Source organism: Lissotriton helveticus, chromosome 3_1 (assembly GCF_964261635.1).
Source record: "Lissotriton helveticus chromosome 3_1, aLisHel1.1, whole genome shotgun sequence".
NCBI classification, from domain to species: Eukaryota; Metazoa; Chordata; class Amphibia; order Caudata; family Salamandridae; genus Lissotriton; species Lissotriton helveticus.
Window position 1 is genome coordinate 194420820 of NC_136061.1, and position 144179 is coordinate 194564998.

A 144179-nucleotide genomic window follows, 5' to 3' on the forward strand; every position below is an offset into this window, starting at 1 on the left:
TACCTTATACCCCTGTACCCCAAAAACCCAAAACTGACCCTGAACCCTAAAAATACCCCTGTACCCCAAAAACCCAAAACTGACCCTGAACCCTAAAAATACCCCTGTACCCCAAAAACCCAAAAACTGACCCTGAACCCTAAAAATACCCCTTTACCCAAAAACCCAAAACTGACCCTGAACCCTAAAAATACCCCTGTACCCCAAAAACCCAAAACGGACCCTGAACCCTAAAAATACCCCTTTACCCAAAAACCCCAAACTGACCCTGAACCCTAAAAATACCCCTGTACCCAAAAACTGAAAACTGACCCTGAACCCTAAAAATACCCCTTTACCCAAAAACTGAAAACTGACCCTGAACCCTAAAAATACCCCTTTACCCAAAAACTAAAAACTGACCCTGAACTCTAAAAATGCCCCTTTACCCAAAAACTGAAAACTGACCCTGAACCCTATAAATACCCCTTTACCCAAAAACTGAAAACTGACCCTGAACCCTAAAAATACCCCTTTACCCAAAAACTGAAAACTGACCCTGAACCCTAAAAATACCCCTTTACCCAAAAACTAAAAACTGACCCTGAACCCTAAAAATGCCCCTTTACCCAAAAACTGAAAACTGACCCTGAACCCTAAAAATACCCCTTTACCCAAAAACTGAAAACTGACGCTGAACCCTAAAAATACCCCTTTACCCAAAAACTGAAAACTGACCCTGAACCCTAAAAATACCCCTTTACCCAAAAACTGAAAACTGACCCTGAACCCTAAAAATGCCCCTTTACCCAAAAACTGAAAACTGACCCTGAACCATAAAAATGCCCCTTTACCCAAAAACTGAAAACTGACCCTGAACTCTAAAAATACCCCTTAAAAAAACCCAAACATATAAAATTTAAAATATAATTATATACTTACCAATACTTACGTTGTAATGGTATGCGTTGTAAAGGTACCTGCGTTGTAAAAACATGCGTTGTAAATACATGCGTTGTAATGGTTTTTGCGTTGTAAAAGTTTCGTTGTAATGGTAGTGCGTTGTAAAAGTTGCGTTGTAATGGTTGTTTCCCCAACAAATCATGTAAATGACAACTGCATCACAGGTAAAATTGACATCATAGACCCCACAAGTATCAGTGTCAGGAAGAACTGAAGTCCCTGTCACCCCTGTAAAAAAAGAGTAGGCGAGCAAAGACATTGGCAATGTTGAAGTGGCACACAGAGCATGGGGCACAGTCATCCATATACACACACCAAAATGACTTTATTCAGTTAGGACACTGACAAAACAGCCAACGGGAGTAACTGTCTTTATTCACATATTGCACAGATAGGCACCTACAGTAGAGAAGATTAAGGCACAAAATGCAGAGCATATCCATGAGAATCTGCACAGGCAGGGGCAAAACAGGAAGGCCAGTGGCCAGTTCAGGGTGCAGAGCGAGTACATGAGAATCTGCACAGCCAAGGGCAAAACAGGAAGGCCAGTGGCCAGTTCAGGGTGCAGGGCGAGTACATGAGAATCTGCATAGGCAAGGGCATAACAGGAAGGCCAGTGGTCAGTTCAGGGTGCAGAGCGAGTACATGAGAATCTGCACACGCAAGGGCAAAACAGGAAGGCCGGTGGCCAGTTCAGGGTGCAGAGCGAGTACATGAGAATCTGCACAGGCAAGGGCAAAACAGGAAGGCCAGTGGCCAGTTCAGGGTGCAGAGCGAGTACATGTTAATCTGCACAGGCAAGGGCAAAACATGAAGGCCAGTGGCCAATTCAGGGTGCAGAGCGAGTACATGAGAATCTGCACAGGCAAGGACAAAACATGAAGGCCAGTGGCCAGTTCAGGGTGCAGAGCGATTACATGAGAATCTGCACAGGCAAGGGTAAAACAGGAAGGCCAGTGGCCAGTTCAGGGTGCAGAGCGAGTACATGAGAATCTGCACAGGCAGGGCAAAACAGGAAGGCCAGTGGCCAGTTCAGGGTGCAGAGCGAGTACATGAGAATCTGCACAGGCAAGGGCAAAACAGGAAGGTCAGTGGCCAGTTTAGGGTGCGGAGCATATGCATGAGAATCTGCACAGGCAGGGGCAAAACAGGAAGGCCAGTGGCCAGTTCAGGGTACAGAGCATATTCATGAGAATCTGCACATGCAGGGGAAAAACAGGAAGGCCAGTGGCCAGTTCAGGGTGCAGAGAGAGTACATGAGAATCTGCACTGGCAAGGGCAAGACAGGAAGGCCAGTGGCCAGTTCAGGGTGCAGAGCGATTACATGAGAGGCTGCACAGGGAATAGTCCAACACAGCAAAGAGCAACAAGGCCAGTGTCCAGGGCCAAGAGCAGAGCGAGTACATGAGAGGCTGCACAGGGAATAGTCCAACACAGCTAAGAGCAACAAGGCCAGTGTCCAGGGCCAAGAGCAGAGCGAGTACATGAGAGGCTGCACAGGGAATAGTCCAACACAGTAAAGAGCAACATGGCCAGTGTCCATTGCCAAGAGCAGAGGGAGTACATGAGAGGCTGCACAGGGAATAGTCCAACACAGCAATGAGCAACAAGGCCAGTATACAGGGCAAAGAGCGGAGCTTGTACATGAGAGGCTGCACAGGGAATAGTCCAACAGCTATCAGTGGCTTGGCAAGCCAGAGGGCTGCTTGGACCATGGTGATGTAGTGGCACGTGGAGGTGGAGTCATACTGACATGAGACACAGTGTGGCTGGGAGATTGTGGAAGGGTGCCTTTCCACTTCTTGGGGGTTCTGAATGGCTTCCCTGACTTGCGATCAATTACAGGTGGTGTGGGCACAACAGGCACACTCACCACCAAAGCTGCATCAGGTGCAGACATTGGCAATCCCTCTGGGGATGTGCAGGATCCAGCCAAACGCTTCCCCTGGCCTCGCCTTTGCCTCTCCAATCCCTGTTTACTATGTGTTGCTCCTTTAGTTCCCTCCTTCCCCTGCTTCACTAGGCTTGGAATGGGAGTCGAGGTGGTGAGGGATTCTGCCTTGGAGCCCTTCTTAAGTGTACCCTTGCCATGCACTACCTTCTCGGTGGGCACAGAAACTGCATGTTTCTCTTTGTGAGATGCTCTAGGGACAGGAGAGTCCTTGGCTGGGGATGCCTCTGAGGCATGTGAGCTTGAGGTATGCTTCCTTGGTTTCTGGGCTTTTGTGTTACCTGATGGGCTTTTGTCTTTGCGATCTGGGGTACCTTCACTCTTCTGTGGGGATGGTGTCTGTGGACGGGACTGCTTGGGTTGTTGCTGTTGTGTGCTCTGTGTGCTGTATCATGACTGTGAGGTCTGTGGACCGTGGTCACTATCGTCAGACGTGGCCACAACCTGGGTGGTGGACAAAGGCCCCGGAGCTGGACTGGGAGTATGTGCCTGTTGAAGGGCAGATGTCACTGTGGAGGACAAATCCTGGACAGTCCGGTGCAACCCACCCATGTCTGAATGTATGCCCTCCATTAAAGCAACCATCTGCGCCAATTTATTGTCATGGTCAATGAAGGCATTGAGGAGAGCTGTCTGGCCTACACACAGATGACGCAAAAGCTCCACAGACTCAGCACTGATGGCAGCAGGGGGGACAGGGGCAGAGGTGCCAGGTATGAAGGAAACTCAACCCCTCTTACTGAGCTGGACACGGCAGGACCAGAGGTAGTGGTTGGCAGGGTGGGCACTGACCGCTGCGTGGTTGAAGATGATGCAGAGTCCCCATTCCCTGTGCCCGCCAACATGGATGCATCCCCGCTGGCATCAGATGATGTGGTACTTTGCGTCTCAGGCTGAGATTCCTCCTGCAGACTCCGGTCCCCCTTTGAGGTGCTAGTGACATCTGTGTCACTGGGCTCCTGTGCAGCTCTTGTACTATTTTCACCCCCACTGGTGTCTGGCTCCTGTTCCTCCGTGACCACACGAGATTCTGCTTGAGAGAGAGATGCAGGGTTAGGTCAGTGGCAGCAACACAACAAACCTATGCAAGGAATGCATTACAACAGATGCCCAAATACACATGTTGCACACCACCCTCTGCAATCACTTCGCAGCAACTTACTACATAGACCCAAACAGTGCGTGGAACCCTGAATTTCAGTCATGATTCAGCCATGTGATGGCTACACAGCACAACACCGTGCTTGTGGCTCTATTCAACCAGACACACTACTAGCTCTGCGCACACCTAGGGACATGATGGGGGCACACCACTTGTTGCCACCAACAGATCTGGATGGAACAGGAGGGGACAACACAGGCACAGACTACAACATGACAGTCCACAATGGCGAAGAGCCCATGCCAACCACCATGTTGTACTTTGGGGCCCAAAGACTGGTGCACATTGTTGTCAGATATCGGGGCCTCAACTATCTGGGTGCAGGCAATGGTCACATTGATGAAGTCAGACTCAGATTAGGAACACTGCTGTACACTCCCAATGTGATTTCCCAGGCTACTCCAATGCCGAAGAAACCTGTAGAGCATGGAGAATTACCTTTGTGATTACAGGTAGGGCAAAGGCATGACAGTGGCACCCATTACACTACCAACATCACATAGGCCAGCACCAACGCAGGTTCTGTACACATGCAGCAAATCCCAGCCAAAGTCACCCTCCCCAAATACTCACCCCTGCCTTGCTGCTGATGCTCCTGCAAACGTGCATCCAGCTCATGCTGAGTCACCACCACGATGCAAGCCATTAGTGGTGTCATGCTGCGCCGTGACAAACGCCCAGTGCGAGGAAGCAGTACCAAGTTCATATCTAGCACATTCTTTGCCTGCCGACTGATGTCGTCCCACCTCTGGTGGCAGTGGGTGTGCCGTCGGTTAGAGACCCCTAGAGCTTGCAACTTGGCAGCAATGGCCCTCCATATGGCCTTACGCTGGTGTACCTTGAGCTGCAGGCATGGGAGACACGAGGGGGAAATGATCAGTGACACAGTGTAATGTACCAACATCCATCACTATAACAGCAAGATACAAAGTCATTACAAATTCAACAATATGTCCATCAGATACTAGGGTACATCTCACATGGGACATCTGCATGGGATAGGCTAATGTGATTGTATGCAGTTGTGAGGGGGAACACAGTCCCTGAACATCTCACACACATGCAGGATGCCAGCCCTGAAACCCCTATGTGGCCTGCACACATCTCCAGTCCATTTTTGGGGAGAGCAACACATACATCACATATCACCCTATGTCTGGAGGTGGACTCTCTGTGTCCAAGACTGCGCAGCACTTAAAGTCCCTGCCCTGTGAATAGATAACTCTGTCACGGGTGTCGCATTGAGGGGCATGGACTCACAAACAGAAATTCCTCAACACAAGGCTGGTCATGTGCAATCTATAGGGCTGAGATGGCGCATAGCTGGAGTGCAATGAGCAAATACTGATGTAATACACAGTAAGTGAAGTGATGTGTCCTTGACTTTGTGGGTGGGCACTGTGCTGGGCATCTGGGCTCACACTGAGATGGACAACTGGGGCACACACAGCCATTCAGTGAAGCAATAACTGTCCTGACTCCGGCATGACCAACCTACTGATTCAACCCAGATCTATGACTGGTGGTGAGTGTCTGAAAAGTATCAGCGTTCCGTCCATCATCTCCTTGTGTTTGCTTTGTTCACCCTAAGTTGGCAGGGTATGCCCAGATGTGGTTCCCTTGCTCACTTTGCCACTGGACTCAAGCTCAGCCCTCCAGTCAAGTCCGCTACATTGGTGTCATCATTGATGATTCGCTCACTATGCACTATCCGGCAGTCAAGGTCACCGCAACTTGTTTTACCATCTTGAAGTGGCTACAAAAGATCATCTGGATGCTGCCTGATTCCTTTCAGAGAACAGTAGTCCAGGCTCTTATAACCTCAAGACTGGATTACGGCAACGTTCTCTACCTCGGATCCAACAAGGAAGTGACTCGCAGGCTGCAGATAGTGCAGAACTCTGCGGCAAGACTACTATGCAGAGTCCCTAGAGCCACCTCCGTCTCTAGTCATCTGCGGGACCTACATTGGCTCAAGGTCGAGAACCTAGTCATGTTCAAAGCCCTGAGTTACATGTTTAAAATCAAAACCGGAGTTGCCCCCCAATACCTGCAATCTCTGCTCACCCCCTATGTGCCCTCCCAGGGCCTTCGCTCATCCACTCAAGAGAAATTCTCAGTGCCCAGAATCAAATTATCTCAGATGGAAGGCAGATTGTTTGCATACCTCGGTCCCTCACTATTGAACTCACTTCCCACAGCCTTTCGAAATGAAACAGTATACACACTTATTCGCAAATCCCTTACGACTTGACTTTTCAACCAGTAACAAGCTGTGTTACATTCTGCCGATCCGCTTCGGCGCTGGGAAACCCTTTTTGGATAGCTGCAGCGCCGTACAAATTTATTTTAATAATAATGATAGGCTGGCTGATGAACGGTTTTACCCAGAAACCGGTCCCAGGATGCTTGATTCCGGTTCAGGGAAGACCTAGCTTGGCAGTTCGGGCTGGACTGTTCCCATGAGGCATAGGGTCAAGACTGATTTGCATATAGCTGGGTCTGAACTGAGGTGGTAAAGTGAGCTAAAGAATGATGATGGATTCAACCCAGATCTATGACTGGGGTGAGTGTCTGAAAAGATGCAGCACTATGTCCAAAATCCCTTGTGTTTGCTTTGTTCTCCCTAAGTTGGCAGGGTATGCCCAGACTTGGGTCCCTTGCTCACTTTGCCACTGGACTCAAGCTAGCCTGGCTGATGAAGGGTGTTACCCAGAAACCAGTCCCAGGATGCTTGTTTCCGGTTCAGGGAAGACCTGGCTTGGCAGTTCGGGCTGGACTGTTCCCATGAGGCACAGGGTCAAGACTGATTTGCATATAGCTGGGTCTGAACAGAGGTGGCGAAGTGAGCTAAAGAATGATGATGGATTCAACCCAGATCGATGATTGGGGGTGAGTGTTTGAAAAGTTTCAGCGCTCCGTCCATCATCTCCTTGTGTTTGCTTTGTCTGCCCTGTAGTAGGCCTCCAGATCTGGAGAGTTAAGTTTGCCTGTTTCATAAGGGATCATGAGCTTATCCCAGCAAACGCACATCTGTTTACCAGTGCACGCCAATCGTACCAATATGCAATGTAGTATTTGAAAAAAGGCATTAGGCAACAGTATTGGGATATTTGCAAAAAGATACAAGAATCTGGGGAGTATTACCATCTTCATGCATTCACATATCGAAAGGTGATGCACTGCCTTCCCACAGTTATCACACAGCACAACTTCCTATCATAGTGAGTTTGTATATCCAAATAACTAACAGACTCTGTTGTCCAAGTGAGCAGAAACTCCAATGATACTGGGGTCGTAGCGATGGTAAGCGTAAACATAAGGGACTTGTCCCAGTTAATACATAATCCTGAATGGCCTCCAAAAAGTGCAACCTCTCTAAAGACTGGTGAAAGATATTGTTGAGGGTCCCGAACTTACAAGAGTGTGTCAGCAGCATATGCCGAAATGATAAGTTTGCAATGTAGAAAGCGAATACCCCGATGAGAGTGATATTCCCAAAATGCACAGGCAAAGGGCTCCACAACCAATGTCATAAGCTCCGCGATCAATCCCATAGGCCTTATCCCCATTGCCTACCGAAATGGGTATAAGGTGCAACCCTGGCGTGTACCCCTTGCAATAGCTAATGGTGTCGACACCTCACCATTGAGGCTTCTGTGTTAAGAAACCGCACTAGCTTCAGGAAGGTCTCACCTAGTCCCAAGTGACACAACACAGAAAATATAAATACCCACTCAACAGAATCAAAAGCTTTCTCTGTGTCTAGAAAAATCACAGCAGCGTGGACATCTGGGTCAATGCACGACATAACCCTAAAGATAATACAGAGGTTATATAGACAGATGACCAGGTATAAAGGCAGATTGCTCGAGCCCACTATATTAACGAGCAAAGGCGCCAAACGATTAGCCAAAACCTTGGCGAAAAGCGTAGTATTTTGTATTTAAGAGAGAGAAAGTGGGCGGTAGGAGTAATACTGACCAGCTGGCTCACCTGGCTCGAGCAGAGTAACGAAGAACACCTCGCTCATTGTCTGGGGCATAAGACCTTTGCGCACCATCTCTTCGAAGAAGCTAATCAAATGTGGGATACGTTTGTCCTGGTGAGGCCTATGCAGTGAACTCCACTCAGTTCACAGAGTTTTTAACAGAGTTTTCTGTACTCCACACTCCGTGGAGCTCGTGGAGTGCAAAAAACTTCGCTCCGCATAGCGCAGCAGAGTTTTTTCCCCACTCATGCTTACCAATGGTAAGTTGGTGAGCGCAAGCTGCTGCTCAGGTAGAATTTCTACCCGCGCGGCAGGAAGATGCCATACTCTGCTGCTTGCGGAAGTCCACTGAGTTTTTATGTCACTGAACTCTGCCCAGGCCTAGTCCTGGTAAGCCTTATAGAAGGCCACAGTCAATACGTCAGAGCCTGGTACCTTCCCATTCTGCATACCTTTTAACACAGCAGCAATTTCTGTGGGGTGAAGAGGGGTCATAAGCCACTCCCTTGAGCATCACTAAGTCAGTTCAAAGTTATATGCATTAAGTAATCGGCTACGGCTTGGTCATCGCGTGTGGTGCGTGAAGTGTAAAGGTCAATGTAATACTGGCAAAACCGATCTATCAGCTGCCTAGCCTCATAGGTAGGCATGTTCCATTTATCAAGAACAGTTAATACTGTACTTTCTTAATGGCTTGGCCTAATAAGAGCAGCCAGAGTAGTGCCAGGATGCTCCCCTTCACCATGGATTATAGCCGTGGCCTTTATATTCCATCAAGTTTAGTTCAGATATTGCTCAAAAGTGTCTGGTCTGCCGGTCTCACAATGTGCACACTCCAATATAGCCAAGTCCCTTTCTAATCTGGTGAGATGATCCCGAAGTAAGAAGAGCATGCTTTGAGATAGTAACCCCATGGATGTAGACTTTAAAAGCCACCCAAAGAGTGGTGAATTTAGTCACTGATTCCAAGTTGTTCCGAAAGTAATCATCGATCCCTTCTGCCAGCTCTTGGCGAAATGCAGTCTCTAACAATCACTTTTGTGGGAAGCACCAGGAAAACGCCAGTGGGCGTGGATTCACTTGCTTAAACACTTGGAGGCAGATTTACAAGGCACTTGCGCCATGTTTACGCCGCGTTGCGTGACGCAACGACGGCATAAACGTGGCGCATCCCTGCGACCCATTTACAACGTGACGCATCTAGGCAGATGCGTTACATTGTAAAACCCTGCACCACATGTGGCCGTTCTGGCGCAGGGTGGGCGTTCCGGGGCAGGTGCGCCTCGCAAAAGTGTCTGCGTGAAATCTACAAGATTTCACGCAGGCACTTGTGCGACGCTTCTACGTCAATTCCTTATGCCTGCTTGAAGCAGGCGTAAGGACTGACGTAGCACGTTAAGTATAGGGCACACCTGAGCATTGCTGGAGTCGCGTCGCAAGCGCGATGCGCCGCCCTTACGTCACGATATGTGTCACGCATCTGCCTACCCTTGCGCCACTGCGCGCCGCATTTACGCTGTGACGCAAGGGTAGTTTTGCGGGACGCATTTGTTCTGGCGCATCCCTGCTGATTTGCAGAGATGCGCCAGAACTCATAAATATGCCCCTAAGCACACTGGGCAGTGGTCTGAGTACTTTTTGGGGTAGATGCTCAAACTGCCTGACCATGGACATTAGAATGTGCAAAATAAGCCGATTGTCAATTTGAGTATGAATGTCATGAATAGCAGAGTCATGCGTGTATTCCCTTTCCAGTGGGGAGCAACAGCACCATACATTAACTAGGAGCTACGCCCAGCCCCATTCAATATTGCACGGGCTGCCAGTGATGGTCGTCGAGGCAGGTCCTGAGTTGAGTGATTGAACACAATTAAAGTCACTGCCCCAAATCTGAGGTAGACTATCATAACGGGTCAGCTTAACATGAAGTGCATGATAAAACTGTGGGTTGCACCACCACAAAACACCCACCAGAGTCTGTATATACCTCCTGCAATTGTATTCCTATAGCGCACCTGACCCAAATCAGGATCCAACGTGCATGAGTAGTAATACCAGCAGCATAACATACCCTTTTGTGCGCATTTGTGTGAGTAGCCCACTATTAGGAGCCAGATTGTCTCCTGCAAAATAATTATGTCTATCTTGTGTCGTTGTAAGTACAAGAAAACTTTTCAGATGTTTCTATTATCATTCAACCCTCTAACGTCCCAAGTAAGGAAATTCATTAATAAAGTACACCTATTAGTAGTGGTTGTATCCCCCACCTCATCAGGCAAGACTATCCCATGCAGTGAGAAACAGTAAACAAGCTGTACCAAATGCACCTGAGAATATTTTTTTTGCATGCCTGAAAACTAATTCCTGAGACTTCAGAACAGGAGGCAAGCTCAGTTTCAACCCCTTGGACATCTTTTCATCAAGCAGGTGACAAAGCAAAACAGAAAAGTCCTTTTTCTCCTTTCCTTGGCAGCAAGCAGCCACTGCAGGGCAACCCCAGACAGCACAACAGCACAGGGGCAGTATTCCTCCTCAGTTTATCCAGCTCTTTTCCTTGGCAAAGGTGTCTTCTTGATTTCCCAACAGTGATCTAAAGTTCTGGGTCTCCCTTTTTATACACACACATCCTTTGTCTCTGAAGGCAGAGAGTGTCTGTACCTAGTCCAAACCAGTTCTGTCCTCCTGGGTGCAGCTTCCTGTGAGGAGGTGGAGACAGCATTGTTTGAGAACAGACCTGTCCCACGTAGCTGAAAGGAAATCTTCTCCCCCTGCTCTCTATTCTATGAGGTCTCAGGTTACTGAAAGGAAATCTCCTCCCCCTACTCTCTATTCAATGCAGGTCCTATTCAGCCCAGCCCTAACCCATCAGACTGATGGAGCCAAGGCCCTCTCCCGCCCCCTGTCACTCACAAACCAGACATGGAACACACAAACCAGGCAGAGGCACACTGGATAGTTAGGCAAGAAAATACCTACTTTCTAAAAGTGGTATTTTCAAACACAGAGGGGCCGATTACGATTCGGGTCGGAAGGGATCCGAACCATGTTCGGAGCCCTTCCGACCGAATTGGTACGTGTTGGACGGATTCCTTTCCGACCAAGCCATTCCGATGGGATCAGTTGGAAAAGAATCCGACTCTGATTTCCGGATGGCCTATGAAGGGCTCGAAGAGCCCGTCTGCCATCCGGAAATCCTCCAGTACTCCCCCGGTAACCTCTTTACGACTGAGGGAGTACGATGGCAGATTTTCACTGCCTTTTCATGCCGGTGTATCCGGCACAAAAAGGCAGTTGAAAACTGTCTCTGGGGACCCCAGCAGGGTCCCCATGGGTGTGAGGCCACAAATGGTGGCCTTGGAGCACCTATGGTGCCCCTCCGTTGATCCCTCCACCCGATGGCAGGGTCCTTGGGGTGCCGGCCACAGGGTGCAGGGATGAACTCCAACCCTGCATTTCACATTGCAATCATGCTTTCCGTTCGGAATGCATGCTTGCATTGTGAACCATTTGAATGTGACCCAACAGGGTTCGGTCGCATCGTACTAGCAGGGCCGTAACCGACCACAGCAGGTCAGTCGATTACGGCTCCTGACCGATGTCGGATGGACTTGAGTCCGTCCGACATTGGAATCAGCCCCAGAATGTTAAAATCACCCTCACTAAAAGATGTATTTTAACATTCTGAGTTCAGGCATACTAAACTCGAATTTCTACCTATGTCCCTGGGTCAGTTTGGATTATAAGAGGTTATAATCAAACTGCCCATTCTGGTGAATGGAAACAGGTAGCTTTGCAATAGTGAAAAACAAAATTGGCTGTAATTCGCTATCAAGACATGCCACACACATCAGGGCATGTCCTACCTTTTACATACAATGCACCCTGCCCACAGGGGTACCTTGGGCCTACCTTAGCGATGACTAATATGTAGAAAAGGGAAGGTTTAGGGACTGGAAAGTGGGTGCACTTGCCAAATCGACATGGCAGTCACAGTCTGCACAGAGGCTTTGCAATGGCAGGCCTGAGCCACATTTTACAAGCTGCTTCTGTGGGTAGCCACATGGACAATAGTCTACGGTTATCACCATGCACCTTCTACCAGACCTACACATGAAACAACTCTCCCATTGTGTGAAACATGAGTCACCTTCAAGTTTGATGGGGAAATAGCTGCCTATAACCAAAGATAGATGATCATGCAGAATGTTTAACTCAGGCCAATATTCACTCCATCCTAGCTGCTGTTGGGCTCTCAACTGCCCATCAAAGTCAGGGTCTGCCACTGCCAGTATGTTGGCCATTCTGGGGGTCAGGGTCCGGTGCGTGCCCCTTCTACCTTGGGAGTACAGCCCCAGCTGGACCTCCACGATCATACACCTCCCACCTTTTTCTGCAGTGGACACTGTGCCAACGAGCGACCTCAATGGTCCGCACCTTCCGGGAAATAGCCTTCCACATGGACACCTTCTGATGGGCTTTGACCTGTATGGCTGCAATAGATGAAGAGACTGAGTAGACATGCAAGACATAGGTTATCTGGTGAGCAGTCAAAATATCGAAAATAAAATATTGACCTACATTAATATCGAGGTGACAATATCGAAGGGACAGAATATCGATGTTAGGGATCTCAATGGACAAAATATCGACCCTAAGTTAAGTAATATCGATTTTTTATTTATCGGTGTAAGTAATATCGAAGTTAGTAATATCGATATCAAATATATAGAAGTTACTAATGTCGATGTTACTAATATCGATATTTATATTATTTAATGTATTTTATTATGTATTTAATGTGTATGTGTTATGTGTGTTTTGTTAAGTGTTATACTTGTTTTAAAATATAGGTATACAATTTTTATATGTTAATAATGTTTTTTTCAGTTATTTTTGTTTTTTAGTACCGTAGCGGTTTGTGGGTTTATAGGGGAATAGGGTGGGAAGTAATTTAATTATACTAAATTAATTATAAATGTTTAGAAATGATAAATTAATTGTAATTATTTAAAATGTAAGTAATTTAATTGTAATTAAGTAATAATTTATTTTAAATAATTGGTATTGATAATGATATCATTGTTAATTAATTAATAATTGGTAATTACTTTTTATTAATTGGTAATTAATTGTTATGAATTGATGAATTGATAATTATGTCAAGTGTCTTATTTTATTATTGGAGTGTGTTGTGCGTTGATAGGAGAATAGTTCTGTACGTAATTGAAATCTAATTAAGTAATTTTCCAATTTATTGTTGGGTATTGATTATTAGTTTATTGAACATTAATTATTAATTGGTAATTATTTTAAAATATAATTTTTTGGTTATGAAAATGTATTTATTGTTATGTTATCATTAATTGGTAATTAAATATTGTTAAATATTTGTTCTTGATATATTAATAAGTAATTATTAATTGGTAATTCGTGTTTAATAATTAATATTTCTGGTATAAAACAAAATGTAATTGTTCAATATTTGTTAATTTGGTAATTACGTTTTAATAATTAATATGGTTTTGTTATTAAAAATATTGTATTGTTCGATATTTATTGTTTGGTAATTACTATTTATTAATGATTATTTATTGTTATTTATTGTTAATTAATTATTCATAGGTAATTATGTTTTTAATAATTATTTATTGGTATTAATAAATAATTCATATTTTTTTTTAGAAATTATTTTATTTATAAGTATGTTATTTTTTAAATTCTACCCTATCCAACACTTTCCCTACTCTTGCACTCTCTGGAGTTGGAATAGTAATTTTTACCCCTACACTATCCAGCACTTTCCCTACTGTTGCACTCACTGGAGTGGGAATAGTAATTGTTTCCCCTGCGCTATCCAACACTTTCCCTACTGTTGCACTCTCTGGAGTGGGAATAGTAATTTTTACTCTCCCGCTATCCAACGCATTCCCTACTGTTGCACTCCCTGGAGTTGGAATAGTCATTTTTACCCCCATGATATTCAACACTTTCCCTACTGTTGCACTCTCTGGAGTGGGAATAGTAATTTTTACCCCTACGCTATCCAATACGTTCCTACTTTTGCACTCTCTGGAGTGGGAATAGTAAGTTTTTACCTCTTACACTATCCATCGCTTTCCTTACAGTTGCACTCTCTGGAGTGGGAATAGTAATTGTAAGCCCTACACTATCCAACATTTATCTTACTGTTGTTTTTTGGGATTTGGGATAATAGTTTTATTCCCTCTGCTATTTAATATTTTTGTATTATTTTAGTTAATGTAGTATATAATTATATTTGTTTAATTTGTTTTACATAATTATTTAATTTTTATTTATGTTATTGTTTTATGTGCATAGATGTATTTGTAATTTATAATATGTTTTAATAATTTATACGTTATTAAAATAATTATTAAAGCTAATTATTTAGTAAGTATATGTTATATATTATATGTATTTTCTAATTAATGTTTTATTAAATTATATATATTACTTATTAATTTTAAACATTATAAAAATGTTTTAACTGTTTATTTTATTTATAAGTATTATTTAGTTTATTTTGCATATTTTTAACTTTAAAAAAACGATATTTTTAATAACGATATTTTTGACATCAATATTTTTTCCGATATTTTTGTACTTACCATGTTGTAGATAGAATATCGATATTCTTGACATCGATATTCTTGCTCTGATAATTTTGTAGGTCGATTTTTTTACCTTCGATATTTTGTCAGTGATCCAGGTTATCTGCTAAGGTGACAACAAGGTTGTAGACAGATAGAATAACCTTCAATCTATATTTCACACACTACATGTGTCAGGCACACATGCTGAGGACACAAACAGCATTACTGCACACTGTTTAAGTCATCTGAGGACTACCTACAATCCTGATTGAGCCTATACTGACTGGGCCAGCCCACTGACATCACGTAGCCCTGAACCACACAACATGTACCCGGAAATGAGTTAACATGTAACATAGCACACCACTGTGTCCTCCAGAAGAGTACAGTACTAGTGCATCACAGGACAGACACCTGAACAGTCTGGACAAATGACTTTATTCAAAAAGTCCAAGACATCACTGCTGCCATTGCCTTGTTGACCTTTCATTGTGACCCAAGATTTGGGTCACAATGAAAGGGCTGTTATGTGTGTCACTGAGAGCTCCGACTCTGATGATTAGTGGGCATATGATTTACTCATTTGGACATCATAGTACTTCTGCATTTGTTTGTGTGGGAAGTCCTGGCATCCTGGGTCACACCATATGCCACATGTGGCAATGTGTATAGGACATCAATATACCATTGTACATACTGCATGATGGCTCATTCTAACATAGCTGGTGATGCACTTCTGGCCTGCACTGCAGATGCAGCCAACTACCTGTACATGAGCAATGTTCCTGTGCAATGCTAGCATCACTCATAGGACAGTAAAATCCCAGGCATGTAGGAATAAGGGACCTGTTCTAAGGCAATGACACACCGTGACCATATGGGTCCATGGACAGTAGTTTCGGGTTGGGGGATCTCATCACGAGCCATACCAACTGTAGTACTACTGGGTGAATGTAGGCCAACTCATTCTCCAGTTACACTAATTTAGGCCCCATTTGAAGATCAGTAAATCTACAGGGAGAGTACTCTGCGCATCAGGTTCACTTTGCCGCAGCAACCAGCAGCCGGGTCTGAGCGGAGTCTAAGTCTAGTGACAAATCTATCCACCAGAATACTCACTCCTGTGGAGATTAAAGTTTTGGAGAATGGGCTGGGTTTTGTCCCCACAGCCAAACCCGATAAATTCAAAATGCACTGCGAATTAGCAGGGTTTTTTCGCAAATTGAAACTGAAAGCTTTTTTTGACGGAAAAACAGACCCACTGGAATCAGTCAGGAAAGGGGACACAGGCCTAAGACCTAACTCCACCTTCATCCCGCCCTCACACACAATACCAGCAGCTATAACGGCCTTTGAGCAAGCGGTATTTAAGGACCTAGAACACTGCCAAAACCCGCGAACATTCGGGAATTTCAGCACTGCTGAATTCGAGGCATTGCAACACTTGAAAAACGACATCTCCATAACCATAAAACCTGCGGACAAGGGCGGGGGGATCGTCATCCAAGACACTACTGCATATGAGACTACCTGCAAAGATCTACTCAGTGACGTTAGAAATTACACGCCACTGGCCTTGGACCCAACCGCAGACCTCATAAAAAGAATTAGTTCCATGGTAAAACAAGCAGAGGACCAAGACCAGATTTCCAAGAATGAAGCTGCATTTTTGAATAATACAAGTAGGATAATACCCTACTTCTACACTTTGCCTAAAATGCATAAGAACAAACTCCCCCCTCCTGGACGCCCAATCGTCTCAGGAATCGGGTCCCTTCTGGAACCACTATCACAATTTTGTGATCATTTCTTAAAACCATTAGTCCAGTCGACACCGACTTATCTGAAGGATACCAAGAGCCTGTTACGACTTTTGACAGAAATCAACTTCCCTGAAGACTCCGTCACCCTTGTAACATTAGACGTGGAAAGCCTCTACACTAGCATTCCGCAGGATGATACAATCGAGGTCCTTAAAAAGGCCCTAGACTCAACCAACTGGGAATTCCAAACTCCAAAAAAATTCATCATCGATTGTGCCACTATAGCACTAAAAGAAAACTTCTTTTCATTCAAAAACAAACTGTACCTTCAATGCTCTGGGACATCCATGGGCAGCACCTTCGCGCCGAGCGTGGCGGGGCTGTATGTGGCTGATTTCGAGGCCAAACATATCCTACCACCAACTGCCCCCTTTTTTGCGTCAATGCTTTTGTGGAAACGCTACATTGACGACATCCTACTCATTTGGAATGGTAGTGAGAATGACCTGAAAGATTTCCTTTCATGGATCAATACCTTAGACCCTAATCTAAGATTCACTAACACCACAAGCAAAAAAGAAATCGTGTTCTTAGATGTGGTCATCTCAATCAGTGGAACAACACTGGCCACAAAAACCCATAATAAACCTACTGCAAAAAATAATCTCCTGCAATTTAACAGCTTCCACCCGCGTCCGCTAAAAGAAAATCTCCCCTACGGGCAATATCTGAGGCTGCGGAGGAATTGCAGTACAACCAGAGACTTCAAAAATCAATCAGCTGATCTGACCGAAAAACTGAAAAATAGAGGCTATCCCAACTCCACCCTAAACAAAGGATTCAAAAGAGCTAAAAATCAACCAAGGGAAGCTCTTCTTGAAGAAAAAACTAATAATTCAGATCAGATTCCTCTCACCTGTGTCACAACATACAGCAGTCTCTCCAACATCATGAAAAAGAGTATAAACAAACACTGGAGTATTGTGAGAACCTTTAAAAAGGATTGGGAAAAACCACTCTTTTCCTTTAAAAAGGGACGCAGTTTAAGAGATACGCTGGTCCACACACGCCCAAAAGAGAATCCACTGAATGTTACACCATCAGTGACAATGTCGTGGGGACTCCCCAAAATCACCGGGCATTACCCCTGCTCGGACTGTAGTGTTTGCCATTTAACACAACCTACAAAAACCTTGGCATTGGAAGAAGGGAAAGTGTGGACGCAACGTGACCATACTAATTGCAACTCATGCAATGTGGTCTATCTAATCACATGTTCCTGCAATCTTCGGTACGTAGGCATGACGACTAGAAAAGTGAAACAACGGATCTGCGAGCACCGAAGTAACATAAGGTGCAAGAAAGTAACAACAAAGCTGAGCCGCCATTTCCTAGAAAAGAATCATACCACTAATGACATGAAGTGGACTGTCATTGAAACCATTGACGGCACAATGAATACACAAAATAGACTGTTCGAAAAAGAACAGCGTTGGGTGTATCGTCTGGGGACAAATATCAACGGGCTCAACGATGATATCCCCTGGAACACAGTCCTCACATGAACTCCATCACCCCAGTAGGCTGTTAGACATCATACTGAACTGGTCTGTTTTAAACAGGCAACATTCAACATATTTTTCTAATAAACTCTGTGCACTGTAACATCTTGTCCACAGTAAAATCCCAATCCTTTTTGAATGTATGTGTTTTATGAGTATGTGCTTTTTCGCTCTGTCCCTCTTACACATAAAAACCTTTTTATCCATTGATTGGCATCATTACCAATATCATGAAAGCAAAGGAAAACGACCAAAATCCTTCGTTTTATTTACCGAAAATAATAATCACCCATGGTCCTGACATTAACCAATAGCGTGCAACCATCTCGCTCATGCAAGCGCAGGGATAGGCTTTCCAATCCAAGCCTCGGTCTGATCCCAAATGCGCTCCGCCCGAGGGGGCGTGTGCGCCCCAAGCCTCGTTCCCAGCATGACACGCCCAGCGAGGCACGCCCAACCCGGAATCGAGCGCGTAAACAAAGCGCTCTTAAACTCATTCACCGGCCCCGCTCTCCATCGTCGGGGTCCGGTCCAGAGGGTTCTAACAGGTTACCAAGCGGGATGTGAGCGCTGAGGGCGTGAGTCTGCACCCCCGGCGGAACGGCTACTACAATTAACAAAAGCTAAGTGCCTGTGTGTTGTATGGGTTATGCTGACATTCTCATCACGTTTTTTCTTAGGATGTGCCAAGTGCGCTCCAACCCCCCTCCCGAGACCCATGGTGCAAGTAGCGCCCAATTTTAAAGTGAGATGTTCTCCATATTTCACCATCTTGTGGGGGTCACCGACCATTTGGTCAAATTGATCCCTTCTCATGGAGAGTTCACACCGCATTTTTATCTCCCTCACTACAAGTAGTAGTTTTTAACCACCTCTAGCACTTCACCTCCTAGCCAGTACTTATATCCCTAAGGGCTACTCGGAAGGTGCATAAGTTATCTGTTATTGTGTGCACACATAGGTTTGCCACCATCTTAGGAGCACTATGATAAGTCTACGCTGGCATATACTAATCGTATGTTTGTCTATATTTGTTTGTCTGTATGTCTTGTCTTACAGGTGCTGATACACCCATAATTCGGGTTTTTTGGATTGAGCAATTTGCTCTCCTTATTTTTAAGCACTTTTTTCACTTTTTCCTTTTCACTTTCACGCCCCCAGGTCAGGGTGGACTATTAGAGTGTCCATACCGCCGGGGTTATAGTCCTGAAGAATGCCATGGTGAATATATACCACACTGAAGGCAGAAACATGTTGACTGATTTTAATAATATTGTGGTATCTAGCTGAATTTAAACAAAATCCTAACAACCTTGGCTTTTAAATTCAGACACATATACCACTTACACGTGTCTTAGGGATCACTTATTAAAGTTTTTTTGATACCCTTTTAGTCACTTTTAATTTGAGAAATCTTCACAACACCTCCTCCCCACACAACCAGCTCCGCAGTCTTTCTGGCGTCGTAGCACACCGAAGAGACACTCGGTCTCTTCGGTGGGGCCCGATGATGAAGCATGACACTGACTAGGTCGGTGTGTGAGGGCTTTCATACTCAAATAGAGTGACTGTGATCCCACTCAACTAGAGTGACTGTGATCAATACTATCCACTTATCCTTTTGCTCCTCATTTCTGGTAGTCGTGGACTTGACCAGATCAGACCTCTCTCTCTTTTTTTGTTATCTGCTAAGGTGACAACAAGGTTGTAGACAGATAGAATAACCTTCAATCTATATTTCACACACTACATGTGTCAGGCACACATGCTGAGGACACAAACAGCATTACTGCACACTGTTTAAGTCATCTGAGGACTACCTACAATCCTGATTGAGCCTATACTGACTGGGCCAGCCCACTGACATCACGTAGCCCTGAACCACACAACATGTGCCCGGAAATGAGTTAACATGTAACATAGCACACCACTGTGTCCTCCAGAAGAGTACAGTACTAGTGCATCACAGGACAGACACCTGAACAGTCTGGACAAATGACTTTATTCAAAAAGTCCAAGACATCACTGCTGCCATTGCCTTGTTGACCTTTCATTGTGACCCAAGATTTGGGTCACAATGAAAGGGCTGTTATGTGTGTCACTGAGAGCTCCGACTCTGATGATTAGTGGGCATATGATTTACTCATTTGGACATCATAGTACTTCTGCATTTGTTTGTGTGGGAAGTCCTGGCATCCTGGGTCACACCATATGCCACATGTGGCAATGTGTATAGGACATCAATATACCATTGTACATACTGCATGATGGCTCATTCTAACATAGCTGGTGATGCACTTCTGGCCTGCACTGCAGATGCAGCCAACTACCTGTACATGAGCAATGTTCCTGTGCAATGCTAGCATCACTCATAGGACAGTAAAATCCCAGGCATGTAGGAATAAGGGACCTGTTCTAAGGCAATGACACACCGTGACCATATGGGTCCATGGACAGTAGTTTCGGGTTGGGGGATCTCATCATGAGCCATACCAACTGTAGTACTACTGGGTGAATGTAGGCCAACTCATTCTCCAGTTACACTAATTTAGGCCCCATTTGAAGATCAGTAAATCTACAGGGAGAGTACTCTGCGCATCAGGTTCACTTTGCCGCAGGCTGGGCTGTGGACCATGGCTGGGTCCAAACTGGGATGGTATGGTGAGCAAAAGAATGATGGATGTAACTCATATCTCTTGACTGGGTGTGAATGTTTGATTTGCTCTGCATTCCCTCCATCACCTGTGTGTCTTTTGCCTTTATAGACCATACAGGGCATAACTCATTGTCAGGGTGTGCTCTCTGCAGCCTGAGCATACTGGTCCTACATGACCATCATATGCCCACATTTTCCATACCTAACAGTACATCTTGTGACTATCCTATATTTGACATGACTGTAGTGAGTCACTGCCGAAGGGGTCTGTGAGGTGTTGGTATATCCCAAACAACAGTTTGGCGAGGCCTCATGTGTGAGACTGTACACATATCTCACATCATCCTCATATGCTACTTATAGGAGACATAAACAAGTGTGTAAGGACTATACACTTGTTAGCATATCTGCTATGTACTGAATAGCAAATTCATCATAGGCAACATTACATTTATCCCTGAATAGATAATGTGCATGCAACCAGTGTAGAATTTTGGACTGGTTACATATCAATATGGTGATATAAAGTCCACAAAGTACAGTGCCCCATAAACCATGACATTATTGTCCTATGTAGGGGACATACCATCAAACTTATTAAACTCGGATGTCAGTTTGGGACTCCAAGCCACATTGTGACCTATGGGATATTTGTTGCACTGTATTAGCCGTACTCACCTGCTCCTCTGGTGAGCCATAGATACCGGGGAAGGACCTCCTTCACCAGGGTCTCCATCTCCTCTGGAGTGAAGGCAAGGGCCCTGCTCCATGTACAGCATGACATTACAGCTCCTAGACATGGCAAAAAGCAGCTAGCATTGAGGAGGTGTTGCAAGCAGCAGTGTCCGGAGGCAAGTGATTTCCAAACCACAACAAACACGTGCTTCACATAGGCAGTCTTCTGTGTAGACAGCTATAGCCATTGGACTGCAGCAGTAACATTACTGTGCATGAACACACAATTACCGTTGTTCACTGTACTCTGACGGTGACAGTAGTTATGTGTGCAATGCAGACTCCACAACATGACGGTATCCACTATACTATAGAAGTGTAAATGATTTGCACAGTGCTTTTATAGACAATGTGGAGTCCAGATTTGGGATGATAGGTGGAACTTACATCAATGGCAATCAATCCGATTAATTCGGGTGACTCCCGTATTTCTACGGACAATCAATGTCTTACTTCAGACTGTCTTCTGCCTAGATTGGCCTCTCCTACAACAGTGGTCAATGGGTGAAATCGTACCTTCAGATCATTGTCCGGCATCTCACTGACTTTCCTAATCCCAAATGTTGATATGTATGCAATTGTATCCTTTTTTTTTTGTTTTATATTTTTATTTGCATCAAGGGGAACAAAAAAAACAAAAAAAGCAATAAATGTCTACATACAATTTAAGCAAGATCAATGAATTAACATATCCAAAGCAAGAGAATACATAAATCATAAGCACAGTAGAGGCCAACCACAAAAATACTACAAAAGAAAGAAAAAGTAGAAGAAAGAGACAGTTATTAAGACATTCTGTCCACTTTCCGTTTCGTCTGTAAACCCCTTGTAATAGCAGGAGCATGCTCCATATTATATATTTCCTTAACAAGGCTCCACCACTCCATAATCGTTGGTGTTTTTTTTTTTAACCCAAACTCTAGCAATAACCAACCTTGCACATGTAACTAAAATGTTCAGCAAATCACATAATGCACTATTACCCCCGATATGCCCACCAACACATCCATTAATGAAAATGCAATAAAACTAGCAAGTCTATCAGAAACAACTTTAGTTACTCCATCCCAGAATTCAATAAGATGCGGGCAGGAAAAGAACACATGAATAATATCAGCTCCACTTAAATCACATTTTGGGCATTTCGTACGATCACTGAAGTTATTATTTGTTGCCCATTTAAGAATCCTCTCGGGGGTATAATAAAGTTGGCATACGGTTTTAAACAGCTGTAGTTTAAGACTTGAAGATTGAACAGATAAATTTAAGCTATTAAGAGACGAAGTAATCAAATCTGATGGTACATTCTTTGCCAGCTTTCTACTCCATTTCTCAGCTAATTTTGTAATATCGTTTGTATTATTGCCAGAAAAGATCTTATACCCTATGCTAATCAGGGCTTTATCTGCTTCTCTATAGATACAATTCCAAACTTCAGAATCTGATACAGTGGTAAGCTCTAATTTTCTCACTAAATAATCCTTAATCTGATAGCATTTAAACCGAGCCACCTCCGGCAAGTTATAACACATCTTCAGTCACTAAAATACCATAAATCCCTTGTGGTCATATAGATCACCCAATGTTTTAATGCCAGAGTCTGATAGTAAACGACAAGCTGAATCCTGAAAAATTGCCGGTAAACCCGGATTACACCACAAGGGTGTTTTATAATGAAAGAGAGAGACCTTACTCTTAACCAGAATGGAGCGCCAAATATTAACTGTATCCCGTACCGTCCTAAACTTTACCCGTTTAAAGTAATTGGGGTCGTTTAGCCTATAAAGAAACATATTTGCATCCAGTCCTAACGAAAATCTATGGAAATATAAGCATTTATCGGGGATCAGCAGGCTACGAAAGCTGGTCAAAAAAGCCGACCAATAATAAAGTTTAATATCCGGAAGTGAAGACACAGCCCGTCGGGCTTTCTTATACCCCCATATAAAACTGCTAATAATACCCTCTAGTCTAAGAAAATAAGAATTATTTACCCGTAAGGGAATCGAACGAAAAAGATATAAATATTTTGGTAATATTTTCATCGTGACCAAGTTTGTTCAGCCAATAATGCTAAGCGGTAGCTTATGCCACTTCTTAAATAGCATAGCAGTCTCTTTTAGTAATGGTTCATAATTCAATGCCACAATTAAATCAATATTCGAGGAGATTTTTACCCCCAAATAAGTTGCTACTTCACATATCCCTGAAACCGGGGCTGATGGTTGATGATTCATAATAATCTGAGTTTTGCTGGTATTGAGTCGATATCCTGAAACTAAGCCATATTTCCCTGCTTCTGCTATAATACACTTCATAGCTTGAAACACATTGGTAGAAAAAACCGCAACATCATCTGCATACACAGTAATATCAAGAGAGTTTGAACCATTTAAAAAAGGGCAAATTAAAGCCTGGCTCTGAAGTGCAATCAAAAAAGGTTCCATACCCAAAGCAAATAGCAGGGGTGACAAAGGACACCCCTGCCGCGTCCCTCTCCTGATTGAAAAAGTAGAGGAGCAATTTCCCATGTAACATACCTTGCCCATAGGATTATCATACAGCGATTGGATCCATCTCAAGAATTGGCCTTTGATACCAAACGCATGCAATGCAGCCCATAAAAAGCCCCACCCCACTCGGTCGAATGCCCTCTCTGCATCTAATAAAATCATACCGAGTGGGGTTAACTGGGTCCGTGCAGCATCAAAAGCAGAGATGGCCATATTAATATGAGCTGTAGTATCTCGTTTTGGGATAAACCCATGTTGCTGGGAAGATACAAGCTGAGACATTAATGGTGCCAACCTAGTTGCCAGTGTTTTTGCAAAGATTTTAGCATCACTATTAATGAGCGAAATTGGTCTATAGGGGCCTCCCTCCTGAGGCGGTTTGCCCTTTTAAAAAAAATAATAATAATTTGGGTGAGGTTCCAAGACTTTGATGCCTGCTCCCCATTGCCAATAGCATGAATCACTTTAATTAATAGCGGTATCAATTCCTCCATACAGTATTTAAATAATTCCAAAGGAATAGAGTCCTCACCTACAGCTTTGCCAGCTGCTAAGGAGATGATAGCATTTCTAATTTCTGCCATTGTGATATCTGCCGCAAGTTGATCAGATTGTTCAGGCTCCATAGTTTTGACTCTATTTACCGCAATATAATTTTTAATATTATCCTCCGTGACTACGGTTTCTGGAGTATAAAGATTTTGATAGAACAATGCAAACTGTTGCAATATTAATTTGGGATCTAAAAACAATTGGTTATTATCCCCTTTAATTTCCTTGATAACATTCTGAGATCGGTATTCAGCCACTTTATAAGCTAAGACTTTACCAATCTTATCGCCATTTTCATAATGGTCAAGTTGACAATTCTTTAATTTACTAATACTCTTTGCCCTGGTTCTCAGAAGCCAATTAGTTTGAAGTTTAACGTATCCAAATTAGTTACCCCAATTACTAAAGCTTCAGATATTTGATGTTCAATATTGAGTATTTCCGCAAGCATTTTCTTATTTTGGCATCGGCGCTCTTTATTTTGCCGCCATATCAACTGCTGTGTGAATCCCCGTATGCTTGCCTTACATGCATCCCATACTGTCAAAGGTCAGGCAGGATACATATTTATATCAATAAATTCCTTTATATGCTCTTTAAGTTGGTTCATAAAATTAAGATCCATGAATAAATATCTGGGAAATGAAAAAAGACGAGGAGAAGGTCTCACTGTTGTAACCTCAAATGTTAAAAGGATCGGATTGTGGTCCGAGGTTACCCTTGGACAAATTGCTATAGAGCTAGTTCCAAGAATAGAATCTCAGACCCAAACCATATCTATGCGTGAGCATAATTTATGTGCTGCGGAGTAGTACGTGTAGCCGGCTATATTGGGGTATAAACATCTCCAAGCATCTTTAAGAAGATGGATTGCTGCAAGATCTATAATTGCAGCCCTAGTTTTTCTCATTCTCTGAAACAAGCTTTTTCTGGTAGTATCTAAATTATAGTTTATAATACAGTTAAAGTCTCCAAGCACAATGTATTCCCCATCCCATGCGAGCAATTCCATATTAATCTGGTCAATAATTTTTGGTTCATCCTGATTTGACGCATAAACCCCACATATTGTATAATTACAGCCTTCCAGTATTATCTGTACGATAGCCCAACTGCCCGCCTTATCAGTTAATGTTCTACGTATTTCAAGCTTCAGATGTTTATGTTTTAGTATTGCCACCCCCCGGATTGAAGCATTGAATTCAGTACACACCATAATATCATATCCCAATTGTTTAAGCAATTTTTTATCCTTATATGCTATGTGAGTCTCAGTAATAACTGCAATTTGGGGATTATACATCCTAAATTCCTCATACACAAGACTCCTTTTAATCCTGCTGTTTAAGCCCGCCACATTCCATACCAAACATTTTACTTGATACATTTTATAAAGTGTATTTTCCTATCTATAAAGCCTCTACAATAAATCAAAGCAACCTTGCTATACCTCACATTTATATAGTTTTATAACCCCCTGATGCATTTTTTACCCCAAAGAATACCTCCCCCTTCCCCACCCCTGCTTAGCAACCCACTACCCACCCCCATCACCCCATAACTACCTGCAGGTCCCCCATTGACCCAACTGCCGCTGTAATGGTAGCTAAAAAGCGGAGTCAACTGCCCTGAGGATCCGGGCATTCAAAAACACTCAAGCTCAAATATACAAGACCGCGTATACCAGCCTAAGAATACCGAATACAAGCCCATTATACCAATAACATCACCTAAAAAAAAAAAATTAAAAAAAAAAGGGCAAAGAAATAATAGTTGCTTAATAGACAACAAAGTCCCCCTCGTGGAAGTCATGTCCATCACCATTTTAAGCATTATTATGAAGAAGCAAACTCTAGAATAAAAATAAAGCATTATTCTTCATCCATTTTTGTCCATTTTCCAATTAGCCAGAGCACGTTCCAGCTCATTCTCTTCCAAAAAATAATATGTGCGGCCATTCTTAACAACTATCAACTTAGCTGGTTCTTGCAAAAAAGCCTGGCCCCCTAGTTCCTTTATAGGATCAATATATTGTTTCAATTTCCAGCGTTGCTCCATTGACAATTTACTTAAGTCAGACCTCACAAAAAAAGAAATTGAATCAGTAGTGACTGGAGTGTTTGGTCTCGCTTTTAAAGAAATTGCCTGACGCAGCAGAAAATTTCCAATGCAGATCAGAATTGGACGGGGATATTTATTATCTTTATTCCATTGGAAAAGTGGAAGCCGATGGGCTCGTTGTATTTGCGAGTCCCAATCCCAGTCTGCTAATTCCGGAAATGCTTTCTGAAATAAGCGGACGATAAATGTTCTATGGTCGGCTCCCTCAATCCCTTCCGCAATACGTAGATTCTGCCTACGTTGCCGGTTTTCTAAATCCTCCAGTTTTACTTGCATTTGACTCATCAGGGCCTCATGTTTATTCACAGCAATTTCAGAGCGCAGTGACTTTTCCTCTGTTAAAACCACTCTTTGCTGAAGCTCCACCACATCCTGGGATATAGCGCTAAGTTTACAAAACATTTCCTGCAGAGAAGACTGAGTTTTGTTGCTATCTTCCCTCATTTGCTGATAATGCGATTGGGCTTCCTGTTTTTGCTCATTTAACAATTGTAAAATCATCTGAAATGATGACGACACCTCCCCTTGAAGGGTTCAATCCACAGGCGGAGATGTATTAATTTGAGAGGTATTCGTCAAGCATAAATCATTAGCATTATTAGATCCAGCTAAATTAGATTCTTTTATTATCCCAGCATGGCGAATCCATTGCTGTTGTACTAACTACAGTTTGTGAGACAGAGTAGAAGAGGGCGCACTAGGAGTTACAGCAAATGTTAATGGCACGAGAACTGTTGATACTGTTGATACCTCAGGAGCCGGGGATAGAGAAAGTACAGCCATTGAGGAACCCAGCAAATCGGACCCGTCCACTAATGTCCCTGTAGGAGTAGGAATAAAAATAGGTGTAGGTGTAGATTGACCATTCTGGTTTACGGTAATTACATCAGCCATCACCTTTGCAGGGCTCTCGGCCCTAATTAAATCCATCATCTCATTAGGATGACTAATGTCCCCTGAAATACCAACCTCTGTAGGACTATTTCCTGAAAATCTCATGGCCATTGATTTGACACCACCTTTAGCCTGTGCCCATTTTCTAATAGGACTGTTTTTTGCTCTCGCCTTTATAGTTGTTGGTTTGGGTTTATTTGTAACTTTCTTGACCTTATTCTTAATCTTGCCTCTCCCCTTCTTTAGACTGTTAGCTTTAGCCTTGGCCAAAAGAGGAGGTATATTATTGCCCAAATCAGAAAAGTCATAGTACTCCTCGTCAGTTTCTGCACCCTCCACATGTTCCGAATATTCTGCCCCTGTTGACTCCTTTGTATCTTTCACCCCCTCTGTCTCATTACTTGACTCTGCTTCAACCACGACAACCATCGCTTCAGTTATTGATGCCACTAGAGGTAGGGCTTGTGTAGCTTTCTCCATATTAATAGCTGTTGTTAATATAGATTGTGTAGCATTAATACGAGTACCAGTACCAGTAATTACCGCAGCTTGTATCTCAGTGTCAGCATTCACCTTTATAGCACCATTAACACTGTACGCCGTAGCTTCCAAAGCTTCCTGAACAGGATTCACCTCCTGATCCTCCCTATTTGCTGCATTGCCACCTTCTGTTCCAGGAGCATCAGTTAATTCTGAAGATATCGATATATTAGCCTCCGTTAGCATCAAACTAGAATTTTCGTTTGTCAAATTAGTTTTATCTGCCACAAGTACAGAGGGAAACGGCTTGCCAGCAGTTAAACGTAAGCCCAATTTCTCCCCCAGATTCTCTTGCCTGCCAGCAGTTTTCTTTCCTGCGTGCGGGATAGCCTCAGGCAGCACCATTTGAACTCCCAGGGTCACTGCTGTATTAACTACATTAGCTGTATTAACTTCAGGGCTAGTAGTATTCCCGGCATGAACTGAGTCCATGACGTTGGTTATCACAGTTTGTTTAGCCGCTGTCGTCCGAGTGCTTCTCCCCTGAGGTTTCGGCGCCATTGCCGTTATGCCCGTTGGAAGGCTAGAGCCCTGGTAAGCCCGCAATCCCAGCCTGCTAAATGCTGCCCAGCCCTTCACAGTCACAGAAATAAAACACGGCAGCCGTATAGAACGAATAAGGTCCCTTACCCGGCTTTCAATCAGCCGGATTCGCAGAATCCGCTCGGACTTCCAAAGCTGCTGCTACTGAGGTGATTCTGTGGTGATTCCGCGGCGTCTCACAACAGCGAGCCACAGGTGAGCCGTGCTAGCAAACCATTCCTGGGCGGTGCTTATCGCTTCTTAGACTCAGCTCCGGTGCACCGACCCAGCCCGAGTGGCGTCTTCGTAGTTGATCCAGGTAAGCCACTGTTTAGTAATCAGACCTTTTGCACGATAATAGTAACTTCTAGCAAAAAAGTCCCGAAATCACGGATAGTTCGGCAAAGAAAAAACAGCGGTCCGCGGTCCACCATCAGCAACAGCCCGGACCCTCAGGCAGCACTCCTCCGCACTGGCGGTGTCAATCAATTGTATCCAATGCAATCATGATGGGAATCCTGTAGTGCTAACATAAGCTGGTATGTGTGGTCACGTGAGTTTTGGGTGTGTCTTGGTAAAAATAAGTGTGGACACTGTGACCAATATCCATATGTCTGTACAGTCCACACATAGGTACCCTGGCAGAGGAAGGAGACCACAGGTTTCAATATACCGGACATTTCCAGACCTTCAAACTAAGGAAGAAAGAGGCATAACCAGGACATTTTGTCTTAATGGGCAGGAAATACACTATTTATGTGACCAGTTAGAGCCTCATTTACATCCTCGAAGAAACTGTCCCACATCTCAGACACCAATGGTGAAACTCATGGCAGCACTGCATTTCCTGGCCACAGATTCTTTTCAGAACACTGTGACGATATCTAGTGGAATGTCACAACCTATGTTCAGTGGTGTACTACATGATATGCATTCAGCAATGATGAGACACATGGACAGCTACATCCAGTTCCCAAGAGGTGAAGATTTGGGCATTGTGAAGGGTGATTTCTACAGATTTGGTTGCATCTCACATGTGGTTGGATCATTGATGTAACTCATATTGCCTTAGTACCACCACAAGCCAGGGAACAAGTGTACCGTACAGGATGTATTCCCAATCTATCAATGTGCAAAGTGTCTGCCTACCAGATTTGTATATCTCAAATAAATGTGCCCGGTTCCCAGGATCAGCCCATGATTCCTTCATACTGCAGAACAGCATCATACTCCAGATGATGTCACAACTACTATCGGGGAGGGCCTGGCTTGTTGGTGAGTATGATGTGAACCTTTGTATGTGTGATGCCGCCAGTCACATGGCAACACTTTTAACCATACAGTTACTAACACACCTACTTATTTACCATACGGAGTCACTCACGCATCCATTCACTCACCAACACAACCTCTGAACACAGCCACTCACCTACCCTACAACCAATTACACACTCACTCACACACCCACACAACCGTTCACATACCCATTACCACATCCATCCATGCACTAACCCATCCACTCACTCATCACTACAGCCATCCACACAAACACTCACTTTCCAATACAGCCACTCAAACACCTATTAACTTAACCAAACACCCAATCAAGCAGCTTCTGGCTCACTCATACAGCCACTTACACACCCAGTCTCTAACTCATAAAGTCATTCAGACACCCACTTACTCAGCCATACAGTCATTATACACCCACTTACCCACCCATAGAGTCACTTACACTGCCACTCACTCGCCCATACAGTCACTGACACACCCACTCAGTCTCAATACAGCCACTCTCACAGCAACTTACTCACCCACACAGCTACTCACACACCGACTTATATACCCATACAGTCACTCAGACACCCATACACATAAGGATACATCCAGTTAAACAGCCACTTACATAATATATGCAAGAAGTAGTTTCACTCAGTAGTAGTGCACCTATTATACTAATTTAACTTTTGTAGTAGGTTAGTATATATATATTTAACAATCATAAACTCTTAGAAAATATCTACACTCACTAGATGATGTCATCAGTGAAATTATTTGAGATGTCATCAGTGATGTCACTGACCATGTCATTAGTGATGTAATATGTGAGGTCATAAGTAGGGCATTGCGGGGGTGTAAGTTATAGTGTGTCACTGTATGCATTTGAATTGTGTTTAGCTGCTTGCCAGTGCTTTTTAACTTACCGATTGCACATTGCACTTGCCTGGCGACAGAAAATCAGGTGGTCCTCGCAAGGGAGTGGGCCACCATCTTGGTCAGCAGGCTAGTTGTTAGTCCACAACCACTACTTAATCTGCACGCTGAAGCGACAGCGCAGCATACGTGTTCAGCGGGTGCACCGCTGGCGCGCCTAAGGCAAGTCCGTCTGAGCTCAGAACGGGTTCAGGGCCAGTCATCCTGGTTCTCAGAAGCCAGTAATCCTAACCTATTCAAGGGAGTGCCTTCTTGCCTTAAGCTCCAAAGGTAAGGACATTGTCTGTCTGTGCCTAGCTCTTCAGGAAACTCAAAGCAAAATTATACTAACATGTCCCAGTTGTAACCATAGGCTCCCTCAGATCCTATTGCACCCAAGAAAACCACCCAAAGCCAAGGAAGGGACAACTAAAAAGAGAGCAGTGGTTGACCCCCTGAGCTGTCTCTTGCTTAACATCAGGTCTCTAGTTAAACATAGCACGGAGTGTGCGCTCCTCATCGAGGAACATAATGTATAAATGACATTTATTACTGAGACTTGGTCAGATAAGGCAGCAGGGCCGGATTTGGCAAAGGCTATACCTCCACGGTTCATTTGCTATGCACAAGACAGACTTCATAGGACAGGGGGAGGACAACTCCCTGCACTCCTCCTTCGTAACAGCTTCCAATTCGACTTGTGAAGCACTCTCCTTTAATTTCCACACTAGTCACTTTAACTCATTCAAGGGCATCCTTCTTTATCGTCTTAGCAGCAGTTGGGACCCTGCTAGAGGATGGGCTCTGTTCTGATTCCTACACGATCCTTGGGGATTTCAACTTCCATCTGGAAGCACTTTCTGACCCAGAAACAATCTGCTTGGGGGAGGTGATGAATATTGGAGATCTTCAGCAACTCGTAGATTACTCGTAGATAACCCCACTCATGTTGCAGGGCATACCTTAGACAGGATGTCTTCCAACAACCCACAATTGTCTTGTACTGAGGTGCTGCCACTTGCCTGGTCAGATCATGTTGCTATCCATTTTGAATTTACACCTCGACCCCTTTCATGATAAGGAAGGAGTAAAAAAAGAGGTAGAAACAAGAGCCTGGAAAAAAATCAAGAGCCCAGCACTAGAAGCGTTCCTTAAGGCCACGGCCCCTGCCGATCCTCCTGCAGTAGACAAGGCCACAGCCTGCTACAAAGAGTGGGTTGACACAGCATGTCACAATCTAGCCCCGGTAAAACTTTGGGCCCCTAAACATTGTCAGCCCTCAGCCCCCTGGTATACTGAAGAATTGAGGACGAAAAAGCAAGCCTGTAAGCGCTTAGAACGCTGCTGGAGAGGCTACAATGCTGTAGATAAAGAGTCATACAAAAAAATGTACTCATGATAAAAAGCTACTGTTCAACACCAAAAGGTCCTTTTCACAGATCAAATTTTACAAGGGGAATCGTCTTCTAAAGAACTCTTTAGGACAGTAGCTAAACTGGCTACCCCTTGTACCCCAACATTTCAGAGTAGTCCTGAACTTTGTGAGGAAATCGCTACCTTCTTTTTACAAAAGGTGGAAGCTATTTTCTTCGCATTTAGCCTCCCTCAGACTGACGACAAAGGTGAACCAGCCACATTGGCAAACATTATGACCGATTCACAACCAACTTTTGACTTCTTCTCACCACTGGAGAAGCCTGACACGATAAATCCCCTTGCCTCCATTACATAGGGATCCCCCTAGAACCCTGCCCAGTTTCAGTGATCAAACTTGCTCCTGATATCATAGGTACAGTATTGACCGCTATTTTCAACATAATGGGGCTGATTACGATGGCGATCCACCTGCCATCATAACCTGATTTACCCACTGCCAGATTACAATGGTGGTGGGTAAGGCGGCGGACGGATCGTTACGATTGCCAGCCGGGCGGAGCTGGGGCCTAGCAGGCACCGCCATCCATTTGAGGCCTTACCATGGCGGCGATCCTGCCATGGAAAGGCTGGTGGGGATTTGCTTGGGGGCCTATTGTGGGCCCCCGGGTGGGTGGGGGGCTGCACTTGGGGGTTACCTATGGTGTCCCCTACATTGCCATGCACAAGGTGGTATGGCAATGCACAACATGGCAGTTTACCATGACGGCAGGGGCTGCAGCCAGCAGCACCCCCGCAATGTTAACATTTCTGATGCAACCGCCGTGGTGGCAGTCGCATCATAATTGGGGTGGAAGGGACCGCTCCATGGCAGGCAGGCAGTCCCGTTACTGCTAGGGTGGTGGCTCCGCCCACCATCCTAATCACCCCCTATGTTTGAATCCGGCCAGTTAAACTGGTAGAAAGTACTATGAACGCCCAACTCAGCACATTCCTCCAAGCCAATAATATACTAGACCCCACTCAATACGGATTCAGGGCAGGACAGAGTACTGAGTCAGCCCTGGTGAAAGCTCCAGAAGAACTAAGAGAAGCATTGGACCAAGGAGGCAAGGCTGCTATATTTATGCTAGATCTCTCAGCTGCCTTCAACACAGTTCTGATGGACCGTTTGTCAACATGTGGGGTTCGAGGGAATGCTTGGAATATTTTGAAATCTTTCCTAACAGATAGAATACAAACAGTGCACCCAGACAAAACCCGATCCAAATCTTTCTCCCTACCTTGTGGAGCACCACAAGGCTCCTCATTTAGTCCTACCCTTTTTAATGTTTAGTGAGTCCTTTGGCAGCGGTGATTAGATCCTTTGGATTTCAGCTGACATCATACGCTGATGACATGCACATAGTGGTGTCATTGTGCCCCGGAGAGGAGCCAGAGAAAGGGGAAAGGTTGCAGGATTGGATGAAAGCAATCAAGTCATGGATGATGACCAACTGTTTGAAGTTAAATTCCAGCAAAACAGAGGTCCTCATCTTTGGCAACAGTGCCAACTTTTGGACCTCAGACTGGTGGCCGGATAAACTAAGGACTCTCCCAGAGCCAACCAGGTAAGAATTAAAGTTGGGTGTCATAGTTAACAAAAAACTCACCTTTGGAGACCAGGTAAACGCGGTAACTTCAGCTAGTTTCCATCTCGTGAGAATGAATAGAAAAATTAAATCATTCTTACCAGAGGACTGTCAAAGGATAGTGATATCAGCTCTGATCCTATTGCGTGTGGACTACTGCAATAGCCTTTAGATTATTATCCAAAAGAAACACCTAAACATGCTTCAACTAGTGCAAAGTGCAGCAGCCAGACTGCTGACTGGGACACCAAAGTTTGTTTCTTTCAAAAAAGATATAAAAAGACTACATTGGCTCCCAGTGAAATAACAGTTTAATTTCAAATCACTGTGTACGGTCTTCAAGGCCCTTCACAGAATTGGCCCAGACTACCTAAAACGGCGTTTCCAATGGTAAATTCCCAGAAGAGCTCTTCGCTCCGCCGAAGCAAAGAGGGTGGTTATACCTCCAGCAAAAAAAGATAGCTGGGGCGGCAGGAGCTTTGTCACATGCATCGCTCAGGCATGGAATGAGCTTCCGCTCCATCTCAGGAAAGCCACAGAGCTTCTGACTTTCAGGAAAGGGCTGAAAACTTGGCTGTTTGCCATTTAGATCAATTACCACCCTGTAATTCAGAAAGACTGTAGCCAGCTCCAGGACACCCTTGGGTAACTGTGCGCTCTAAAAATGCAATTAACATAACATAACATAGTTAGAGCAGGTAACTACGACTGCTGAATTTCTCTAGTTTTGTATGAGTGAAATCTGAGCCTAACTATACCGTCCCTGTAACCTTTGGCATTTTAGTGAATTTCTAAGAATTTTATTATTCTCTTTCAACATCTCTGTAACCTTAGGTTGTTTTAAGTGAATATTTCTATATATCTTCACTTAAAACAAATAAAGTGTAGTAACTGCACAGACATGAAAGGTGGTTTTGTAAATCCCTTATTTCATGTGCATCTTCTTCCATCAGTAAACCCCAGTGTCCCACAGCAACTGCTGTTTTTTTAGAACACATCTGGAACACCATTCTAATTACATCATACGTTGTCCAGGTAGAACCCACTACATAGGAGATTACCATATATATCCCCCCTTCTCATAACAACAAGAAATTATAATAGAGAAAACACAAATTAAAACACTAGCGAAACAATTGAATCATATACATTCAAAATGAATATTAATATCATGAATGGGTTACATGGGCAGCATGGATAACGTAGCTAGGACATTTGACCTGACATACACTGTCTTTACTCAAAATTCTTCAATCGCTCAATTGAACAACAGAATGTTTTACTTTAACCACCTTTTGAGGTTAAGAAAATGTACTTTCCCCTTTTTTCACCACCAGACTTCCTAACCACCACCCAGTCACCACAACTCAAATCCAAGTCCTTGGCTCCTTTCCTGTTGTCACAAACGATCTTATTTTGTTTCTGGGACTCCATTGCCTTTGCAGCCATGCAATCATGATCCACCCACACTTGATTCTTTTTACACAACCACACAGGTGATTCCTTCATTGCAGTTTCCCTACCCTTGAGAGCCACAAATGGAGACACGCCCATCACAGAATGCGGCATAACTCTATGAGCCCAAATCATTTTGTCCAACTCATTCTTCCATGCAAGAGCATTGGTCAAAGATAACTAGATATTCTCCATGATAATTCTATTGGCCCTCTCCACTACTCCATTGGCATGTGGCCTAAACAATGCCACTCTATCATGTTTAATGCCAAGACCCTCAAGGAAACTTGTTGTGACAGTACAAACAATTTGCACACCGTTATCAGAAACTAGCACCTTGGGAAACCCTTCTTCCAAGAACACTCCCTACAAAAATTCCACCACACTCTGACTCGTGATTTCTTTCATAGACTTAACCACAAACCACTTGTTATGGTAATCCACAAAAAGTAGGAAGTTCTATACATTCCAACCGTGGTTGCCTAACCACCTTGCATTTGTCGCTATTGTCACGGGAAGTACAATAACTGACCACTCTTTTAACCACCTTGTCCATATTTGGCCCCCAAAAAGACTGTCTCAAGCTTTTCGTTGTTACACTACCTTCAAGTCTCCTACCACACTTAAATACATGTAATAATGGCTTGTGATCAGTCTTAAGTGTAAAGGGCAAACCCAAAAGATAGTATCTAAAATGGTTCAAGCTCCAACAGCAAGCCAGTGCCTCCTTCTCAATGGACGAATAAGACAATTCAGCCCCTTGCAACCTCTGTGAATTAAAACCAATAATCTCCTCCTCGTCATGCACTTTCTGTGTCAGAACAGCTCCCAAACCCACATTACTGACATTAGTTGTCACTGTAGTTTTTTTAGTGACATCGTAATGCCCCAATGTAGGTGCAGTGACAAGAGACCCTTTGATAGTAGCAAATGCAGCATTACAATTTGTTACCCACACATACTCTGCCCCTTTTTCAGTAAGATCCACATAGGTTCAGCCACATCAGCAAAGTTGGAGACAAATTTGAAACAGTATTCAGCAAGCCCTAAGAAGGACTACAATTGTTCCTTGTCCTCAGGCAGTGGTGCATATACAATGGCTTTCACAATACTTTTTTTTAGGTCTAATGCCTTCTGCAGACATCTCATGACCTAGATAAGATACCTGCTCCCTCCGTAACTGCCATTTTTCTCTCTTTACAGTGAGACCATATCTTCCCATTCTCCTTAATAGCTCTTTTAGCAGGTCATCATGTTCACTCTCGGATTTTCCCACCACCAATTCATCGTCTGAAAACACAACACATTTTGCATACCTTGTAAAATTTCCTGTATACCTCTCTGGAAAACTGCAGAGGCCGATGCTAAGCTGAAAGGCATTCAGCAATAATGATACGCACAAAGAGGAGTTACAAAATAAGCTAGTGGCCTAGGCTCTGGATGCAAGTTCACCTGGTGGTAGACTACTGATATATCAAGAACTCTGAATACCTTTCCACCCCCCTTCACACTCAACATCTCTGTGATATTTAGTGATGGTTGGCAGTCTACCCAAATACTCTTATTTAAATCACGCAGATCCATGCACAGACAAATGTTATTACACCCCTTTGAGGCAATCACAATAGGAGCAAGCCACTCCAACGATTCTGTAGGTTCAATGATCTTTTCCTTCAGCAACTTGTCCAGTTCTTGCTGAAGTGGCACTCACGTAAGAAAAGGTATGGGTCTTACTTTGTGGACTGACAGAACTGCATTTTTCTTTAGGATTATCTTGTGAGTAAAACCTTCCACTTTACCTAATTTGTCAGTAAATATGTCTGAAAAAGACTGCACTAACTCTTCACCCCATTTTGTTCCAGCATCTTGTTTGAGTGGAACACTCACATTCCCAAGTTCTACAGTCATCACAGGTTCAGTAGCATTTGGGTCCAAAATAATGTTTAAATGTTGATGACACCACCCCAAGAGGTTCAATCCCTCTTCAGTCACATAGATTCTCCCATGCACACTGTTATTCTAAAAGAAATATCCATCCACCTCAGACCAATGATATTGATTCTCCTTCTGCCATACCCCACTGCTTTCACATAGGCTGATAGCAAATCCTCAACCGTCCCCTTGACAAAATTCATATAAGTTTCTTTGGAAATTATGGTAAAAAGGCTTCCTGAATCCACCAACACTTTATCCTGTGCAGTACCCAAGAACATGGTGCAATGAGACTTCTCTAATGGTTCAGAGCTCTCCATTTTCACTCCTTTCGACTACCTTTTTCTTGTGCTGTAGAACTCTCAACCTCATTTATAGTTGATATAAGGCCATGTTGTATTTCCTCAAGCACTTCTACCACCTTTACACTAGAATCTTGCACCCTGCCTTTTGATCTGCAGACCTTTGCTAGGTGACCTTTCTTCAGCATGCTCTACATGTCATACTTCTTGCAGCACACGTAAAACTGGAAGCACTGTGCCCCGAGCCCCACACCAGTAGCACATTATCTTCCTCCTTTCTTCCACTCTGCTTTCCATAGCGTGTGTGGGTTTGGGTTTAGAGTTCAGATTAACCTCCTTAGTCTCAATCAAGGATGAATCTTTCTCAGAAGCCTTAACACTTAATTTTCTCATGTTGATCTTCTTCATCCACACTTCAGTGTATTCCATACTCCTAGCAATTTGCATAGATTCTTCTATTGTAGTGTCCAGGGACAGGAGTCTTTCCTTCACTTTCCTATTATTTGTACATCGCACTATCTGATCTCGAATAAGGCTTTTAGACAAGTTTTGGAAAATTATGTCTCTCAAAAACTACTCTCACTTTAGGTGTTAAGTGTTTTTCTAACATTTGTATAGACATTTCGTATACATTTATGGATTGTCCCTCTCCCATTCCCAAGGACACTTCTGGGAGATCATCATTCACCCTACGTCCCTCTATCCCCAAATGATTAAGCAAATGATCTTGCCTTTTTGAAGGAGCTGGGGCCAGAATACAGGAAACAGGGATCGCAATACCAGGAATTGGAGTTTCCAAACCTGTGGAGAAAGCCGATTGTGCGGTAAGCTTGCTTTGCCACAGCTGCAGTGAAAATTATAGCGTATAGATACTGTTGAATGCTTGAGCTGCTGCGTGTGGGGCAGCTGTGAAGAGGCGAAAGCGGTGAGAGGAATTAAGCTTGTGCGAGCGCTCAAGCGTATTGTTAGTTGTTGAACGCTTAAGCTGCTGCGCAAGGGGCAGTGCAGCTGTGAAGAGTAGAAGGCACTGGAAATTGAGTTGAAGGGGCGAGCATTTGGACTGAGGGCCCCACTATCGCAGAGCAGAGTTTAAAACGGGCACATGCTATTGCTTACAGTTCAAGGCATGAACAGGGACACAAAACAAAAAAGAAAATATCCCAGATAAAAACTTGGTAGGGATAAAAATTCGGTAGGCACTTGTTCAGCTATTAACTCCACCATAGGGTTTGCACAAAGGTAACTCATGGTTTGAAGTATAGCTTCAGTACTGTTCAATACCAGATACAGCACTTTCCCAGGGGTGGAGGTTACTCATTGTTAGCTGCCCCCTGCGCATCGTTTTAAGTTGCTCGTCGCCAACATTTGTAGTAATTGTGCAGACATGAAGGGTGGTTTTGTAGTTCCTTTACTTCCAGTATATCTTCTTCCACCAGTGACCTCCAGCCAGCGTCCCACAGCAACTGCTGTTTTTTAGAACACAGTGGTACAAAAGGGGGTGGTGATGGACGGCGCATCTGAACCAATCAAACACTCACACCCAATCAACAGATCTGGGTTTAATCCATCACTGTTCTTTAGCCCACTCTAACACCCCAGTTCAGACATGGCCATATGCAAATCAGTCTGACCCTGTGCCTCATGGGAACAGTCCAGCCCGAACTGCCAAGCTATGCCTTCCCTGGATCGGAAACAAGCTTCCGAGGACCAGTTTCTGGCATTTCAGCCGTCTTCAGCCTGGCTTGCTTGAATCCAGTGGCAAAGTGAGCAAGGGACTCACGTCTGAGCATACCCTGCTAACTTATGGCGAGCAAAGTGGTACAAAAGGGGGAGTCAAGCTATCCATGCTCTCCACACCACTGGAGTCAAGCTATCCTGGTTGAAGACGGCAGATAGCTAGAAACCGGTCCTAGGATGCTTGATTCCGGTCCAGGAAAGACATGGCTTGGCAGTTCGGGCTGTACTGTTCCCATGAGGCACAGGGTCAAGGCTGATTTGCATATGGCCATGTCTGAACTGGGGTGGTGTGGAGTGCAAAAAAACGATGGATTTTTGGCCCAGATCTCGGTACTGGGGTGAATGTATGACATTGTTCTGCATTCTGTCCATCAACTGTTGTTTTGCATTTGTCACCCCAAGTGGGATGGGCATGCTCAGATATGAGTCCCATGCTCCCACACCACTGGAGTCAGGCTATCCTGGCTGAAGACGGCTGATAGCCAGAAACCGGTCCTAGGATGCTTGATTCCGATCCAGGAAAGACATGGCTTGGCAGTTCGGGCTGGACTGTTCCCATGAGGCACAGGGTCAAGGCTGATTTGCATATGGCCATGTCTGAACTGGGGTGGTGTGGAGTGCAAAAAAACAATGGATTTAGGCCCATATCTCTGTACTGTGGTGAATGTATGACATTGTTCTGCATTCTGTCCATCAACTGTTGTTTTGCATTTGTCACCCCAAGTGGGATAGGTATGCTCAGACGTGAGTCCCATGCTCTCCACACCACTGGAGTAAAGCTATCCTGTCTAAAGACGGCTGATAGCCAGAAACCGGTCCTAGGATGCTTGATTCCGGTCCAGGAAAGACATGGCTTGGCAGTTCGGGCTGGACTGTTCCCATGAGGCACAGGGTCAAGGCTGATTTGCATATGGCCATGTCTGAACTGGGGTGGTGTGGAGTGCAAAAAAACGATGGATTTAGGCCCAGATCTCTGTACTGGGGTGAATGTATGACATTGTTCTGCATTCTGTCCATCAACTGTTGTTTTGCATTTGTCACCCCAAGTGGGATGTGTATGCTCAGACGTGAGTCCCATGCTCTCCACACCACTGGAGTCAACTTATCCTGGCTGAAGACGGCTGATAGCCAGAAACCGGTCCTAGGATGCTTGAATCCGGTCCAGTAAAGACATGGCTTGGCAGTTCGGGCTGGACTGTTCCCATGAGGCACAGGGTCAAGGCTGATTTGCATATGGCCATGTCTGAACTGGGTTGGTGTGGAGTGCAAAAAAACGATGGATTTAGGCCCAGATCTCTGTACTGGGGTGAATGTATGACATTGTTCTGCATTCTGTCCATCAACTGTTGTTTTTGCATTTGTCACCCCGAGTGGGATGGGTATGCTCAGACGTGAGTCCCATGCTCTCCACACCACTGGAGTCAACTTATCCTGGCTGAAGACGGCTGATAGCCAGAAACCGGTCCTAGGATGCTTGATTCCGGTCCAGTAAAGACATGGCTTGGCAGTTCGGGCTGGACTGTTCCCATGAGGCACAGGGTCAAGGCTGATTTACATATGGCCATGTCTGAACTGGGGTGGTGTGGAGTGAAAAAAATGATGGATTTAGGCCCGTATCTCTGTACTGGGATGAATGTATGACATTGTTCTGCATTCTGTCCATCAACTGTTGTTTTTGCGTTTGGATGATGGCAGCTGTTCTTCTGGGCAGGTACCTTCTGCAAGCACTGACCGTGTGCTTGGACCATCATGCCTGATCAGAAGTCATAATGTGCCATCTTCTTTCTTGACAGCAAGTAACAGTTTCATCTCTCATATTTGTACGCCAGTGTCTTCAGCTTTCTGCATCGTACTTGGTTGTGGCATTCTTTAGCGTTTTCTTTGTTGTGATGTGGTGCAATATCTCTCCTTTTAGCCTTACTAAGGGTTTCCTGGTGGGCTTTTCCAAAGCGCTCCTCTGCAGGGTCTTCAACTTCTTTGAGGGCCATAAATGGGTGGGAGCAGGGCTTCGACTCCACACACGCCAACGTCAAACTCCTTCTCATTATCTTGGGTGCATGTGGTATGCACAAGCAGTTTGCTGTAGTGTTGCAAACTTTCAGGCAGAGCAGTCTCATTTCTTTGTGGCACAGATCCCCTACTCGCTGCCAGATTTAGCGTCCTACCCAGCCCAAGGAGCATGAACAGGAATACGCCACACATCGATCTCTTGATTGTATATATTTATTCCTCATTATAGAATAACACACTGCCTACTCATTACATCATAACCTTTAATAACCACACCTTAACACCTCCCAGAAAGTTATGTAATTTCTTGCTGAGTCCTCCAGGAACCACAGGGTCCTAGCCCTCATCATCTCTTGACTCTATACTCTTCTGATGTTTTCTTTTTTAAGATGGTGTTGTTGGGAAACCAGTTCAGTCACTTTCTAAAGAGGCAGATGCTGTGAAGTACAATGATGTCACTTACCATAGATGTGGATGCTGGAAAATGGGATCAACTTCTCTGGCTTCTTCTTTCAAAAATGTTTGTCAGGAAACCAGTAATGCCAAATCCCGAAGAGCTGGACGCTGGGAAGCACAGTGATGTCACTTCCTGAAGAGGTGAATCCAGATAATTGCAGTGATTTCTCTTCCAGCAGAGGTGAATGTTGGGAAATTAGGGCGTTTTCCTCTCTTCTTTTAAAGATGGCTTTCGTGATCAATCAGTGATGCCTCTTTTTGAAGAGATGGTTGCTGGCCCCCAGTCGCAACCATTAGCGCAATGATGATCTATTACAGGTGCTGTGTGGTACATCTCTTGGTCTGGTGGTTATATTTTATGCATTGAGCTGGAAATGTATAATTTGGTGACTGAGAGGGGAGATCTGACAATTTCTCAGTGTTTATATCTTCTGTGTTGGTTGAAATGTCAATTGCCCGCTGACGCACTATGGTCTGGGTTTGTTGCTGGCTATGTGACATGTCCGAACTATGGGCCATATGTAGGTGGCCCAATACCGGTTGGTAACTGTGAAATTCGTTAAATTTCACCGTGACCAACCGGTATTTAGGCATTTGAGATGCAGGGAGGATTTGGTATTAAGGAATCAGTAAATACCGATTCCTTAATACCGATTCCTTATGGCCTTGCATTTAAGGAATTGGTAATACCGATTCCTTAAATGCAATGTAGGTAGCACTTAAAACAGTGCACCTCAGCCTTAAGGAATCGCTATTTACCACCAACTCGAAGTTGGTGGTAAATAGCGATTTCCTTTCAAAAAGCAGTTTTTTGCTTTTTTTAAATGTGCCATATGGCGCACATCCATGACCTTAGGGCATGCACATGTGCCCCATGTGCACACATGCACATTTCAGGGTGCAACAGGATGTCCTTTGGACACCCTGGCACCCTTGAAATACCTACCAGTATTACGATTCGGTAATACCGAATCGTAATACAGAATGTCTTCACATTCATTCCTATGGGCCTCCAGGTCCATAGGAATGAATGGGTAAGTATTCGTTATTACTGAATCTCAATTACCAATTCGGTAATAACGAATATTAAGAATTCAGTATTTTTTACCGAATTCTTACCTACATCTGAAATACCGATTCCTAAATACCGAATCGGTAAAATTCGGTATTTAGAAATCGGTATTTCCCAGTTACCTACATCTAGCCCTATGTTCATCTGAGTTTGGCATTGTTAAGCGTAGGCTTTGCATGTTTATGATGCATTTGTGGGAGATGCAGTTTCATGTATGTCCTATGTTTGTTTGTGCTATTTCTTGGCGGCTAGGGTTTTTTAACTCTGTGATAGATGGCTTTATAGGACGTCTGGGTTGTTGGCTATATGTTCACATTTTCTGTTTAACGTTTAAGAGTTAGTGCATCATGATGCGAAGTGCTTTGGTGAGATGATGATGTTCAAATATTGTGATGAGGGGCATGTTTGAATGTCTTTTATTTAGGCCAAAGTGACATGCTATGCAGGACTAAGGCGCTCATTATGATGGCCGGCGGACATCAGTCCGCCCACCATCATAACGGTGATGGGACCGACTGCCAGACTTGGGGCGGTCCCACCAGCCCAATTAGGATGCGCCCGCCATACTGGCGGGTGCATCCTGGCCTTATACCATTGTGGACAGTGCTGCTGGCTGCAGCACCTTCCGCAATGGTAAAAGAGCATGCACAGCATTTCCCTGCACCATATGGGGAGGTACATGGGTACCCCCCCAGTGCACCCCCCACCACCCCTTCTGAAGGGGCCTGCAACAGGCCCCCAAAGCCAATCCCCGCCAGCCTTTCCATGGCGGCATCATCCCCCTGGAAAGGCCTGTCCAATGCCCTAATCCTAATATGAAGGACTTTGCCCGCTCTGCACCGCCACCATATTAGTGGCCCTGCTCCGCCCAGCAGGCAATCATAACGATTGTCACCTGCGGAAAAGCGGCAGACGGACTTTGCATCTGCCGAGATACCCACCCCCATCCTAATTTAGCGGTGGGTAAATCTCATTATGATGGTTGGAGGATAGCTACCGCTGGACCGGCGGTGGCGATCCTTCCGCCATTATAATGAACCCCTATGTACTTACATAGTTATGCAAAGAACTGCTAACTTTGGTCATGAGCGATGGTCCATATAAGGCGTTATTTGAGAGATAACTGCGTTAACAAGGCCATTTGAGTGTCACTTCAATAATAGGGCACTTTCCTATTTCCCTAGAGTAAGCCTATTGAAAGCCTATAGCATATTAGAACCACCTGTACAACACTAACCGCGAAGCATAAGCACCACCATCAGGACATATAGCAATTTAACATGCAAGTATGGTGTCCGAAGAGAATGCCTATTATCAAGATAGTAGTAGTTTCTATAGGTTCCATGACATTATCCAATGGCAGCATGTTGGGGATGAGTTCAAATGTGATTGCCCCAATGGTGTTCACTTTGAAGTAACAGGCATTGACGTAGGCATATAAGCCAAGACATGTTTGCCTGCTATTTACAATAAATCTGACTTATTTGACCGAGTGATAGCCCATATTTTCCTTTGGGAGTTTTGGGAAATATATAAAAATACACAGGAAGTCGAGGCCATGGTGGGTGCCCTGTAGCCCACCCAGGGTACCCACTGGCTTGTTGTGGGAGGCCCAGGGGGGGAGCTTCAATGCCCCTGCATCCTTAGCTGGCTACGCGCCCCCTGAGGGAGCTGGCATTGCTCCTGCCCGCAAGGAGCAGATTAAAATGCTGCTCCCTCCAGGCAGGAGCAATGTTTCCATCTGTTGCCCTGCCCGCTTCACAGCGAAATAGACAATAGTCCACTCCCAGCGGGCAGGAGCATTTTACATGCTCCCGCCCGCTGGGAGCGGACTTACTGTTTGCTCTAGCTCGGCGGAAGCTCTCAAGTAGCTCCTGCCAAGTGAGAACAAACTGATATGTCCCAAGGTTGGGCACATCGGGACATATTGAGACGACCCTGTGGGGGTGACAGTCCCCAGGGCCATTAATGGTACCAGGAGGGGGCCCTCTCTCTTTAAAGTACACAGCCGTGCACCGGGGAGGTGGTGGTCCTTGGGTGGGAAAACGGCCCAGGGAGGGGGGAACGTGGCCCCCCTCTCCTTTTTAGAAAATGGCCTAGCCTCCCTCCCCATTCTGTCAAATGGCGTTAACTCAGGGTGGTGGTGGTCCCCGGGGCCAAAAACAGTCCAGGAGGGGTAGCCGCTTGACACCCTTCACCTATGTTTAAAGAAGCCCAGACTGGGAGGTGGTAGTCCCCGGGGCAGTTGCGGCCTGGGGTGGAGGGCACAAGCCCCCCCCGTCCCCAAACTATATAGTGTGATACACCCACCCAGGGGCATATAGAAAAGAACTGCGAGAGCTGCAGTTGTGGTTTTGTTTTCCAGGTTCCCAGATCCTCCTCGAATTTGCAGCACATTTTTTTTTAATTGCCCCCAGACAGTATCCCTATGGGGTCAAGGTATTTCTACCCTGTCCCCTTGTTTAATTTTTAATGTTTTTTCTTGGAACTCGGCTGAGTTCGAGGCCCAAGATGGCTACCAGCACGTCCTGGTTGAAGTAGTGGCAGTCAATCAGATCTCAGCATGAGATCTGTCTGATCCGCAGAGGATGCGCTCCAGACACCTATATTTCTTTTTTCCTTAATAACTCAAAAATGACTGAATGGATTTACACCAAATAACAAAGAGGTCTCTTTCTGGACCAAGAATGACTTTTCTGCCAACATTGGTGTAATTCCTCCCAGTTTTCAAAATCCCTATGTGAAATGGCATGAGGAAAATATGTATTAGGCCCCCTCTTTTTCTCAGGCCCCACTTGTTGAATCACCTCGAAATTTGCCATGCACACTTGGTAAAGGCATTGTAAAGTCTGATTTTCCAATGAAAACGTAGTGTTTAAGGTACATGGAGTTCTTTGCTGCCTAGTTTGTTTCAGATTTGTATGCATTTTTCATTTACAATTATCTCTTACCTGCACTTCAGTTGAAGGGTTCAGAAACATCAATATTCATCAGACTTTTTAAACTGAAAGATGGGTCATCAAAGTTTTTTTACTAGAGATCTGTTTCTGAAGGTTTAGTGATCAGTGAAATAATTTTGATGTGTATTCAAATCTGGAAGACCAAACCCTAACTTTTTTCCGAAACAACGTGAATTGGTATCCTCCCCGTTAGCATTTAAAAAAAAGAACTCCTTATAATAAAAAAATGCTATTCTTGTGTCTTCATCATGAACCACTGGAAAAATGAATAAAAGTCATAAGTCTGTTAATAATGACCTCAGTGCTAAATCTAAAAATCAATATAAGTCCCGGGAGTCTACAGTTGTCCTTAGGAGCCCGCTGCAAGTGCTGCTTAATGCCGGTGTTGCCAAATACCGGAGATGCCTGGTCTTGATTCAAAAGCATGACTCTTTCTTCCACCACCCATCACTTTCTGTCTCTTTAGCTGGCACCTGAAGGTTCTTTTTCATTTTTGCTTTTTACATTTGCCATTGTTTTTCTGTCTTTCTCTTCCACCCGTTTTTCCTTTCTTTAATGCCTTTCTCTCACTTGGTCTCAGTCAATGTCTGATAAAAAATAAATCTCGATCCTCAAAAATGTGTGCCTGCACCCAACTCCTGTGACCACCAGCACAGATTAAGCATTGCATGTAATTGCTTTAAACCTCTAAACTTAAATAAATGTTTTAAATCACATGAAAATTAAGGTGATCTTAGTTTGAGACATTCAATTCAACCAGGTCTAGGGACAAAATCATTGCTCTGCCACCACAGCTGTGTCCAGACCAGAATCAACATCTAAAAGAGAGAACTGCAGAACCCCAGACTCCGCACAAGCCAAAGCAGACCAAGAAAGCTTAGTTAGTGCAGAATAATCGTGATCAGCAACAACCGCTTCATTACAGATCAAGAAGACCTGAAACTTTACTCAATTTTAACCTGCATCCTTCTATGAGATTCCAGAGATGAGAACCATACAGCTCCCCAATCCTCTATACTCCTGACTTACAGTGTCCCTTATTATCCCACTACAACCTGCACAGAATTTGATGTGAATTGGACTCTTATAGATCACACTTTACTACTAGGTTTCTGCATGTTGAGTACATATTCTGGTCATTGTATGTCCACGCTTCTTCATGAATTGAGGCAAAGAGAAAGGTTTTCAGAGCTTTGTGAAATAAGAGTCATGGTGAGATTTGCCTCAAGATGAGCAGGACCTGATTCCAACATTTATAATTCAAATAGCTAAAACAAAATGGTCTCTCTGCAGTGAATTTTTTCAGAATGGAATTTTCAGTAGAAGTATCTGCTCCCATAGTAACTGTATCATTGTATAATGGTGAATCTACTCAGATAAGCACCGTTGGTAAAAAAATTGGTGCAGAAGACAAAAAAGGTAAAGCAAACTCTTTGTACCACTGCAAGACTATGGGATTCACTGCCAGCCCCAGGGGCATAGCTCATTTTTCTCGGTTGACCTCTCTAACAGCTGTGCTTTGCACCCTTTGAAGCTCGACTATTCTATTGAATGACAGACAACAGCAGAATCGGTGACAGTACTCCAGTGTAGAGTGCACTTTAGCAGGATTCATGTAAGCAGTCGTAAGGTGTAGGAAGTGCCCTCGAGAGCCTCAATAGCTCACAGACATGGATGGTGTTAGACCTGGTACCATTGGTGTGGGTCCCCCTTCCATTTTTTGCTTTTGCCTCCATTGTTTTTGCTGTGTGTTGGCTCCATTTTGCTGATCTAGATGCTTTGGGCACTTTTCCACTGCTGTTCGGTGCCAAAGTGCAAGTGCTCCATTTGTAAATTGATGTTATGGATTAGTGATCCCATGATTGGCATATTTGATTTACTTGTCAGACCTTAGTACATTGCACTATGTGTGCCAAGGCCTGTAGATGAAATGCTGATGGTGGGCTTGCAGCACTGATTGTGCCACCCACATAAGCAGTCACCTCTAAGGTAGGCCCAGGGTACCAATGTGGGCAGGGTGCATTGTATGTGAAAGGTAGGACATTCCCTGATGTGCGTGGCATGTCCTGATAGTGAATTACTGCCAATTTAGTTTTTCACTAATGCAAGGCTACCATTCCCATAGGACAGAATGGGGAGTTTGTTTATAACATCTTATAAACATAACTGGCCCTGGGAACAAGGTAAAAAAATAAAGTTCAGTATGCCTGAACTCATAATGTTAAAATGCATTTTTTAGTGAAGGTGATTTTTGCATTCTGTGTTTTAAAATACCACTTTTAGAAAGTAGGTCTATCCAGTGTGCCTCTGCTAGGTTTGTGTATTGCATGTCTGGCTTTTGGATAACAGGGGCTGGAGAGGGGCTGCGGCTTCAGCAAGTCTGATGAGTCAAGGCTGGGCTGAAAAGACCTGGTCTGCATTTAGAGTAGGGGGAGGAGATTTCCTTTTTCACCTGAATGGGCCTAGTCTACCTTCAACAATGCTGTCTCCACCTCCTGCCAGGAAGATGCACCAGTGAGGACAGAACTGAGTTTGGCTGGGTACAGACACTCTCTACCTTCAGAGAACAAAGGATTTGTGTGTACAAAAAGTGGGGTCAAGATCCCAGACTTTTAGATCACTTCTGGGAACTCAAGAGGAACTTTTGCCAAGGAGAAGAGCCGCAGAAGCTGAGGAGGAATATTTCCCCTGTGATGTTTGTTGTCTTGGGCTGGCCTACAGTGGCTGCTTGCTACCAAGTAAAGGAGAAAAAGGACTTAGCTGTTTGCTTTGTCACCTGCTTGAGGAAAAAGATCTCCAAGAGTACGAAGCTGAACTTGCCTCCTGTTCTGAAGTCTTAGGGACACAAAGACTTCACCCCTTCTGTCTCTCTGCATCTGGAACTGCTATTTCAGCTGCTACAGAAGGAAATTGCAACTAGGCCTGGGCGTAGTTCACAGAGTTTTTCTATATGGAACTCCGCGAAGTTCCACAAAAACTCCGCGAAGTTCCATGAGTGGCGCAGTGCAGTGTGAACTGCAGTTTGTGCTGGTATTCCTACCTGAGCGGCAGCTTGCGCTCGAGAACTTACCATTCGCGATCGCGAACTTACCATTCGCGATTGTGAGGGGGAAAAACTCTGCTGCATATCGCGAAGGGCAGTTTTCTGAACTCCGCGAGCTCCGCTCGTGACGTCCACGATGCACCGTCGTGACTCGCACCGCAGCCCCAACTTCAGCGACGTTGGTGCTTTATCAACGCAGAGCCAATCCTCGATGTGGGTAACTCCCGAATCCATCAACACCGTACCGTTGTAAGGAACCGATGCCTCGCCTCCATTCATGATGTCACCTCCCTGACACAGTAAGGAACAGACGTCTCACCTCCCCTGTGCTGCAGTAAGGAACAGAGGCACCTCCCCTGGGGTTGTAAGGATCCAATGCTGCAGGCACCAACGAAGCATCACCTCCCCGATGCCGTGCACTGTCTTTGCTTTCATCAATTCCAAGGTACTGTTCTTTGTGGGTCTGCTTGACTCCGGGCCCGACGCCGCGCACCTCGCGGTTGGTGCCGTACTTTGGGGATTTTCATCTGTTGTGACGCTGTTATAACTCCAGGTGGAGTTATTTGTTGCTGCAAGCTTCTTTTGAGTGAATAACCTATTTTTAAGGATATCCTGATAACTGTATTGTGGATTTTTGTTGTTTGATTTTGTTTTGGTTTAGATAAAGATCACTTATTTTTCTAAACTGGTGTGGTGTCCATTTGTAGTGTTTTCACTGTATTACTGTATGTGTTCACAAATGCTTTACACACTGCCTCTGTGATAAGCCTATCTGCTTGTGCCAAGCTACCAAGGGGGTGAGCAGGGGTTATTTTAGGAGTGTATCCCGCTTACCCTGACTAGAAGCAAGGGCCCCTATTTGGACAAAGGTACCTACCTCTGCCAACCAGAGACCCCCATTTCTAACAGATGGCTTTCAATGGTTCAGCTTTGATGGCTGGTGTAGGTTCACATCTAAGCTCATGGGCTAGAGCAAGTGTCTCAGCGCTCTGTGTTTTTGTCCATTAGTAACAGCTCCATCTTATCTACATTGATGTTTATTAAGTTATTTGCCATCTCCATTTGGACCTCAAGGAGGGAGTTGTGCAGATGACTTAACGAGCCAAAGTCTTGGCGATGAAGGTGAACATGGGATGAGAATCATCTACATGAGCATATAAAGGGGGTCCATGCGCCTCTCTGACCCACAGGTCCTCAGTGTTCCAGTTTTGAAAACCCCACACCCAGTTGCGGCGTCATGACTCAGGGCGGGGAGTCACGTGGGGAGGGAGGGGGGCGCAAATGGGGAGAAAGTTTTTTTTTTTTTTTTTAAAGTTAACTTACCTTCGCCGGCCCAGTCTCGTGTCGTCTCTGCTTCTTTGCTCCTCACAGGAAGCAAGCAGCCTCCCTCCCCTCCCCTAAGCCAATCACACCACTGCAATGGCAGCATTGTGATTGGTTGGGACGCTGAACACACAGACATCTATGGGGAGGCCAATTTCTCCATGTAGGCTGCATGGCAGAGTGTATATGACTGGTGTGGTCGGCGCCAGGGCCGACTCAACAGTTAGCGCCCTGAGAGTGGTCAAGCTACTCCTCCCCTGCCCTAGATCAGGACCGCCCACTCACCTGTCCCCAACCAAACCCTTCTGCTTTTGCACAGTGTGAGAAGCAGAAACATAACATGGTAGTTATAATATCATTTTATGTTTCTGCTTCTCGCACTACGAGAAAACAGTGGGGCTACGCTCCTCCACCCACATGGAGGAGCCACCCCTCCCCACCCACGCTCATTTGTGCACTTGAGTCATTGGTGACCTGCTGAACTTCAAAGATGAGAGGTAAGTATGGGGCAGGTGTACACAGGACGATTCCCACAGCCCACATGCTGCTGCCCTATCGATGACCTCTGTCCCGAAGTCCTTGCCTCTGTCACCTCAGTGTTTGCTTACATACAATGAAGGAAATGCAATTGCAGCAGAGCCACATGCAGCCCTGCAAAAAGTCATGGGATAGAAAGGGCACCGTAACTGGTAATGCAGTATAACTGCAGGCCTGAATGCAGGGAGGAGGGTGTAGGAAGCTAAGGAGGGCGCAGGCAGTGCTTTAAACCCCTCCAGCGGTAATTTATCTAACAGCCTTATCTGTGTGAGGTTGGCTTGAAATGCTGCATTAAACTGTCCCATCGCAGTCCCTGATTCACTGCCTATCAGCAGCCCCGGACATAAAATAAGGGAGAGCTACACTGGCCAGATTAACGGTGCTTGAAGTGCCCTCCGAGTTCATACTTATGAATCAACCGACCGCCCACTGTTGTGGAAGTCTGGCGCGTGCACATGGAGTCCCTGACGTCCGCCACTGGACGCCACAGAAGACTGACACCCAATGCAGTGAAGGGGTGCATGCAGATCAGTCCTTTCCCTCTACTTCTACAGCTCAGGTCAGTAGTTCTTAACCTGAGGTCTGTGGACCCCAGGGGGAGGTCAGCGGAATGAGACATTTTCAGTAGTCTGGACCAGTTTAGAAATTATATAATATTATCAAAGTAATGCATTTTATATACATGAAAATGAATTCATTTTATAAGATTAATACATTTTATATACATAAGCAAAATGTAAATTTGAAAACGTTACGATGCTCGTACTGGGCGTACTGCCTGAAGAAATGTTAATTGATATCTTTAGCTGAATTCGTGGGAGCAGCACAACTACAGCAAACAGAATCTAGTATGAATGATTGATGGCTGAAGCAAGACAAAAGTGAGCCTCCATTAGGAGCAAAAAAGTCAGCTTGATGTACTAGAGTCTAGAATATTGCTTCACCTTTTAGAAATAAAACCACATTTTGAAAAGCTTCATAAATCCCATTAAAATAAAATATTTCCTTATTTGTGCACTTGTTTGTGGGGTACTTTTTTCTGAATGTATGACGTTACAACGCATACATTTACAATGCATGCCTTTACAACGCAGTTTTTACATCGCAACATCCTTTACATTGCATGCCATTACGTAGCATTTTCAAAAACTACCTTTAAAATGCATTCCATTACATCGCATTATGAGCCAGATGTATCAAAGTTTTTTACCCATTCTGTGTCTATGGGAAAATGTGTTCATACATATGGCCCTATATCTTTACAATGCGTACCATAACAATTCATACCATTACATTGCATATAAGATAAGCCTTGGATAGTATAGGGGTAATAATTACTATTCTAACTCCAGTGAGTGCAACAGTAGGGTAAGTGTTGGATAGTGTAGGGGTAAAAATTACTATTCTAACTCCAGTGAGTGCAACAGTAGGGCAGGTGTTGGATTGTGTAGGGGTAAAAATTACTATTCTAACTCCAGTGAGTGCAACAGTAGGGTAAGTGTCGGATAGTGTAAGGGTACTATGTGTTGTAATGACTTGCGATGTAATGCCTGCGTTGTAGTGACATGCATTGTAATGACATGCGTTGTAGTGACATGCAATGTAATGGCTGTGTTGTAATGGCATGCGATGCAAAGGATGTTGCGATGTAATGACTGCTAAGTAAAGGTAGTGCGATGTAATGACTGCCTTGTAAAGGTTGTTTCCCCTTTTTTCTTAACTATGCATTGTTTTAGGGTTCAGATAATATATAATGCTTAGGGCCTTATTATGAGTTTGGCATTCTGAAGGGCCACCAAATCCACTGTGGTCCAACTGCCCTACTACAAGTAGAGACATGGGACCTCTGCTGCTGCTAAGGATCCGCAATCCCTGGGGGTCTTGCAGTGGTCCATGACCGCTAATATGCTCAGCAACACCAAGCATATTGGAGTATCCTCACTGCCACAATTTTAATGGCGATGAGCCTGCCATGAAAAGTGTGGCAATGAGGGAACTAATGGAGCCCTACACGGTCCTCTGTTGTCTCTGCACCAGGGGTTGCATGCAGGGGGGCACATGGTGTGCCACTCTGTATGCATGCACCACAAGTTCCTGCAGGTCATGGACTTAACAGTCCATGCCCTGCAAAAACTGCCTTTAACACTATCATTCGGTGCCTTTTTCATAGGCACCGCAGTGGGACCACCAAAGAAAAACCTGCCAAAGACAAAAAAAGTCATAATCTGGCAGGCGGTTTATTATGGCTTCAGCAGTCTTGGAGTGGGGAAGGTGGTATGGCGGCCCTGCTCCAAGACCGACAAAGTCATATTAAGGCCCTTAGACAGATGACCTCATCTTCCAATAGTGATTTACTGGAGGTCCACAGGGGTCAAAAGGTTAAACAACTCTAGTTTAGTGCATTGGCTCATGAGCAAGAAGCCTTTCACTTCTTCTTAAGGTAGGCCAATACAATGGTACATAGCTACATCGCCTTTTACCTCAATATCTGGATAACACAGTGCTTAAGTACATGAAGATTAGTAGAACACCAGGACTTTCTTCTACCCATCTGTATAGTTATATGCTTTGGCACAGGGATAAAACGGCCAGGGTCAGGCTGGCCTATGAAGCAATCTGTCACTGCCTGAACGGCTGCTCTGACAGGTCCATGTATGGGCGGCTTTTTGCAGTCTGTGGGACTGTTTCATGGCCAAGTGAGCCAGTTCTTACTGTTGATTTCCCTGATATTACTATAGGCATTGCGTGCAGCATACACAAATGCATTTAATCTCTCATACATTGCAAAACACCTATACTGTGTGGCTTTACAAGTTCAAAAGTGACCTGATTTACAAATTGGAGCAGTTATTTAGTTAGCTATTTGTTTTGTCATTGAGGACCACCTTTACTGTGGTGCCAGTGCCTATTTTTCTGTTCCAGTCTGACCGCTCTATGGCGGAGTGTTTCACCTGAACATTTGGACAGCTCAGGACATTGGCAGAGGGATGTTAAAGAGTTTGGCATTTATATTTTCGCACATTTGGTGCATTAATATTTTCGTACATCATTAACAACCAGCAGAATGTAATGTTACTCTCTATTAAATAAGGACACACTGATATTGTGCTATTGCTTTTAAAACATATTTCCAATGACATATAGAAGGGCATTTTCCTGACTCTTGTTAACTAGGCCTCAATTTTGGACTGGCAGCCAATTTTTGTAACATGGATGCCTTCACTTGTACATTTCACTGTTTGGTATTTCTGCAGCACACAGTGAAGTTATTATGTTTGGTTATTTCCATTAGTATTGTTCCTGTTATTCTCTGTGAATCTCCTCAGCTTGGACACAAAACTATAACTATCTCCACTCACTGGTTAGAGGCGGCAGACCCTGAAGCAGAGGTCAGACCCGGGACCAGGGTTCAATTCCCGACGCGGCAGGGTCTTGAGCCCAAATATCCACGGACTCGATAATTTTCGTTTCGGTGCCTACTCGAGTCACAGGTTCACACTCTGCAGCTCTGGGCATTAGCTTGCTTAATCTCCACTACGGCCCCCCCGCGGCGGGATGCCTGGCTTTCACCTTGGGGATGCCCAGTACGGGTATCTCGCAGGGAAAAACCAGGACGGGTTCCCAAGGCAAGCGCCAAGATGCCTACGGATAATCGAGTGCTATATAAGAACGCTTAATAATAATAATAATAAGGTCCTTCCATTAGCTCAAAGTGCCCTAATCATTCATTATAGCTTGCTGTTATTCATGTATCTAATTTCTTCTATCATCTCCAGGTGAAATTAGCGTAGAGTGGGCAGAATCAATATTCATGTGTTAAGACACTACCAATGTGTTAAGGCAATATGATGTCTTATAAAACTGTGTTCTGATTTCCTAAATAGATTATACTTTTGCTCACAACATGTTGAATTTGTATTTTCTATTCTATGTAAAGATTTCCTATATAAACATCTACTTTGGGGTGTAAGCCACAAGGCTTTTCAGTTCTACTAGTGATGCAGTCTGTTTTTAAAATGATTTTGATGTCCACTTGTGACTTAAAATATTTTTAAATGTTCCACTACTCTGTAATGCTCTCTTTGGTGAGAGCCTTTATGGCAATGACTTTATGATAACTCTGTACCGCATCTTTAGGTTTTAGTTATAAAACCTTTAAATCTATTTAGCTGATGTTGATCTCAGTTATTGAAAGGCCCTCAATAAATTGATTGTATTCTGATGTGTTTGGAGGTGCCTTATCTCAGGGACAAATCTTTCAACGCTGTTATTCGCTCTTGTGCAGGAGCCACTGACCCAGCAGCTCGGGTGATGAGGCGTGGAGTGGGGAATTCCTGTGAACGAGACGATGCATATAGTCTCATTATATGCGGATGATGTACTTATCTATATTAGTGACACTGTGGTGAGACCACCGGGATTGCAGAGATCCTCTTAGAGTTTCAAAAGGCCTCACAACTTGGGGTTAATTGGTCCAAGTTGTGTGCCTTTCCGATCCATATGAACTGCCCCGCACAGCACCTGACAGTTGACACCAACGTATTACAATGGGAGTCTCTAACGTTTAGTTATTTGGGGATCAACATATAGCATGATACGCAAGATCTAATTGATGGAAACCTTATTAACGCCATATTCTCTCTGCGTCTCCAAATGGCATTTTGGAGCACCTTACCTCTTAGAGTTCAGGGATTTTTATTCCTGTCTAAAATGGTGATACTCCCCGCCTCCTATATTTCTTTCACAACCTACCAGTGGGTATTCTACGGTCCACCTTTCAGGCCTTGCACGTCACACTAGGTAAACTAATTTGGAATAAGCAGGAGACATGTGGCACTAAGAAAGTTACAACTGCCTGCAGCCAAAGGGGGCTAATTTTGAGTATCATTATCTAGCAGCTCAGCTGCAATGGCCAGTGCAATGGCTAGCCTAAAAGGGAGTCTGACAGAGGAGATGGGTTTGCCAATTGTAACTCGGGTGCAGGTAGTGATTGGCGGAGAGTTGCCTCCGCAGGCAAAACTCCCCTGCGAGTCCAATAATTTACTGCGCATAGCGTATGAAACCTACCGCAGTGGACTACGACTCATGCTGTGCATTACTCCATACTGTGCCCAATTAGAACTGGGGCGGGTATGGAACATTACAGACACGTAAACCGGAACAACGTGCACTCGTACATGCCCTCCACACCAAGGGCAGTGGCCCTAGGCTCCTTACATGGTTCACAAGGGAACTGACAGACACCACCCTAGACTATTTACTGTCGATGCACAGGTGCCGGGAAATAGACATAGACTGGGTTTGACACTAAAAGAATGGGAAAGATAATTGCATTATCTGCGGAAAAGATCTTTTAATGCTAAATGTCAGTATATTCAGCAGAAGATTCTTCACTGGGTTTACCTTACATCTGCGAATTTGCATAACATGTATGGATCTTCTTCCCTTTGCCCTAGGTGCCGAATGCCAAATGCCCTACCAAAGGAGATGATGGACGGAGTGCCAAGCCATGTCTTCCCTGGACCTGAAACAAGCATCCTGGGACCGGTTTCGGATTCATAATCCTCATCAGCCTGACTATTTTGAATCCAGTGGTAGAGTGAGCAAAGGACCCACGTCTGGGCATACCCTGCAAACTTAGAGCAAACAAAACAATACCAAAGGGGATGATGGACGGAGTGCATGAGCAAATCAAACACTCACCTCCAGTCAAGTGATCTGGGTTTAATCCATCACCATTCTTTAGCTCACTCCACCACCCCAGTTTAGACATGGCCATATGCAAATCAGTCGTACCCTGCGCCTCACGGGAAAATGGGGCGCAGAGCTGTTCTCCTTTATGACAAGATGACTCAGTGAGCTGGTACATACACACTACGCTTATAATGTGTATGCTAATGCGATTCAGGTGATCAGACCAGGGACACCAATCCTTTCCCAACTCGGAATGTATAGAGTATTTTGCTGTAGTATTCAAGAGATCTGTAATGGACAACAAATAGGTTATTTAGACTTGATTTATGGAGGCCAATCACTGGTTTTGATCTTATGATAAAGAAGGCTTTCAATCCTAATTTTGTGCTGAGGAATGATTATTATTATTATTTTTTTTTTTTGAAAGACCTTTATTGTTGGAAATATACAGTACACAGCGTTCTGCTGACAACCCATCCGGGCCAGCCGCTCATCCTTAAATTCGCAGCACTTGCATGGAAAGAAAAGAAATAACACAGCCACATGGCCGACAACCCGGAGGCCCGGCGGCGTTGAAGTGATTAATTCAGTAATTCGTGATCATGCGTGCATTCAGCAATGAAAGGATACAACGTGAGAAATAACGACTGTAAGTCTGCAGGTCTTCATTTTCTCTTTTATGCTCATAATCAAACTTGAAGAAGAACTCAGTGTTTTGGGAGTACTCATCAGTGACCGTTTGCTTGCCATGGCTCGCCAGAACACTTGTGAGGCACATAAAGGATAGTAAGATATCTCGCTCCCTAGAAGGGCGCGGGATTGCATGAAGGAGAGATGTAGTTGCACAGTGCCGCAAGCGTGGCAGTCATTGGGGAATAGATGACACGGTCAGCTCGTCGGTGATGCCAGGCATCCATTGTCTAAGCTAGGTAGCCGAGCTTCAGCTCTGACAGGTGACCTCTAAGGCCCCAAGGCGCGGTGCATATGATAAGCAGCAAGGAAGAATGTGGTCTAGGGGTTTGGGGGACCAAAAGGTCGAAAAACAGTTGTAACAGCAACTAGGGAAGCATGTATGGATGGAAGAGGGGGGATGAGATAGAGGTAGCCATGTGGTGGGGGGGGGAGGAATCATCTATATGCAAATAGCAATTCAGCGGGGTGAGCGGGAGGGGGGTTCACTTGCGCATCAGATCCGTGGGGGCAGGTATATTCGGATAGCGTTATTCCGCCCGTAGGCAGCAGGAGGACCCCTATCTGTGGTAGTGTGCGTGGTGGCACTGGTGTGGGAAAGACTGCATAACCGTCAATATTAGACAGCCTTGTGCGTAGTGTGCAGTGACTGTGATCCAGGGTCCCTAGGGGTGTTGTAAGTAGTGTAGCAGCAGTCATGTCTCAGTATCACAGCAGGGCCCGGGAGAGGGGAGAAAGGTATACGGAAGAGGCTCACTAGAAGGGAGCACAGCGCGTGTTGTTCATCGCTGCGTGGGGATGTAGGGATGATCCATATTCCGTCATGTGATCCCTTGCTCTATACACTTCTGTTGAAAGGACTGGAGGATAGTGTCCCAGTATTGTGCAATTGGGAATTTTCTTAGGCCAGCTGTTTCCTCACGCCGCAAAGCTGCGCTCTCCGCCCGGGCCCAGTTTGCCAATGAAAGGCTCCAGTGCCGGATGTGTGGAGGCGCATCAGCTTTCCACCGCTTGGTGAGTAGTCGTTTCGCCGTGATGAGTCCAAGATCCCAGTACCGGGCCTGAACTTTATTAAGGCGCGTACATTTGTACAACCCCAGCAAGCAGGCCTCCCGCGTTTTCGGTACTCGTTCGTCTGTACATTGCGTCAGTATCATGGTCACCCCATCCCAATACTGATGAAGGGTAGGACAGTGCCAGAGCATGTGTAAAAGGTCCGCTCCGGTCTGGGAACAGCGATTGCAGGCCGTATCCCTGACTGAGAAGTACCTGTTAATCTTGTCCGGAGTGAGGTAGGCGCGGTGTAGTATGTATAGTTGTATAATTTTAAAGCGGGGGTTACGGGGGACATTAACCGGACCAGCCAAAATCATTGCCCATTCCTTATCTGTCCAGTCTCGTCCTCTGTCAGCTGCCCATTTCTCCCTCAATTGCGCTGTGGCGGGATGCGTATGGAGAAGGAGAGCTTGCGCTAGCCAGTGAATTATGTGTGTGCCATTACTCATGACGTGTAGGTATTGTAGGAAGTTGTGGGTGGGTAATTCATCAGTGATGTCTCCCCAGGCCGTGGTCAGTGTGTGTGTGAGGGTCGCGTGTAATAGGAATTGCCCAGCCGGTAAAGATGTGTCGTCGGCGAGGGTGGCGAAGGGGAGGAGAGCGCCGTCGGAGTAAAGGTCCCCCAACGTTCCCACTCCTGCCGTGGTCCAGCTATCAAGCTGTGCGGCTGTGAGTGTCCCTGTCACAGTCGGGGTGCCCAGTAAGGGGAGCACCGGGGCATATGGTGTTGTCGCCCGCGTGCGGCGCAGACAGCGTAGGTATCTGCGCGCTACTGCGAAATGGAGCTGCGACGGACGCGGGGTCTTGGTTAGAGGATGGAATAGTACCTGGACCTGTAACTGAGTCCAGACCGCGATATCCGTGGCCGTGTCTCCCAAGTCTCTCCCGCCCAGCCATCCCGACACCCACTGCATTTGCGCTGCCAGATAGTACTGCTCCAGATGGGGGACAGCCAGGCCCCCCGCTTTGGTTGGCATGTATAGTTTCGCCAGTGCGATGCGTGGGCGGCCCTTGTTCCAGAGGAGGTCCCGTAATAATGCCTCGAGGTCCCAAAACACCCGGTTAGGGACGTACGTAGGAATATTGGCAAAGTAGTATAGGAGGCGCGGCAGTACGATCATTTTCGTCAGGGCTACACGACTGGGAACGTTCAGCGGCAGTGTTTTCCAGAATCCAATCTGCGAGCGGATGGATGCAATCGCCCGCAGCAGATTCCCGTCTAGGATATCCGCAGGTTCCCGGGAGATATGTATCCCCAGATACCGGAACGTCGTGGGGTACCACTGCAGGGGCACACCGCCGATGGTTATCTCACTTTCTGGTGTAGTTGGATCAAAGGAGTAGACCCCTGATTTAGCCCAGTTGACTCTCAAGCCCGACATCGCCTCAAAAGCGCCAAAGATGGCAGTGAGGGATTCTGGAACATCACTAAGGTCTTTCACATAAAGGAGAAGATCGTCGGCATATAGCGATACCACATGTAGGCCATCTGCCATCGGTATACCCCATCCCTCCCCATGGGATCTAAGAATTTCGGCCAGGGGTTCCACAGCTAATGAGAACAGCAGGGGCGACAGAGGGCAGCCCTGCCTGGTGCCTCTCCGCACAGGGATTGGGTCAGAAAGGAGAGCACCAGTGCGGACTCTAACAGTGGGTCTGCGGTACAAGAGGCCTACCATGGTCAAGAAGTCGTCGCCTAGTCCGAATTTATCAATGACCGCTCGGAGGTAGGGCCATTCCACTGAATCAAACGCCTTTTCCAGATCTAGCACCAGACATCCAGCGCGCGGCCATTGTCGTGGAGCATATTCCTGAAGTCGGAAAAGTCGGCGGATATTGTGGGAGGTGTGGCGTGTCGGTACAAACCCGTTCTGGTCCCGATGTACCAGCGTGGGCACGAAAGGGGCCAGTCTACGAGCGAGCGAGGAGGCGAGTATTTTATAGTCCGTGTTTAGGAGAGCTAGAGGGCGGTAGGATCCCATCAGCTCACCATCCTTGCCGGGTTTGAGCAGTGACACCAGGGTGGCCTCATTAAGTGTCAGGGGCAGGTGAAAATCGTCCGTCGCTGCCGCGTACATCTTCACCAGCTGGGGAATAAGGATATCCGAAGCAGCCTTGTAAAATTCGGCCGGCAGGCCATCCGGCACCGGAGTCTTGCCATTCGAAAGGTTGAATATGGCGTCACGGAGCTCCTCGGGGTCTAAGGACGCCCCTAGGTCATCCTGCTGCGCAGCTGTTAACACGGGCAGAGGTATCGGCAGGAGATATTCAGTTATGTCAGACAACGAGGCGCGCAGACGGGAACGATATAGTCCCGAGTAATGACTGGTGAACGCCTCATGTATGTGACGTTGGGTGTAGAGTAAGCCACCTCCCTCCGCCTGTATTGCCGAGATGGGAGACGAGCGGGTCTCCTGCGCGATCAGCCAGGCTAACAGTTTACCAGGTCTGTCACCCTGACGATGCATGCGGGCAGAATGTGCCGCAAAGTTAATGGTGCGCAATCGTTCTAGGAGGCGATCATGGTCCGTCCTGGCCTCTGTTAGTCTGGCGTCCGCGTCTCCCCCAGCCGCACTCTTAAGGGCCAGCAACTCCGTCTCAATACTTGTCAGTTCGGTTTCCAGCTGTCTCTTAATGTGTCCCTGTGTACCCAAACAGATTCCCCGGGTCACTACCTTGAAGGCGTCCCACTCGATCTGGGGGGAGGACGCTGTGTTAGCATTAAGTTCAAAGTATTGGGCTGTTTGTGTGAGGAGGGATTCACAAAAGGTCGAATCTAGCAAGAGGTCTGGTTGCAGGCGCCATGTGGGGACAGGTGGGTGCGGGTCCTCCCAAGCTGTGCTGAGGAATGATTATGCAAAGGTCTAGTCATTTTTTGCGCGTTCTTCCCTACACAATTACCACCTATATAAGGCTTGCTGTAATGGCCATGGTATCTTGCAAGATTTGAAGCAGTTTTACCATGCTTATATCAAAGAACCTTTATTTCCGCATAACTAAATCAGCGTAGGTTCTAAAATGAGCAGAAATTGAGTATCCCTGTAGCACCAGAGGCCACAGCAGACAATGTATTCAATCCCCCTGTATTTTCCTGCTCTGCGGAGCCCTCTCCTAACCATTTAACCCCACCCCCTGGCTTCCAATCCGCCTTGCTCCCCCTGCCGCCATTTCCCACCTGGCAGTAGAAAAGGACCTTTACTTACAATTACTGGAAACGGGAAGCTGTTCTATGGGTGACTTGGCTTTTGTCCATTAAGAATTATCTTTCAAAATTGCAAAGAAAGCTTTTGGTTATCCCCTTGAATATTATCACACGTGACACCCTTGTACTGCAACATTCTTAGAGAACACGGATATGTAACTATAAAGACAATTAGGCCCCTCATGAAGTACTCAGTGCTAAAAAGTGGTGCTACCATAAAAGGCAAGGCTTGAAATACTGTAATTCAGAACTTTGTGTATTTGACTCAACCATACTTCATGTTGTGCAAATCAGATATGCGAAAAGAGGTCTTGTCAACACTTTTGATGAAACACTCAGGTAATCGGGACACCTAAGCAGAGCCTTGTACATTTAAGACACGATGGCTCAATATATCTTCACAGGTCGTCCCTGGAAATGGGTGCAAGGTATATAAGATCACACTTCTAGACTGAGAGCGTAATGGGTCTGTCATAGTTGTTTTATTTGAAAGATGTTTGGAAGGGAATGCCCTCCAAATTATAAACTGGCTTGTACCACTGCCTAGAGTGCCCAATTGCTGGGAGGTCCTGAACGTGTTATGTTAGTAGAGGGGTGTGCATGAAGGCGTGTCCTCATAGCAGGGATTGGACTATTGCCCATGCTCTTGGTGTATCACATAAAGCGTTTGTGTCAGCATGTTGTGTTTTATGAATTAATAGTGTGGCCAGATTTTTTTTCTGTGTCAAGGAGAGGCAAGCTTAGTGGTTTGTCTCATGTAGATTCCTGCTGTTGTGTTACATCCAATGTGCATTTCGAATGGGTGCATATACATTAAGTATGTACCACATGTGTGGCAGTAGGACTTTGTGTGTTGCCTGACTACTGGGGCCAGTGGGATCGATTATTAATGCACTTGGTTAAGCATGACACAAGATGGACGACGAGGACAGCTGCCCTAGACAATGGCTGTGTACTGCCTGCATTCATATGGGTGGAGGCTGGAGACCTAGATAGGATAGGGATAGGATAATATTTATCAAGCACACTTATACCCAAGGGTGTCAAGGCACTAAGGGGACGAGGGAGGAGGAGAACTTACCAATCTCAGACTAAGTAGGAAATAACCAGGTTTTAAGAAGTTTCCTGAAGACCCGAAGGGAGTCTGCCTTAGAAATGAATGGGGGCAAGGTGCTCCAGAGTTTAGTGGCTGCCATAGAGAAGGAGCGACCACCCCATCTGGACCTGTGAAATCTGTGAGAAACCAGTTTTTTGGAGAGAAGGATCTCAAGGTCCTCCTTGGATTGTACCACTGAAATATGTTTTTTAAGTGTGATAAACCATTGCTGTGCATGACCTTGTAAACCATGCTCAAGACTTTGAAGGAGGTGCGCTTCCTGTTGGGGAGCCAATGTAAGGCTCATATTCCTTCCCTGGCTGACTGATATTTTGGGATGTTGAGGATCAGCCTTGCCGCAGCGTTCTGCACCACTTGAAGTCTGTTCAGGGATCCTGTGTTGATGTTAAGGTACAGAGCGTTGCAGTAGTCCAGATGAGAGGTGACTAGTGCGATGATAGTAGGCCGATGCAGTTTAGATGGAATATATGGCAGTATTTTCCTCAGTGTTTTTAAGATGTAGAAACAGGTACTGACTGTCAAGCTAACCTGAGCATCAAAAGTCAAACCCTCGTCAAATATGACCCGCAGGTTTTTTGCAGTTTTGACTGGTACAGGAAGGGGGGGCGCAATCTGCAGGCCACCAGACATTAGATCAGATGGAATTCTGTGATACGAATGGCTATCACCTCGCTTTTGTCCGCATTGATCTTTAATTAATTGTATTTCATTCAGCATATAATGCTGGACATACATTGATTACATTTTAGGGCAACTGATTGCAAATTATTTGTTATGGAAACAATTATTTATGTGTCATTCGCATTGGGATCACCTGGAAACCAAAGGATCTCACCTACTCTGCAAGAGGAGTCACATAAAGGTTAAAGAGACTGGGGCTAAGCGAAGGCCTTTGCTCTAAAGCTTCCACAGCTGATGATGCAAGTTCTGCCAATCATTAGAAAGAGTGTGGAGTTGCAGGACCCTTCCAGCAACTCCTGTTTCTCACAGTCGCTGGATCATGCGCACTGGGGAGATGGTATTGAATGCTGCAGAAAGTTTGAGCTAAAGGGAAAACATTCCATATCAGAGATAAAATAACATGAGGTACATCATACGTTGTTTATATGATCGAGTGCCGATGTGGCCAAAGGTACATCGGAAGCACAATCTGTCCATTAAAAAAGAGAATCTTAGAACATCTAAGGGCGATCAACAACATGGACGTGAACTATGCGATTTCCAAACATATACACCAACAACAATCAACTGAGTAGGGGGACATCAAATATTTTGTAATCTCAGTGGTGAAAAAGAATGAGAGAGGTGGCTATCTTACTCTGCAACTATGAAGAATGGAATCAAGGCTCATTGTCAGATTTAAGACAAAGACTCCGTTTGGCCTGAACAGGGATGAAGAGTTACATATTCACTTATAAATTGAGATCCTGATCAAGGGGACAGAAACAATAGAGCACTTAGCGCTCACAGACTGTTTTTGAAATCAGCAATCAAATGGTATGCGGATCAAACATAAAATCTGAAAAGTATATATATATATATATATATATATATATATATATATATATATATGATCAACTAATAACACAAAAACAGAGATTCTAACAACAATCTTTGAGAGATCCATCATGTAAGGATACACGACTAAAGTCTCACTTAGGGAAATAAATAAATAACTCTTTATTTCCAAAATGAAACAATCGCATGTAACCAGAATCAAGAATCTATGTTCCTGAAAATGTACTTTGGCAAAGGAAATACCACCAGCCCCATAATGCCTCGTAATGGTGTAACATGGACAGCTTATATAAAGATAACAGAAAAAGGACTCATGTTAACCGTGAACAAGACCATTTCTTGGTTGAAACGTTGGTGATGTGGTGGTGGCTATTGTGCTTAAATAAATAAGCTAACTAGCTGAAACTGGAGGAGTGCAGTGATTTCTTATTAAATAATGTAAGACGAGGTTAAGTCCGACCTCAAAATCTGGGCACCTGCTGTGTGAAGTGCGCGCCGAATCGGGACTGTTTGTTTGAAGATATATATGGATCTATCTATCTATCTATCTATCTATCTATCTATCTATCTATCTATCTATCTATCTATCTATCTATCTATCTATTTATCTATCTATCAATATCTAGATAGATAGATATTTGAGAAGGGTGTGTATGTATGTATATATGTATATCTATATATATATATATATATATATATATATATATATATCAAAATCAATAAGAGTTTACCCTTGAGGAAAAAGCCTCCCAGCACGTTTGTATAGCACTTTTATTAATGGAATGCCAGCAGCGTTGCACAAAAAATTCCGCTTTGTAGATCAAACAGCAGCTTCTGCCAGACGCGTTTCAGTTTCCTTTCTTCAGTGGCGTTAGTGCTCGATAGTTCATGCCCCAGGTGCTTCTATTATACTTGATGTGAACCTCCCCCAGTGGGCGTTGCCGTAGCTCACAGCATGGTGGTTCACGTAGTTCGCACTTAATAAATCTCTAGTGAGTAGTTGCGTGAAGTTCGTTTTAAATTAATTGTTTCTGCCCAAGTGGGTAAAGCTAAAAAAGTCTTGTCACTGCGCTGCCAATTAGATGCCTTCCATTAGGCTTGTGCTTCCTGCTTTTCGGTGGTCTCTACTCGAAAAACACCGCATGTCCGCTCCAGCAGAGTGGCTTTCTCCGCGACTGGGCCAGCCGCTAGTATCCAAATCAATAAGAGTTTACCCTTGAGGAAAAAGCCTCCCAGCACGTTTGTATAGCACTTTTATTAATTGAATGCCAGCAGCGTTGCACAAAAAAGTCCGCTTTGTAGATCAAACAGCAGCTTCTGCCAGACGCGTTTCAGTTTCCTTTCTTCAGTGGCGTTAGTGCTGGATAGTTCATGCCCCAGGTGCTTCTATTATACTTGATGTGAACCTTCCCCAGTGGGCGTTGCCGTAGCTCACAGCATGCTGGTTCAGGTAGTTCGCACGTAATAAATCTCTAGTGAGTAGTTGCATGAAGTTTGTTTTTAATTAATTGTTTCTGCCCAAGTGGGTAAAGCTAAAAAAGTCTTGTCACTGCGCTGCCAATTATTTATATATATATATATATATATATATATATATATATATATATATATATATATATATATATATATATATTTATGACCAGAGCGCACAATGCACCTTCGCCCCAACCGCCACACAAGGAGCAGAGAGTCAGGGGAAGAGGGTGAGGTGCAGAAAGAGAAAAAACAGACGTTGGGGCAAAAAATACCAACACAAAGGCAAAACAAACAACCAAATAAACACAGAGGAAATAATGGCTGACTCAGATATGGACAACACAGTTATTGACCTCACCAATATGGAATTAGATGAACACGAACAAGTGATTTTATCTTTGGGAATTACATACTGCACCAAAATGAATTTTAACTATGTTCAGACCCGTATAGACCTTTTTCATTTTGTTAGAAAACTTAAGTTGCAAAAGTATTTTCACAATGTTATGAAGCACTTCAAGGGCAGTGCAGAAACTGTACACACCACGGAAAGTCTAACAGTAGAAGATATGGCACTCCTGCAAGACATGAATGAACTGCAATATGGGGAACAATTGAACAACACTTCAGCAGACAACTTGGCGTTAGCAATGGGCATGAATATATATGGTAGCATCCGCACCCCATATAAACCTAAATCTGTATTTTTGCCCAATATGCCAAGGGGCGTTCTAGACATCTCCCTGCACCGTGGCCGAATTCACGCCACAGCGAAGGCGTTATACAAGCATCAAACACACTGATGGTGCACAAGCCCTAGCATACGATCTAGGAAAAAGACCCATGCACTTGACCCAGCATACACAAGTGCTACTTAAAATGGCAGAATGGTGTCTAAATAATAACATCTTTATTTACGACCAACTGACACATAAGCAGATACAGGAAGCAGCCATGGGTATCTGCTTCGCCCCCAGCTATGCAAATATGAATATGGGCTGGTGGGAGGAGCAGGTACTCAGGGCCAATTACAGCAGAGAATGTCATTTGTTGGCTCAGATATATTGATGACCTGTTTATTCTCTGGCAGGGGTCACAAGAATCAGCACAAACATTTGTATCTGAGTTACATGTCAATGTTTGTATCTTTCTTTCACTTGCAATATTAACACACAATTTATCAACTTTTCTCGATTTGGAAATATTTGTGAAGAATAATGAATTACACTTGAGAACCTACAACAATTCGGTTCTAGATGCCAGCAGTTTCCACCCTACAAAACTCAAGCAGAGCATTCCCTATGCCAGACTTCTTCAATCTGTGGGGCGCGCCCCCCTGGGGGGGCGCGCCATCATCTCAGGGGGGCGCGTACTCCACCGGAAATTCTCACCTGTTTCTAAACGTCCAAAGTACGTTTACTTCCTGCATTTCGTCCCTTTTCATATAATTGGCAAACTCCTTCACAGCAACCAATCAGCACTCAGCAACGTCAGCACTGACGATACACCAATGAAGGGGACAGCTGTACCGATGGCAGGAAGTGCCGCGAAATCACGAACATAAAGCTCCTGAATTAATCTACTTTTTGGATAGTGTGGCATTTCTTCACTCCTGCCGTTTGCTGCCTTTCACTGTCTTCCTTGGTTCCTGTGTTGTCGAAGTTATCCTGCTGTGTGATCTTCGGTTGGCTTCATCGACGTGAAGAACTTTAGTGCGGATGCCCTGGTGTCCCCTGCTGCTGTCGGAAGATTGAAACCACCAACAGGTAAGTTTCTAACACTTTTATTTTCTCCCTATTAATGTGTAGCCTCGTGCGCAAACAATCTCCTTTCAATGGTGCCTAGTTTTCCCAGTCAGGCGGAGAGGGTCGGGGGAGGAGGCTGGGGGGGAGAGAGGTTAAAATCGAAGGCACATTCATGCCCAAGTTTTCTCTGTCAGGTGGAGGTGGGCAGGGGAGGAGGCTGGGGGGGAGAGAGGGAAAAATGGAAGGCACATTCATGCCCAAGTTTTCTCTGTCAGGTGGAGGTGGGCAGGGGAGGAAGCTGCGGGGAGAGAGGGAAAATCGAAGGCACAGACATGCCCAAGTTTTCTCTGTCAAGTGGAGGTGGGCAGGGGAGGAAGCTGGGGGGAGAGAGGGAAAATCGAAGGCACATTCATGCCCAAGTTTTCTCTGTCAGGTGGAGGTGGGCAGGGGAGGAGGCTGGGGGGAGAGAGGGAAAAATCGAAGGCACATTCATGCCCAAGTTTTCTCTGTCAGGTGGAGGTGGGCAGGGGAGGAAGCTGGGGGGAGAGAGGGAAAATCGAAGGCACATTCATGCCCAAGTTTTCTCTGTCAGGTGGAGGTGGGCAGAGGAGGAAGCTGGGGGGAGAGAGGGAAAATCGAAGGCACATTCATGCCCAAGTTTTCTCTGTCAGGTGGAGGTGGGCAGGGGAGGAGGTTGGGGGGAGAGAGGGGAAAATCGAAGGCACATTCATGGCAAAGTTTTCTCTGTCAGGTGGAGGTGGGCAGTGGAGGAGGCTGGGGGGAGAGAGGGAAAATCAAGGGAAGGGAAGCTTGGAACAAACGTCCGCTCACCCAAGCCTGTAAACAGTTACCAAACTCTGGACGCTCGTGTTCAGCACATTGTATAAATACAATCTATTTAGAAATGGCCTGTGGCTATCTGTTATGCTGCAGCTGCACTCTGCCTGGCTGCCATTTCCACCCTTCCTCCCTTACACACACATGTATGCCCATGGTCTTTTCTTTTACAAATCAGCAATGCTCAACTGTTACACTGACTTGGAATGCTATGAAAATGTGCTTTTACTGGTACAGTCAGGTTGCTCAAATGGGTGCAATTTCAGATATTTATGTTTCCCTCGTCTTTCTTGCTTGATTTGTGTCACTCATAGTCGTTGAAAATTATGAAACTGTCACACATCGCAATGCAGAGCACGGTTATTTTAAATAAAATTGCAATGGGGCAGGATGTGCCTATACTTTTGTAGTGTAAAGAAACATCTCTGGGGATTTCAGCAAGGCCTGTAGAAACAGAGCAAGGGAGAAACAAACTCTGTGTGCCCTATTATAGACAACAAAAACCTAGAACACAGCGCCTTCTGCTGTTCAAAGAGATTTTCATTTTTACATTATTACAAAAACGCCTGCACTCTCAAGGGCATCACTAATTCACTCTTAGGCAGCAACTCGTTACCAGACAACAGAAGCACACAAGAGCAAAGACGTTGTATTTTCAGGAAGCAAAGCAAGAGTGCCTCATCCTCACGGAATCTGTACACACAGCACAGAGAAAAACACACATGCAAACAGAGACTCGCACCACAAACACATGAAGGGAGTGAACAAATGTAATATTTTGTGAGAGGCTTATGAGACTAGGTGCTTGCAGGGCCAGCTTTAGAGTTAAGGGCGCCTGGTGCGACTATCTTTTTTGGCACCCCCACTCCTAATAACCTCCATCTCCACGGACTCCCTCACTACCACCTTCCATAGTGTCACTAAACTCTCCACAGTCCATTTTTTGCATGCATTGCTTTCGTTTTACATTGCTACTCATACCAACCATAGGGTGTCAGAGCACTTTGCATCACACATATGTTATACACAGTGCTTAATTTGTGTAAAAAACACAACCAAATAGATGCTGGTGTCCAGAGCAAATAGGTGCTGATTTCCAGCGCTCTGCACAAATGCCTAAAGCCAGCAATATTACATGTTAGTTTTCTAAATATGTTGTTTGTAATCTGTCATGCCTTTAATCCACTACCAGTCACACCCTGCACCTTTATCTCACCTTTGCAGTTTCCTGCTTTCCACCTCTGAGACTTTTTTCTATTTTTCTTTTCCTCCCCTTTGTGTGTTTGTTTATTCCTCTCTTTCTCTAGATAAATGTGCAATGGGGAAAAATAAGTGACGGTCACCAAAAATGACTGCCGGTGGAACCTAAAGACAACCACCAGATTAAATTGAGCACTGGTTTCTCAGAGGCAATTAATCTTATGTGTATAAAGCATTCTATAGGAAATATTACACAAAACCATGAGGAATACCGTTGTGCTATCTGCATGGTTTACATTCTTTGCAGCAGGCACATTAACACTCTGCGCTACATTATGAGTCAAAAATGCCACTAGACAAAACTTCATCTCTCTCTTCAGCAGAAATATTAATCATGTTCGTTATCTTGACATTTTTATTGCTGCCAGAAAACTGCTAGACAGCAAGGAAACAGCAAGTACTTACCACCCTATCAAATTGAAGGGGAGGGACGTGGTGTTATAGCCAGAGCTGTTGACTTTGTAAGTGGGGAGCCGGGTTTGAATCCCATCCTCGGCGCAACATCAAGTGATCTTGGACGAAATAATTTAATTTATCCATGAGTAATACAAACAAATCTGACCCTGTGTAATGTAACTGGTGCTCATTTAAAGTGGCCCAGTGACCAGGAGTTTGCACATTGTAAAAGTGTGATTTTTTTTTTTTTTTAAGCAATTTATTGACATTCATGTTTCCCAATATATCAAGGTGGTGTTTTACCCAATGGAGTCTTAGCCTGGGCATAGGAAAGATTTATATTTTGAATACAACATTTTTAGAAGGAACAGTGTGGCGGTACGGAGTATCCTAGTAGCCCTCTTTATCCCTTTTATAGATGCCATTCAGCAGCACACGTTATATGGACAATATTTGATGCTGTCAAATTCTTTTTTCCAAGTGTTTTTTTTGCTCTGGCCTTTCGTCTGCAATATGGTACAGGCCCAAGAGCAAAGACCAGGGCCCCATGAAAATTATGTACAACCTCTTGACCCAGTCAGAGATGTGCCCGTACTTAAACCGCTCAATAACCATGATTAAGACTTCTGGATTTGATAATCAAAGGTAGTGCAAGTTTCGCATAGCGGCGGTCTGTGGGTCATAAAAAAAAATCCAAATATATGCTCATCCAATCATTTGCCTCTCTGCAGAGGAACTGCACATGTTGGAATATTGGCAAGGCAAAAGTAAAGGGAACTTGTCGCTTACAGGAGAGTGGGTGTGTTGGTTATGGGGGATATTGAAGTGAAGGAGCTCCAAGTAAGTACATTCAAGATCAATTTAACGAATTGGAAAGAATGGAAAGCTAACGTGGCCCTGCCAGAAATCAAATTCTTAACTTGGAGATCATTGCTATCTTACCAGCTGTCAGGACTTGAAATGAATAACTTGCAGATCATTGGCATCCTTTATTTCCCCTTAAGATAAGGCAGCAGGTAACTTCTAAGCATGTCATTCACTCCCTTGCCAATCACTATGATTCTGATCTCAGGGGAGCTTTCATGATGTCTCATGCAAAACATATTAAGAACATGCAAGTAATATTTCCTAAACATTTTCTCTTCATTGCAAGGGAAAATGCTTGTTGATCGCTAAGCAGAGGACTCCTATTCAAGCAGCAGGAACATCCTAGGAAGTGAATAAGAAGGTACGCATTTGTTTTTGAGTGATGGGTGACGGGGCAGTGCTGAAGTTTGCCCTCACGAACCTTTGAACAAGTAACTTGCAGAGCCTCAACAGTGGTATACAGCATATATATACTGCAGCAATCATGGAAGCACCTAAGTAAAGCCTGGATGAGCTGGAATTACTTTTTATCGACTTATCGTAAAATTATTTTTTTATCCAAATTTAGCATTTATAATATAAGAAGAATTTTTGTGAAGATTTTTTTGGAAACTACAAACAAAACCTGCTCTACCTCATGAAGCTGTAACATTGTAGCCATGTACTATTCATTAACATGCAGCTTTGGAATTTTGTATCTTAGGTTAAGCACACATTTGACATGGACCGTTTCCTGCTGCCAAAAGATGGGAGAGTGGTCAAGCAAAAGGCTGAAACAGAAACAGACGGAGAGAGAAAAGCTGCAAAAGCACAGAAATATGATGCCTCCTATTTGGACTTTGGGTTCACCTGCATTGTTGTTAGTGAAGAAAGTAGACCACAGTGTGTGGTTTGTGGCGTGATCTTAGCTAATGACAGCTTGAAGCCAACCAAACTGAGGCGTCACTTTGAAACAAAACATGGGTCTCTGGCAGGAAAAAGCAGAGATTTTTTTGCCAGGAAGTTGCAGGACATAACTCAGCAGAAAGAAGTGGTGAAACATGTGGCAAGTACTCCAGCAAATGCATTAAAAGCTTCATACCAAGTAGCATGCCACATTGCTAAAAACAAAAGGACCTTTGTAGATGGAGAAAAAGTGATTCTCCCAGCATTGCTCGACGTGGCTTGGAGAAAAAGCAGCAGAGAAATTCAAAAGCATACCCATCTCAGACACAACAGTTTGCCGCCGCAACTCTGACATGTCAGAAGATATCCAGGGACAGCTCATAGCCCGGTTGAAATCAAGTTTGTTTGCTGTGCAATTAGATGAAGCAACTGATGTGTCAAAGGATGCCCATTTAATTGCTTATGTCCGATACTGTTATGAAACCCTACTATTGGAAGATTTTTTATTTTGCAGGCCAATCAAGGGGCGAGGAACAGGTTCTGATTTGTTTGACATTATCAATGACTTCTTGAATATCCATGGCTTAAAATGGAAAAACTGTGTTGGAATCTGTACAGACGGTGCTCCTTCAATGTGTGGTGCTAGGGCTGGCCTAAAAGCTAACGTGTTGAAAGTGGCTCCACATATTCTGTGGACCCACTGTATGATACAGCGGGAAGCCCTTGCTGTTCGAAACATGGACAGTGAACTTGAGGATGTGCTTAATTCTGCCATAAAAATAGTGAATTGTATAAAGACCCATACCACAAGAGCTCATCTTTTTGCAATTTTATGTGCAGAAATGGGAGCTGAGCATGATGGCTTGCTGTTTCATATAGAAGTGCGGTGGTTATCCCGGGGGAAAGTGCTGACTCAAATCTTTGAATTAAGGAATGAAGTACGGCAGTTTCTTCTGTGTTTGGACCCTGGCAAAGCAGAACAGCTACGCAATCCCCGCTGGCTTGTGCTTTTAGCAAACCTTTCTGACATTTTCAAGAAATTAAATTCCTTGAATCTGTCTCTGCAAGGAGCTGAACTCGCTTCTTTTACCATGAACAAAAGAATAACTGCATTCAAGAAGAAGCTGGAATTATGGAGAAGACTAGTGGAAGAGGGCGTGTTTGAGTCGTTTCCATGTTTAGTAGATGCTCTTGAGGAGACTGAATATGAACTTCCAAGTATTGGTGATATAATAAAAAATCACCTGACGTCTCTCAAGAACAGTTTAGAAAAGTATTTTCCTGAGGACAGCGATCACTTCAGTGACTGGGTCTTTTAACCATTTCTGGCAGAGGCGGGGAGCCATAACCCGATTCGCATGCAGGAAGAACTGATTGATCTCCAAAGTGACCACACTCTGCAGATGCAATTCAGCAAAGTCTCATTGGGAGAGTTTTGGCTGAAAATGTCTGAAGAACATTCAGCTTTCAGAGAAACTGCTATCAAAACTCTCTTGCCTTTCAGCTAGTCCTATTTATGTGAGGTTGGGTTCTCAGCACTTGCAGTGTTAAAGACTAAGTACCGGTCAAGACTAAGGGGCCGATTATGATGGCGGACGGACCTGAGTCCGTCCGCCACCATAGAGAAGGAGGGACCGTCCGCAGGGGCAGTGGCGGTCCCTCCGTGCAAATTAGGATGTGACCGCCACCCTGGCGGTCACATCCTGTATTTTTATCATTGCGGCGGGTGCTGCTTGAAGCAGCACCCACCGCAATGATAAAAAAGTAAGTTGTGCATTTGCATGCACAAAGCGGCAGGCACCTCGCGGTGCCTGCCGCTTTGTGCAGGCAAATGCAGGGGGGTACCATAGGTACCCCCCATGTGCACTCCCCACCCCCCCTTCACCCCTGGGGTCCCGCAACGGGCCCCCAAACACAAATCTGTATGCCTTTACACGGCAGAAATGCCGCCGTGTAAAGGCATCTTTCCGCAGACATCCTAAAATGGCTGGCGGTGTCTGATAGACACCGCCAGCCATGTTAATGCTTTTCTGCCGCGGGCGGAATCCGCCCGCGGCAGAAAAGCGGTGGACAGATAGTAAGACCCACCAGCCATCCTAATATGGCGGTGGGTCTTTCAAGGCTCCCCGGCGGATTTCCCGCATCCTCCGGGCCGGCGGTGGCTTCCGCCAGCCCGGTGGATGCGGGAAATCCGGAATCGTAATAGGCCCCTAGATGTGGAGCACAACCTGAGGATGGCAGTAGCAAACATCCATCCACAGATTGGCCGTCTCTGTGGCGAAAAACAGGCACATCCATCGCATTAATGTTAGTGGTGTTATTATCAATCTATGTAAAATCATGTGTTATATGTGTAAAACAAAGCTTCGTAGTAAAAACAATTTGCGCACATTTCATCTTGGAAAATTTTGATTTAAACTCTGTAAGAAGTCTCTGTCTTTTAACCACACGCACACTCACAAACCTGCAGTTTACTAAACACTCTTCTTGTGTTTAACATTATTTGCCAGATATGGCCCGTGATATACGGGTGGCAGTCGATTATATAGTGTACCAGATTCCAAACATTTCTGTCAGGTGGTGGGGGGGCCCGACATCTAAAAGAATTTAGCTGGGGTGGCTCAGCCTACAAAAGTTTGAAGACATCTGCCCTATGCAGAATGGCTCCGTATGAAATGTAATTGCAGCACTGCAGAGAGTTTGAGTGGAGCTACTAGTGACCTCTTTAAGAGGCTTGGATCTTGTGGGTATAGCTTAGAAAAACTCAACACTGCACAAGTGAAAATTACATCTATCAAGAGAGAGGTAATGCTATTTAGCGAGGGCAAAAATAAGAGAAAAAGCCTACACCCAGGTACACCCCATCTTATCACTGACTACTCAGCATATCACACCAATATTAGTAATATCCTCTCCAGCAATTGGCATGTTGTAAAAAGTGACCCTGTTAATGGCTACAAAATGACCAGAGTTCCTCCTATGTCTTTTAGGAGAGGAAAATGAATGCAAAACCAGCTGGTATGCAATTCACCACAGGTTAAGAAAGGTACTGGTTGAGACTACACAGGGTTTTTCAAAAGTGCAAAAATGCAAAGCCTGCCGCCATGGATTAAACACTAAAAAGGTATAAACAACTTTCAGACAAACACCTTTAGATATTCGAGGGAGGTTTAATTGCAAAAGCGATTTTGCAGTTTATCTTTTGCAGTGCACTTGCATTAAGAGATAGGTGGGAAGCACCATACACCCAGTGAACGTAAGGATTTTGCAACACCTTAGGGGAATCACCAATGATGACCCTAGTTACCCCGTTGCCAGACATATCAACCTATGCCATGGTGGTAATGCTAAACGACTATCTATCTATCTATCTTCATAATCGATACTGTCCCAAAGAACCCTAGGGGTGAGAACAGGCAGTTGGCTCATATTTCACATGTACAAAAACATTGAAATTCAGCAGTTATAGTTACCTGCCTGAAATGCACTGCTTATCACCTCACATATTATGTCACTAATGATGATATGATCAGTGAAGTCATTGATGAAATCTCAAATTACATCACTGATGACTGATGTTTGTGTGGATGTGTGAGTGGATGTGTGAGCGGTTGTGTGAGTAGTTCTGTGGATGATGTCATCAGTGATGTCATTTGAGATGTCATCGGTGATGTCATCAGTGATGTCACTGACCATGTCATAATGGAGTAATATGTGCGGTCATAAACAGTGCATTACAGGGGCATAAGTTATAGTTAGGTCAGGTAACTATAACTGCAGAATTTTTATGGTTTTGTACGTGTGAAATCTAAGCCTAACTATAACGTCCTTGTAACCTCTGGTTTCTTCAGTGGATTTCTAATTTTTTTTAATTCTATTTCCTAACTATAAGGTCCCTGTAACCCTTTGGTTTTTTTCGGTGCGTTTCTACATTTTTTATTTACATATCCTAACTATAATGTCCCTGTAACCGTTGGTTCTTTTAGTGAAGTTCTAAGGTTTTTTTTTTTAATGTTATTTCCTAACTGTAACCTGTAAGCTTTGAGAGTGGATGTGTGAGTGGCTGTATAGGTCATTGAGTGGGTGTGTGAGGGCCTGTATGGGCCTGTGAGTGGTTCTGTGGGTGTGTGAGTTGGTGAGTGAGTTGCTCTATGGATTGGTGAGTGGGTGTGTGGGTGGCTGTTAGGACTGAGCAGTAAATTCCGTTCCACTCGCGGAGTTTGCAGAATTTAAGTAATTTTGCGTTCCGCGAAGAACGTGGAATTGTCAAAAATTCTGCGGCTTCGCAGAATTTTTTGCTTGTTCACGCTTTCAAAATGCGTGTTCCCAAGATATTTCCCCCAAGCATGCAACAAGTGTTTGCAAACACGAAGGAAGCATCGCGAATGGGCAGAGCAAGCAATTCCGCATGATCGCGTAACTCTGCATGCTCTCGGAGATTTTTTACCATTTCGGGGAGCTTTGCGTAGCATGACTATGCAAATTCCGCCCACCCCTACTGGCTGTATGGGTCTGTGAGTGGGTGTGTGAGTGACTATATGGTCGTATGAGTAGCTATATGGGTCTGTGAGCAGGTGTGTAAGTGTCTGTATTGGTGTATGAGTGGGTATGTGAGTAGTTTTGGGGGGTGTTAGTGAGTGGATATGTGACTCAATGAGTGGGTGTGTGAGTGGCTGTATGGATCGGTGAGTGGGTGTGTGAGTAGCTGTGTGGGTGTATGAGTGGTTTTGTGAGTGGTCGTATGGGTCTATGAGTGGGTATGCAATTGGCTGTATGGGTCTATGAGTAGCTGTATGGACTGGTAAGCGACTGTATGAGTGTCTGTATGGGTGTGTCAATAGTTTTCTAGGTGTGTGAGTTTCTGTATGGGTCTGTGAGTGAATGCATGAGTGATTAGGTGGGAGTGTGAGTGGCTGTATGGGTCTGTGAGTGGGTGTTTTTTGTGGTTTTGAGGGGGTAAGTGGGTGTATGAATTGCTGTGGTGCTGTGTGGGTGTGTGAGTATATGTGAGAGTAGCTGAATGGGTGTGTGAGTGTGTGTCTGAGTGTCTGTGTGGGTGTGTCAGTAGCTGTGGGAGTGACTCAGCCAGAACAGAACCTCACCTTTATCCAACAAGGGTCCACAGTTTTGCACAAAATGTCTACCCAACTGGAGTACTTTCTGCTGATTAATTGGTAAGTGCTACAACGTTGGGAAAATGACTAGTGCATCTGCATAAGGGACCAGAGGAAACGTCTCGAGAGACGTTGTGCGATGTCATTTTAGCAATGTGATAGTTCCTCAAGTGTTTTGATCTACAAATCTGTGATAACATGAGTCCTCATCTAGAGATAAAACTACAAAGAGAGACATATCCACCAAACAAGGGTTCTTCCTCTTAACCATATAGAGTAAGTGCTTCTTTGTTTGGTGAAGATGTCCTCAAAATGTTTCTCCATTAAGAACGCATCACTAAAATCAGTGGGAAATGCGGTCAGGGGCCTTTTGGTAAGATGTCCATCAACATGGGAAAAGGCGGGAATATCTTTACATACAACTAAGGAAAATGGGGCGGGTAAAACAAGTGGACCTTGCAGAAAATGTTGGACATTTGTGTACTCAGAGTAATTAACAGAGAAAACTATGTACTCTGCTCTCAAGACAAGAAAAAACCTATTTTCACAGTCAGGAGAGATCGGATTGCAATCCAATTGGTCAACGATGGATTTTTCCAAGAGTCTTCAGTTTTGCTGAAAATGTCTACCCAACTGGAGTAATTTCTACTGGTTAATTAGTGAGTGCTACCTTGTTGGGTCAATGTCTAGGGCATTTTAGGCTTTCCTGTTATCAGTTTCTAATTTTGGCAAATTCTGGTGGTGGTTTGCAGTGTTTTAATTGATTTAAATACATTAACAAACAGTGGTTACACATTTTCGCACCATTAAAAAAAAACAATTGTGTTTTCCTGTGTTCCTGGAACGTTTTGCTTTTATTATTGCTTGCTTTCTGCCCTGATAGAGTATGCTATATAGACAATGTACATACAGTGCATATGAGGTCCAAATACATTTTTACAAATCAAACTTATTGTAGTACACCATACAATACTTTTTCAGTAAATCTTTGGTCATGTGCGCTTGCTTTTTCCTTTCCATGTAAACATTTATCTGTGAAAAGGCCCTCTCAACATTGGCTTTTGAGACAGGCAACACTAAAACAGCCAGTACACAATTTGTTAAGTCTGGCCACTGACATAACTTTCTATACCAATACTGGTGTACCTAAAAATTGCGATTCTCTGCGACAGGTTCTGACAAAGATAAAAAGTTTGTTTCCAGGGGGTGGGAGAAGTTTTCTTGCTCCATCCTGCTGGGAGCAGACTTGCTGTTTGCTCTCTCTTGGTGGGAGCTGTCATATTTCCTGCCAAGCTAAAGCAAATAGCTATCTACAGAGGGTGGGGACCTTGGGAGATAGGTAGCCAACAATGGGGGGTGATGGTCCCCAGGGCCATTAATGGGTTTAGGAGGAGGGCCGTGCAATCTCCCTCCTTTTGTTTGCACAGGGCCAGCCCAGGGGAGATTGTGGTTCCCAAAATGGCCCGGGAGAGGGGCTGCAGGGCCCTCCTCCCACTTTACTTTCAACCAAGCCCCAAGGAGGTGGTGGTCCATGCGAGCAAATATAGCCCAGGAGGGAGACTCCATGACCCCTCCCCCTTAGCAGTTGACCTCAACACATATCCCCTCAGAGTTATTGAAGCGGTCAAAAATTAAGCAGCACTTTTCTGGAGTAAATTCCACTTTATTCAAGGGATCAAGGGGCACATGCATCAAAGTATGGAATTGCAATTCCTTATGCATGTAGGAATCCCTAAATAAATTGCGATTCCTACACATTCCTGTTAGCGAATCGCAAATTGCCATTTGATATTAGGGAATGCCGTATGTGGATATATATCATCCACATACGAGCATGCATCTGGGTTGATTCTCTCCAAAAGAGAGACAATGCGGGCGGTAAAAATCCCAGGGCTATTCTTATAGCCCATAGGCAAACGCCGAAATTGTTTGTGCACACCGCCGCAAGTAAAGGAGGTCCATTGGGAACTTAGACCATCCAATCGATGGGCATAAAAACCGTTGGAAATGTCAAGCGTGGTCTTAAAACGCTTTACTCACAAGACTATCCACTAGGGCAGAGCCGTGAGTATTCTGTACTCCACAGTTACGGCAATGCGAGTTTAAATGCCGGTAATCCAATACCAAACGATATGAACCGTCAGGCTTGGTCACAGTAAAAAGAGGGTTATTCATCGGTGACACACATGTTTCAATTACTCCCTGATATTCCAATTGTTCAAGGATTGCCGCGACGGAAGCCTTGGCTTCACGCCGTATGGGATATTGAGGTTGATGCTGCGGCTGAGACCGTAAGGGAATCTCGTGGCATGGGGACAATTTATCCCAACCACATTGGTTGCAGTGCAGAGCCGGCGCTAGAGCCTTAGCCCACTCTTCTGCAAAATGCAGCGCATCCTCTTTCGAGACTGTGTTCGCGAAACTCGGGAGGATTACCTCCTCCCCTCGCGGTGCTGCGAGCACAAAAGGTGGGGGCCAGTCAGCCTCCAAAAGCAAAATGTCATACGTAGACGAAAGATTTTCCCAAAATACCCTTTCTATGGTACGTTGTATGTCACCTTCGATTAACAGGACAATTTCATAAAGTCTATCAGGGGGAGCAACTCTTGTATCAGCTGTTTCTATCACAACATAAATATCAGTCATTGTCACCTTCAGTAGTGGACGCAGGGCTTCTCTCACAATGGAAATCTCCGCCGCGCTGTCCAGCAAATTCAGTGCCCATGTCAGATTCTGAAGCCGCGTTCTCACTATCTGTGGCATATCGATGCGCTGTTAAAGCTGCGACTTTCTTTTTGGCAAACTGCGGTCTCTTCAGGGTTGAGCCGTCCTGCTTTCCTGTACCGTCTGTCTGGCGGTGGCTGGTCACGTCCTTGCTGACCACCCCGACCCCTTCTGCCTCCTCCACCACTGGTCTTTGAGGCCGATGAGTCCTGAAAGGAACGAGGAGAGCGTTGATCAGAAACCTGAAATCGATCAGGTAATTTATTCTTCGTGAGATCGCGCAAGTCATAAATGCGTTCTGTTTGCGCAGGTAACGGAGACGCAGGATGAGACTCCCGAGTCTGTTGTTGTTGCTGTTGCTTACCCTGTTTCTGTTTTTTGGGCCAATTTTGTTTTTTGGATTTGGGCTGAACTTCCGTTTCTGAAGTCTGCCCTTGGGGTTGCTTTTTCTCTTTAACAGAAAAAGGCTTGAGACCCCTACTATTGCAACCCACGGTTTTATAAACCGCCACAATAATCCTCGCTAACTGTCGGGGTTTCTCGGCATCGAGAATGGCCCCCAAAGCATTAGCTACCTGAAAGTTCACTGCATCCCCCTTGACATTAGCAAGAATGAGATCGCAAACCATATCAAAGGTGCCACACAGGCGCATACCCAATTCAACCGCAGCCTCTGGTCCGTGATCATCCTGAACACGTTTAAGGACCGTAGGCAGGACAGCCATAGACGGAGTGCCGTAACACCTCACATAGACCGCCGCAAATGTTCTAGCCCAGGTCTCACAGTCACCGATTTCAGGGGCCAAATCTTTTGGCAAACTAAGTGTCAGAATCCTGTGTTTTTCACCAGGAGTCCTTCTGCCTCCTCCACCACTGGTCTTTGAGGCCGATGAGTCCTGAAAGGAACGAGGAGAGCGTTGATCAGAAACCTGAAATCGATCAGGTAATTTATTCTTCGTGAGATCGCGCAAGTCATAAATGCGTTCTGTTTGCGCAGGTAACGGAGACGCAGGATGAGACTCCCGAGTCTGTTGTTGTTGCTGTTGCTTACCCTGTTTCTGATTTTTTGGGCCAATTTTGTTTTTTGGATTTGGGCTGAACTTCCGTTTCTGAAGTCTGCCCTTGGGGTTGCTTTTTCTCTTTAACAGAAAAAGGCTTGAGACCCCTACTATTGCAACCCACGGTTTTATAAACCACCACAATAATCCTCGCTAACTGTCGGGGTTTCTCGGCATCGAGAATGGCCCCCAAAGCATTAGCTACCTGAAAGTTCACTGCATCCCCCTTGACATTAGCAAGAATGAGATCGCAAACCATATCAAAGGTGCCACACAGGCGCATACCCAATTCAACCGCAGCCTCTGGTCCGTGATCATCCTGAACACGTTTAAGGACCGTAGGCAGGACAGCCATAGACGGAGTGCCGTAACACCTCACATAGACCGCCGCAAATGTTCTACCCCAGGTCTCACAGTCACCGATTTCAGGGGCCAAATCTTTTGGCAAACTAAGTGTCAGAATCCTGTGTTTTTCACCAGGAGTCGTGTTAGGAAATACTGCTTCCAGCTGATCAAACTTCTCGGCAAGCCAGAAAGGAAAATCATCCTTCTCCTGGGGACGCTTGCCCATCACTGCATTGACCATTACGGGACTGAGCTTCAAACCGCCCTGTCCGGCCGGAAGCGCCGCACCCCCTGGGGGCCCACCCGGAGGATTACGGGCTATGTATTGCACTAAAGCTCTAATCACGGCAATAGAGACTACGTGTAGTCTACGAATTTCAGCTAGGTTACAATTGCCGTGTTGAGAGTGAGGAGTAAATCCAGCCAGAACAGGCCAATTTGCGCCCGGAATGGACTAAGGACCTAACCTCCGAGCCGTTAAAGAATGGGGTAGGGCGCCACCAAACCAAACGCGATGCTGCCAAGTATCAACAGGTACTTCCTGTGCCCTGTACGGAGTATATTCATTCGGTACAGGTGACAGAGTGTAAGTGTGGAACACACCAGAATCAGCGTCCAAAGCCGGAAAACGTCACCCACAAATAAAAGAGTTCGTATGGGTAAGCGGCTTCCGCACTCACCACCATTATCACAGCCAAGCCTTCCGCGGGTACATTGTAAGTCAGCAAATGATTGCGCACCGCAATGCGACTATGCTGCGGAATGTCCACCGGCTGGGCCATCACAGCACAGGAATGTAGAAAAACAAAGTAAACTTTGTAGCACAACTGGGTAGTAATTCAAGGAAACCGTTTTAGAAAGATTCAAGCTTGAAAAGACCTATTTCAAAAATAGGTAGGTTTTGTCCGACACCACCGTTTTCCGTAAACGACAGTGAAGGGGTTAAGGTTTGAATGATATACTACTCGAGTGTCATGATATAAGACCACCAACGATCGGGCGCCATGTAGAATTAGGGTGACCCAAAACTCACCTCAGTACCCAAAATCCCCTTACCAAGCTACCTACAGTGTCTCATTGGTCATAACAAACTCCCAATGTTTAGACAAACCAAAACATGAACTTACAATACCTCAGGTCACGTGGAACACATGAGCACTCTTTCGTTATACAATCATTTCAAACCAGAATGTGGAGTAAATGAGGACACGTGCACATTTGAAATATTTATTTACTAATGCCGTTTTCTCAAACGCAGTATCTTAGATAATACAAGGAAACATATTATCAGAAGCAAAGTTATAAGCATAGTTACTAGTCCATAGAAAGCAAAAGGTGACAGCATGCTAAAATGCTGTAATGAATAAGGGTTAACAACACCTAATTCTCACCCTCCCTAACTAGCATATTATATTAATATCTAAGATGGTCTCTTTGGGCTTTAGCAGGGAGGCCCCATACCTCAAGATCCTAGTGTGAAGGGATCACATCAGCTTCCACCAGCTCTCTGCATGCGAACCGCATCAAGTGTGTAACGTGTGCTTTAAGGAAAGCAATATAAAACGCGCCTAAAGCCAGAATTTGGCAGGAGCTGCACTTATGTTATGTCTATGAAGGTGCGAAGATCAGACCTTACAACAATACTGTGTCAAGTTATCCTTGAAGCTTCAGCACTCACTGTACAGACATAGTTTACCAAGCAAAGTTGATATCAGAGCAATAACATATTATTCTCATGTAAATCACAACGCTCTTCTAGGCTGAAAGCTAAAACAACAATTATGTGCCGTGTGCAGAAGCAGCAAAAAGGAAAAATGGCGTTTAATCTTTTAATAAGCTCATGCTAACTTAACACGGTATCTAGGTAAGCAGTAACTATATGACAGCAGCTTGTTTCAAGAGCGATAAGTTAAGCAGCCCATTCAGTTGGCATTGTAATCTATCTGTCCTGTATAGGGTGCATCTGTGTTGTTTTATTTCTTCTGGCAAGTCGGATAAATAAGGAGAGAAAAGCAAGGAGGCCAAGATGCATCCTTCTTTCAGCCCATTATTGGTTCTTATCTTGGGCGTCAAGCCCCTTCTATCTGATAGCTTTATCAGGACCCATGTTTCAGCTATTAAGTGCATTACAAGAGGATCAATGCCCATGATGTTAATTTAGACAAGAGTCGATGTCTAAATGCAGTAAAGTGGTCAATGTAGTATACAAACTGCTCTTACGTTTTAAAAATGCAGGCCTTAGGTGCTAGAGTGGTTAATGCAGCAATGTTGCCAGCAGGGACGCTTTTGAGCCTGAATTCCCTCAGGTTAAATGTTATTAATTTTAGGGCCACATGTATCAAACTTAGAAATTGCGATTCCTACATTGCGATTTTTAAGAAATCACAATTTAGGAATCGCAATGTCATATGCATGAAGGAATCGCAAAACAAATTGCGAGTCCTACACATTCCTTATTTGCGACTTGCAAATTGCAAATTGCAAATAAGGAATTGCTTCCCATTCATTCCTATGGGCCTAGATGCCCATAGGAATCAATGGGAAATGCATGCCCAATTTGCGTGTACCAAATAGGTACTCGTAAATTGCGCATGCAATTTCAAGGGTGCAAGGGTGCCAAAAGGACACCCTGTTGCACCCCTGAAAGTGCAATTAAAAACATGTTCCACACACACATGCATGTCTGTGTGTAACATAGAACTTTGACAAATGCTCTTTTGTGCTTTTTTCAAAGTTTTCGCAAATTACCATCAACTTTACGTTGATGGTAATTTGCGTTTCTTAAAAGTGAAATTGCAATTTTTTTTTTTTGCATTGCATTTAGGGAATCGAAATTTGCGATTCCCAAAATGCACTTGCAATTTAAGTAATCACAAATGTTGTGATTACTTAAATAGCGATTTTTGCATTTGGGATGATGCATCCCAAATGCAAAATTTGCGGTTGCAATGGGGCAGATTTAGTGAATCTGCCCATTTGCGACAGCAAAAAACAATGATGCATGTGCCCCATAATTCTTTTGTCCATTTTGATAGGAAAATCACAAGGAGTCAGACATACATGCCTATTCACCAGGCCAGGAATGTTCTCATCCCAACAAGCTGTGACTAGCATCTTTTGTGCATCAGGCCGAATTTAAATAGCCCTTCATCCCACTTTTGTGTCTTTATTAAACACTGTAAACAGAAGGTTTTAATATTACTCGATTTATTGTAAGTAATGGTTAATGGAAGGGTGGAAGGCTGACTCAGCCATGCCGGGTGTGAAGTCATGACCTGCAGACCAGGTATAATTGTCTTTATGCCCACCATATTTTTCCATTTCAAAACACTCAAACACCATTGGCTAACAATTGGGGGGTTTCTGGAAAAATAGATTACATCTTCTGATAATTCAGACAGTCCAAGCTAAAAATATATATTAAAAAATATAATGTCAAAAGGAAATAAAGTTAGGCTGTGAGAGGATAAAAAATCCAAAAAGTTTATTTTCAATGTAGAATAAAGATTAATTGCAAATTACAAATCTTAATCTGTCCATGCCTATAATTAAAAAAGCATTTGTATCTACACAAAACAATAAAAAACAGTCTTCTTGTGTTCTGCCATTTGGTAAATGTTAGGGTAGGATTCCAGTTTCTTCTGTTCAAGGTGAGGAAGTTTGTAGGCTTGTAGATAGGGCCTGTACTTTTGTCTGTCCATGATTACTGGTTCAGGAAGGCGGATGACTACTAGGTGCAATTCATAGTACCTTGTTTTGGATACTCCTGCTTGTAGCCAACATCATTTCTACCTGCTAACGGTCTGCCTAAAGCATACAAGCCTGCCTGCTGAGAGAGTGAAAGAGTGTGCATGCAGAAGGAAAGACTAGGAGCATGCTAGGAGCAACTTGTGTGTGTGGAAGGAACTTCTTGTATTCCTAAATGATTCTCCTTGAAAACCGCATCAAGTCTTCTGCAAAAATCATGTGTTACGTGAACACTGCAGGCCACGATGATGCCGAACCTGGTTCCGTCACTGCCAATGTAAAAAATGACTACTACACTGAGGTGAACGCGCTTATTGGCAGGAGGCCGCAGCAGCGAAGACCTCAACAAGATCGACCCGGAGGCCACAGTAGCCACACCAGCGTCCTGTCTGCACCCAACATAAGGAAACCACAACTGCTAAAGATCAGAGCTGCAGTTGGGAGTTACCGAAACAAAATCTTCAGTATTCAGCAAGGCCCCGACAGCTTAGAAGCCAATGACTACTGAATGCCCTGCCCCGCACCTGCCCAAACTGCAGCTGCAGCATGAATTAAGGGTTGAACTAAGGCTTTTTTTCTGAATAACCTCAAGATGTAAAGAGTAAACTGAACTGTTCGGAGCATTTTTTATCTTTTTAGGGTGTATAATAAAGCGCAAACATGACACAAGGGTTTTATACGATTGGAAACAGAAACAAAGAGCGGAAAAATAACAAACTTGAACACCTAACATAAAACACAGACTAAAAACTACAGGAAGATATGGTATGTTGTAACAGAGTTATTACTAAGCATCCACCATTCATTTCGGAAGCACTGAGACAGATTCTCCAAGATGGCTTTCTGAGCCTGCTCTGAGTCAGTTCAGTACCAGGTACCCGGGGAAACAGTATTTGTGTTGAAAATCGACTGGGATGGATGTGCTTCTGCCCTGTCTTAGTATTAATGTCATTGCAGCACCCCTGGGTACAGACTAACCAAGACTTTGTGAGAGGTATCTGTTCATTAGTATCTATTGCATCTCTTTTTTGAAAATGTGGGTCGATGGGTTTGCCCGAATGTCAGGTGGTAGGGAATTCCAAATCCTTAGAGCCGATCCGAGAGTGTATGTAGGTTTTTGGTTTTCTGAATGGGGGTGGGGGTGAGGGAGGTAGGAGAGGGGAGTGTTCTAGCTTGAGAGAGTTTGCACTTCTGAGGGAGCGGCTGCCTCCTGAAATTCGAATCTTTTCTGCCAGGTATCTCGGTTCATTATATCAAGCTTTATGCGTGAGGCATGCCGTTTTTTAATTTATTTCTGGCTTCGAGAGCTGCATATAAACCTTGAGATTGATTGAGTTAACTGCGCTTGCCTGATCAATACCACATCCCAGATTAGACGGGAGTGATTATAGACTCTAAGATACTCAGTTGTAAATTGTAGAAGGGTGTAGCACCTCAAGATTGTACTCAACGAACCCTGTGCCCTGTCACTCCTTCCCATGGCCTCTAATTGAGCTGTGTAATATTATGTTGCGGTATCTAATTAAACCACTGTATAAGATTGTCACTGGGTCCTCCTCTTATGTTGGTCTGTCACTCTGAAGCTCCACTGCTGTTGGCATCAGAAATATATTGTAACTAGTAGTAAAGGGAAAGTCTTTCAACGAGTGAGTTCTGAGTAACATCAAATAGTCAAGGACAGCGAAGCTCAAGATATTTATAACAGCGCTTCTTGTCCTTTGGACATCTGTGGACCCCCACTGATTCACTACTGCAAGCCAGGGACCCAGACCAATGCAATCACTACAGTATTAACATCATTACAATATCCCAAAATACAGAAACAAGTTTATTTATAATAGAAACAGAAATTCTGTATTTTGTTTTTAAATTCCCAAACAATAAAATAGACAAAATAGTAATTCATACATGCAAGATAGACTTGAAGATTGTGTTGGGAGACTTGCATGCTAAAGAGGGAAATGACAACACAAACCAAGACAAAGCCATGGGAAAGGAACAGTTAGACTTGTCAGACTTAGGATGGGCTTTCCCCAAACGTTTTTTTGACTTCTTCCCTCCTGTTTTGCTGATTTTATTTGTGTTGGCCTTAGGACTCAATGCACTTTACCACTGTTATCAAGAACTACATGGTCAAATTGACTTACACCTGATTGGCATATTTAATCTATACTAATATAATAAAGAGAGAGCCCAAACCTTTGAGGCGGGTAATCTCAGGAACCACAGCACCAATCACAACACCCAATACAGCGGTGGAAAGGGCAGTTGCAGCAGAAAGGCATAGGCTATGCAGACACCCACCATATACATTTAAAAGGTAAAAGAACCGTGCTAGCAAAGTAGTCCCTTGTGGGCGTGTCTGCGTTGTGCTGTGGGCGTGTGCTGGGGGCGAGACAAACGCTGGGGGCATGTGGTACATTCCGCCCTTCATGCCATGTCTCATATCGTGTGCTGTGGGCATGTGCTGGGGGCGTGGGTGTGTGCGGGGCGCGGGATTACGGAAAGCGAGCGGTGTGCCCAATATTTCATTGTTTTTTCTTCCCAGGTTCTGTACATTCCAGCTCCGGGTGTCCACCCTGCTCCCTTTAAATACCCCTGCACCCCATAATCATAACCCACCCTTACTATTTAAAATACCCTAATACCCGTAAACACTAACCCATCTTAACCCTATAAATATACCCTGTACCCCAAAACCCAAACCTATCCCTAAACCCTAAAAATACCCCTGTACCCCAAAACCCAAACCTAGCCCTGAACCCTATAAATACCCCTGTACCACAAAACCCAACCCTACCCCATAACCCTAAAAATACCCCTGTACCCCAAAACCCAAACCTAGTCCTGAACACTAAAAATACCCCTGTACCCCAAAACCCAAACCTACCCCTGAACCCTAAAAATACGCCTGTACCCCAAAGCCCAAACCAAGCCCTGAACCATAAAAATAACCCTGTACCCCAAAACCCAAACCTACCCCTGAACCCTAAAATACCCCTGTACCCCTGTACCCAAACCTAGCCCTGAACCCTAAAAATACCATTGTACCCCAAAACCCAAACCTAGCCCTGAACCCTTAAAACACCCCTGTACCCCAAAACCCAAACCTACCCCTGAACCCTAAAAATACCCCTATACCCCAAAACCCAAACCTAGCCCTGAACTTTAAAAATACCCCTGTACCCCAAAACCCATACCTATCCCTAAACCCTAAAACTACCCCTGTACCCCATAACCCAAAACTATATCTGAACCCTTAAAATACCCAAACATCCAAACATATACCTCAGTACCCAAAAACATATACCCCTATACCCATACTTACCTTATCAAAACATTTAAAAAAACATGCTTTTACCATTCATGCATTTACAACGAATTTCGTTGTAAATGTATGCGTGGTAAAAGCCTATAAAATGTAATGCCATGCATTATAATGGCATTGCAGAATCATGGTACTTCCGTAATAAAAGTATGCGGAGTGATGGTATGCGGAAAGAAAGTTGTGGAATAATGGGTGTTTACCCACCCCCGGTAAGTACATTGGTGGCACGGCGGCCCACATCTCCAGCAACATACTCATCTTTTTTCACCACCGATTTGAAAAATGCACAGGTCTCTCTCATTGATGGCCAGCACCGACATACACTTTTAGACACACCTCCCGCCACAAGTTCTAGAATTGCGAACTTTAGAGCTGGGGAGCTACGTTCGAATCTCGGCATCAGCTCAACTTCCTGTGATTCCAGGCAAATCGCTTTGTCTCCCCGTGCCTACCACAAATGAATGTGTTCTTCTGTAATGTAAATTGTGCTCATGCCATGTTGTGGAGTTCGCGCTATATAATATTGCAAGGAAAAATAAAGTAGGGAAACTCGAGTTCACACACTACTGAACGCGCACTCTTAAGTGCCTCAGCAGTGCACTGTGAATCAGAGCGTTTCACAGGCCTGTCACAAATATCAAAACGAAATCCTACAAAACAATATACTACTGGCCGGCAGCAATTCATACCCGGACAACGCGGGACGGGCTGCTAGTTTACCTATAAGTCCCTAGTAAAGTGATATACCATATTCACAAGGCTGGCAAATTAAAAGCCTTCTAGTGGGCATGCAGCACTTATTATGCCCCTTGAATCATGTCTCTGGCCCGCCACTGCAGCCTGTGAGCAGTTTTAAACAGCCAATTTGTCATGGCAAACTAAACCTTTTGCCAATCCCAAATACCCCTTCTAATTAAGCCCGGGTGGAGTTCGCCTAGCCGTGCTACGCGGAACTCCTCTAAGCAGTAAAAAAGCTCTGCATTGCTACGTGGAGTTCCGCGAGCATGCGGAGTTGCTGGTTCCGCATGCTCACGCATGCTTGCGAGACATTTCTGACGTCAGGCAACACCAATTGCGTGTTCAGGGGGATATATCATGCGAAACTTAACCACGCAGATGCACAAGGGCGGGGCCGTCTTGTTTTTCTTGTCTGGTTATGGTTCTGGGGCCTGTTTTTCAATCCTTCCTAAATCTATCCAATCCTTCGTCCTAAAACTTTTTTTCTGATCTTTTTGATTTAATATCTATCCTTTTCTCTTCCCAAGAATATATTATGTGGGTTTTTTCTACTTTTTGTATGTTTTACTACTTTTGTGTACTGTTTTTCTATTACTTGCTCTTTTCTCTGGGAATAAACTAGGACTCTTTTTCAAGGTTTTTTATTCAAGGTTGTATTTCAGAATACTGCCTTGACTTACAGTAGTTTGCAAGCACAACATATATATTGTGTATGTATGTACCCATACACACCCATTATCAATCGCCTCCCTCCGACTCCGAGGCCAACTCCCGCTCCCTGCCTATGCATTTCGACCGTGTCAGCCATGGGTGGTTTATCGGCTGCATGCTTATACACTCAAACAATAGTAGTACTTCATGTTGTCCCTTGTATAATCATTCATATCAGATATCATATCCCTTGTTGTAGTAGTCAGGGTGAAAGTGAAATTGAGCAGTTGCCATTGATTTAACAGAGTATGGCCATAATAGAAAAATAGATAATTGTGTAGTTGTAGACTACAGCTGCCCCACCTGCAGACAGTAGTAAAGTAAAAGGAGTTTGTGACTGTCACACAAGTATGTCTGCAGTGGTGCAAGCTGACTGAGCTGGCATGCCTACAAGGTTAATTTAGCTAAACAAGAGAGAGAAGAAGTCGACTTGTCTACTCCATAGAACCTAGTAATGCCTGAAACTCCCACAAATGTTAGAGACCGAGGAAGTGGGAGGATACCACAAATGTTATAGACTGTGCTTGCTAGTGCTACTGTGCACCTATAAATTTATGTGTATAATTCATTTTGTGTTACTGTTTTGCTAAGTGTATTGGGAATAATTGTCTTTTTCTGTCTTGTTATAGTCACTCCTTTCCAACAGAAACAACAACCCAACAAGCAGGAGTTAGGAGCCAGGACCCAGCAACAGAAGCTGGAGGCCAGTGCCTCTGGTGGTACGGCACATTGGTCTGGCAGCCACCTGCCGCACTTCTTCAAACACTGTTGCCCACCCCTGTTCATACAAGACATTTCAGCGGTACAAAAGGGGGTGGTGATGGACGGAGCATCTGAACCAATCAAACACTCACACCCAGTCAAAAAGATCTGGGTTTGATCCATCACCGTTCTTTAGCCCACTCTGCCACCCCAGTTCAGACATGGCTATATGCAAATCAGTCTGACCCTGTGCCTCATGGGAACAGTCCAACCCAAACTGCCAAGCCATTCCTTCCCTGGACCAGAAACAAGCTTCCGCGGACCGGTTTCTGGCATTACAGCCGTCTTCAGCCCTGCTTGCTTGAATCCAGTGGCAAAGTGAGCAAGGGACTCACGTCTGAGCATACCCTGCCACACTTATGGCGGCCAAAGCGGTACAAAAGGGGGTGGTGATGGACGGAGCATCTGAACCAATCAAACACTCACACCCAGTCAAAAAGATCTGGGTTTGATCCATCACCGTTCTTTAGCCCACTCTGCCACCCCAGTTTAGACATGGCTATATGCAAATGTATGTAAATGTATTGCGACTTATATAGCGCACGTATCACCCGAAGGCATCAAGGCGCTTGCTTAGGGAACCCGTCCTGGTATTTCCCTGTGAGATACCCCGGCAGGGTATCCACAAGGTGAAAGCCAGGCATCCCGCCGCGAGGGGCCGTAGTGGAGATTAAGCAAGCTATTGCCCAGAGTCGCAGAGTGTGACCCCGTGAGTCGAGTAGGCACCGGAGCGAGAATTGTCGAGTCCGTGGAATTTTTGAGCCAGAGTCCCGCCGAGGCGGGGAATCGAACCCTGGTCCACGGCCGATCTCAGCTTCCGGGTCTGCCGCCTCTAACCACTGAGCCACGCTTCTCCACAAATCAGTCTGACCCTGTGCCTCATGGGAACAGTTAAGCCCGAACTGCCAAGCCATGCCTTCCCTGGACCGGAAACAAGCTTCCGAGGACCGGTTTCTGGCATTAGAGCCGCCTTCAGCCTTGCTTGAATCCAGTGGCAAAGTGAGCAAGGGACTCACGTCCGAGCATACCCTGCCACACTTATGGCGGCCAAAGCGGTACATTTCAGCGTAGCATGCTCCTCCGGGTTGCGCGCCTAGAGGAGCTTATAAATACCCTAGAGAGGAAGATCCGGTGAGACCGCCGCGAGACCTCCTTCGCCTTGCTGCTTTAACATGTTTTGGGGTGGGTGGTAATTGGGCGTTCAGGAAAACTTGTTTTTTTTATGGACATTGGACAATTGGACTTATGATGAACATTGGTTGAGGTTAGGGAAAGGGGTGGGTCAGGTGCTGTGTTTTTTTTTCTTTCTAGTTAGTTTATTTTTTATTAGGGGAATATATTATTTATAGTTTAAATATGAGGTAAATCTTTTGTGGGGGGTTATACATTTACTTCACACTGTTTCCTTTGCTGCAGGGCCGCAGCCAGTTTCTGATTGAAATCTGCTGATAATATAACACACCAACAGTTAAATGCAGTACCCTCACTTGTCATACTAGTACTGTCAATCTCACCTTTTCGTCTATGCAGTCTGCAACTAAAACCTGTATGGACTTGGAAGGGTGTGGGTGTGTGAATTATTAGTTTCCATAGAATATACATTATGCCTCCCCAAACTTCTTCTCTTACCTGTGATTGATGTTTATACTTGGGCGAAGCGATGACTGCATTGTGATGGTTTGGTTTCCCAGCGTGCCATGGTGGTGGTGACAGTAGCATTTGCAAAAAAGAAAATGAGACAATCAGTCACCTGAGGGAGACTAGGAGACTGCCAAACAAGAAGCCATGATGATGATAAGCAATTCTGTTTTTTTTAATTTTTTCAATTGAAGTTTATGTCAGCAGACAGACACATAATAAATCAATCATAAAAACAGAAAAGGACTTCAGAATGTACTTGGATTACAAAACAGTTATGCAAATTAGATACAACTTAAAAACATTCATCGCCATTGGACTAGCAAATAGCATTATACACCTATAAGGAGGAAAAACATAAAATACATTAGTTTATATTCATAGTTTGCTTCAGATTACGCACCTATCCACTTAGCAATGGGATGCCACAATTTACTCCCCTGTATTTTCCTTCTAATACCCTTAGTTCTGTATATCGCCATCTCAAGATGATATGTAGAGAGCAGCCTGGTTTGCCAGTTAATAAAGGTTGGCGGTGCACAGTCCAGCCATTGAGAGGTAATACATAAACGGAACATGGCCATGCAGATAAATACAAATCCCTCCTCAGCGGGTGACCAGTCCTGCGATAAATGTTCTTGACACCCCAAAATCACTAACGTTGGTGATAATTGTATTGGTATGCCCAGGCTAACCGTAATAAAAACCTCAACATCCTTTATAAATTTAGAAAGCTTAAGACAGAAGAAAAACATGTGGGGGGCATCAGCCGCATACAGACCACACCGATTACAACCAGTCCCCCTGCCAGAATTCCATTTAGCCAATTTTCCAGGCGTATAATATAGTCCGAAAATTGACATAAAATGCTGACTCTTTAAGGGTCCGTTAAATAATACGTTAGTTGCAAGCTCTATACTTCTGAGGTTGACCCCCTCCATCCCTGATTTGTTAACCCATTTTAGCTCGCAAGCTTCTAGATCATCCTCCGTTTTAACCATGAATAACTGGTAAAGGGGGCCCATTTTAACCCTTAATCTAAGTGCTTCCATAATCTCAATTTTATTTAATATAATCGCATTCTTATTTAATTTCTACTCGCAAAAACTGCGCACCTGAAGATACTTCAAGAAATCCCTTTGAGCTAAATTATGATTCTTCTGTAAAAATTCAAATGATACGAAATGAGTCCCCTGAAATAAATCCCCAACGTGGCAAATTCCCAAATTGTGCCATCTTGCCATTACATGATCACCAAAAATCTCAGGTAGCAGAGAGCAATTTTGAAGCGGGGTATATACACTCAGATTCGGGCCTATACCTAATTTCTTCTTTGTTTTCCTCCATATTACATATGCAGCTGTAATAGCCTTAAATTTAATTTTTTTATAATAGCTTTGCTCAATTATACGATTTAAACACTGTTTTGCTTCTGAGCCCAAAAGCATCTCATAGATTGAGGGGGCAGCAAAATCTGGTGTTGGATCTTCCCCTTTTGTACCGCTTTGTTCGCCATAAGTTGGCAGGGTATGCTCAGATGTGAGTCCCTTGCTCACTTTGCCACTGGATTCAAGCAAGCCTGGCTGAAGACGGCTGTAATGCTAGAAACCGGTCCTAGGAAGCTTGGCAGTTCGGGCTGGACTGTTCCCATGAGGCACAGGGTCAGACTGATTTGCATATGGCCATGTCTGAACTGGGGTGGCAGAGTGGGCTAAAGAACGGTGATGGATTGAACCCAGATCTGTTGATTGGGTGTGAGTGTTTGATTGGTTCAGATGCTCCGTCCATCAACACCCCCTTTTGTACGGCCCACTATTAGAAACACACTCACAAATTAGCCAGACTTACACTTATTATGCATGTAACTTAGGTTGCATCTTTCAATTGTATTGTTGCCTAGCACTGTACAATGTTACTCTCTTGGAAGCTCCAGTACAGCAGTTATATGCGGGAGGCTGATGAAGAGAGATGCTTTGGGAGGCTCCCTGGTGCTGTACTCTTTTATTGGAATAAACTCATCTTTATAATCACCACTGGATTGGATTTCAACTTTCCTGGATCTAACAAGGAGGCATGCTAAACAACACATCATTAATGCAACAATGCCAAAAACGAAAATCCACAGGTCTAAAAAAGGTTTACAAGTTACAACAACCACACATATCCAACAAAGACATTTATTTAACTTGCATGATAAAAAGTGAAATACCAAAAAAAAACATTTTTCATTTAATCCAATGCCATCCGTGCCCTAAATGAAGTTTAAATTCAACAGACACCGCAGAAACAGTTGTTATCTGCACCAAGAAGTAGCTCTGGGCCTTTTGGTTGGAAAAACCCATTGGCAGACTAGGCCACAGAGTAAATCAATTCAAATCAATAATATTGCAAATTTCTTAGAAAATGTTGTGAACTGTGCTACATTTTTGCTAGATAAAAGAAGAAAGAATTGCATGCAAAACAACAACCTGCAAGAAGGCATGGCCACCGCAAAGAAGGCATGCAGGCCTAATGCAGAAGCACACTGGCTACCCCTTCACGAAATGGCCGCCAGCTACGTGGCCAGGCCACAACAATAAGAAAGGGAAGACAGACAATTCAGGCCTATGACAAAAGCACACTAGCTGCCTTCACAAAATGGCCACCAGCCACACGGCCAGGCCGCAACAACAAGAAAAGGAAGACAGACAATGCAGGGCTATGGCACAAGCACACTGGCTGCCTTCACAAAATGGCCATTAGCCACAAGGCCAGGCCACAACAACAAGAAAGGCAAGACAGACAATGCAGGCCTAAGGCAAAAGCACACTAGCTGCCTTCACAAAATGGCCACCAGCCACACGGCCAGGCCGCAACAACAAGAAAAGGAAGACAGACAATGCAGGGCTATGGCACAAGCACACTGGCTGCCTTCACAAAATGGCCACCAGCCACACGGCCAGGCCACAACAACAAGAAAGGGAAGACAGACAATGCAGCCCTATGGCAAAAACACCCTGGCTGCCTTCACAAAATGGCTGCCAGCCTCATGGCCAGGCTACCACAACAAGAAGCAATAATCCAAGAGGAACAAAAGAAAGACACGCAGGCCAATGGAATGCCAAAAGCACACTAACTGCCCCCAAAAAATGGCCACCAGCCACATGGTCACACAGTCACACCAACAACAACAAGCAGGGGGCCTGGGAAAACAAATAAATAATGAACTCAAGCAGGCCTATATTGACACAGACTTTACAAAATGGCTCCTGGCCACATGGAGAGGCTCAGCCAAGTCAAATGATTGCCGACTATTACAAACAAACACACACACACTGGCCAGACAAAGGAGGCATGCTAAAACACACCTTTAATGAAACAATGCCAAAAACGAAAATCCACAGGGCTAAAAAAAATGGGTTGTAAGTTATTACAATCAAACACATCCAACAAAGGAACATGAAAAAAAGGGAAATACCAAAAAAACACATTTTGCATTTCAATACAATTCCATCCATGCCCTAAATGGTTTTTTAATTCAACACCACAGAAACAGTTGTTTCATGCACCCATGAGTAGCTCTGGGCCTACTGGCTGACTACTGGGCTACATAGTGATTAAATAAATATTGCAAATTGATAATTTCAAAAGTTGGAGAAAATATAGTGAACTGTGCAACATATTTCCTTTATAAAAGAAGAAAAATTACTTACAAAGAAGATTTGGGCACGCGCAAAAATGCATTTCGGGTGGACAAACAAAAAAAACCTCTGCTCCGTTGCGGAGTGTGGCGATTTCTGGTAACTCTCCGCTCTACGCAGAATGCGGAGTTCCCAAAAATCCACAAACTCCACAAACTGAGTTTTACACCCAGGGTTGCTTTTAATAGATATAAGTCACTCCTAGGGTAGGCCCTAAACAGCCCTTTATCAAATATGTACTTTGAATTTTTACACATCCTGGTAATGAAAAACTCCCAAATTCGTGTTTTACTACTGTGAGGCCTACCTTTCCCAAAGGATAACATTAGGCTACCTGAAGTGACTCCAAGAGTCAGCTGACTGACCTCCTGTTTAGAGCTACAGGGACGCAACAAGCTCCAGAGGCCCTCACCACAGTCCCCCACTTTCAAAGAGTGACCTCCGGTGGCAGATCGTTCTTCCACCTCACCGCCAAGACCTGGAACACCCTCCCCATCCACCTACGGCAGACCCAAGACCTGCTGAACTTCAGAAAACTCCTCAAGACCTGGCTTTTCGAGCAGTAGCAGCATTCTCCACCCCAGCGCCTTGAGACTCTCACGGGTGAGTAGTGCGCTTTACAAATGAAATGATTGATTGATTGATTGATTATCAAGAAAAAACAGATTTCAACTCCTGGTAGACACGCAAGAGCAGTCTGAGCCAGCTGCATACACAGTCAATCAGAATGGGATCAGGTCCCTTCAATATAAGTAAGGAGCAGCGTCCAAGACAAGAAAGAGGAAAGAATGGATAAGGCAAGACATATGGCAAGCTATTGGAGACAGGAAGGCAGCAAAAAGAAACTAATGGAGTCCAAATGTGAGAGGCTGCAGGATAAGTACAAGCTACAGTACACTGAAGCAGTCAAAAAAATAACAAGAGCAGACAAGTGGGCATACATGGATTACATTGCCAGCCAAGCAGAGGAGGCAGCCAGTAGAGAAGAATGGGGAAACGTATTTTGAAATCATGAAGATAGTCAGTGCTAAATCCTGTGCAACATACAACACCCTTATCACTGACAAGCAATGCAGACTATTTACAACTGAAAACTGAAAACAAGCATTTGCAATGCAACAGGTCTCGCATTCTCGAGAGTTTGAGCTATTGGCATTGTAACTGACAATGCATTTTATTTATGTTTTGTTTTTTAAATAAATAAATAAAAAGCATTGTCATTTACATTGCGAATAGCTTAAACTCTCCCAAATGCAAGACCTATTGGAGTGCAAATGAGTTTGTACTTTTTTTTTTTAACGTTAGGATAGAGCGTGTACTGCCGCAGTCAAGACAAAGCTATTTGAGCAAATAGTGCTCGGAGGCTGTAATTAAAGCCTACCGAGTAACCGTGCACATAACAGGTGGTGTCACCATGGGAGGTTACAAGAAGAGACAAGGTGGTACTAAGCCTATTGACTACTAAGCCTATTGACCAATGAACAGCCACAGTTTACACTGGACAATGACACAAGCCAATGAAAAATATGGCCGGAGAGTGGGTTGAGCTTCAAGTCCCTACCTGAATACAGCATGCCTCGCAGAGCAGCGCATGCACTACCCAGGCTCAACGTAAACAACAAACTGAAGGCTATAAAAGTAGGAGAAATAGTTTTCCTGAAACAAAATGACTGTGTTCTTGTTGACATTCTCTTGCTAACTAGCTTAGACCGGAACTGTCTCATTGACTGGGACAGTAGTCCTATGACCACTCAGAGTACTCTTGGTACACCCCTCTGAATCACAGGATTGTCCAGGACCTCACACTGTCAGGCACAGGCCCAGGTCGCTGCACACACTACATCAGCATGTTGCCAGGGCTAAACTAGAAGTTAGGATACCACATAAACACAGATTGACGTTCAGGCCTGGGGCACATGGCTGAACACCATGCAAGAGACATTCCTACTCTAAAAGAAATCAATCCTAGCAGCAGTCTATTCACCGTTTTGTGCCAATCAACATACTTCATCTAGCATGAAGACAAATCAAAATAATGCTTCCTTTCTACAGTTTACAAGATTACCTAAAAGCCTCCTCCAGCTGTATTTTAAAACCCTGCATGAAAGTTTGACCTTCACTTAAAAATTTCAATTATTGCCTCTACTGTTTTTTAATGACTCTCTCTTTACAACCATGCTCTACATGCCTCCTCTCCGAGTGGAACTTAATCTCCTTTATTGTATTTCTGCAACTTTTCCACAACTCATTTCACACACCACGGTCTCCCCTTCTTTGAAACCATATCCATGCAACCTACCCATTGGATTAACCTTCAACTTTGGGTTTCAAACAAGCGGTCTACTCACTGTAAAGCACTACAATGCTTCGCCAGGAGTAATAAACACAATAGAAATCCAGTTACATCACAATATAATAGCAAACAACAAGCATTTGCAAAGCCAATCGTTGTTGCCTTGGCACACCATTGCTATGGTTGTTTTATTATTTTTACTACTGCAAGGTTATACCACAAAAATAACCAAAAAGAAAATATCCCACCACCTAAATGTGGTCACCATATGGTTGCAATAAAAATGTTGAAGTAAAAAATAAATAAATAATACTGATGTGGCTGTTTTACTATTTTATTTTATTAACTAAAAAAGCTTTTGGTTGCCCCGGACATGAAGAACTGGGATTTCAAGTACCCAGCGGCGCCAGGGACACGCCCAAAGTCCTCTGGGTTCCTTTGCCTTGGTATACAGAGACACAGAATACTTCTAGGTGGCGTCAGAGATCAAATTTATTAGCTGCAGCCAGTAGCAGAAATCCCAGTAATACAACACGGTGTACAACTCAAGAAACTGCTCAATTTTACTAAGGCGAGACATCCCTATTTATACACAAAAAGGTACATTTAAAATGCACGCCCCTGCACCAAAATTCAACCACTAGAAAATACATTACATCACACAGCATCATATAGTAAAGCTCATTTTACAGTGTCCCAACCCACAAGTTAATATTTAGGCATATCTAAATAATAATCTGGAAGGCCCGAACAAATCCTTAATTGAAAGCGTAACCCATGAAATGAAGAAACAGTAAAGAAAAGTAGTTTCAGATAATGTGCAAGATAACAGAAACGTAAAGAAACTTAAAAGTTAACAAATGTCTTGAATGGTGATTGGGAAAGTGGATAACGATCTTGCAGGGAAATTGGCTTGACAGGGTCAATTCCAGGTGAAAGGCCAGCTTCTGAAATTAACTCCAGCGCACAAAGGAAACCTTAATGAATGTACACATGACCCACAAAAGGTCAGACTGCTTTGCTCGCAGACTAACTTCTGAGGCCTACATAAAAGGCAACACCAGATGGCAGTCACGACGCATGGCAAAAACCCATGTTTAGAAAAGAAAGTTGTGCACTTTAAAAGCACGCAAAATCACAGAACCTCAGCCCTCCTTTTGCCATTACGTAGGCAATAGCCTAAACTCATGTCAATCTGAATCTAGGTCTATATCTATTCTCATCAGGTCATCAAGGTGTTGCTGTAACATCATCTTATTATCCTTCACTTCTCTCGGGACTGGTCTTCTCACACAGATCGTAGCACAAAGACTACAAATGGCGGGACCACACTGCATGCATAAACAACACGAGAAAAGGATAGCTAACGCCATACCAAGGAACATCAGAATCTTCCATCCCCATTTGGACAACAATTCCCATAACCATCCCATCAACGACCAGTCTCCTTCGTCCACATGAATAGACTCAGAGATCTTATGTAGTCTAGAGATGGCTTGGTACACTGTCGGGGCATTATCTGGTATGAAAACGCAGCAACTAGATCTAATCAATTTACATACCCCACCTCTATCTGCAAGTATAATGTCTAAAACAAAACGGTTCTGTAATGTCATAAGGCGATCCGCTTGAAGCTCAGCTGTAATATTGCTAAGGGCACCTGCAGTCTCATTTATAGTGGCCTCAACCACTCTCGTAAGCTGACGAATATTCCTACTATTAGCCATAGGACCCCAAAAGGGTAGGAAACCCTTAAAGAAGTCTCCAGCTTCTTGTGCGACAGTATCTTTCGCATCGATTACACCTCTACCATATCTTGTCTTATGGTAATCGGAAGCAGCAGTGTATGTAGGGGGAAGCAAAAATGCCACGTAACATGTGCCGGAAAAATCAGATGGCAACCATGTGTATGCTCTATCGTGACAAAATACGTGCCTTTAGCTGGCACAAACGGAGGAGATTTCTGGGACATATAAACGTATGTGTGAGCACACACACTCTTACCAAGCTGAGCTCTCGGATTCTGACCATTACCTTGCAAACAAAGATGACCTCGGTGGGGTATAATCCAAATAGGAGGAGACCTTCGCTGCCTTTCTTTCTCCGTCAAGCTAACACTATATGTCGTCTTATTCCAACCAACATATGCTCGTACCTCATCTTTAGGGATAGCATTATACGCATCGATATCTCTAATCATATCAACTATTCCCCGTATTAAGGCATTATTACTTACATTGTCTTTGACAGAACGTACAGAAGAGGCTTCATTCGCATAGATAAACATTGATTGGAGTGCCCAAACTGACCCATTAGGTCAAAAAGGCAAAACCAAATATGGCATTCCCTTGTCTGCAGTATGTGGCATAAGACCACACACCCAACAATACCTGGTATTTATAACTAGCTGATGCTGATGCAACATCTGTATAAACGAATTATTCACAAATTCTGATCTTCGTGTCTGTTCATGTTCAGGTAACGTATGAAACTCATGTGGAGAAACAGTAGAAAAAGAAAGAGTAAGTGGCAATTGTGTAACATAGAAAATCCAAACCACACAAGCTAACGTAATATTCACAAGCATAAGGAAACACATTATTAAAAAACATTTGCTACGAACCAATATACATATTCGGTTTTTAGAATCCACTTTCCTAACACATTTTTCAGACTCAAGAAACTCCATCCTCTAACGTGCTGCTCACAGAAATTTTCGCACTAACGACCCAGAACCACAGACCCTGTGTCAATACGTAGCTCACCCCTTAAGAACTTCCTACCGTGACCCTGCAGCTGAGTCCGGATGGTGCCTCGAAAAAGGAAAAAGAAAAAAAGTTTCTTGATGTGCCAAAGTGTAAATTCACTATCTAAAAAAAATTATTCCAGTTTCACGTTTATTTGTCCATATGTACAGTCTTTCGCGGTCTTAGATCGTAGCGTTCTTTATTAGGTACAGTTGGATCCTCAAATAAAAGTTCCGGATTGGTGGTGTCAATCTTTAGATGAGGAGGCACAGCAGCTTGCAGAACATCATCATCCTCGCGTTCTGACCGAGTCCATGTCAAATGAGCATCACTAAATGGAACAAATCTAAGAGTTTTTTCACATTCAGAATCGGCTATACCTCCCCTCACCCACTTGTCATATGGTAAGGGCAATGGAACTTTTTTACAATGGGTGGCATGCACCCAGTTCTTTTTGCCAGCTACTCTAACAGCGGTTCTAGTAACCAAAAGGACTAAGTAAGGACCAGTCCATCTAGGTTCCAAGTTCTTGGTACGCTGAAAGTTCTTGACGAGGACGTATTGACCAGGTTGGATTGAATGTCCTGGATCTGTAGTAGCTGTCGGCAAACTGTCATAGACCTGTTGGTGGAGAACACGTAATTTAGCAGTCAAGTCATGTAAGTAATCCACCAACATAGGGTACTCAATACTGCTGTATTCTTTAGGACGAGGCACACCCCAAACATTCGCAGGACGACCAAACACGATTTCATACGGACTAAGTCCCACTCGAGAATGCACAGTCGTCCTTGTTGACAAAAGAGCCAATGGCAAGGCATCCGGCCATGTAAAACCAGTGCTCGCTTGTACCTTAGCTAATTTCAGCTTCAAGGTACCATTGTAACATTCAACAAGTCCAGCAGACTGGGGGTGATTCGCTGCATGGAACTTTTGATTTATTCCCAATCCAGCACACACTTTCTTCATGATTTGACCCACAAATTCACTCCCATTGTCCGACCATACAATTCTCGGCAAACCATACCTAGGGAAGTACTCTCTCAGCAAAACCTTGGCTGTAGACAAGGCAGTATTATCTTTTAGGGGGTAGGCCTCTATCCACCTGGAAAAGGCGCAAACAACCACAAGGACATACTTCAAATTATTGCATCTCTCCATGTGAATGTAGTCTAACTGTATCACTTCAAACGGATACGTTGGAGGAGCAAAATGACCAGCTGGAGTTAGAGTTCCCTTACCAGGATTATACTTCAGACAAATCATACAATGTTTCACCATGTTCTCTGCACATTTCGGAATTCCAGCATTCTGCCAAACTGGAGCCAACAACTTGCATATTCCCTTCGAACTTATGTGAGCCATTGTAACCACTGGGAGCACATAAGCATCAGGCAACAACCATTACTGGTGTTCTGACAACTCAACCCAACAACCTGTCGAATCCAACATACCCGTAGTTTCTCTCCAAACACTCGCTTCTTTCTCAGTCGCTTCAGCCTGAATCGTTTTCACACTTTCTATTGTGTCTTCACACATTCCACCAGCCATAACCCAATTAGCTGGGCCTGCAACATACATACGGCTCATCATGTCTTTCGCCGTTTCCTTCGCAACTTCATCTGCAAACGCATTCCATCGACCAACATCGTCCACAACTTTCTTATGCGCACTACACTTCATAATTGCAATCTGCTTTGGGAGAGTGAGAGATTCCAAAGGTTCATTCACCAACTGCCCATGCTGTATTTTTTTCCCATGCGAAGTAAGGAACCCACGCTCTCTCCACAAACGCCCAAAACTATGGGCAACACCAAACGCATACTAGCTATCGGTGTAAACATTCACTCGCTTTCCTTCTGACAACACGCACGCTCTAGTCAGTGCAATCAACTCTGCTGCTTGGGCAGAATTCTGTGGTATGCGTGCTGTCTCAACAACTGTATGTAAAGTTGTAATAGCATACGCTGCAGTCGTTTCATCATTCAGAAGCTTAAAACACGAACCATCTACCCATAGAGTACCATCAACATCCGTAAGGGGAGTATCCCTTAGATCGACTCTAGCTTTCGTTTCTTCCTCTGTACGAAGAAAACAATCATGCTGTTCCTGAGGATCTGTCTCTGTAGAGATCGGTAACAATGTAGCTGGATTCAGCACATTACATCGTTTAATGTGAACATGACTAGCCAACAATGTCAACTCGTAACCTGACAGACGTGCACTAGTAAGGTGCTGTGCCTTAGTCCTGTTCAATAAGGTATCCACTGCATGTGGGACCATCACAATCAACGTATTGTCCAATACCAACCCAGCAGACTGTCGAATAGAAACAGCCGCTGCAGCTGTAGCTCTCAGACAACTCGGCAACGCCTTAGCAACTGGGTCTAACGTTGCTGAAAAATACGCGCATGGACGCTGCTTGTCCCCGAATGGTTGTGTCAACACTGACAACGCACAACCTTCTCTCTCGTGCACGTACAACGTGAAAGGCTTACTATAGTCTGGAGTACCCAACACAGGAGCTGAACACAATGCATCGCGTAGTTCAGAAAAACTTTTCTGACATTCGTCAGACCAAGGAAGAGGATGTAGAGTATCTTTCAGAGTCAAAGCCAACAGAGGTTTTGCTAGCAAGGAAAAATTGGGGATCCACTGTCTACAATATGATGTAATACCTAAAAAGGCACGCACTTCTCTCTGTGTGGATGGTACATTCATTTGCGCAATCGCTTGAATTCGTTCTGGGGTCAAGCTCCTTTCCTCCTTCGACAAGAGATGACCTAAGTAGGTCACTTCTTGGCGACAATATTGCAACTTTGAAGGTGACACTTTATGATGAAGGTCAGACAAATACCGCAACAAAGAAAGAGTAGCCTCTTTACAAATCTTTTCATCATCAGCAGTAACTAACAAATCATCAACGTACTAAATAAGAGTAGCACCAACAGGTAACACAAAACCGTCAAGCTGAGTTTTCAACGCTTGACTATAGATGGAGGGACTTTCACAATAACCTTGGGGAGCTCTCTTAAACCGGAAGCTTCGGCCTCCTAATGAGAAGCCAAAAATATCCCCACTCTCCTCAGCAATAGGAATACTGAAGAAAGCATTCTTCAAATCGATAACAGAAAACCAAGCTGCCGAAGCAGGAATCAAAGTCAACAAAGCAGTGATATCAGGTACCACAGGAAACTGTGGCACTACTATCTTATTGACCTCTCGAAGGTCGATCACAAACCTGTACACAGGTGGCTGAGAAGCATCAGTACGTTTAAGAACAGGCAAAACAGGACTGTTACACACATTACCTCTCGTTTCCTCAACTACACCCTTCTCAACCAGATCATAGACAATCGCTAAAAGAGCTCTCTCACCATCGCTCGAAATCTTGTATTGGGGAATACGAGGTAGCCTAGCATTTGACTTAAGGGTGACAACATAAGGTGGAATCTGCAAAACACCCACATCATTTGGACCTGTAGCCCAAAGTGTATCAGGAAGCGAACGCAATTCCAGTGGCAAACAATCCTTAGACAAATACATTGGAGAAATCACTTTCTTACCAAGGGTAAGTTGTACTCCCGAAGGAGAACAATGCAATGTCGCATACAATCTTTTCAGCAAGTCCAAACCAAACAGATTCTCACCACAACCAGTCGTTAAAATAAGTGGAGTTTCCAATTCACAAGGGCCAATGGAAAGGGACAAAGGACTGGAAACCGGATTACGAACTGGGGCGCCTGAAAATCCTACTGAAACATTGGTCAAGCCAGACAAAGGTGCGCCAGGAAGTTTAGAGTGCATAATAGAACTCTTCATTGCACCAGTATCAAAAAGAAAAGGTTCTACCACACCTGATGTAATCACTTCAACATAAGGTCCACTCTGGTCTACTGGAACTGACACTACTCCCTCTCTTTGTCCTTGGCTGTCCTAGTTTTCATTATAACCAGAACTCTCACCTTCGACATAGTAATCCTCAACATAATACTGGGCAGGCTGACCACTCGGAACATTCTGTCTGTCAAAATAATTCGCAGAATTCTGTAGGGAAGAGGAACGCTCATTCTGAGGGATCACACCACGTCCCCTACCCCTAGGAGCTTGCTGAAAAATACCACGACCTCTCTGACCAGATACACCATTCGCACGCTGTAACAAAGCCGGGCAACTATTCTTGTAATGACCTTCCTCTCTGCAATAAGCACACTGATTAGGGCCAGGAAAGAATCGCTGAACATAAGGCTCAGGCTTCTGTAACAATCTCTGAAATTGTGGAGGTTGCTGAAACTGAGTCTGATTCTGACGAGGCGGATAAGCTTGCTGCAAAAGAACTTTCGTCTTTAACTCTTTAGTTTTCTTCTCCACTTTATCCTTCTCATATTTATCCCTATTCTCGTAATATTGTGCAGTAGCCAATATCTGGGCCGACGAAGAGACAGCCCATGAACTCTCAGAGTCCTTTAACTTATTAGAAAGTTCAGGAAGCAAATTAAAGACAAATTTATCCACAAACAACCTTTGACCACCCTCCGTACTCATATCCTGACCACTATGATCAATAAACGTCTCTTCAAACCTAGTGAAGAAATCAGATACACTCTCGTCTTTCTTCTGTTTACATGCTGCTAACTTATCCCAATTTACTCGTAAAGCGGGCATCATCGTTTTCATCAAATTAATAATTCTACCTGGTAATTCTGAAACTAGAGGTTCAGGTTTAGCACCTCCCTCCTGTCTACCATCTGCGGCAACAATATTCGCCCAGGTATCACCTAATTCAGCAGCATGATTCTCATGACGAATCTTGGCCCACAAAGGTTGGGGGACTACATTACCCATCAATGTCAGCTAAATTCATAATACACGCTTCAACTGTCTGGGACAACTCCTTGTAATAACCAGCAGGATTCTTACGAGGGTCAGGTAAGGTCTGCTTAAGAGCCAAGAGCTCTGCTCTCTTCCAAGGGACATGTACCCATATTCGCTGAAAATGCGGCAGAATAACTGGATTAGCGTTTGGGTCCCCTTCCTTCCAAATTGGGGGAACTTCTCTCATTGGATACTGTCTCGCTTTTCTTCTAACAGAAGAATCAGGTTCATACAATGTCTGAGGCGGAAGGCTAGATCTAAAAGCCAGTATCGTCTCTATGGCATCTGTAATATCAGATTCTACTATCATCCCTTTAGAAAAATCCGACTGAACATCAAGTAGTTCCTGCGGGATCAAACCCAAATCATTATCTTCCCATTCCTGACGCAAAAACATACACATCACATTAAAAACATACCTTTGCTTAGGCGGCTTCCACTGAAAGAAAACATCCATAACTGCTGGCAAATCATACCTCGGAGCATTAAAATCCACCTACGAGCCAACAAATCCAACACTGTCCGTTCTTCAGAACTAGGAAACTGACTACGACTTTGTTTACGTTCCGAAATGGTGACAACAAATTAGAGACAGTTTCTGTCATTCGTTTTTGAACAGAAGGAGAAGAAGCAGACATAAGAACAGGAGAATAAGTATTCTGAGGCAAGGAAGGTGTAGGGACAAGAACAGTAGAAATCGAAGATGCAGAATGCAAAGGAGTTTGAGGCAAAGCTGGTAGCAAAGCTGGCGACCCTAGAATGGGTTGCGCAGGAGGAGGCAAAACCATCTGTGGAGCACCGGGTGGCTGAACAACAGCAGGAGGTTGAACAACAAAGGGTGGAACAACCAGGGGTAATAGAGGCGCAGTAGCAGCCTGCACATAGGGAGGTGGCAATCTCAGTAAATGAGAGATCAAAGGATCTTTTTCAAGGTCTTCAATCACTTTTGGAGGAGAAGACGGCAAGGCCGGATAACATTTATCTATGGCCATACAATGCTGTCTATCTAAAAATCCACTTGCACGCTCTTCTCCATCTTCCTTAACCTCTTCAGTGCTGCGCGAATTTCGCTGCAGTGCTGAAGGGTTTAAAATCGTATTGGCTCATGACGGAAATGTTCCGTCATCAGCACCGGAGCACCGACGCTGATGACGGAACCGTTCCGTCATGAGCATGGAAGGGGTTAAACTGTCTAGCAGCTTATAGTACTGACATATTCTTATCTTTCCTATCTCTCTTTGCTTGTTTAATTTCTCTCTGTTTGGCTTCCTTACGCCAAAGGCGGAAAGAGTCAAACATTGCTGGCCGGGCTTTCTTCTTAAATAGCTTAACTTCTAGATTGTCTAAAATCTCTGTTTCAAAACTACCATGTGGGGCCATTGCAAAACACCATCCTTTTTAGTGTAGTGGACCCATACTTCATTATAAGTAATGGGACCCACTCCGTGTTTAGAATAGAGCTCATAAGTCGGAGTTCCAACCGGAGGTATAGGACATGAATTCTCCAATCGGGAATCCCTGGTACTACCACAAACAAACCAATTACCAAATTTACCAAGACCAGGCATCCTGCTCACTAGTCTGGTTTCAAACTTCAAAGGGAATCAAAAAATGATACACTCGTAAATATACAAGCCCTTCGGCTTTGGGTACTGCAGCAACCAAATCAAAACCAAGGAACCAAACAAAGTCGTGGGAGCGACCCACTTATACTTAACTAAATATCTGTCACGCCACCAGAAGACCGTCTATCGTCTCGCTTTACAAACATCAATCGGAGGGTCCAAGACAAGGTGACAGTCAGGGCAGCAGTCCTTCGTAGCCGTTGGAAAGCGGGAAGCCTCGCAGAAAATACCTTCGGTCCACGTCGACATGCAGGGGTCGATGTAGTGGGGGCCCTCCTCCAGAATTTCCTCACGTGGCTCCTCGCAATCTTCGGGCTTGGACCGGTACCACTGAAGTCGCCCGACGTTGGGCACCAACTGAAGAACTGGGATTTCAAGTACCCAGCGGCGCCAGGGACACGCCCAAAGTCCTCTGGGTTCCCTTGCCTTGGTATACAGAGACACTGAATACTTCTAGGTGGCGTCAGAGATCAAATTTATTAGCTGCAGCCAGTAGCAGAAATCCCAGTAATACAACACGGTGTACAACTCAAGAGACTGCTCAATTTTACTAGGGCGAGACATCCCTATTTATACACAAAAAGGTACATTTAAAATGCACGCCCCTGCACCAAAATTCAACCAATAGAAAATACATGACATCACACAGCATCATATAGTAAAGCTCATTTTACAGTGTCCCAACCCACAAGATAATATGTAGGCATATCTAAATAATAATCTGGAAGGCCCGAACAAATCCTTAATTGAAAGCGTAACCCATGAAATGAAGAAACAGTAAAGAAAAGTAGTTTCAGATAATGTGCAAGATAACAGAAACGTAAAGAAACTTAAAAGTTAACAAATGTCTTGAATGGTGATTGGGAAAGTGGATAACGATCTTGCAGGGAAATTGGCTTGGCAGGGTCAATTCCAGGTGAAAGGCCAGCTCCTGAAATTAACTCCAGCGCACGAAGGAAACCTTAGTTAATGTACACATGACCCACAAAAGGTCAGACTGCTTTGCTCGCAGACTAAATTCTGAGGCCTACGTAAAAGGCAACACCAGATGGCAGTCACGACGCATGGCAAAAACCCATGTTTAGAAAAAAAAATGTTGTGCACTTTAAAAGCACGCAAAATCACAGAACCTCAGACATTTTAGTGTTATTATTGTCTGTGACGAAGACGAGATTAAAATACGATCTACATAAACACTCATATTGCAGGCAGGTACAATTTTACAATGTCATTTAACCACTTTATAACAATAACTATAAACTGGAAATGTAATATAAATTGCCATCTAACTGGGCACCCAAAGTGCAGGCAAAGTAAATAGCCAGTATGTACAATTAACAAAATAAATAAATAAATAAATCTGAAAAGCATACTTTGTCACTCAACATAAAGGAACTATTTTTTTGCGGATATGAACAACGAGCATGTATACATGCTTTGCTCAGCCACTTAAAGTGATGGAGTCTATGTGTGAAGCAAGCAGTCTTACCCCGCTGCAACTTGCATGGGGGCGGAAGAAAAATGTGAATGTCAAATTAACAGTGCAATGGATGAAGCTCTTCTCTGTTTGTATATTATGTATGTGTTAAAAAAAAACAATAGCCTGGCAACAGAGCTAAAACTGTCGCGAAGGCCAGACCTAGAAAGTGAGTTAATGAGTAAATGAACACATTATATATCTCACAAAGAACGTTTTCTTTCATGCACAATGTTATACTGATAACACAACATGTTCGCCACCAGGCATCTGTGCAACTTCGTGTAATGGTGAAACATAGCAAAGTCTTGCTGCTCGCTGCCCTCGACACAAAACACAGTGCTCCGAATTTTTTAATTTTTTTTATGGATGAGAGCTAATATGAAACTGATGACATCACGGGAAGTGATATTATACAACACTTGGCATTGATGACTTCAAAGGCAGCCACAACTGTAAAATGTTTAAAAAAAAATTCTAAAATTAATTATACACCAAAATAAAACCAAACCAAACATTACTCCAAAACCTCAGTAGAGTAGGTAAGGAAAGAAACTGTACTGAATAGATATGAAGTCACTCACTGGAGGCCATCCATGGCTGTTCTGAGACAGGCTCGCACAGGCCGGGCTGATGACTGGGCCGAGGCAGTTCACTTAAGGTCTGAGCAGTGCACCTGGGTCCTCATCTGTGGCGGCAAGGCAGTCAGCTGCTGCCTAAATGCCTGACTGGTCAAACTGACACATGACGTGGATACCACACAGGAGTCGAAGGCTCCGACCACTGGACCACGACTGGCTTTCTCGCGCCTACTCCTGCACCACTGCAGTGACGCTGCATGTTGTTGACCTACTCAGGCTGCCTCTAAATGTTTGAACATATTAAGATGACGTATGCTCACCACATGCACAGTACAGTGAGTATATGCGGCCTCCGGCTATGTCTGGCTGGCAATCTGCGCTCTTCCTCGAGCCAGCACGGCTGCGGGGTTAGGTCACAACGCTCAACTGTGCGTGCGAATCGTCCCTCTTAGTGTGACAGCTGACTCAAACGAATATGCACTGTTCTCGCGCGCCGGTGCGCCAGACTTTGTCTCTGAAAACACAGCCTAAAGTCTCCAGCAAACTCACACGCATAGTGCCAAACAGGACTCCACCCTTAAACCAGTGAGAACCACCACGAGGCACTACATAGAACTCGCGGGCTTGGCCACGATAATTGAAGAGTTATGGGCTTTGGTGCTCGTAACAGACACCAATAGGCCATAGGCGGAGCTACGCGACCGCCTATGACCTATTGCGTGTTCTGTTCAAAAACAGCACGCACGCAAAGCTCAATCAAAATGGACCTAGGAAATGCACACGCACGAGCTGTGTGGAATTTCAAGGTCCATTTTTAAACCCCTACAAAAGGGCGCTTCGTTTCACTTTGCGAGCCCTAAAAAGTAGGAAGCTCACTAGGCCAAGCACTTGAAAGAAGTCTTGAACAGACCAGAACAAACCAACAAAGCGTACATCAAAGAAGCAGCACCACAGAAAGAAGAAATTGTTACAGTCATCTGATCTCTCAAGAATGGATTAGCTCCTGGGCAAAACAACCTGAATGCAGTTCTGTTCAAGGCAGACCCCGAAATATCAGCCAATGTCCCCCAACCACTGTTTACATCGATTTAGGAGAGAAAGAAAGTACCAGATGACAGGAACCAAGGCATCATTGCAAAGACGTCAAAGAAGAAGCATTAGCCAACTGCAGCAACTGGTTTAGAGTAGAATCCTGACGACAAATCATTATGCATAGCACTTGTGATGCCGTGGACAAGCAGTTACGGAAAGAACAGGAAGGGTTTCAGCAAGGGTAGAGGGCGTGTTGATCAATCCTTGCTCTATCCAACATAATAGAGAAGTCCACAAAGGGGCAGAGACAACTGTGCTTCAGCTTCATTGATGGTTCAGAAGGCCTTTCACAGTATCCACCATTAGATCCTCTGGGGTATACTGACAGACGATGGCACAACATAGCAGATACGGCTTCTCTGATAACTTTAACTACATGGTGGGAGATAGTAAGCCTAGCTTCGAAGTAAAAACAGATGTAAGACAGGGATGCATGATGTCAGCTCTGCTCTTCAACATAGTAATTAACTGGGTAATGTGAAGCACAACTGAAGACCAATTGAGTGGAATTAGATGGGCTTTTTCTCTACATAGGCGGACCTTGACTATTTGGATGGCCTAGCCTTGCTCCCTCACACACACACCAGCAGATGCAGGGAAAGCACTCTCACCTCAACATCTACACACAGCAAGTGGCCTGATGATCAACATAAACAAATCAAAAATCATGCCAATCAACATTCCAGACCCTTCATGACTCAAGGTGGATGTAGAGGACTAGCCATGACTGAAGAGTGCACCTACCTAGTTAATACTATCAGACATGATAGAGGGGCAGGCTGTGACATCAAGAGAAGGCCAAACAAGGCCAGGAATGCATGTTCAGGATGCTTAACAATGTTTGGAGGTCATCTCAGCACAGCCCCAAACCAAACTGATACTTTACAGATGTTCTGTCCACACTCTTGTATGGATAAAAAGGCTGGCAGATGATGAAATGTGACATCACCAAACTGCCATTGTTCCACACCTGTAACCTGAGAAGAATCTTGTGCATTTTCTGGCCGCTAGCCATCTCCAACCAGGAACTGCTCACCAGATGCAAACAAGAGTGCACGGCCACCATCATTATGAGAAAAAGATGAATATGGATAGGACACACCATCAGAAAATAACAAGACTCCACCACAAGAACACCTCTCCACTGGACCCCAAAAGTCAAACAGAAGAGATGCAGGCCAGAGATTACCTGGAGGCAAACTGTGGAAATAGAAATGGAGACGACGAACCACAGATGGGGCACCATACAGAAAAGTGTCCAAGACAGGCAGAAGTGGAGGTCCATCGTTGCTGCCATGTATGCTAGTTGGCATAACAGGCAGTAAGTAAATAAGTAAGTAAGGGGCAGAGAAAAAGGGAGGTGGAGAAAATTGGGCAAGGAAGATATGCACTTAGGTGTATAGAGTAGGGAAGTAGATAGAAAATAATGTGACAAAATATAGTACCTAAGTAGATCGTTATTTATGGAGGTTTCACCTTTTCTAGGTACAGGCGAAGTTTATTCCACAATATTCTACAGGAGGTAGCACTGACATTTTCATCATGTATGATAATATTGGCACTTCTGTTATAGCTCACCGTGGCCCATCATGTATGGTACAGGACATTATTGATATTTTCCCATCCTGAAAGAGCAGTTTTAATTCCTGTTACAATTAGCACATCATGTAAGTGGTAATCCCATATTCTAGGTATAAGGTTAGGTGTACTTACTAATGAGCCTAAAGTGACAATTATGTGATTGAGAGTAAGAGTACTCTTGAATATTTTGTTTATGGTTCATTTTATGTGTTCCCAGTATGGGCGAATATGTGTACAGTAAATGATAAGGTGCTCTAAATCTCCTGAGAATTCATTACAATGCCAACAAAGGTTTGAGACTACCAGTCCCAGCTTGTGCAGTCTTGTATACATCAAAACAGATCTGCAAATGGTCCAGTATTTGCATTGTGTGATCAATGGGGTATTTTGTGTCAAGGGAGAGATTCACTGACTTTTTCCCATATTGTTGGAGAATGAGTAGGTATATTATTTCTGGTGTAGGAGTCTGTTCACCTTTTCTGGATGTGGGAGTTGTCCGTGCTATCATGTTTATCTAATAGTCATAAATTACAGAAGCAATATTGCTTTTGTTTGACCTAGGCTCATGTAATTTCACACAATATGGACTTTGTATGATATAGACTCACGTAATTTCACACAACATGAGGCATGTGTTTCCCGGATTGTCTAAATACAACCTTAATGAAATTATAGAATTCAGATGTCTAACAATGGGGTACTTGGCAGAACTTATGTAGTCTCAAACAAATAAGATACCGGAGGATGCCGAGGTTCCCAGATGACCAGCTTTAAATTTATTTTAATGTACGATGTAAACCAGATTGAAGACATATCAGACCTCTATAGTTTCTTTTGAAAGCATTGGTCAAGTGTTTCATGGCCAATATTGTATTTGTTTAAGATAAAGTACAAGTGAAAGCCCCTAAAGTGTTTTTTAGGTGTACTTACTAGAGAGAGAGGCTGGACCAGGTCAGCTTCAATGCCCACCATAAGGGACAGCAGGGCAGTGTCGTATTGAGTCAATGAGTGCGTTGTCTAGCAAGAAAAGCTGTTTTCCATGACTGAGCCCATGTTAAGAAGTATGACAGCCCACACTGGTGAGGGTGAGGGTGAGGAGGCCAGGCCCACATCATACCCGGAAAGCACCTAACATGGGACGTTACTTAACAAAGTTTGGTAAAACGAGACCACATATACATGTATTTGTTTTAAGTTTGCATAGTGAAATTCTGGCTCTCTTATCCTTCCAAATAAAGTTAGAGATAACAAAGCTTTCAGAGACTTTTATCAGGAATGTACCAAGGATAAAATTGCCACCATCATCAATGCTGTCTCTATACATCCCGTCATGCAAAATATATAGCGAGCATTCTTCTAATAGAATGTTTACTTGGACAAGGCGCCTGAACTCAATATGAGATATCTTTTCCCCAATGTCTTTTTTTAATTCAATACACATCTATTGTAAGCAAAGAGGGTGCCATTTTATATTGGATTGTTGACCCATGTGAGGGAAACAAAGTAGATAAAGTGGAAGGATTTCTGTTTTTTCCCTGTTTAGAGAGTAGCCAGAAATTAATGCATACTCATTAATCAGACTCAGTATTTCAGGAATTGCCTTATCTGCATCACTACAGAATATCAGAACATCATTCGATTACGCGGTCAGTTTTTGTTCACCTGAGGGGAAGGAGATACCCTTGATGAGAGCATTATTGCCTGTGGTGTGGAGCAGCGCTTTTATGGTGAGGAGGGATAGCAAAGGGATAATGTGCAGCCCTGCCTGGTGCCTTAAGGAAGAGAAAATACCTTTGATATCAGTCCTATTTTAATATGAGTCAATTGTCTGAGTATAGGGAAATGGCCGTGTGAGTAAAGTAAGATCCCAAGTTGAAATTCCCTAGTTTTGTATTCAGGAATGGCAAGGAGATCTCACCAAATGACTTTTCTGCATCTAGTGCCATGGCCATGGAGTGGTTGATAATGATTTTGCCTTGTCACTGATGTGGCTAAACAACTGTATGCTGTCTGCAGCAAGTCTACCCTTCATGAATCCTGGTTGAGCGGGGGAATCAGGGAGGAAAGCCTTTTCTCTATTCGGAGTGCTGATATTTTGGCATATATTTTGTAATCAGTGCTAAATAATGACATTGGTAGGTGGTTTTATGTTCCAGTGAGTCCTTACCCTCTTTGTGGGTCACCACAATATAAGTCCCTGAGGCACAACCAGCAATTTTACCAGATGATTTGAAATATATGAATAGGTCCCAAGGGTGAGGTAACAGTATGTCTTGACAGACTTTTTAAAAAGTTGCTGAAAAAACATTAGGCCCATGAGCTTTCCTACATTTGAGGGACTGATGGCGCTTAGCATTTCCTTTCCTTCAATCTCTTCGTTAAAGTCTTTATTGGAAATATCAGTAAGCCTTGGAAGATTTAATTTATGAAGGTATCTTTGGCATAGATCACTATTACTAACTGACTTTGGGTTATAAACCTCAGCATAAAAATCTAAGAAAGAGTCCAAGATCTCATTAGTGTACTATATTATTGGGCATTTTTTAACTCTAATTGCTGGTAATTAGACTTCCCTGTTTGCCTATTTTTGAAGTAATTGCTAAGTGTTTCCCAGCTTTTTTCGATCCAAGAGGTTTTTATCTTTAGGCGTGTTTGTTCAGGCATGTGCTCTTTCACTATAGATTTTGTTGAATTCATATTTAGGAGGATTATTTTGATGGTGATACTCCCAAATCGTTTCTGAGCTGACATTTAGTGGTCGATTACAATGAGTGTTGGAAAACCTCCAGACCTCAGATCGGAGGCTTACTGACACTCATTGTCGGTTTCACTTTCGACTGCCTAATTACAATCAAGGCGGTTGGAATTCAAACTGGCCGCCCGGTCATTCCGTCTGGATTCCGAAAGGCTCAGGGAGCTCATCGGCCAGTCAGAGACCAGCCCATAATCCCAATTGACAATGTTTCCACCGTTGGGATTACGATGCTTGGTTTCCCACATCCTTTCTATGCATGGCTTTCCCACATGGAAAGGATGTCGGCAAGCGAGTTTGGGGGTGCCGAGCAGGGCCCCCTTTGCCTTGAAAACTCTGGTTGAGGGCCGAGGAGGCACATACGGAGCCCCTAGGTTGATCCCTGCATCATGTGGCAGGCACTTTGATGTGCCTGCCATGCATTGGAGGTATGAACACAATCTCCCATTTCTCTATGGGAGCTTGTGCTACTGCCAGTTTACGACTGTAGCGCAAGTTCCCATTGAGAATTGGGAGTATGCGACTGCACCATGTGCGGTCGCATTATAATTGCTGTGTCGGGCCTGCAGACCAGAGGTTGGTCAGTCCCGAGACCGCGACTCCACTGACCGACATCACAATCGGGTACTTAGAGTATTGTTGTCCTGAAAAAAATGAATCAAGGCCTTATGAATGTGCCTGCACCTGGGTATAGATGCTGGAAGTAAAGGTGCAGGAAAATAACAATGCTCAAGTTTGGAAGGTCAATGAGCAATAAAGATGCCTTTCAATCTTGTCTTCATCTTGTTAGGTTTGCTGAGCGTTCAAGGACAGAAGTCAATTGTCAGTCTGTGTCTTCTGTCAAATTGCTGCTTATTTGTTTAACACGGAGATTGGTGTTTACTTTTCATCCCATAACTACAAAGTGAGAGGACTTTGGAAAGTGAACAATGTGACAATCTTGCTGGTGGCTGTAGGATGTTATTTTTTTCAACACAACAACATTTAAATAGCTGCAAATAGACTGCACAAATATTTTAAAATATATCGGCAGGTATAAAAGTACAAACTAGACACCTTTTTGTAATTCTAAAGTGTGATGGAAACAAACATTTTAAGGAGATCAAAACAAATCAAGATACTTTACTTAGTGATGGGCAAATAATAATTATTTACTAAAACCAGATTCCACACGTCGTTTGTGAGCGATATATCTTTATCAGTAAACATGCTTGTGAGTGCACATTTGCTGGCCATTTCAATGAAAATGTGCTGTCTGTAAATATGCAGTGCACTACCAAAACATGCTTAAGTAATATATTTGTGACATTGTGCTTCAAAACGCGCCACCGGCTATATACCACACCCTTACCACTCTCCTGCTGAATGGGCATAGGCTCAGTTGTTACACTTGTTCATGGGTAGGATTTTTCATAGCCTAACTTAAACAGGAAGGGAACAGTGTCATGATTCGTCAGCACCAACCTCGACTATGGCAACGCACTATACATCAGAACCCCTCAGAAATTCCAAAAGAAACACAAAGGAATTCAGAACTACGCTGCCAGACTTATCCTGGACATTCCTAACTGCAGCCACATCTATGGGCACCGTGGAGACCTCCAAGGGCTACCAATCAACAAGAGAATCATCTTAAAGCTCCTCACACACACCTACAGGGCCCTCCACAACATCGAACCTGCATACCTCAACCACTGCCTTACCTTCTACACTCCCACCAGACAACTCCGCTCCTCCCATCGGGCCCTAGCCACCATTCTACAAATCCACAAGACCACAGCCAGAGGTATATCCTTCTCCGACCTCACTGTGACGACCTGGAACTCTCTTCCTCTTCAACTCAGGCAGTCACCCTCATTGCCTCAATTCAGGAAGGACCTCAAGACCTGGCTCTTTGACTGAACTGGCAATCTAGCTTTCGATTGAACCCCTCCTCCCCAGCACCTTGAAACCCTAATGGGTGACTAGCCACGTTCTATAAGAACCCTGATTGATTGACTGGCTCAGGAGATAGGGAGGTGAGGCTGGAGGGGTGAATTGGTCAAAACTTCCATGCATGCTCTCACAGTCACAAGTGTTCATCGACAGTGAGAGTCATGCGTGGGAAGATGCTCATGATAGACAGTGAGTCACTGAGTCATGCAGGGTGCAGCTTGGCAACGTGCATCATGGAAGGGTCACCAATAATGCGCAGTTTAAGTTAAAGTCTGTTACGCTGGCGAGCCGCTTAATCATACCATCACTGTAAAGTGTTGCTTCCATCTAGTTCAACAAGGGCTGGCCAGTGCAAGATCTCATTGACCTACTACAATCAATACCTGTAGGATTGGTGCCTCCACACCTCAAGTCTTCCTCCATTACCATCAAGAGGAGGGGCACGAGCCATGAGCACACCAAGAATCCCCAAGTGCCATTCCAACTTGGCAACAAGCAGCTGGAAGGATAAAGAATGAACCCTACCCTTAGATGCCAGGCCAGGAGATCAATGTGCAGAGATAGGCCGCAGCGGTGATACTCAAAATCTATATGGAACTTAGAACATGTGCCCACTCACATCGAGGAATCTGTTCTGGGGCCTCAGACCTCAGTGTTACCCCCTAACACTCACCGGGCTCATTGTGGGATTAGTAGCGCCTCCCGCAATGGTTACATGACTTGTAAAACAATTTTACAACTCCTAACCATCACGGGAGGCGCTACAGAAAATAAACCCAAATCGCTAGAAACAACGCTCATAGGAGATGCAATCAGTGAGAGTAATTCAGAGCCTTCTACCAGACATGTGGTTGGCTTTGAGCTTGTATCTGAATGGGCTATTGTCAGGATTATGGATGGTTGAAAATCTTGAGAAAAGCAGTGTTTAGGTACGTTTCATTTAGTAATTTCAATAGTGATTTCCCACACTGGCTAGAAGTTTCCATAATTTACTACCTGAAGGTGTGGTCGGAATCAACAGTTTAATTCCACAAGATTCGCTGAATATTGTTGAGAGACAAGCTGAAAAAAAAAATATTTTTTTCCTTTGGCTTATTGACAACCAATCATGAACTTCACTTAGCTACTTGTTGTTTGGCAGTTCAGTTCAGTCTGAATGTAGTTTTAAGATGATGAGTGGGTAGTAGTCTTTCAAGGGTGTGTTTCGTTACCTATATACATGAATTATTTTTATGTGTGATCCTCAGACAGGTTTTTTGTTTCCGCTCCTTCTTTTACCAAAGTAAAATATGTGGCTGCTGATCCTTTATTATAAGATGATCATTTTAGGGGCACAAGTTGCCTTTTTATGAATTTCTGCACAACTTTAAATTGTATTACTAACTCACTATTCATAACACCATTACTAAACTAACAGTGGCCTAGATCAGGTTGAATGATTCAAAAGATTTAGATCGGCAATTCAAAATGGTTGAAAAGATATGTACTCTCTCTAGAGAAAATGTTGTTTCTAGCTCAGCCTGGCTCAGTTTCTAAGCTCAAACTATAGAATAATAATAAGTAACTACACAGCCAACACAGCTGAAAGAATGTGCCAGCATGGTGACTGGGGATCATGGACAAACCTGTGCTAAAACCGTGCACGTGCCTGTACAGCAAGCGAACCTGTCTATGAAAACAGAGTTTTTATGAGCTGTTGGCAATGCTATAGTAGCAGAGGTTAAAAACAGCATCATGTTGAAGATGATTGGGTGGAGGCATTGGAGTCCCCGTGCAGCGCAGCGATAGCAACCGCCTGCGACTCATCCAATTTAAATATCTGCATTGGGCCTACTACACTAGATACAGACCATGGCGCACTGGACTGATTGCATCCCCAAATTGCTTATGGTGTGGGACAGCGGAGGGTACCTTCCTACATAAGGTGTGGGTGTGTCCAACATTATTGAGCTTTTGGAGAGGATTGACCAATTGCCTGTCTGAGGTTCTGGGGTGGGATGTCCCGCTTTCTCCAGGGCTTAGACTTCAACACAGCCAAGGCCCGTGGAGGGAGTTACGGTGGGGCAGGGAGGCGGGGAGGGGGAGGGGCAGGGTGGAGGGTGCTAAAAACCGGCATATGGATAATTGAAGGTAAGTAAACAATTTAATTAATAAAACAAATTTGGTAGCGCGCCTTGCATTGCATTCCCGCCCCTCCCCCTCCCCGCCTCCCTGCCCCACCGTAACTCCCTCTACGGGCCGCGGCTGCTTCAACATGAGCCTGGAAATCCCTTACTTTGAGGCGAGAGGGTGCCCTTAGAAACATAACATTTGGAATATATGGGCAGAGTACAGAGGGTTGTATTTGGAACCACCGCACAACGTTTCTACTATCGAAGAATAATTGTAATGACTGTACTGAGCTGGGACGTAAACACTATTGATATTAGTCATGGTTCTGGGTGGCTTGGACCCTCCCCATACATAAGATTTATTTACTTCTCATGCAGATATAGTGTGGCACTGTTTTTCGTTTTTATAAAAAAGTTATTCCGTTAAATGTTTCCTTTAGAAACGATGCTATTATATCATTGAAAATGTGTATATCATTAGCTGTCAACATGTATACGTATTGTTGGTGCCCATTGGGACATCAATCTTGCATCGGCTATGAACAATAAAATTACATTTTGAAAAAGAATTAGCATCCTGTACCCTGTTTAGGTCATTCATTGATATATCCTTTAATTGTTAATTGTTTTGCAGTCTTTACGTTTCTGAGGTGTTCATTGTATTTTCATATCAATGTAGAGGCACAGCTGTTAATGGTGCAGAAGGTTCAGTGGCACCTTGACTCAGAGGACTGAAGGTCGATTTAAGTATGACCTATATTTTCTATTTTACTACCAAATAAGTGGCTTGTTTTACTTGCTTTCTTTAGGGCCCATCCCATGGTCTCCTTACTACTCCAATGTACCCACGCCACATTTTTCACCACCACAAGCACACAATGAGAAAAGATGGATTTTAAACTTTATCTGTTTTTTATGTCTTTAAAGGGGATATAGAGTTAAGCCTGCACAGCTGGACACTGTAATGATTGTTTCCTGTAACAACACGTGGCATGTGACCTTTCTGAGTTTGCTCTGGATGGATGCCTTGCGCGTGATGCTTAGGGGCAGAGGATATAGGAGAGGGGCTTAGAGTAAAACGCTGTCTCTATAATTGCCCAAAGGGACCGACCATTTGCGAAAAGTGTGTACTAAATTGCCTCATGAAATTCTACAAGATCACACAAGCCTCCGCAGTGCTGATAAATGAGGGCCGCACAGCTGGATACAGTGATGATTGTTTCCAGGAACAACAAGTGATGTGATCTTTGCATTGCTTGAATGCACTTGCTGTTTAGGGGCTTAACTTGGCACATTTCTCTCTCTGGCCTCTACCTCGATACTCAGATGGTCATAATCGCCTGAAAAGTCTCAACCCTGTGTGTCCTATTCGTACCACCGTGCACAGGCATAATGCGCCGACTGTTAGCAACATCAAGGGCAAATATTATGTCTCGTCCCAACTCCCTCAATGCATGTCAGCACAGATATATAGAAAGGTTGTGTTTCTGTGGCCAGAAATTGGTCGTTGCAGACGTCGACTTGCAATGCAATGTCTTTACTTTGTACGGTGCATATTTTGAACTGAGTCGCCTCCAGGCGTTTATAACGGGCCACCATTGAGAGCTCTGGAGCAAAAGCTTAAGGCAGAGCAAATTTCTCACGGTGCCTGTCATTGTGGCATAAAGGTGTTCACAATACGTGGTTATCCAATCCTTGGCTTCTCTGCTGAACAGAGCAATGGTCACGTATTGCAGTTACAGTTGAGATTCTTTGCAACTGTGTGTGAAGGAGGTTTTGGTGATGTAGTGGACCAGCAAGGGGAGCTAAGGGAGTTCCAGCAGCATGAGGGTGATATGACCATATGTCTTTGTCGCCTGAATGAAACATAAAGTGCCTTGTAGGGTGCCCTACTGCCGTTTAATATTTATTGATTGCTGTCTCACTGCGTCCAGTCAGACAAATCACAATAACTGTATTCCCTCAGTAGATTACATTTGTAAAGGTATATCAATAAATAAAGAAATCTGTGAGGTACTCAGTGCATTATAACCTTAAAGCCTGTTTGAAGTTCTCAGTTTATACTGCATATGGAGCTCCCAACGTCATTATCATATGAAATCAGTTTATTGATATCATAACTACAATTTCACAATTGCTTTATTAACCTACTTGCTTTCTCAAATTTGCTTGAAAACGCGCAATTTGCCCACTCTTTTTTCATAATGTTCTTGTGGGGATAACCCGCCCAACCCCCCCCCACCCCCCCCTTATGACAGTCAAGCTCGCCTGATCGCCATACGGCACTCATACTGAACTTTTACGCTTCACCACTTTCAAATGTCACCAGCCGCCACTTCTGTTAATGTTATTTCATTTTAAGTGATGGACCCTCTGAGTAGGTGTTATGAACCTCCAAGGTGCGAGGACCCCAGGTTAAGAACCGCTGGTCTATAATGTTTCCCAGAATGCTGAATCCTTCTTCACTGTTACCCATCTAAAATGTTATGTTTTATTTAGGTTCTAAACCTCTCCAGCTCGGGGAACAAGCTTTTCGAATTATGCTATTTTAAACATATATATAATCATGCACTGAAGGAGGCAGGCTCCAGCTCCAAGGCTGAGCATTTTTTACATTACAGGGGAGCCCAATTTCACAGCAGTGGAAAACAAACTTTGCTTCTCACTGCGGAGATTTATTTGAAGTGAATAACACTATTTTGAAAAGCTTTTTGGGAAATTGGATGAGTAGGTCACAAATATAACTGGACCATTTAATTGAAGAACACACATGGCCTGGGGCATTTTAAGGACCTTGACTGCTGGGTGGATTGGTACAATGACACAGAGCTATCCACCTCCAGTTTGTAATGGCTTGGCTATTGGAAACAGAATACAGCACCATTCACCTCTAGAACATAATAGGGCAGGTAATTGGTGCAGCAACCCAGAACAATTCACTTAGAGGTTACAATGGTTCCAGAGATTCCGCCAGTGATAAAGAATCTTTAACCTTCATTGTTCACAGGATTAAAGCAGTAACAAAGGGACTTTCACTTCTAGAATATAATGGACTGGTGAATTGGTGGAGTGACCAGAGTATTTGACCTCCAGGATCAGTGCTAGTTTAGGGTGGTGTGACCGGTGCAGCCGCATCTGGGGCCTCATTTATGAAAAGTGACGCATCGCTGCGTCAAAACAGCGATGCGTCACTTTTCACTGCCCCCTCCTTGCGACACCAATGATGTGTCATATTTACAATATGACACATCATGGCGCAAGGAGTTACATATACATCAGTATTTCTGACGTATCTGTATGGTGCAAAAGTGACGCATTGCTGGAGTGTGTCACAAAAGTGACGCAACTCCAGCAATGTGTCCTTTCACATGTGAAAGGGCCTGCGTCAGACGTACGCCTGCTGTGAGGAGGCGTAAGAAATTGACGCATTTGTGTCCTAGAAGTGGCGCAGTGAAATCTTATAGATTTCACTGCGTCATTTCTATGACCCTTTCTTGCATCAGAACGCCCCCCCTGCATACATTATACCTGGCGCAGGTATAATGTGGCGCAGGGGTTTACAAAGTGACGCATCTACCTAGATGCGTCACTTTGTAAATATGGCACAACAAGGCGCATTTTTTACGCCACTGGTGCGTTACAAAAAGGGACGCACCAGCGGCGTAAAAGTGACGCACAGCCTCATAATTGAGGCCCCAGGCTCTTAGTTCAGGCGGCGCTGTGTTAGGAAATAACTAATGAGTTTAAGCTGCTGCAGAGTTCCTTGTGGGTTCAGCAGGTTTTGGGCACAAATAAAAATGTTAAGATAAAAATGGTGAGTGATGTTCCTGCTAGAGAGAGGTTGGAGTTTAGTCTAGTGGAAGTTTTGATTCATCATAAAGTAGCGCAGAGGGTTAATATACCTGTGGAAAAGCACGTGTACCATATAGATAACAGAACTACACATTTATGATTAGATTTGATTTAGGTTTTATAGAGCGCAAACGAATACGGCGTTAAATAACAAGTAGACAGATAGACCAAAATTATTTTTTACAAAAAAAACAGGTTTTTAAAAGTTTGCGAAAACTAAAAAAGAGAAAGCAGATTTTATTTCCAACCGAAGCAGAAGTCTGGTTCCGGGCAGTGCAAACCACAAAGCTCCTACCTCCCAAGGAAGAGAGTTTGTAGCATGGCACCACTAGATTCCTAGCTGTGCTAGATCTAAGAGAGCATTTGGGGACATACTTTCTACGTTTTTCTCTTAGAAAAGCAGGGCCACATCCCTGAAGCGCTCTGTTGCTAATGCAAAGCACTTTAAACAGTATCCCACGATGCACCGGAAGCCAGTGTGGACTCAACAAAGCTTGGGAGGCAGAGTGGAATCTCCGGATTTTCATCAACATCCTAGCAGCAGAATTCTGGAGAATCTGCAATTTTTTCAGGGGTGCTTTTGGCAGATTTACATCAAGTCCATTGCAATAGACTGCCCTGGACATTACAAGGGCCAAAGCTACTGTTTTCAACAGATTCGGAGGAAGAAACAGAGCTATTTACCTGATCATACAGAACATTAGGATAGCTCAATCAGGTACTGTTTTTGTCACAGAGATCCTTTTATTACTTTCAGTTCATCAGTTACAATCCTAGTATAGCACAGCGAGCTATGAACTGTAATCAAAGAGATGCATGCAAGTTATGGTATATGTAGTACATTATGTTTTTCCCCCAGTCTTTCATTAACCTAATATTGCTAAAAAAGGGTTGGCTTGAATAGAAATACATTATTTTTTAGTAAAGCTAGCCCCAACCGTTTTGGTATGTTTTAAACCCTATGTTTGTGCTTCAGCATACCAAACACTCTTAAAATGTACTGCCTATTATTATGAATGACATGTGACTCCTACACCTTTAATCCTCATTGCCTTATGTAACGTTTCTTATACACTGACTTACACATGTATGATTCTGAGTTTGTGTGATGTAAAGTGCTCTGACATACTATACTGGTATGAATAGCGCTACATAACAAATGAAATGCATTTGCGACAGGGGCTATGGAGAGGTGAGGGGCAGAGTTGAATGGTAGTAGCAAAAAGAAGTTGGTTATGGGGGTGGGGAGCGAAAAGCCTGTCGCACTGGGTGCCACCAGCTAAAGCCGGCTCTGTCTAGGATATTATGGCCAAGGTTACTGGAAGGAACACAAAACGTCTTGCCTGCTGGAGATTCTAGTTCAAGGCATTAGTTCATTGGTAGAGATTTCCATATGAAGGAACTAATGTTTTACCAGAGTAACAAGGGACATATCGTCCTATGTACATTGATGGGTGATCCAATTGCTCAGATGAATGGAGACCTTGGCCTCTGCTCCACATCCACGAAGCACCCCACATTTTTAGAGATCCTACTTAACTGGTGGAGATCTGTGTGGCGAAAGTGCACCCTGACCTGCAGTGCTTAATTTGGGCCAATGCTTGCAGGTAGAGTATAGTTCATACAAACCAACAGATCTGATTCAGAGAGAGGGACTCCTGATTTATGAAGCCAAAAATGCCATTATTTTGGCAGTCTCACACCTGAAATTTCCTCTCCTTCAATAGAATTCAGTGGGAAAATACATTCGGCTGCATATTTTTTTTAACCTCCCACTTTCCTCTTCTGAAATGTTGACCTATAGGCCACTGAAACTTATTTGTGGGCACAGGCACTTGTTTTGCATCATCAGAGTTTGACCCAAAACAAGATAGAGAAAAAGACAAAAGGGGGAAAGAAGGATGAAGACAAAGGCAGAAAAACAACAACAAAGGAAGAAAGCAGGATCGAAAAGTTCATGCAAGAATAAATTTGAGGGGCAGGAAGTGCCTGGTGACGGATTTAGAATGCATAAGGGATACTCAAGACTATGCAGCCTCAGTGGTGGCTTCCGTTTAAAAAATATGTTGGGGCGCGATCGTGGCAATGGGGCTTTGCGGGGGGTGGCCGACCGGAGGGAGGCTCGCCCCCGCGGGGAGTTTGGGGCCCCGGGAGGAAGGGTGGGGGGAGGAATTAGAAGGGACACAGGAAGGGACCTTGGGCTGGTTGGGCTTGTTGGTGGGTTTTGGGCTACTTTTGGGCTATGAGAGGTTAAAAGCGGCCATTTTGGGTCACTGTGCACCATTTCGTGGGACAGTGACCCAGCAGCCGGGGGGCATAGTCTAGCGTTGTTAGTGGGGACTGATTGAGATTGTAAGGGTCGTTTAGTGATAGCGGTAGTGTAGGGGGGCGATAGCGAGGTTTTTGGACAGTGACAGGAGGTGTGCGACGGGCCGAGGTTGGTGATTGAGAGGTGGCGGGACGACGGTGGAGGTTACCTGTGGGCAGATGTCGGCGGAGGCGATGGCGGATCCCCGGGTTCGGGAGGCGTTGCGCCTTCTAGGCGAGGCGGGCAGGACTGACCTCCTGCGCAGCGATGTCCGGGTAAGGCCACCGTGGCGCGCTGCAGATGGCGCCGCGGCGGCAGTGGCGGCTTGCGAGCCTCCGCGTTCGCGTGCATGGAAGGGGGAGGGGGCGGGAGCTGCAGGAGGAGCGGCGCGAGGTGGCGGTCGGCGGGCGGCTGGGGCGCCGAAGAGGGGAGGGGGACCGGGTCTGAGGCGCGGCGGCCGGAAGAAGGCGCCGCTGGCTTTTGTTGAAAGTGCGGAGGGCCTGGGGGGGGCGGGGGTAGGCGGGGGGGGCCTGTGGGGGCGGCGGGGAATTCGGTGGGGGGGAAGGGCCTTGACGGGGGAGAAGGGAGTGGAAGGGAGGTCCACGTGGCGAGGCGATGCACCAAGAAAGGGGGGGCGGCGGGGGGGAGAGGGGGACATGCACCGAGTGGAAGCGGAGGGGGGGTGCATGGTTTTGGGGAGGATGCAGGGGGGGCGGGGAGATGGCAGGGAGGGGAGGATGGAGGGGTGCCTGGGAGGGTGGCCAGCGGAGCGATGGAGGAGGGGGGGACAGGGGGGCAGGGAGAGGCGGGGGGGGGAATCGCCGCTTATGATCGAAGACTCAGAGGAAGGGGAAGGGGCCGGAGTAGGGGGTGAGAGCGAGCTGGAGGGGGGGTCTTCAGCAGATGAGGACATGGTTCCTCCCAGTAGGAGGGGCTCGCCGCGGGGCGGGGGCGGGGTGTGGGGCAGGGAGGGGGTGCGAGGGGTGGGGGAGGGGGGCGGAGCGGGGGTCCAGGGATGCCTCTGGGGTCGGGGGCGGACGAAGGATGGGGGAGGGTGCGGGGGGGTTTCAGTGGGGGGGGCCACGGGGTGGGGGGTAGTAGGGGGTAGCGGGGGGAGATGTTGGGTTGTGGGGAGTGTGGGGGTACAGGGGAGGGCGCGTGGAACAGACAGGGCGGGGCGGGGAGCTGGGGGTGGGGGGAGGGTGGGTGGGGGGGTCGTCCAGCGCGGCGAGGAGGGCATTCTGCGGCAGGGGGGAGAGGTGGATGGGGAGGCGACGGAGATGGTTTTGCCCCGGCATGCTGGACTTCCCCGTTTTTCTCTTGGCAGGAGCAGTGGGGCAGGGGCTCGGGTGAGCAGCATGCGGCTCCACCCCGCCGAGTGGATGGGCCGGCTCTGCCTAGTACGGGCGGTCGCGCTCCAACGAGGGACCATGTGTGTACGGACGGCGGATGGCTGGGTCATAGGTCTCCAACACCCCCCTCCCGATGGGTCGATCCGGCCGCCGGGGGACGGGGATGGAGCAACGATGTGGCAGGTTACTCTGATTACCACCCGGAGGGTAGGAGGAGAGTGAGTGTGGATTTGGGAACATTGATGACGGCGTGCAGGGAGAAGGCGGGTCTAAGCAGGGTGTCCACAGGAGGGGTCTTGGCAGACGGCGAAGGGGGTGGAGAGATGGAGTCGGAAGAGGAGGGGGAACTGCGGGAGGGCGGGGGGGAGGCCAGTAATGTTGTTGGCAGTGTTTTACAGGTATGCCCCCGGCAATTGGTGCCGCTTGTGACGGCCCCCCCAGCGGAACTGGTTAGGCGGCGGGATCCGGTGAGGACGCCAGCCTTGACGCCAGGTAAGACCAGTACGGGGTCGGGGAGTGGCTTGGGCGTGCCTCATGGAGGCAAGGCGGGTGGGGGTGTGGATGGCGGTTGCCAAGTGTCGGTGGGGACGGATGCTGGGGGAGGGGATGAGGTGAGTTTGGTGAAGGGTAGGTATGTGATAGATGCCGGGGTGTGTACGGAAGCGGATAGCATGGCGTCGGTGAGTACGGGGACGGGCGAGGCGTCTGGCGGGTCGGCGGCGGCGGGCGCCGGGGCGAAGGAGAGCTGTGAGGTGCCTGTCAAGAAGCTGCCGTATATGGGGGTAGCGAAGCCACTGGGGGCACATTTGTCAATGGCGACTAGGGAAAAGATCTGGAAGGGGGAGTATGTGGAGATTTTGAAGTTGCTACACCGGGAATTGATGGCCAAGGAGGGTTCAAAGGAGGAAGAGCAGGAATTGGCGAGGCGGCCGAAAGTGCCGGTGACCATCGAAAATTGGTCGGCGGCTTTCTTGATATATGCAAGCGTGTACTGTGAGAAGTACCCCGACAGGGCAGTCGCGCTGTTCAAATACATGGATGTGGTGCGGCGGGCGCAAGTGACCTACGGGGGCAATGCTTGGTCGCATTACGATGAGGAGTTCCGGGCGCGCATGGCATCGGACCCGGAGGCTAAGTGGGGGGAGTTGGACGCGGACCTGTACCAACAGACGATGAGTGGGGCGAAATTTGGCCGCACTATCTACACGGCCAGTGGGCTGCATTGGCCCGCCCCCCTTTCCGGCCCGCCCCACCCGTGGGGGGGTGGGGACAGGGTGAGCCGGGAGCAGTCACAGCGTTGGGGCCTGCTGGGATTTCAACAGGGGTTCCTGTCTCAGGCAGGTGTGCCGTTTTCGGCACGAGTGCTCCGCTTGCGGGAAACGCCACCCAGAGGCGCGCTGTTGGGGACTTGGGGGAGGCCCGGCACAGGGTCAGTACCCGGCTCCCGTGCCTGGCAGGGGGAGGGGAGGAGGTAGGGGGGGGAGCGAGTACCCTGGGAAAAGGCTCGTACACCGGTTAGGCTGGATCGACTGGAACCTTTCTTGGAGGCGTATCCGCGGGCGGATGATGCGACGGTGCTGCGTCGGGGTTTCAGGGAGGGTTTCCGGTTGGGGTACGAGGGTCCACGGATCGCTCGATGGGCAGAGAACCTGAAGTCCGTGAACGCACACAAGGGTATCGTCCGGGAGAAGCTCTTTAAGGAAGTGAAGGAGGGGAGGATGGTGGGACCTTTTGAGGAGGCGCCGTTGCCAGATTTGATCATTTCACCCATTGGAGTGATCCCGAAGAAAGAGCAAGGTCAATTCCGCCTGATTCAGCATCTCTCATGGCCTGAGGGCGCGTCGGTGAACGACTTTATCTCGGCGGATTTGGCGTCGGTGTCATACTCGTCCGTGGACGTCGCGAGGAAGTTGGTGACGACGGCAGGACGGGGGGCGCTCATGGCAAAATGCGATGTAAAATCGGCATTTAGGTTGCTGCCGGTCCACCCAGCTGATCATCAGTTGCTGGGGATCCAGCTTGATGGGCTCATTTTTGTCGATAGAGCGCTTCCGATGGGGTGCTCCGTGTCGTGTGCCTTGTTCGAGCGATTCAGCTCTTTCTTGCAGTGGGCTTTTTCCTGGCGCACAGGCTCTGAGGCGATAACGCATTACCTGGACGACTTCTTCCTGGTGGGTCGGCCCGGTTCGACGGACTGCCAGCAGCATCTGGACAGTTTTACGGACCTGATGGGTTACCTGGGGGTTTCTTTGGCGCCAGAGAAGACGCAAGGGCCCAGCACGGTGCTGTCGTTCCTCGGGATAGAGCTCGACTCGGCGGCCATGGAAGCACGCCTACCGGAGGACAAACGGGCGGTGATGGTGGACTTGGTGAGGGGCATGTTGGCCAGGCGAAAGGTGTTGGTGCGAGAGGTGCAGGTGTTGCTGGGGCATTTGAACTTCGCGTGCCGCGTGGTGCGAGCGGGCGGACTTTTTTTTGGCGGTTGGGATTGGCCTTGTCCGGTTTGTCGCTGCCCCATCATCATGTGCGACTATCGGCGGGCGCGAGAGAGGATCTGAGCATGTGGTCTGCTTTTTTGGAGCGTTTTAACGGTGTGCCCATGGCGCCCCCGGAGGACTGGGAGTGGGAGGTCACGATGTCGTCGGACGCAGCGGGAGTCGGAGGTTTCGGACTCTACTGGGCGGGCAGGTGGTGCGCGGAGCAATGGCCGGAGCGGTGGCAGGCTGGGGGTAGGAGCATTGCTTTCTTGGAATTGTTCCCGTTGGTGGTGGCTGTGACAGTGTGGGTGCGGGAGTTGGCGCACAGGCGTGTGTTGTTCAAGGTGGACAATATGTCGGTGGTGCAGGTGGTGAACCGGCAGTCTGCAAGGGAGCCCCAAGTGCTAAAGCTGATGCGCGTTTTCGTTTTGAGGTGTTTGGAACACAATATCTTGTTCCGGGCTCAACATGTGCCGGGAGTGGACAATGACATTGCGGACGCTTTGTCTCGTTCACAGTGGCAGAGGTTCCATGGGCTAGCCACGGAGGCGGCGGCAGTCAAGACGAAGGTGCCGGAGGAGATGTGGTTGGTGGGAGAGCGTGGGTCGTTCAGTTGGTGAGATCGTCCTTGGCAGCGTCCACGTGGAGGAGCTACGAGCAGGCCTGGCTGGAGTTTCTGCGTTTTGGAGCGGTAAGGCAGCGGGGCAAGTGGCGTCGGGAGGAGCAGGTGGTGCGCTTCATGCTGGGGTTGATGGACAAGGGTCTGGCGAGAGTGACGATTGCGGGAAAACTGGCAGGTTTGGCGTTAATGGGCAAGCTCTGGTGGGGGTATGCCCCCTCGGCGGGTGAATTGGGAGGGCGTCTTCTGGAGGGTTGGGAGGGAGAGAGAGGGGCTCGGGCGCAGAGGAGACGGCCGATTACGGAGGCAATGTTGGAAGGATTGGTGGGCCGTTTGCCGGTAGTGTGCAGGGATCGGGAGGAGACAGTGCGGTTTTCCACATTGATGTCGTGGATGTATTTCGGAGCTTTTCGGGTGTCGGAGCTGGTGGGTTTGAAGGGGCGTTTGGGTCTGACGTGGGGGGAAGTGGAGTTCCGAGGCCGGGAGGTGGCAGTGCGGCTTCAACGGTCCAAGACTGATCAGCGAGGGAGGGGTACTTGGGTGTTGCTGGGTCCCGGGGGTACGGAGGCGGTGTGTCCGGTGGCGTGGGGGAGACGGCTGGCGGACAGAGGGGTGCAGGATGGGGCGGAGGTGTTCGGCAGGGGAGAGGCGGGACGTGTGACGGCTGCGCAGTTGCTGTGGGTCCTGCGGCACGCCCTGCGGTCTATGGGTGAGGATCCAAAGGAATTCGGGACGCATTCATTTCGCATCGGGGCGGCGACGGAGGCGGCGCGGAAAGGTTGGGGGAAGGAAGAGATAAAACAGTTGGGGCACTGGAAATCAGACTGTTATAAGACGTATGTCAGGTTGCGAGGGGTAGTGGTGGAATAGACTGGAGTTTGGACTTGCTGCTTACATATGTCTCTTTGCAGGTGCGGTGGCGGGGCCTACGGCGGCAGCAGTGTCTATATACGTGGTGGGCCATTCTTTTGTAAAGAGAGCGGAGAGGGCCGAGTGGGAAAAATACAGGAACCTTAACCTTGAATTGGATGAGCAGTTGTTTAGGTGTCATTGGAGGGGCAAAGGGGGCATGCGTTGGCACGAGTTGGTGCCGGTTTTGAATAAAGTTGTGCGGGGGGGGGTGTGCCCGGATGTGTTGGTGGTTCACTTGGGGGAAAACGATCTGGTGCAGTGTAAGGGACTGGCACTGGTGAAACAAATGAGGAGGGATTTACTGGAGATCAAGAGGCAGTGGGCGGGGTGTTACGTCATCTGGTCGGACTTTATACCCAGGAGATGTTGGAGGGGGGCGGAGAGACCACGGGCTATTGACAGGACTAGGAGGAAGATTAACAGGGAGATGAGGGCCTTTTGTGAGAAGGAAGGGGGGGTAGAATGGAGCACCCGGAACTGAGGTATGGGGCGGTCTACTTTTTCATGGAGGATGGGGTGCATTTGTCAAGATATGGGATGGAGCTATATATTGTACAGCTGAAGGAAGCGTTAGACCGGGCAATAGGGGTGCAAAGGTATCCGAAGGTGCAAGGGTCCTAAGGGGGGGTCGAAAGCAGTAGGGGGCTTTCGAGTGGCGCTTTTCCCTATTTAAATGGGGGGGTAGGATAGGAGGAAGGAGTTTTACTGGTTGAAGGGGAGGGAGTGTACATATGGCAGATGTTAAAAACAGTTGAGGCAGGCGTTTGGGTAAATGATAAGGATGTTTATGCTGTTGGCGGGGAACTGTTTAGGGGTGGGGGTGGGGGGATTGGTCAGGTATATGTATAATTAGTTAGGCCTAGTTTTGTACGGCAAAGGCCAAGGTTGGGGTATGTTTTCAGGATGCACCTGTTTTCCAATAAAAGCGGCCTTTATCACCCCTTACATCTGTGTCCGGTCGGTTCTTCCCCTCCCCGTCTCCCGATGGGCCCGAATGGGGCTTTGCGGGGGGTGGCCGACCGGAGGGAGGCTCGCCCCCCCGGGGAGTTTGGGGCCCCGGGAGGAAGGGTGGGGGGAGGAATTAGAAGGGACACAGGAAGGGACCTTGGGCTGGTTGGGCTTGTTGGTGGGTTTTGGGCTACTTTTGGGCTATGAGAGTTTAAAAGCGCCCATTTTGGGTCACTGTGCACCATTTCGTGGGACAGTGACCCAGCAGCCGGGGGGCATAGTCTAGCGTTGTCCCACCCGCCCTCCCTTAGGATAGGTTTTTGTTTGAGGGTGTAGGGGGGATTAGGCCCGGGGGTCCTTGTTTTCTGGGTTGGGAAAAAGGGTTTTTGTTGGTCGCAGGTGCTTTCTGTGTTAGGGTTGGGAAGTGTTGTCGCTGGGAGCAGGTGCTGGAATGTTTTATGTCGGATGGCGCTTTTCCCTATTTAAATGGGGGGGTAGGATAGGAGGAAGGAGTTTTACTGGTTGAAGGGGAGGGAGTGTACATATGGCAGATGGTAAAAACAGTTGAGGCAGGCGTTTGGGTAAATGATAAGGATGTTTATGCTGTTGGCGGGGAACTGTTTAGGGGTGGGGGTGGGGGGATTGGTCAGGTATATGTATAATTAGTTAGGCCTAGTTTTGTACGGCAAAGGCCAAGGTTGGGGTATGTTTTCAGGATGCACCTGTTTTCCAATAAAAGCGGCCTTTATCACACCTTACATCTGTGTCCGGTCGGTTCTTCCCCTCCCCGTCTCCCGATGGGCCCCAAATTCACCATATATGCTGCACTTCTCCCTGGCGTTCCACGATCAGGAATGGAAGGACTTCGTTCCTGCTCAGTGGAACGCGAACCCAGCCATTCCAAGAACTGCTCTCATCATCGTGAGAGAAGCTCCAGGATTGGTGGGATCAGGCTATCCCAGGGCTTATTTTAAGGCTGGGGGCCTGTGCCAGGAATCCCTGGGTGTTTCACAGCCAGGGGGTTGCTGTGTCTACAGTGTGTATGTCGAGCTAGCCGTAGGCTCGTAGGTAGCCAGCCAGCCAACCTGACATGCACACTGAAAGGGGCAGCCATAATCATGCAACAGCAAGATTCGTCCGCGCCCGTGCCTCACGCTCGCGCTGTACACACAGGGGCGTAACACAGGCCCCTGCAGCCCTCGCAGTGCGGGGGGCCCCTCATCTTCCAGGGGGCCCCGTCAGCACCGCACTTCTGCTGGGGAGCTCGAGATTGAGTCCGGAGGGGGCCCCTTCACGTACCCTGCAGGTGGGCCCCCTCAAGGTTCGTTACGCCACTGTGTACACAGTGTGAGCTGAGGGCAAAATAAAATTGCATTATTATGCCTTTTTTTTGTGTGTTTGCCTGCTGCCCTCTCAGCAGGCGGGGCGATACTCCTCTGCTCTCACGGAGGAGTCGCCACTGTGCAGCCTTGGTACTTGGCAACACGACCTTCTGCAGCGCCATAGGAGCTTCTGAGCAAAGGTTTGGGCCCCGCCCGTCACTTTTTAATTTATAGATTAAGCACTGCTCACCTGGAAGTGATGGCAGGAGGCGGAGAATTATTCCATCTAAAACAACAAACGTGTTCCGGGTAACAATAGAGAATGGATGATCGGAAGGCGCCATTAAACTTCAGCTTTTGCAAATGTCACCCACGTGTGGTGTGTCCTGCTGCCCTTATGTGAAAGTGTGTATATTGTTTAACTCCTCGGGGCATATTATTAAGAACTGCAATATAATTATCGCTGCTTTAGCGGGTGAAACTGCCGCTAAAACAGCGATAATGGGCTTGATAATAAGCCCTTGTAAATTCCCATAGCAGCCCAGGTTAACACCAGAACCTGGGCAGCTATGGGAATTCACAAGGATATATCATCAAGCCCATTATCGCCGTTTTAGCGGCAGTTTCCTGGCGCTAAAGTGGCGATAATTTTATCGAGTTCTTGATAATATGCCCCCTTGTTATTACTGGCCGCAGGTCAGCATAAAGTGGAACTAGAGGTCACCAGAATGAGGTATACAGGAAATGAAACGAGGCCCAGTACCAAACACAAACAGGAGTGTGCCATGTCGAGGCCCGGAGGCAAACCTGTGAAATTCCCTCTGTCACATACCGGAAGGAGAGCAGCAGCTTTTCAATGTCGGAAACATAGAGAACATAATTAAATGAAGAGATTAATTTAGGAACAGCACCGCATGTCTGGGGACCCCCATCTGTCTTCATCTGTCTTCATCTGCCTTCTTTCTGTCAGCCTTTGTCTCATTTGAACTGCTAATCACATCCCCACCTGTCTGTTCAACCCCTCTGTCATCTGCTTAACGTTTATTTCCCATGCTGCATCTTCAATTTTTTTCTTTTAATTCCCCTCCTTTATCACTTTTGCCTCATCATCAGCACTCTTCATCTCAGCTTCTCATCTCCCTGCATGTTTAGCATCTTCCATCCTGAGCTGGGGCTTTCGAGGCCAAATAGCTCCTCTTCATCAATTCTCACACTAATATGTCTTTTCCAACCACCCCCTCATCTACCCACTTTCTCCGTTCTTGCCCTCTACAATACTTATTTTTATGTCTCCTTTATTTTTACTGAATTCGCACAAGGGATCCCACCAGAGCCGCCCAACCAGAAACGTACTGCTCCCAAATCATGCAGAAATACACACAAAGCACATCCCATTACTGAAAAAAAGAGAAGGAAAGAAAATGAAAATGAAAACAAGAGAAGGGAACCCAATAATGAATCATGCCACCCTTGGGTGATTGAGGGTTTAGGTCCTATAAGAAGTGTTCTCCTTCAGATACCTACTCTCATGTACTTTTTCTCTTCCTTTACTTTTTTCAGTAGCCAGACATACTTCGTGTGTGTTTCTGTATCTTTATTTTTGCTACGGTTCTCCTTTCTCACTTCCCCATCTCTTGCAACCTCATGTAGTTTTCACCTCAACATCATCTATCCCCACTGTGCTTGACCTTACTCCACATCATCTACTCCATCTAATCTCTAAGGTTCTCTTCTCACCTTGTCCCCACCAACCAATTAATCTTTTACATTCTCCAGACACACCCTCTCATTCATGCCATTGTCTGATACATCTGGCTTCACCCATGCCAGGCTTGCCTCCAAGGGGTCAAGTCAGATGTAGTTAAACCCTCATTTCTAGGTTTTATATATCTGGTCATGCATTCTTACTCTCCCCTTTCCTCTTCTCTCACTTGACTTTATTTTGTCCCATGTCTCCATTAATTATGTCTCAGGCCGCTGGAACCCTTGTTCTTCTGTGTTATTGTTTGAAATATCTCCTTTTAACACTTTTCACACCATCCCTCCTAATATCTATTCTCTGGCATTTCTGCTTTCATCCTTATCTCCCTCTAGCTCCCACCCTTAGTTAACGCCTTACATCTCTCTCTTCATCACTTTTCTTCCCATTTCTCCTTCTCCCTCTTAACTATTCTATGACATGTGTTCCTTCAGTTTTATTGGCACCATTCTTTCCCTCTAGCTCGCCCTGGGATGATGTCTCACATCATTCCCTTTATCACTTTCCTCTCCTTAATCTCTTTCCCAGTCCCAATCCATCTCAGTAGTGTCCTCCTTTTTCTCTCCCTCTTAGTTTTGATCTCACCTTCGTTATCATTTTTCAACCCTGTTCTCCAATACCCCTCAACTCCCTCCTAATTCTCTGACATCTGTCCACACATCACTTATCCCTGTTATTGTCTGACAACTGCACTTTTCACCCAAGTTCCATTTTCCTCCCTGGCATCTCTCCTGTTGTGTCTTTGCTGGACTCTTTCTCCTCTAAGAATATTTACATACTTCCCTTAACTACTTCTCTCTGTCTCTTCTTGTTTGAAAACTCTCCCTTCACAACTTGTTCTCATTCCCCCCCTCTTATCGATTCTCTGACAAACTCTATGCCATATTCTCCCCTCTTCGTTTCACTTCAGTCAACTCTACCTGCATTACTGTTCTCCCCCCTCCACTCTCCCGTTTAATCATTAAGTAGTAAACTCTCTATTCCAGCGCTGCAACAGAGTGGGCACCATGTGGACGCTGATTCTGGTAAGTTTCCTTGAGCCGGAAGTGACTTATAGACGGTTCCCGGCCAATCATCCCTAGTGCTTCCAGGTTGCCGGTTCCACTTCCTGAAAGCAGGAAACTCCCAGAGGCGCCCGCGCGCACTGTGCAAAGGGCAGATACACCCGGCTCTTATCTCTTTTTTCAATGCACCTGGCTGCACAATGCTTCAAGGACACTCTGAATGTACCTGCAATGCTTGTGAGCTGGCGATTCTATCTTTGGTACTAGCTAGTGGGGCCACGCTTGTAAGGCACTGTAGGTAGAGTTAATATACGGTATTAGGATCGCTTAGACTAAGATGAAGCACCAGGCTTGCTGTTATGATGAATAAGCTTTTGGATTTGTCATATGAGCGCCAGGTAGGAATAACTGAGATAAAGAGGACAGTGTGTGAGTGTGAGTGGGTGGCTTTAGACAGATTGGTGGAGCATCATGTGAGAGGGTGCATTGCATGTGCGGTGAGTGACAAGTCCCGGTTTTCTGTCCCAGGCCTGTGAAACCGATTAAGGCCCCTGATTGCCCTTGAAGGAAGCTAGCTCTGGACTCATCGGGTCACTTTGCAAGTCTGTCTGTTATGCAGGGAAGGGGCTGGAGACTCCATGGAGTGGAGGCCTTTTAGGGGAAAGATGTTGAGCCTCAAGTCCAGGGATGATGAGTGGGAGAAGAGGCGGCTCAAGCAGTCTGCAAGCAGTCTCCCTGCTGGGAACACCAGCTGCATAAAAAGCTAGGAGATGATTCTCCGCCCACAAGCATATCTCCTGAGCAGGCTGGGCCAGAGATGAGGACCCAGTCCCCTCTGGTGATTTATATAGGCCCTGGCCACGTGGATGTCTGACTGAATCGTGACCACCTGATTGAACAAATCTGGATAACACTGTAGCAAGTCTAGATGGACTGCCTTTAGCTCCTTCCAATGGGAGGATTTGGACTCACTCGCCCTGGGTCTACTTGCTCTCCAAGAAGGCTCCCCACCCCTTTGCTCTGGCATCAGTTGAAGAGGGAAGAAGAAAGGGAGACCTCCTGGCCAGAGCCTGTGGAAGAAGCCACCACTGTAGGGCCCACACTATCTGGGATCAGACTGAGACCATAGCATCAAACTCTTGAGATGCAGGACTCCACTGCTTGAAGAAGTGATGCACTAACAAGTACACAGGTACTCAGGCCCAAGGGACCACTGTGAGGGCAGATGCAATGTCCCCCATGAACCACCAGGTACTCTCTGACTGATGCTTAGGACATTGACAAAACCTTGTCAAATTATTCTGGAGTCTCTGCTTCCTGAACTCTGACGGTGCTGGCTAAACCTAGAGAATGTTTGGTGGCTGTAGAGTGTGTGCTGGTGAACAACTTGGCTTGTGCTCTGGGTGGTGTTATGTCCCTGCTCTGCTCTGAGCAAGCACATTAACCAGCCGAGCTACTATAAGAGGATACAAATCGGAGACTAAATATTGCCACTGACCTCTCCCGCAAATGCATTAACCACCAGATTACAGTATAACTGAACGTGCTAGGTGCACAAAGAACAGTGCACCATGTGCCGTAACCGTCTAAACTAGCTTAAAATGCAGCTTTGTTGTGGCCAATTAAATTAACCATTACACCTTTACTAGCAGGTTTTTCCTTTTGGCCGATTTCTTTCGAGACTAGGATTTGTAAGAAAAACAGAATAAAATGAGTTTTTCTCCTTCACGACTTCTCCTCTCCTAACTCCGCTTGTAACTAATCCCCCACCTTTCCATCCACCACCCCTCAACTCCAATTTATGGGTTTCCGAACTATATTTTTCCATTTCCAGCACTGTTCCCTTCCTCACTTTACATCACTTTTATTGTTTGGCATTTCTCCCTTCATCACTTTTCTCAACAACCACCTTTCTCTCCCCATCTGAGTTGATGTCACTCATCTCCCAGTTCCCATCATAGATAAAGTGTCATATTCGTCTTCTCATTGCTTCTCTGCTCTACTGCTCTCTCTCTCAATTGTCCTGCCTTTCACACAGCGGTGTAAACCAGGGAAGGCTTCAGCGGGGGTGGAGTACTTGACGGTTCTCTTCTGTCTGCAACTCAGCAGACACAGACTCATAGATAAGGTCTAATGGTTGAGTGAGTGGAAAAACAGATGCATGGGTGTGTGAATGAAAGGATGGGTGGGCGAGTGAAAGGGTGTATGGGTAGATGGATGGATGGATGAATGAGTGAAGGGATGGATGTAAGGATGGAGGAGTGAAAGAATAGCTATCGGTGAAAGGGAGGGTGGATGCATGGATAAGTGAAAGAATGGATGGGTGGATGAAAAGAAGGGTGGATTTGATGGATAAAAGGGGGAAGGAATTGATGAGTGGATAGATGATGAGAAAGGAAGGATGAATGAGTGAAAGAGTGGAAGGATGCACGGATGGGTGGAGTGAAAGTGTGGAGGGATGGACAGAATGAAGGCGTGGGTAGATGGATATGCGAAAGGATGGATGGATCAGTGAAAGGGTGGAGCTGATGCGTCGGGAACCCCAACTTTAGCAGCTACAGTAGATGTTTTTGATGGGCCTCTTCTTTCTGCAACTTGGCAGACAAAGGTGAATGAGTGAGTGAAAGGATGGAGGAGTGGATGTGTGGGTGAAAGGGTAGATGGATGAGTGAGTGAAAGGATGAATGGATAGATGAGGGAAATGGTGTATGTAGGATGGATGTGTGAAAGAATGCATGGTTGAGTAAAAGGGATGGTGGATAGATGGATTAAAGGCTGGATAGATGAGTGAAAGTGTGGATGGATGATGAGAGAAAGGATGGATAAATGGATGAGTGAAAGGATGGATAAATAGATGAGTGAAAGGATGGATGGTTGTGTAAAAGGAAGGGTGGCTGGATGGATGATGATAGGATGGATAAGTGAGTAAAATGATGGATGGCTTAGTGAAAGGAAGTAAGAATGGGCTGTGTGAGAGGGAGGCTGGACAGATGGATGGAGTGAAAGGGTGAATGGAGGAATGAGTTAAAAGATGAATGGAGGAGTAAAAGAATGGATGGATGATCAGTGAAAGGAAGGATGAGTGAAAGAATGGAAGGATGCGTGAAAGGGAGCGTGGATGGATAGATGGATGAAAGGGTGAATAGATGGATGAGTGAAAGAACGGATAAGGAAAGGGAGGGTGGATTGATAGATGAGTGAAAGAATGAATGGGTGAGTGAAAGGGAGGGTGAGTGGATGAGTGAAAGTTTGGATGGATGAGTGAGTGGATGGATGGATGAGTGAAAGCGTAAATTGATGGACTGATGGGTGGAATAATGAGTGAAAAGGTGGATGGATGGTAGAGTGAAAGGGAGGATAGAAGGATTGAGTGAAATGGTGGATAGATAGATGGATGGAGTGAAAGGGTGGATGATGGATAAATGACTGAAATGATGTAAGGATGAGTGAAAGGGGGGATGGAGAGATGGATGAGTGAAAGGGTGGATGGATGGATGGATAGTTAGATAAATGGATGGATGGATAGGTTGGAAAATGGATGGATGACAGACAGAATGGTGAAAGACTGAATGATGGATGAAAGAATGAATGGATGACAGAATGCAAAGGTGAAATTGTGGCTATCAGCAGGTGGATGGAAGGATGAATGGATAGATGCTTGGATAGAAGAGCAGTGACGGCTGCCACAAACAATGGGTGGTGGGCGAGTGGAGGCACCGAGGGAGGAGGAGCACGTCGGGGTTGAATATATAAAAATAAATTAAAAGCATACTTGAAGCTGATGGCCGCCTCTTCTCTTCCCGGCAGCCTCTGGGACAGACTCCCATCCAAACCCTGCGCTGCTCTCCTTGAAGAGCAGCGCGGGGATTAGCCTGTGCGGGCTGAAAAGATGCTCCCCTCAGGCCAGGAAGTCTGTGGGGGTTTCTCCATCCCAGCTGTTCAATGTAGCCAGGCTGGAGAAACCTAAATGTGCATGTGTGTTTTGGTCGGCCTAAGACGGCTGGCCAAACAAATATGTGCACTTAGGGAGTGCACATTGCATTCCTCCTCCCGTGCCTCGCCCCTCCCAGCACAAGCTGCCTAAGAGCCAGCAAATGAAAAATAAAACAATGCTAGAACATTTTATTTTTCATTTGCTGGCTATGAGCCAGGCAGTGGGGCAACGCGGAGGAGCCGCCCCTGTGGAAGAAACAAGAGAGCTCTTCTGGGGAGGTTTGTGATGACTTGCTTGTTTGCTTGGTGCCATAAGCTTAGTTTCGAAGTGAGAGGTATTTTAGTTTTCAGGCTATTCCCTTGGGTGTAACGCAGGCCCCTGCAGTGCAGGTAGGGTAATCCTTTAAGGGGCCCCATTCAGCCCAAGGTCAATGAATATCTGGGAGATATTGGACATTAGGGGCCACTCATCACAGTCTGCAGGGGGGCATCATTGTGCTTACGCCTCTACTTTCACACCTCTACTCCCTCTCTCCTTTTGTAAAGCAGAGCGCCTTACCTCACCCTGGGCCTTCCTCAGTGTATTTTTATGGTAATTTTGGACCAGCCGTGCAGCGTGGCTAGCCGGAGAGGAGAGACACCGCGTTTCCGTGGCGCGTCTGACAAGTCGGGGAATGATTGAAAGTAGGGAAAAAATATATGGAAGAAAAAAAGCTCGCTGCTGCCAATCCAGAGAAAGCCGAGGATAAATAAATGAAAACCGTGAAAATCCGACAGATGGGTTTTTAATATTTCTCTTTGAGTTCTCTCTGTGGGAGGGAGATTATTTTATTAAAATATGATTCTGTGAAACCGAGCAGGCACCTGAGCTGACACGGCAAAGCATAATAAGATGAGAAGTGCAAACAATGCCGGCTCAGAGAGCTCCTCACTGACAGGGCTGCCGCCCAGCCGGCTCCCCGACTTTACCCGTATGGTTTCTAGGAGCTTTGGATCTATTGATCAAGAATCCAAAATGGGGCTTAATGTGTTTTACTTCACACATTCTGTGCACGAAAATCAATTAGGGAACGCGAGCTGTAGCATATGTCAGCTCTGACTTGCACCTTGACAACCCTGGCAATGCCCTTTGTACTTTTGGTGTCAGGGGTCACGTGGTAAGGCTAAAGTGTAACTTAGGTTCACATAGCCATGCTTATTTTCCACTAGATTCCACTCTTGTCCCTTAGACTAGCTGTTAGCTCCAGAAAAGGGAGACCAGGGGTCATCGGAGGTTAAAAAGGTATGTAATGTCACTCAGTTACCCCTGGTATTTTGATGGCCATGTTTAAGTGCCGAAGACTTTTCAATAATTGTTATTTTGGCGCATAGGTTTAAACTTTTTTATTTCAGCCCTGTTACTGTATTTCTTCTTTTGGAAAGGATGGCAGTGACTCCCACTTTTCTTCCTGAAACCCCCCGCCAGGAATGTTATATTTTTAATTGGCCCCTCGAGGTGTCCCATGTTAGGTGCTTTCCGGGTATGATGTGGGCCTGGCCTCCTCACCCTCACCAGTGTAGGCAGTCGTACTGCTTAGCATGGGCTCAGCCATGGTCAGTTGTCCAATGAACGTCTGTCCTGCTTCCAACCCATCAACTTATTACCTAACAGTCTAAGGCAGTGGTTTTCAAACCTCCCTCCTGGGAAAAAAAAAATCACGGGGCCCTCCTCAGAAATGTTCACAATCATTTAATTAAATTGCTAATGTTTGAAGAATATTTGGTGTCCCTTCTCTTTTGACACCTTCTACCAGCCAGGACATACATAGCAAAAGATATGAGAGATGGCCGGTTACAGAGCGGATTGGTGCCTCTCATTTCTTTCATCTTAAAGCAAAGCACTGTTATCAGCACATTGCTTCTTTTGGCCAGAGCCTGGAACTCCCCCTGGAATCACTTGAGGCTTCCCTAAGGGGGGGGGGGCTGCCCCCAATCTGAAGACCCCTGCTCTAAGGCCATCTTTCTGAGTGCACCGAATTTCAGTACAATAATAAAAGAGGGCAATCCCTAAACCACATTCCACCATAGCAGCTTTTCTACCCCTAAATGAGGAATAACTGCACTGACCCAGTAAACCAGGCCCTTTTCTGTCCATTTTTCCCTGATCCTGACCTTTTCCACCTGTTCAGAGCAGGTAGAAAGTGCCAGCGCAGGCCCAGAGATGTGGCTTGTGGGCAGGTGGTCGAGGAACGCTTCAGCCTGTTCACGGGGAGTACATGCTGCTATAAATATAGCACTGGCATGTATATAATTTAATATTAAAGTCTCCATCTAAAGGAGCAAAGCTCCGGTTTGTTGAAATAGAAACTTGTCTGTAGAACATTTTTGATGATTACCGGCTTTTTTTTGCATGAAACATTGATTCGGCTTCTATGAGCTTTCTAGAGTGTCTGTTTTCTTTCGCAGAGCCTGGGACTCTGTGGGCTAGAAAATGTATTTCACTCGGGGAAGAGATGGCAGGCGCTGGGCTGAACTCCACCTGAGGACCCCTGGCAGTTGTGCCAGAGATAAGGGAGATTTCTTCAGGGGGGCTGGGGTGGGACACGCCCAGTGATGGACATGGTGATTTGTCTGGACATTGTAAGCATGTTGAACTAAACTGAGGTGAAGTCTAACTGTGTCTATCGTTCTTCACTTGCCTTGCTTAGCCTGTATGGTTTCATACTCTCTGTGATGTGTTAAGGGGCACATGAAAGGTCGTATGAGTAGGAGACAATGGGATCATAGACTGGTTGGATAGGTAGGAATGGGAGGAGCCCTACAGCAGATACAGTGTGCCTGCAACCCATGGCATGGAGAGAGTAGGCTCTATAACATAGTGCAAGAATGGGGAAGAAAGGCAGGAGCACCAGGACGAAAAGCACAGACCCTTGAAGGATAAAATGTGTGTGAGAAAGAGGCCCTCTCACCAGCCACACCGGCCCTTTCATGAGGCCCTCTGGGTGCTCAATTGAATTGCCGAATGCAGGGAGGTCTATGGGTATGACTGATGGATAAGGTGAGATCAGCAGACCCTTTCTTATTTACTGTGTATGAATGAAGGAGCATACAAATCTAAATATAGCAAAAGCCCATTAAAATGGACTTCTGCCCTCGCTGTGTACCACAAACAGGGTGATCTGACGTACACATTTCAGAAAGACTTGCTAACGAAGAGCGAAATAAATCGTTTCCTGAATGTGGTGCTTCATTCTAGACCAGACTGGAAACTTTCAAAATAAGTTGTAAGTTCCTAAAAATAAGACTGAAGCCCAACTATGGCCCACATTTTTACAATAGCACGAGGAAGCCACAAAGATGAATCCCAATCAATCTTTAAATTCCCCAGGGAGGGACTGTTCGTAGAGTAGAGGAAGTGGGCATATGCTAGCATTGGCGAGTGTCCAGAAAGTGTGCCGCAAGGCTCTAGCAGTATATCATATCAGCTACCATTTTAGCAGGATCTATGGGGGGCAGGTTCAGAAACAGCGTCCAAATGGTGGGGAAATATAAATATTATAGTGCTGGACAATACTAGACATGGGGTGTACAGTATTGGTCCAAGAGGGTGTAGTCCATGCCATATTATCAGAATAGTATTTATGTAAGTGAGATCCATTTAGATTAATTGTATGTAAATTTATTTTTGGAGGCCCTCCAGAAAATTTGGAATAGATCTAGACATACAAGGACATTGCTGAACTAGAGCATCGGGTGTTAGAGCAGGAAAAATGGGCAGGTTAATGGGACTTGCAGTTAATGTCTACTAGATCTAAAAATCAACAAAAAAAAATGTCTACTAGATCAGGTTCTCCAAAGTCGGTCCTGAAGGGATGGATCCATGTCAGATTTTTAACATTTCTCCATTTAGATAAATGTATTTATCGTAAAAATATGGCTTGGATCCAGCCCTCCAGGCCTGACTTTGGAGAACCTTGTCCAAGATCAAGAGGGAAGTTATGAACGCTTCCCTCACTATACTACTCTACATCAGTGGAGGTTGCGTGCTGGCATCCGTAGGCTTTGGTGGAGTGGTTGTGCTGAGGGAGTTGACAAGAATGTCTTTCGTAGCCTTGATCCGGCTGCAGCGGGGGTCAATGATCACAGTGGAGTACGGTGGGTGTGGCGAAGGTGAGATGCACACAGTGATGGTCGGTCCAGGAGACTTTCTGCAGGCCCGACATACATTTATGAATTTGGCAGTCAGGACTTCTGCCAGAGCAACACAACTCCATCATCCTGACAGAGGACAGCCTTAAGGCCGAAATATAAATGTGGCCCTACATTAGCAACAGCCACTGTGCCATCTGATAGGAACCAAATATGTTGACTCTAAAATGGCGTCTTTGTATTTGCATAATACATAGAGGGTAGGGGGCCCCACTAGGGGGAACAACAGAGGGTACAACTTGGAGAGTGAGTGGGGATGGCAAACACGAGAGGTAGAAGTGAAGTCCTAGTTGCAGGAGGGTCATGTTTTGCATGTGGGAAGTTGGAGCATTGGCTAAGGGATCATCCTAAGTCTTCTTCAAATGTACCTTGACTTATTGAATTTAACCAGGACTCACATAATTCTTATCCTAAACGCTAAGACAGCCAGAAATGTGCAGATTGTACTCTGAATACCCTGATTATCATAAATCGGAAAGGTCCCAATGTTGACTGTACTGTAAATGATAAAACCACAACTTATTTTATTATTTCACTGCTTCCTTCACCTTTTCAACCATTATGTATACGTCCGAAAAACATGTCTGCTCAGGCGTTAACTTGTGGAGTCAGGCCTTGTGGATATGATTTCTCTGGTCCTCTGCTACTTGTGTTTGGAGTTACTTATGAAGTGAAGATTAATAAATGTGTAGCATCTCATTCACTTCAACTTGAGTATTGGCTACAATATTAGTTGTTGCTCTTATGGCAGTGATTGATTATATAGTTGTCTTCAATTTAATTAATGTGGCTAATAATCTGCCCACTGTATCACCTGCACTGTGTCTCTTAGTAATGTTTTACTTCCAATGATGGAAACCAAGTCTATTTAGCACCTCCCTGTGGTCCCTTTTCATCTCAACTAAGTTAGGCCCCACTGATATATCAGTGATAACTGCAATCTCTAGAGTCTATAATGTGTTTTCTAGTTTATAAATGTTTTGTTACAGGCACCTGCACACTCCATGTGTCACCCCCATACAAATGCCTCTAAGTTTTACTTTAAATGCCTCTCACTCAAAAGCTGAATCTCTGGTAGTGCCCGTATTTTCCTCACAAACAGTGTGATTGTTGCTCACAACATGTCTTGGCATGGTGTTTCAAGGCGAGCTACAAACTGTTACTGCCTTATTTTTAATTCTGCTGTTGTGTGTGCACCAAGCCAATGTTAGTTTCAATGGGTTGTAATCCGATAACGTTTTACTCAAATATTCAGAGTAGGGAATCCTCCCCTGAAACCATGGTTTGCGCAAGGAAAGGTTGATA

General features: G+C 45.2%; 1 long non-coding RNA gene across 1 annotated transcript; it reads right to left on the reverse strand.

Annotated features, from left to right (window-relative positions):
* Positions 1 to 3260: 3260 nt before the first annotated feature.
* On the reverse strand, positions 3261 to 66758 carry LOC144824475 (uncharacterized). Its single transcript, XR_013608966.1, has 3 exons — positions 66688 to 66758; positions 4629 to 4899; positions 3261 to 3923 (listed from the first exon to the last, which is right to left on the reverse strand). It is a non-coding gene; the product is annotated as an uncharacterized LOC144824475 (long non-coding RNA).
* Between the last annotated feature and the right edge of the window lie 77421 nt (positions 66759 to 144179).